The sequence below is a fragment of the Choloepus didactylus genome, chromosome 14 (assembly GCF_015220235.1).
Source record: "Choloepus didactylus isolate mChoDid1 chromosome 14, mChoDid1.pri, whole genome shotgun sequence".
In the NCBI taxonomy this organism is placed as follows: domain Eukaryota; kingdom Metazoa; phylum Chordata; class Mammalia; order Pilosa; family Megalonychidae; genus Choloepus; species Choloepus didactylus.
The window spans coordinates 73,611,791-73,755,969 of record NC_051320.1 but is presented as its reverse complement, the minus strand read 5'-3'; the positions used below and the strand labels follow the sequence as shown (position 1 = coordinate 73,755,969).

At 39.3% G+C, this 144,179-nt stretch overlaps 1 protein-coding gene and 1 pseudogene across 1 annotated transcript; one reads left to right on the top strand and one right to left on the bottom strand.

The window, feature by feature from the left end:
• Nucleotides 1-74,148: 74,148 nt before the first annotated feature.
• On the bottom strand, nucleotides 74,149-118,922 carry MED30 (mediator complex subunit 30). The gene is made up of 4 exons (XM_037803253.1): nucleotides 118,568-118,922; nucleotides 92,542-92,700; nucleotides 91,734-91,838; nucleotides 74,149-74,396 (listed from the first exon to the last, which is right to left on the bottom strand). The coding sequence occupies exons 1-4, from the start codon at nucleotides 118,742-118,744 to the stop codon at nucleotides 74,301-74,303; spliced, it is 537 nt and encodes a 178-aa protein (XP_037659181.1). The 5' UTR covers nucleotides 118,745-118,922; the 3' UTR covers nucleotides 74,149-74,300.
• Nucleotides 113,253-113,822, top strand: LOC119509300 (annotated as a pseudogene).
• Nucleotides 118,923-144,179: the final 25,257 nt, after the last annotated feature.

The following is a 144,179-nucleotide window of genomic DNA, read 5'->3' as shown; positions in this document are numbered from 1 at the left end:
GGCTCCTCATTGCTTTGGGTCCATTTCTTTCTCTATAAAAAGAGAGTGGGATTGGATTGTCTAGAAAGCACTTCCTGGCCAGATGTCCTCTATGATGGAAGCTGTAGGACTTGAGCCCCCTTCTCCTTGTAGCTCCTATTGGGACCAGAGAAAGATGGAGCCTGATCTTCAAACTGTGAAGCAGGTCTCTGAAGTCCCTCCTCTGCCACTTCTGCATTGTATCCCATCTCCTCTGGGATTGTCCTCTGCTTTGCTTCTCAATCCAGTTAATCCATAATGTTGAGTGTACACAAGCATAGAGAGCATAAACATCAGGATGATGTGAGTTGCAAGTTAAAGAAAACCAATTCAAACTGGTTTTAAAACAGTAACAAAAAAAGGAGAGAGATTTTATTGTCACCCGTAACTAAAAAGTACAAGAGTAGGTTTCCTTCAGGCACAGCTGTATCCAGTGCTGAAATATCTTCAGACACCTGTCTTTTTTTCTTTCTCTTGGCTCTTCTATCCTCTGGTATTTCTGCATTCTCAAGCAAGTTTTCCCTTCTTGGTAGTAAAATGGCCACCAGTAGTTCGAGGTTACATTCCATCAGCTTAGCAACCCCAGTGGAGAGTGTGTATATTTCTTGTTAAGTCTCAGGATTCACTTAACATTCCCCAAACAAGTGGCAGGAGACACGGCAGTGAGCAAGACTGGTGACACCCCTGCCTTTTCAGGTTGGCCCCTCCCTGGAGTAACTTGGGGTTGAGTGTCTATCCCTGAAACAATTGCTTTGTTCAGTGGGAAGGTGTGCCAGTTTGAATGTATTGTGTCCCCCAAATGCCATTATCTTTGTGGTCTTGTGGAGCAGAGATTTGCCTGGAATGTGCTCCACCCAGCTGTGGGTGATGATTTTGATGAGATGTTCCCATGGAGGCGTGGCCCCACCCATTCAGGGTGGGCCTTGATCAGTGGAGCTATATAAATGAGCTGACTCAGAGAAAGGGAACGGAGTGCAGCTGGGAGTGATGTTTTTAAGAGGAGCAAGCTTGCTAGAGAGGAACGTCCTGGGAGAAAGCCATTTTGAGGCCGGAGCTTTGGAGCAGACGCCAGCTGCCTTCCCAGCTAACAGAGGTTTTCCGGACGCCATTGGCCATCCTCCAGTGAAGGTACCTGATTGCTGAGGTGTTACCTTGGACACTTTGTGGCCTTAAGACTGTAACTGTGTAGTGAAATAAACCCCCGTTTTATAAAAGCCTATCCGTCTCTGGTGTTTTGCATTCTGCAGCATTGGCAAACTAGAACAGATTTGGTACTGAGAGTGGGGTGCTTTTGCTGCTGAGTCTGCAAATACCAAACATGTTGGAATGGCTTTTCAAATGGATAAGGGGAAGATTCTGGAAGAATTGTGAGGAGCTTGATAGAAAAGGCCAAAACTGCTTTAAAGAGACTGTTTATGGAAATATGGAGTCTAAAGATACTTCTGATGAGGACTTGAGCAGAAATGATGAATGTGTTGTTGCAAACTGGAAGAAAGGCGATCCTTGTTTGAAAGTGGCACAGAATTTGGCAAAATTGAGTCCTGGTGTCAGATGGAAGAATCTGAAAGCGCAATCTGGAATACTTAGCTGAGGAGTTCTCCATACTACATGTGGAGGAGGTACCCTGGCTTCTCCTTGCAGCTTATAGTAAAATGAGAGTGGAAAGAGATGAACTTAGAACTGAACACTTGGGTTCAAAGAGACCAGAAGCTGATCGCTTGGAAAATTACAAGCTTCCAGGGGGTGGAATCCCTGAAGCTATAGCCCAACATGAGGATGTAACCAAACACGGAACCCAGCCGCCATTTCAGTACAAGCCAAGATTGGAGATGGAATTATCCAGAAAGGATTTGTGGAAAGTCCTATTGTCTAATGGCTTTGACCCCTGTGTGCTTCATGCAAAGCCAACAGAATTTTTGCAAGATCTTTATAGACAGAGCCATTGCTGGTCTGGACTGGAGGAGACAGACAAGGAAAAAATTAAAGGAAAAGTCTCTTCAAAGACAGAGCCATGGAGGTTGAGGTCTGGAGTCAAGAGGTCTCGGGCTGGGAGAGCGGAGCAGCCCACACGCATGGAAAGGGTGAGTTTGCCCTTGAGGTCGAGGGCGGGCTTTCCACCTCGATGCTCTGGAAGAGTTTTGCCACCTGAGGTCCCAAAGAGGGCGGAGCACATTCCCAGGGAATTGGGGAGAGCCTGGCTGCCACCACACTGTTCTGAAGGGGTTGAGCGTGTGCCCCGGAGATGGAAAGGAATCCAGGAGTTGCCCCAATGTTTGAGGAGGGTGGGGCCAAGAAGGTGGTCTCCCCAATGTGTGGATATGTTGGAGCACTCACCTAAGCATTTGGAAAGGAAAGGGCTGCCAAAAAGGTCCTTAAGAAGGGTTAGGCTCCCGCTCTCTCAAGCCCCACAGATGCAACATTATTCTGTAAATGACTCTGAGACTTTGAAATCTATTGGAGTCTGTCCTGCGGGTTTTAGGAACTGTTTTGGTCCTGTTAACCCTGTTTTTCTTACTGTTTCTCTTTATGGCAATGGAAATGTTTATCCTATGAATGTCTCTCCTTTGTATATTGGGAGCACATAACTTGTTCTAAGTTCACAGATCCACAGCTAAAGAAAAATTATGCCTTGGGACTGACCATGCCTAAATTGATTTTGATGGGATTTTGTGCTTAACTATTGTTACTGAAATGATGTAAGTTTTTTGTGATATTGTGATGGAATGAATGTATTTTGCATTTGGAAAGATGATGTCATTTTGGGGTCCAGGGGGTGGAATGTGCCGGTTTGAATGTATTGTGTCCCCGAAACGCCATTATCTTTGTAGTTTTGTGGGGCAAAGATTTGCTTGGAATGTGCCCCACCCAGCTGTGGGTGATGATTTTGATGAGATGTTCCCATGGAGGCATGGCCCCACCCATTCAGGGTGGGCCTTGATCAGTGGAGCTATATAAATGAGCTGACTCAGAGAGAGGGAACCGAGTGCAGCTGGGAGTGATGTTTTTAAGAGGAGCAAGCTTGCTAGAGAGGAACGTCCTGGGAGAAAGCCGTTTTGAGGCTGGAGCTTTGGAGCAGACGCCAGCTGCCTTCCCAGCTAACAGAGGTTTTCCGGATGCCATTGGCCATCCTCTGGTGAAGGTACCCAATTGCTGGGGTGTTACCTTGGACGCTTTGTGGCCTTAAGACTGTAACTGTGTAGTGAAATAAACCCCCGTTTTATAAAAGCCTATCCGTCTCTGGTGTTTTGCATTCTGCAGCATTGGCAAACTAGAACAGAAGGGGAATGCTTTTTAGCCAGTCTTATGCTTAGGGTGTCCTCCTGTTTCCATACAGAGAAGCTATTTTGGAGCACAGCTCTCCCTTACCCCAAAGTCCCACTAAGTGACACACTATTTCTCTCTTCATCATAGGCTAGTATTAAATGGGGTAGCCTAACAAGCTTCTCCAGCTTGGGCAGTACTGATAATAATAATGATAACAAATGCTTATTGAACATTTTTGCATGCATTAATTCATATAATCTTCACAACAAGCCATGGGTTACATAGTATTTATGATGCCCATTTTAAGGGATGAACAAACTGAGGTACAGAGTGGCAGGCAATACTCTGTCATGCCTGAGGTATAGGGAACTGGGGAGCTGGGACTTATTAAGGACTCCTGGCAGTTATTATTCCTCTCCAGGACCCACCTCCCATTTGATTCCTTCCCCAAAGCAAGGGGAAAATGTGATCTATGGAGGGTTGAAGAGGAAAATAAGGCTGTCCCCTATATGGAGCATCTTTGCAAGGGCAATCCCCAGGAGATGTATTTCACTTTATGTAATAAGTAGATTTCTGAAATATGTTTGAAAATCTTCCTTGTACAAATGAATTCTCTGTTCCCCTTGCCATGTTTGATAAAACATACAATGAGTGATGTAGGCTCTTATGCTGTACTAGAGTTTATTTACAGGGATGATGACTTAAAATAATCAGGCATTGGTTGGGGCTTGAAAATATATGTGATAGTGGTTTATGTTCTGAGAGGTGATTATTAAAAATGGGACCTCCCTATAGGTTATCTACCTCCCCCTAATTGAGAAGTTGACTCCTTCTCTTATCACTGCCGTGCTTATGTTCTTATAGAACCAACTACCCTCTAATTTACTTGAAAGGAATAGTATTGCTTTGTGACATTTTTTGGTGGATTTTTAAAAATTTTTCTCTACCAAGAAACATACCAACTTCTTCCTAGCCTGTTTGTAAAGGTCACTAATATCCCTGTGATGTTTTTACTAGGGTAAACTTGATCTGAAGATTAATAAATGTTGTGCTATTCCTATCTTGGTTTTGTGAACCCAGGTGACAACTTTGTGTTGAAGTGGCCAATTACTGAGACTCTCTACCAGTTAGCAACAGAAAACTGAGGAGAAATAGATTGTGATATGCTCACTGGCTTTGACCTACTCTTTGAAATGATGTTTCCAGCACTGATTTTCATATGGTTGTTGATACAGTCGACCATTTGGATGTTCAGAAGCCAACTTCCAAACGTAAAGTTCTAACCCAAATGAGTAATCATCTTGTAATAGGTACATTAAAGTACTTTTTTCCTTACTAAAACTTTTAGAGGAGGCATACAAAATGTTTTCAGGAAGAACTTATGGTTCTCAATTGGTTAGAAAAATGAAAGATACACCCACTACTCCTTTAATAGAGTTGATGCTCCTCAAAGCTCTGTAAACAGAAGACAAAATGCCATCATCAAGTCATCAGTTGCAAAGACTGTCATTTTCTGGGTAGAGTTGTGGATTTGTTATGTTTGATATTCATTTGTAGCTTCCTTCAGAGTAGGAAAGATTTTCAAATCATGAAACATGAGGCAAGTATCAACCAAATGTAAAAATCAAAGACCCTTCATAGTTGCAGGCATGTAGAAGCCCATGCATGGCAAGTAGACCACTACAAAGGAGGATGTGCTTGAAGACAGAGGTAGGCAGCTTTGTCAACTTTTCTCTGCCTTCTCCTCCCACCACCCCAATCTGCCATTGAAATGTGCCGGAGAATTTAAGTCATAATCTGTGACCAACCTATGTGCAGCGTCTAAGCCATTTTCCCCATTTCCATTTAGCAGAGGCTTCTGTGTGCAACAATTTCCTCTCCTCACCAAGATCCTTCCCTGCCATCCTCATTTACATGGTCTCACACCTTGCATGCTCCTTCCTCTAACAGTCTCTCTAAACCTACAGCTCTATTGGCAAGAAAACTGAAACGTATTCCTTAAGATCTTTAATGGGAAGCCTGTGGCTGCACAAGAGGGAACTCCACATTTCTTTTATTATTATTTGTCACAACAGCTACTGTTTCTGTGAACCCTTCCTGTGTACAGGCACTGTAGTAAACATTTTTGAATGTCATTTCATAAGCTTTTCACTATAACCCTACAAGGTAGGTGTCATTGCTTCCTTTTACAGATGAGGCAGAGTTTCAGATAAATTAAATAATTTGTCCAAAGCACTTTAAGACTAGGTCTGTATTCTCAACCATAATGCTAAACTTAAATTCGAGACCAGCAGTTTTCATCCAGAATCCATTGTACCTCACAGAAGCAAATTGGAAAATATTTTCTTGATGGGATCTCAGTCTCTCTCTCTCTCTCTCTCTGCTTGTTTGTTTTCTTAAAACAAATTTTCATTTACAGTAGTTTTAGATTTACAGAGATGTCACAAAGATAGCACAGAGGGTTTGCGTGTGTCCTGTACCAATTTCCCGTATTGTTAACATCTCCTATTTGTGCGAATACATTTGTCACAAGTGATGAACAATGTTGCTTCACTAAAATCCATACTTCGTTTGTATTTCTTTCAATTTTGCCTAATGTCCTTTTCTGTCCCAGGATCCCATCAGGACAGCATGTTACATTTAGTCATCATGGTTCCTTTGGGCACCTCTGGCCTTGAAAGTTTCTCACCCTTTCCTTACTTTTGATGACCTTGGTGGTTTGAGGTGTGCTCATCAGGTATTTTGTGGAATGTCCCACCATGTGTATTTGTCCAATGGTTTTCCCTGAGATCTTTTTTGTCTGTTAAGCCAATGCATGGTTGCTTCATCAGGAGAATTTCTGGAATAAGCTTTGTAATGCCAGAGCCCAGGCATGCAAATGAGGACTGCAATTCTTCTCTGTGACTCCAGGTCAGCATTAAATGAGCCATTTAGGGAAAATGTGCATTTGCACGGCAAGGACAATGACATTATTGTGGCTACATGAATAGAAAGATACATTTCATATCATAAGAAATTCTTCACCTTAGAAACCACACACACACATACACACACACACACACAAACACACACCATGTATTTATAAGAAAGTTAGAAGTCATTTTCAGAATGATATGGTGGGTGAAGCCCTGGGTTCAGTTAATGATAAAACTGTCATTGTAAATAGTATGTTCATGGCCAACAAAAACAGATGTCCATGTAACAATTTGGAGCCATCCAATGCATAAAGCAATTTGTAGATAATCTCCTAAGCAGATATAGCATCAAAATGTAGTCATTGTCAATTAGATGTACATCCAGGCTGTACGTCTAATTGTCCAGTTAATTTCCAGGAGGTCTCAAGAGCTGCTAAACATGGTTTTAAATGGAACCCTTGATACTAATGTTGCTAAACAAAAGAACAGATTCCTCTGCTTGTGCAAGGCACACAGAGTTCAATGTGCTGCTTTCTGTATGCAAAATCAGGTACCCCATCAAGCTGTTGTTGACTCCATCTGAATTGTTAATATAATGGAATGATAATGTATCAGCTTCAGTCAAGGAATTGGCAACTAAAGCTAGTATAAAGAAAGACATCTTTTGCCAAGATTGAAATATTGGAGACATGGAGATGAGACCTAACTATCCAATACTATCATAGGAAAAAACCTTATAAATAGAAACTCTTTATGATGGTCACTTTATTAAACACTCCTGATTTTTGTGCATTTGGGTGGGATGAAAAGGCCCTCTCCAGCTTCTTCCTCAGCTTATGGCTATCAGGGGATTCTGTTTCAAATTGTGGTGTCTAGCTGAAAGCTCCTCTCAAGTCTACCAGTGGGCCATGCTCATTGTTTTCCACTTTGATAATTACAAATATAAATATCAACTCCAATTTCTTTTTAAAAGAAGAAAGAATATTTATTGGAATAAATAGACATGATTCATTACAACAAAATATGATACTTGCAAACAGTGATTAAGGTGATTTTTCTAAACACCCCATGGGCAGCTGGGGGCACATGTATACAATTCTTCCTTGCCACTGCTGCCCAGTGGCCCGTGGCTCCAGGTAAATTCATAATCTTGGAACACAACCAGAGAAGGAACCAGAAGAAGTGTGGGTGTTTTATGGTTGAGCACATCAGGGTTTTATTCTGAACTAAGGGTTCTGAATATTTTTTATGGGACTTGGATGCTGAAGTCCCTCATTGTTTAGAAACCTGCACCACATCAGAAGTTGGAATTTGTCTGTTATTGATTGCAGCTGTGTCCTTGCTTAGCAAAGGAAGATGAGTGTAGAAAGCAAATGTTGTCCCATTTGGCAAGGACACATTCCAGGTGAACAATAATCAGGAAAGATGCCTGGAGGCAAGATTACAGGCTATGGAGACAAAACTGACAGTCCCAGGATAAATATTAAGTGCCTTATCTTGAAAGGGAACCTCCCTGTATCAGAAGTCTTGAGAACCAAAAGCAGCTCCCCTGTGCACTCAGGGAGGTACCCCTTATTTATTACTTACTAGGACCCAGGGCAAGTGTGTGCATTCGTTGTGTGTCTCTCTATGTGTATATGTGTGTGTGCTAGTATTACTGCTCTCAACGAGCTTGACTAACTGGTACAAACACCTGTGTTTCAGAAGCTGTCTGTATTTCATATCTATCTCCCAATACTATCTCTCTTGACAGAAAAGGCAAATAATACCGGTTTCTTTCTCCTCTACCCTCTTCCACCCTAGAGCTCCTCCACATCGGAATTGGGTCTGTCGAATATCTGGGGATTAACCTTGAAGGTGTTAACTGCTCAGAAAGCCCCTAAAAATTCCCGATGTGATGATCTGTCCTTTTGCAGAGACAAAAATTTGGATTTCTTTCCACAAGGTTTGACTTAATTATCTCCTGAGTGAACTTAGCCAATGTAGCAAGCACATCATGAGCACTCTAAGAGGGAATAATGATTATATTTCTTTCTTAAAAACAAAAAGTCCTGAATTATGTGCTCTTTGCTAGTTGTAGGAATGACAGTGTAAAGAAAGTTAAGAGGACTCTGGGTTAAATATGGGAAACTTTACATGAGTATGTATCTTCTCTCCTGTTTGAAATATCACTAAAAATAGAGTAAGGGAATTTCTAAAAAGTGGAAACTCATAAGAACCAAGAAAACAAAAGAAGAGGCAACAATAGACAAAGGGTAGCAACAGATATTGGAAGGTGGACAGTGGGTGGAGGAATAGTGACTGACTTAGCAAAGCAGAGGAAGTTACAACCCAGTCCCCACAGATGCAGGAACTGACAGGAAGCTAGCGATGAATCCAAAATGCTCAGACTTTGAGAAACGTATCATGGGAAGTGGAGACAGGCATGGGCAAGAAACAAGTGGACTGATGGAAATTTTCATACTATGAGTTTGGTTTCCCAGATTCTTTCTTTTTCCCACCCTTTCATTCCAGGTATTTCCCCCCATGCCACTCCCAACACACACTCACACACACACACAGACATGCAAACACACACACATGAAAGCTTATTCTTTAGAGAATCTTAATCCTTAAGCATGGGGGCAGAACCAAGCACAGTAGACCTGAATCACAGAACTAAATCAAGCCTAGCGGAAAAGGGGAATGGAGGTGAGGCTGAAAATGGGGGAACTAAGTGAAAGCCTGCAGAACTAATGAACTTCAGCCTCCTCTCCCACACTACCTCCTGGGATGTCAGTAGACAAGCATGTAAACACAAGTAAGAGATGCAAGGATTCTTCAGCAGAGAAATTAGCCAGCACCAGAGGAAAGACTTACAGATATTGCTACAAGAAGATGCTGCAATGAAAAGGCCATCTTGCTGCTAATTTACTTTACAGTGGAGCCCACCAGTAACAAGCCCCACCTACTCACACAAAACTGAATTATTTACATCTCATCCATATATATCCTGACATTTGAGGAAATTATTCAGTATGAAAGACTGGGACCAAAATAATAAAAGAAAGAAAGTAACTGGGAAGATGAGAAGGGGAAGGCAATGAAAGGAGCCAAAGAAAATTTTTGAAAAATATGTATTTTTACTTCAAGAAAGCAAAAATTGCATCATTGGAATGCGAAAAGGAACAATCAGAAAATGAGGATGAGCTCTTGGAAGTAAATAATCTGATTGTTAAAATTAAAAATTCAATTCAAGGTTTTGAAAATAAAGTTGAGGAAATACTGTAGAATATAGAATAAAACAACAACCCATAAAACATAATATAAAAGATAGGAAAATAGAGATCCAATATAAGGTGTTTTTTTGTTTGTTGGTTGGTTGGTTTTACTCCACATGTATTAATTTCAGGAGAAAAGGGAGAAAGCAGAACGATGAAAATATTGAGGAAGTAGCACAAGAAAATTTCCTAGAATTAAATGACCTGAACTCACAGGTTGAAATGGTCCATGCAATGCCCAATATAGTGAGACGAAGAAAAACCAAAAGGAAGTTATATATGATAACATTTCAGATACAATGGATATAGAGGATCCTAAAATCAGAATGGAATTGGGTTTCTCAAGAGCATCGCTGGAAGTCAGCCCAGAAGACAACAGAAGGAGGCCTTCTCAATTCTGAGGAAACAGGGCTTCAACCTCAAATTCTGAACCCTGCTGAACTTTGATCATGTGGAAGAGTAACACAGAATATTTTTTCAGATATGTAAGGCCTCAAAACTTGACCTTCCAGGCGCTGTTTCTAAGGAAACTACTAAAAGATGTGCTCTTGCAAAAGAGGATAGTAAATCAAGAAAGAGAAAGACTAATCCAAAAACAGGTCATTAGACATAATGCCAAGATGAAGGAAACTCCCAAACAACTGGACAGCTGGCCAGAGGGCGCAGCCCAGACTTGAGGGGAAGGATGAACTGAGTGATTGTTGGATGCACTTGACCATGTGGGGAATACTGTCGAGGGGCCCATTCTAGATCAGCCAGAGAAGTAGGAAGAGTTTGTGATTGGCACACAAGAAATTAATCAAATGAAAAAACAAGAAAACTATAAACTCCAGGGAAAATCAAGGTTATCTCAGAAAGGAAACTTTGCTCAGTGTAGAACAATGTTCATATAGTCATAAGATATACACACACAGTGTGATTTAACAAAAAAGTGTGGACAGAAATATTTTTTTGGAAGACAGGCATGTGTGTGAGGGTTTGTATCAGTGTCTGTGAGGAGGAGAGCTATTCACCTACCAAAACCTAAGTAGTCAATGTCTCAAGCTGATTCATGGAAAAATAGCAAAATAAGCACATTATCAAATTATGGAGATACGTTCTAAAAGAAATAGTTAGGAGAGTCAAAGTGGTTGCTATTGGGAAGAGAACTATTATAAACCTTTTACTACTACTTGACTTTTCAACAATGTTTATGCATTGCTTTGATAAAAATCACAACTAATTTTAAAAAAGAATATTGATAAATTTTTTGAAAGGTATTAAATAGGCCTAAGCAACCAATAACTAGTTATTATCCAGAAAATAGAAATCTGGAATAAATTTAAAAGTAGAATATGCTGTATTAAAAAAATAAGCATCTGAAGGTGTTGCTTGAAATATTCAATTACTTTACTGAATTTTATGGGGGTGGGAGGATATGTTATCATGACTTTTTAAAAATTTTTTATACTAGATTTTATTTGTTAAAGCAATTTGAGGTTTACAGAGAATATGCCCAGAAAGTACAGAAAGTTCCCATATACCACTTTTCCCCACAACACGCACACAGCATCTCCTATTATTGACATTGGCATTAGTGTGGTCCATTTGTTACAATTGATTAACCAAACTGATACATCATTATTAACGAGAGCCAATGGTTTACATCAGGGTTCCCTCTTGGTGACATATAAACGTGTAACATCATGCATTTACATGACGATGTCATACTGAAGAGGTCCACTGCCCTAAAAATATCCTGATAGGTGTCTTTTTTTTTTTTTTAATACATTTTTATTGTGGAATTTAACATATATACATAACAGTAGTAACTTTCATGGTGTGATTTAACAAGTAGTTAGAGGGCAAATTTCAAAGAATGTTATGGGTTACAGTTCCACCTTTTCAGTTATTTCTTTCTAGCTATTCTAATATCCTAGCATCTAATAAAACAATTTATATAAAGATTCAGTATTCATAATCTTTTATTAAATCCTATCTTGTCTGTTGTTACCCTTTCCTCTTGTTTAATCACTTTCTCAATCTTCAGGGGTGTCTAGGCAGTGATCACCCTAACTTGTTCATATTGAAAAGGGGTGTCAACATTTTGGGAAGGGGGCTGCATCTGATTGCTGTTCTTAAAGAGGTTGTTGCCTCTGGGTTTTAGGACTTGGCTGACACAGGAACATCGTGGTGGCTTTAAGTTTCAAAGAAATAAACTTAGTGAGTGAAACTTTTATAGGATCTCAGATAGGGACCTATATATTTTGGGATTACTGTTGGTTAGAGCATGGCAAACTGTGGTCATTTGGGATATCTAGTTGGAGCTTGCATAAGATAAACCTCCATGATAGCCTCTCAACTCTATTTGAAATCTCTTAGCCACTGTAACTTTATTTTGTTACCTTTCTTTTCTCCCTTTTGGTCAAGAAGGTATTTTCAGTCCCCCGATGCCAGGGCCAGGCTCATTCCTGGGAGTCGTGTCCCACATCTCCAGGGAGATTCACTCCCCTGGGAGTCATGTCCCAAGTAAGGGGGAAGTTAATGAATTTATTTGCCAATTTGGGCTGAGAGAGAGAGAGGCCACATCTGAGCAACAAAAGAGGTTCTCTGGAGGTGCCTCTTAGGCAGAATTATAGGAAGGCTTAGCCTCCCATTTACAGCCCTAAGTTTCATAAGAGCAAGCTTCAAGACCAAGGGCTTGACTTATTAAGTAAGAGGTTCCTAATTTCACATAACGTATGTTCTGTCCAAAATAAGCAATAAATGTCTCACATTATTTTCATTTAGTTGTATGATCATCATCACTCTCAATTTTAAACAATTATCATAATACAAAACATCCCAGAGCTCTTATCAGCCACTAATTATTCATCCATAGTATTAGTGTAGTGCTGTTAAGATATTCCTGTTAAGTATAGTCTATAATATGTAATGGGTAGTTTTTTGCATATACTGCTCTGTTGTTAACGCTTTGTACCAGTGTCATACCTTAGAAGTATATCATGTAAACCCTTATTTATATTTGTACTGATACTTTGTGGGTTACATGCCTTTAAACAACCACTCTTGATCATGTTTGCCTTCATAGGGAAACTGAAACTTATAACCCATTAGCAAACCATAATCACCCCTATCCATTCCCATACCTTTAAGTTCACCCTCATTATTATGTCTGTACATGAGGTTATCATTCCCCCTTCACTAGCTTCTGTCTATCTCTAGGTCCCCAGTATTCTACATTATAAGGCACTGATTTTACATTGTTCAGATAGTTCATAGAAATGGTACCATACCATATCTCTCCTTTTGTGTCTGACTTATTTCACTCAGAATTATATCTTCACGATTCATCCAGGCACAAGCCTGGGAGAAGAGCAACTGAGCAGAAGTGTTCCAACTGGAGGTGACTTTGCATTTCAGTATTTGTTCAGTAATGCATGGTGGACTTAAACTAACCTTGGTTTAAAAAGAAGGGACTCAGAGAACCTAAGATGGTGGCTAGGTGAGACAGGGCAAAAAAAACACCAACGTGAAAAATACTAGATAAAAACCAGAAAGTGACCCAGAATACCAGTTCCAGCATAGCACCAGCCAGACAAGGTCTGCTAAATCCACAGGGACCATGCATTTGGTGAAACCAGGAGTCTGCATTCTGAAACAAGTGAGTGAGCTGGCTGAAAGTCCAGTGGCCGCACTGCAGTGTAGGGAAACGGTGGGCTGGCGTTTGGAGATGGACTAATTCTTAAAAAAAAAAAAAAAAAAAAAAGAAAGCCCGGGATTGGCTGCAGATATGATGGGGAGAGCCAGTCAGTGAAGCATGGTGGGAGTGGGCTGGGCTAATGCCTCAATGTCTGGTGTGGAGGATACCCCTTCCCATACCTGCTGCTGACTGTCTTAAGACCAGGGGAGTAGAGGGGAGCCAAAAGGAGAAAAAAAAACCACACCCCTTGCAGCCGTCTCCTTGGCAGGCTGGGGCACTCCTGCCCAGGGCCGGACCCACAGCCCAGAGCCGCGCCAAGAAACCCAGTGTGACGGGGACTCTTTCCTGCAGCACCGCACACACACCACAATATTGGCCATTGTCAGTGGCCTTTAATGCACTCACAGCTAATTGTCCTGGAGCTGGGAAGGCAGAGCTGTGCGAAAAGGGGGAAGTTAATATGTCCCATTCACCCATCTTTGAAGCAGGCTGGGCGCGCCCCTGCACGGCCCAGCAACCCAGGGCTTCCCTGGAGGGCTGGGGCACACTTGGGATGTGGCGCGGCCCTCCCTCAGTAGAGGTCCTAGAAGAGCACGGCTGGGAAGGGGGACCTGCTCGAAAATCCCAGGGACCCTATGCCAATACCAAGGACTTGTGGGTCAGCGGCAGAGACAATCTGTGGCAAGACTGAAATGAAGGCTTAGACTCTTGCGATAGCCTTAAATCTCTGGGAACACCTGGGAGGTTTGATTATTAAAACTGTCCTGCCTCCCTAACCACCCAGACACATGCCCCATATTCAGGGCGGGCAGCACCAACAACACACCCAAACTTAGTGCACCAATTGAACCCCACAAGAATCAGATCCCCACACACCACAAAGACAAAGTTGGGGAGAACTGACTTGAGGAGACTAGGTGGCTCACAGATGCCATCTGCTGGTTAGTTAGAGAAAGTGTATGCCACCAAGCTGCAGTTCTGACAAATTAGAGATTAAGTAAAACAAATGCCAAGACGCCAAAAACAACAGAAAGTCTTAAAGCATATGATAAAACCAGACGATATGGATAACCCAAACCAAAACACCCAAATCAAAAGATCAGAAGACACACAGTACTTGGCGCAATTAATCAAAGAACTACAGACAGGCAATGAGAGCATGGCACAGGATATAAAGGACATGAAGAAGAGCATGGCACAGGATATAAAGGACATAAAGAAGACCCTAGAAGAGCATAAAGAAGAAATTGCAAGAGTAAATAAAAAAATAGAAGATCTTATGGAAATAAAAGAAACTGTAGGCCAAATTAAAAAGACTCTGGATACTCATAATACAAGATTAGAGGAAGCTGAACAACAACTCAGCCTCCTTGAGAACCACAGAACAGAAAATGAAAGAACAAAAGAAAGAATGGGGAAAAAAATCGAAACGGATCTCAGGGATATGATAGATAAAATAAAACGTCCAAATTTAAGACTCATTGGTGTCCCAGAAAGGGAAGAGAAGGGTAAAGGTCTAGAAAGAGTATTCAAAGAAATTGTTGGGGAAAGCTTCCCAAACCTTCTACACAATATAAATACACAAAGCATAAATGCCCAGCAAACTCCAAATAGAATAACCAAATAAACCCACTCCAAGACATATTCTGATCAGACTCTCAAATACTGAAGAGAAGGAGCAAGTTCTGAAAGCAGCAAGAGAAAAGCAATTCACCACATTCAAAGGAAACAACATAAGACTAAGTAGTGACTACTCAGCAGCCACCATGGAGGCAAGGAGGCAGTGGCATGACATATTTAAAATTCTGAGAGAGAAAAATTTCCAACCAAGAATACTTTATCCAGCAAAATTCTCCTTCAAATTTGAGGGAGAGCTTAAATTTTTCACAGACAAACAAACGCTGAGAGATTTTGTTAATAAAAGACCTGCCCTACTTCAGATACTAAAGGGAGCCCTACCAACAGAAAAACAAAGAAAGGAGAGAGAGATATAGAGAATTTTAACAGACATATGTAGAATATTACATCCTAGGTCACCAGGACACACATTCTTCTCTAGGGATCCCAGATCTTTCTCCAGAATGGACTGTATGCTGGGACATAAAAACAAGCCTCAATAAATTAAAAAAAAAAATGAATATATTCAAAGCACATTCTCTGACCACAATGGAATACAAATAGAAGTCAGTAGCCATCAGAGACTTGGAGAATTCACAAACACCTGGAGGGTAAAAATGAGGGGGAGATGAAAACATTCCCGGATAATCAAAAGCTGAGGGGCTTCACCACCAGTAGATCAGTCCTATAAGAAATGCTAAAAGGAGTTGAGCAGGCTGAAAGGAAGGGACACTAAACAATTGACTGAAACCACATGAAGAAATAAAGATTTCCAGTAAAGATCACATGGTAAATATAAATACCAATACTACCATATTTTTGTTTTGTAACTCCACTATTTACTTCCTACAGGATCTAAAATACATAAACTGTAATGATAAATCAGTGGTTTTGGACTCAATGTAAAATACGTAATTTTTGACAAGAACTACATAAAGGTGGGGGAATGAGGGAGTATAGGAACATAGTTTACGTGTCATATTGAAGTTAAGTTGGTATCAAAGAAAAACAAGATTGTTACAGATTTAAGATGTTAAATTTAAGCCCCATGGTAAACACAAAGAAAGTATCAGAGAATATGAACATAGAGATGAAAAGTAGAGTACAGGTTCCGAGAAGTGGGGGAAGGGGCAATGGGGAGTTAAGAAATGAGTGTAGGCTTTCTGTTTGGGGTGAAGGGAAACTTCTAGAAATGGATGGTGGGAAGGTGATAGCATTGCAACATTCTAAATGTGATTAATCTCAATAATGGAATGCTAGGGAGGGGGTGGAATGGAAAGAGTTAGGCTGCATATATGTTTCCACAATTGAAAAAAAAGTCTAAATAGATGACAATTAAATGCCAAGGATGATCCTGGATGGGATCTGAAGATGGAAGAGAGGAGACTCAAAGGGACACAGATGGGACATAAGGAAAAAAAAAGGAAGTACAGAATGTAAGCTTTGTATCAATGTTGAATTTCTTGAACTTCTTAGCTGCACTTAATGGGATTGCATAAAAGAATGTTCTTGTCCATGGGAAAGGTATAAGTGAATTATATTGTTTGTTCAAAGATGTGTGCAGCTTGCTCTCATATGTTCAGAGGAAGAGCAATAGATGATGGATGATAGATAAGGAGGGAGGGAGGGAGAGAGGGAGGGAAAGAAAGAAATGGTGGTGTGACAGGATGTTAAAGGTGGTGAATGGGGTATCGGGGGAGGGGTGTCAGGGTATGCTGATATCTTTTGCCCATTTTACATGTATGGGGTTTGTACTGTTTCTGCAACTGTTCCTGTAAGTTTGAATTTAGTTCAAAATAAAAATTCATTAATTAAAAAAAAGAGGACTTAGATGAATGGATAAATAAAATGTGGTATATACGTACTGTGGAATATTATTCAGCAGTAAGAAGGAATGAAGTCCCAAAGCGGGAAAAAAAAAAGATTCATCCATCTTGCCTTATGTTTCAGAACCTCATTCCCTCTTATTGCGGCATAGTATTCCATCATATATATATACACCACATTTTGTTTATTCAGTCATCTGTTAAAGGACACTTGGATTGTTTCCATCTCTTGGCAATTGTGAACAATGCCGCTATGAACATCAGTGTGCAAATGTCTGTTTGTGTCAGTGTTTTCAGATCTTCTGGGTATATACCGAGAAGTGAAATTGCCGGATCAAAGGGTAACTCATTATCTAGTTTTCTGAGGAACCTCCAAACTGTCTTCCAAAGCAGCTGAACCATTATATATTCCCACCAGCAATGAATAAGAAAGAGCTCCAGTTTCTCCACATCCTCTCCAGCATTTGTAGTTTCCTGTTTGTTTAATGGCAGCGATTCTTATTGGTGTGAGATGATATCTCATTGCAGTCTTGATTTGCATTTCCCTAATAGCTTGTGAATACGAACATTTTTTCATGTGTGTTTTAGCCATTTGTATTTCCTGTTTGGAAAATGTCTTTTCATATCTTTTGCCCATTTACATTTGGACTGTTTGTACTATTGTCGTTGAGTTGTAGGATTTCTTTATAAATGCAGGAAATCAGTCTCTTATCAGATATATCATGGCCTCTTAAATTTGGAAATTCTTGAAAATTTCTTATTATATCCCTATGAATGTTGAAGATTTATTGAATGTAAACAAAGCAAACAAATTAGGAAGAGATTTTTGGACATCAGAAAAGAATTCCTTACTTTACTGAAAGGCTTCATTTACATAGGGGCTTCCCCTGGTACATTTAAGTGTTTGTAGATATCAGCCACTAGCTAAGAATCTAGGGGAGCTCAAGAGAAGAGATACTTAAAGCTAAAGAGCTAGGAGTTGCTGCTGCCACTTGATGATGTCTAAGGAGATAAGATAAAGCAGTTCCGGGAAGGCACTGCAGTGTGAGTTCACAGGAAAAGACTTCCTGTTAAACTTCACTAACGTTTAACATCTATGGGACATTTGAGGAGCATACCCACTGCTTGATTAAGCAGGGTGTGCCGGTTTGAATGTATTATGTCCCCCAGAAAAAGCCATATTCTTTGATGCAATCTTGTGGGGCAGACATAATAGTGGGGATTAAATTGGAATGTTTGGATTAGGTTGTTTGCATGGAGATGCGCCCCACCCAACTGTAGATGATAACTGATGGGATATTTCCAGGGAGGCATGGCCCCACCCATTTAGGGTGGGCCTTGATCAGTGGAGCCATATAAACGTGCTGACTCAAAGAGACTGAACGGAGTGCAGCTGTGAGTGATGTTTTGAAGAGGAGCAAGCTTGCTAGAGAGGAACGTCCTGGGAGAAAGCCATTTTGAGGCCAGAGCTTTGGAGCGGACGCTGGTTGCCTTCCTAGCTAGCAGAGGTTTTCCGGACGCCAGTGGCCATCCTCCGGTGAAGGTACCTGATTGCTGATGTGTTACCTTGGACGCTTTGTGGCCTTAAGACTGTAACTGTGTAGTGAAATAAACCCCCGTTTTATAAAAGCCAATCCATCTCTGGTGTTTTGCATTCTGCAGCATTAGCAAACTAGAACACAGGGTGTGTATTTACAATTGTGTAATGGAATGACCAAATACCTGAACTCTCTCAGCTTGACTCGGAAACTGCTGAGATGAAGAAATTTTCAAACTATGGCAAACATTTTTTAAAGAAGGAAAAATCAATCTTCTCGATCCAAGTTAATGGTGAATTTATGTCACTTTTGAAAAATGTCTGACCCTTCTTGTGGCTAAAATAATGTAACTGTGAGAGTTGCTTTTACTGGCAGGAAAACAGCACCACATACTATGTCTTGGGGGAGTGAAAAATAAAGGCAGGTCATCCTGCAGCCTCTGTCCGGCGCCGCCCCGCTCGACCCCTGTTCCCCGGCCGGCGAGGGGAGAAACAAGGGATGAGAGAGAGAGAGATGCAGACCACGCAAACTGACCTGGCTGGAAGTCACGACTCGAGCCACACGGCGGTTGCGAGAGCAAGTCTTTTACTGAAGCTAGATAAGCATTCTCTGTTACAGGTTTCCACGCGGGGCAGAGTGCCTCGCGGGAGAGCAGCCTCGATGTGGCCGTCAGGTACGGCTCCTAGTGGGCTGTCTCCCCGAGGTTCGCTTGGGCAAACTCTTAAGTACTCTACTCATAACCAATGATCTAGCGCCGCGCATATGCACTCAATTGGCAGATAGGAATAGTGAGTGTGCACGTCATAAGCGGAAGCAGGATATGGGCGCCATCTTGGCTCATTCGATGGGCGGGGGGACTTTGGAGCAGGTTTACAGCGCATGCGCTATGCCCGTCCCGGGAGACGGCTCTCCACATCTCCCCCTTTATTATTTATATCGACCCAGTGTCCCCAGTGATGAGTGTGCTCCCGTGAACCCAGATGGCTCACAATTTGTTCCGGTGCTTTGGGGAGTCTGGACTAGGTCTCAGCCATTTAGCGGCGGAGCCTCTAGCACCGACCAGAATGCTCACCTCATATGGAGACAGGAGAGTCCGTGAGCTGGAAACAACATGACTCTCCCTGCAGTGCTTTGCCTTGCAACTGGGGGACAAAGGCGGGGGCAGGGATAGCATTAACCAGAGTCGGAGGCGTCACTAGGCGTCCCTATGCATTGGCTAGAGTCAAGTCTGGCCACAACTATGACTCTGCCTTAAGGATCTACCTGAGACAAAAATTATGACTGCTGGCGTCGCCCGTTATACCCGGGACACAGCTGCGCGCTTAGCTACAAACCTCGCTCCCGAGTGCCCCGCCCGAGGCGGCCAGGATGGGGTATGGCCATCAGAATGGTCGCTGTTGGGGGTATCAAAGGTGGAGGACATAGCCATCATAATGGTAACACGGTACTGCCGCGCTTGAAACAGGCGTTCTAGCAAAGATTTAACAATGACTAATCCCACCAATAGTCCCACCATCAAGAGAATCCAATTAGTCAAATTGGGCCAAGAGAACCAAGAGGTGACTTGGTCTCACAGATTTTTTACAGTCTCGCCCAGTGTGGAAAGGTCGAAACTAACAGGCTTCAATTTCCTAATGTTCTCAAGTCCCTGAAGGTCGGATTTCACTTGGTCGGAGAGATTGGTGAAGTTGGGGAGATAAGTGTCCTTGAGCCACTCGGCGACATCTTGCTGCTCCTCTGTCAAGTTCACCCTAACCGGGGTGACACAAAGCCTCCCGAATAACCATCGGGTATCACACGTCTGCTGGAGAACTCTCCAGAGTCCATCTATTTCTAGTCCAAGTTCATCTATCTCCGCTAGGAGTTTCTGAATGGCCTGGAAATTTAAGTTCAGCATCTGATTGTGGCGGCGTAGCACGTCTCGGGTAAGGTATGCCTCTTGGACGCCTAGACTTAGAGAAGGGGATATTGTTAAGTGAAACAACTTGAGAAACAGGGCCAACCCAGTCGGTTGCCTTGACGGGGAGCCAGACATAACTTGGGCGATACACTAGGATAGCGGGGCGGCGAGGCATCCGGGTCTTTGGAACGGTTGCAGACTGTAGCAGCAAACCCCGGAAGGAAAAGGCACCTTTGAGTCTCATTTTTACTCAAGATCCCTTCACAAGACTGGCGGCTCTTCCCTGTAACGTTAAGAAATTCAAGCAAGACTCCCTTACTTAACTCGCCATTACCAGTTTCACAAGTAGCATTCGCCGCAACTGTGGTGTTGACAACCTTGACAGAGAGGTTAGCAAAAGAGAGGATCAGTGTGTACTCGTTGAAGCTTGTGGAGGAAATATTTCTGTCAGAAGGCAGGTGGTGGAGACCTAGAGACAGGGTACGAGTGAAAAACACAGGAGAGGCGGGAGACCCAGCAGAGAATGGGGCCAGGGTCGGGGGATGATGCCACAGGCCCCAAAGACCACTCTCCTGCGCTACCACAGTTCCACTAAAAAAAGAAAAAGGCAGATTAGAAGGATTGCTATAGGAGAGCAAAGAACAGAGTTACCGATCCTCTTTTTGGGCAACCGCGGGGTGGTCAGTCCTACTATTATCGTCTTGTCGGTCGTCGCCATCATCAGCAGGGTCGGAGGCTTGGTCTAATGGTTCAGGTTGTATATTCGTTGGCGTTTCTGACAGCTGTTCCTTGGCTTCTTCAGGTGATGTCACGGTTCTCACCAGTCTTTCCGGAACCCACACTGGTTGACGTCCTGGTTCCTGGGGAAAAACACAAACAGAGCCTCTGGCCCAGCTGAGCACCGGGTCAGGGCCTTTGTGGCAACGGCCACACGGCCTGGTTACTGCACCTGGTTCGCCAAACCGTTGAGTGGCAGGGGGCTGACGTCTATTGGGACAATCTCTCTTAAAGTGCCCTGATTGGCCACAGCCATAGCACCCGTTAGACTTTGCCCCTAAGGTTCTCGGGCCTTTTGTAGCCACCTGTAGGGAGCTAGCTAGCATGGCAGCTAGACCTGCATTAGTTAAAGGGCTGCCAGTATCTCTACAGAGCCTGACCCACTCTGTCAAATTTTTTGCTCTGTTTTGTGCCAGGATAACTTTGCACTCCTTGTTGCACTGCTCAAAAATCATTTGCTTAACCACAGTCTCTGCTACTCCTGGATCTGAGAAGATTCTCTCAGCTGCGGTTTGCATCCTGGCTACAAAATCCGCAAATGGTTCTGTGGGGCCTTGGTGTATATTGCTGAGTGAGGCCTGAGCCTCTCCCTTACCTGTTAGCTTTTTCCAGGCACCCACAAAACAGCGGAAGATCTGGGCGTAGACCTCTTGTGGGAAACCCGTTTGGTTCTGGGCATGGGCGCCTCTCCCCAACAGCATGTCAGCATTCCACCCGCCACGTCTCCCCGCCGCATTCCTTGCGGCCTGCTCTTCAGCTAACTCCTCAAACCATGCTTTCCAATCTATGAATCGGCCTGACGGCAAGCAAGCACGGGCTAGCTGAAAAATATCTGCGGGTGTATGATTTAGAGCAGAGAGGTTCTCGATCATGTTCAAGGTATAAGGGGCATTGGGGCCATACTGATGGACGGCCTGCCTCAATTCCCTCAATAGTTTGTAATCATATGATTCGTGCTGATTGCCACCTTGGGGATTGATAATAACCGGGTACATTTCTGAGACTGGCTGCGGCTCAAGTGGCTGGTAGCCACCCAGCATGCCAAAAGGTCTAAATGTTGTGAAAGGGTTCCATCTCCAGAAATGTCTCCCACCACTACCTAATGGCAAAGGGTCCTGAGGGCCTGTGTACTCGGGCGGGGGGTACGGCAAAGGTTGCCCCTCCCCTGACCGGCCCATCGGGGTTTCCGGGTCTGGCAGCAAAGGATAATTACATTTACTGGGCATGGCCACTAGAGGGAGCTCTCGGCGAGGTCCTTTGGTGGGACCGCCCAAGGCGTCAGTTGGGAGCTGGGGTGTCCCTGGGGGTGCAGCGGTAGACATTGGCGGGGCGGAAGGCCGCACGGGTGTGGCGGGAGGCTCCTCCCACTCAAGTAGCGGGGATGCTTCCGCCTCCTCGCCAGTATCGCTATCTGACTCTGAGTCAGAGTCACTGGACTCCGGCGGTTTGCCCTTATAGGAGCCGTCCGCTGACGAAACTGACTGGGTTTCTTGGAGCGCGCACCGTGCTTCTTGCAAGGCAGAGGACGGGCTTAGGCCGGCAGCCGATTCTAGTTCAAGGACTGCACGGACGGTCTCCCATATGGGTACTAGAATCGGGTCCATACACACGCCCGTCTGGCGCGCTCGGTCTATGTCGCGACCGAGCTTCATCCAAGAGGGTAGGCTAAGGCTGCCGGTGCAGGCAAACCAAGGGGCAAAAGTATCAACATCATCAAGAAAACGCTGAAGGGAGCTTTTCCTGACCGAGATACCCCGTTGTTTCAAAAGGTTCTTTAAGGGAGCTAAGAGAGGTGAACTTCCGGACTGCCCCATGATTGCAGTCGGCACTATACTTCAGTCACTCGGAGAGCTCTTCCGAGTCCCCCGGGGTCACCTGAAAACCCACGGGCCCTAACTATCATGTAATAAGACGCACTCACCTTCTCGCGTTGATCAGGCGCGGGAAGTCCGCCGTAAGCTCGATGCGCAGCGCTGCTCTCCTCACAGAGGGACCGTCGAGAGCGAGGCAGGAGGAGGAGCGTTCCCCGTACGGGCCACCACTTGTCCGGCGCCGCCCCGCTCGACCCCTGTTCCCCGGCCGGCGAGGGGAGAAACAAGGGATGAGAGAGAGAGAGATGCAGACCACGCAAACTGACCTGGCTGGAAGTCACGACTCGAGCCACACGGCGGTTGCGAGAGCAAGTCTTTTACTGAAGCTAGATAAGCATTCTCTGTTACAGGTTTCCACGCGGGGCAGAGTGCCTCGCGGGAGAGCAGCCTCGATGTGGCCGTCAGGTACGGCTCCTAGTGGGCTGTCTCCCCGAGGTTCGCTTGGGCAAACTCTTAAGTACTCTACTCATAACCAATGATCTAGCGCCGCGCATATGCACTCAATTGGCAGATAGGAATAGTGAGTGTGCACGTCATAAGCGGAAGCAGGATATGGGCGCCATCTTGGCTCATTCGATGGGCGGGGGGACTTTGGAGCAGGTTTACAGCGCATGCGCTATGCCCGTCCCGGGAGACGGCTCTCCACAAGCCTCCTTAGGCAAAGTGCTCAGAGACTACACCACCTTTGCCCTTTGAATGGAGGGGAACAGGCAGACCCTTCTCCATCACCCCAACCCCGAAAATTCACCCCCAAGTTATATAATGACAGAGCTGGTTAAAGAACTATTATGATAGCAGTGCCCTTGGGGTGCATTTTAATATCCTTGCTGACTTTCAGAAAGCCGCCTCCTCCACCCCCACTGACTAAGGACCCCTCTAGGCAGCCCCTGTGAGTGGCGCCCTGTATGTCCAGCTCCCCCAGAGTGCTTTAGGGAAAGAAGGATGAGGAAATCAAAGCCTCTTCTGTTAACATTCCAAGAACAGAAGGACATTTCAGTCTCCAAGGCATCTCACCAGCAAGAGAAGTTTCTAGTACAACAGGAGGGAGGGCAGCCATGTTCTCCAGCATCCAGATTTCTGCAGGGCTAGTGTGGAACAGCTGCCACCTCTGTCAGCTCCGAAAGGACAGATGTGCCCCGAGCAGCTGCTGGGCAGCCCTTTAGTGCAAGGACCCTACGAAGAGGCCTTTCTGCTTTTCTCTCATGGTAAACTGGGGCAGTTCCTCTCTTCCGCTTACTTTTTCCAAAAGCCCTGGCAGGATACCCAGGCCAACAGCTAGAGGCTGCTGTGAAACTTCAGCAAGAGAAAAGTTCAAATGATTTAGGAGGCTGATTCCTTCTCCTTTGACTGTTGGGTCTTAATTCCTCAAGGGGTTGTTGTGAGGATTAAATGAGTTATCAAATGGAAGGCCATTAGAAGAACATGTGGCTCAATAAATGCTAGCTATCAGTAGTAGCAGTCATGGTAGAATTTGAGAGAGCAGTGGGAATATAAGAGATGAACTTACATTTAATCCCCCGAGGCAGCTGGGTGGCTGGACTACTTTTTATTTGGTTGCAGTGGTTCACGTGAGGCAGCCTGTCACAGTTGTGAATCAGGGCTTTGGTGCTTGAGGAAACAGGTTAGTGTGCACACTCACTGGAGGGAACTCTGCAAATGAAGCCCAGAGAGATTTATGGAAACCCAACCCATCAGAAGTTTGATATTAACAACAGAGTCATGGAATAGTAAAGTAGGAGAATAAATGTTGTATGCATTTATATATTTGTAAATATTTTTGAGCATTTGCTCCAAGGCTGTTCCAATTTGCTAATGCTGCCATTATGCAAAATACCAGAAATGAATTGGCTTTTATAAAGGAGGTTTATTTGGTTACAAAGTTACAGACCCAAGGCCATAAAAGTGTCCAAACCAAGGCATAAATATGAGTATACTTCCACTGGAGAAAGGCCAATGGTGTCCGGGAAACCTCTGTTAGCTGGGAAGGCACAAGGCTAGTGTCTGCTTGCTCCCAGGTTGTATTTCAAAAATCGCATTCTTCAAAATGTCTAAGTGTCAGCCAACATCAGGAGTCTGCAACTCTAAGCATCTCTGAGCTAAGCCAGCAAGCGTCTCAGTCTAGCCAGCATTTTAAAAGGACTTCGGTAAACTAATCAAGACCCAGACTGAATGGGCGGGGCCACACCTCCATGGAAATAATCTAATCAAAATTATCACCTGCAGTAGGGTAAGTCACATCTCCATGGAAACAACCTAATCCAAATATTCCACAAGATTAGATAAAAACATGTGTTTTGGAGGGACATAATATATCCAAACTGGCACAAAGGACTTCTCTTATGGTTGAGAAAAATGAGGTTGCCAAGTGGTTAAATTGACTTTTCCCAGAGACTTGCAGTTAGTGGGTTTCTCTAAGAAAGCCTTTATCCATTATACCACACTGTGTCCTGCTATATTAAAAAAAAAAAAAGGCTACAAAATGGAAGGCCCATGCTTCCTGCAGGTGCAGCCAGTTTTGAGCCTTGCTAGGTGACAAGTGGCAATGAGGTCTGGTCCCTGAATTTCAGAGAAGCATGTGAGGAAGAAGGCAGGAAGTCTTGAAGGGTCAACCAGGGTCTCTATGTCATTCCATAATATGATAAATACAATAAGAGTAATGATGATGGTGACAGCACAATGAAGATATGAATTGGGCTCTGGCTCATATCCTTTCATTGACATTTATTCTTGGGCAAGTTACATAAACTCACTAAGCCCCCATTTCTTTCCATGTGAAACCTGGCTAATTGTGGTATCTACCTTATAAAATTGTGAGGATTAAGAGAATTAAATCATGTAAGGTGCTTGGCCAACTACCTTTTTTGAGGTAATGGCTCAAAAAATGTTAACTTCTAAGAGAGATTGATTTCAGTTTCTGAGGAGCACAATCGGGCTGTTGGAGCTGAGATTTGAACACAGGGCCCTCAACTCCAAAGCCTTTGTGCTCTAAGGGAGGCAACCGCGGTGCAAAGCAGAGCTGAGGCAGGAGAGTTGGGAAGGAGGTTGTAGCTTCTTGTTTCAGATACTGTTCACACACTCACAGATTCCAAGCTTCAGAAAGTAAATTAAATCTTGGCATTGTGGTTGGGCTGAAACTAAGTGTGTTGAGTCTTTTAGGACCCTCCTGACTGGTACCCTGGATTGCCAGAATTATTCTGCTCAGTGCACGTGGGAGCCCAAGAGATGATCTAAGCATGAGAGTTGCCCAGAAGTGCTGAGGAGTGGGAAGTGAGACCTGTGGTGTAAGGCCTACAATTAAGGCCCAGTATAATGTGCTGCCTCAACATCTGGTGAAATTGTGAGGGCCTCGAATGGCCTAACTGTAACTTCCCCTCCCCACTCTGTTCTCTTGGATGAAGTCCCCTAGCCAAACAACCCTCCTTATCAAGGAGACCAGACACAGTGCCTGCTTATCCCTGAGTAGTGGATTTCAGTTCCCTGCCAGTCCATGAAGTAATTCAGTAAGCCAGTCATAACCTCCCACAGGGACCAGGGGGCACCTCTCCCTCTTATTGCCACAGCCCCTGGTTGTTCTTCCTATTTCCAAGTGCCAACCTGTGTGGCTGCTGTGTCCTCTCCCCTGGGCTGTGAGTACACCTGACTAAAAGGGTGCTGTCCATCTCATCTGTCCTGTATTGGTCTCCTGTGTTCAGCCATCCCCTTAACCCTAGGGCAGGAATCCCTCCGTCACCAAAGAGGTGAATAAGAGGCAATTAAAGCACTGGCCCCTTCTCTTTAGTCATTAGTCATGTTGCCTCAGGTAGTCCATTAGCTTTTTTTTTTTTTTTTTTTTTTTTTTTGTCAATTAGCTTTTGAGAGCTGGGGTCTGTCTGGCAAATATCTTCTCTTGTTGAGGATGAGTGGGAGCAATTTCTCTGGAAAAAAGATGGCAGCCAAAGAGCAGAAGGGGAAAACAGGACTCAGTCATAGGAATTACCGAAGAACTAGGGTGTTGAAGAGGTGAATGAAACTCTCATGTGCAATTAAGCAATTTGCATTGTAGGAACAGGGTTAGATCAAGAGCTTCTGATACGTGATTCTGGTGCCTTTCCCACCAATGCATTGCCCCCACCCCTCTCCATGGCTCAGCAGCCATTCCTTCAACAAGGCTTGCACGGGGGGATGGACAACCACATCCGGAGTCTAACTGACATGTTGTCACACTGAGGTCTGACGAGCTTCTTGAGGCCAAGGACCAGAGCTGCGTTTTTCCCTTCCTCATGTGAAGTCTGAGTTCTGTGACCTCACCTGCAACAGTAAGAGAGCTAGAGTTCTGCCCCGGATAACTGTGTGAACTTGGGCAAATTGCTTGTCCCTTCGAGGACTCAGTTTTCTAATCTGTAAAACAGGTGACAGAAGAATGATTTTGGATCATTCAGTGATACTAATTTGTGATTTTTGGAAATCACTCAAGGACAAAGGGATAACAGGAGAAGAGTAGGAACAGGTTACATTTTACCTTTCCTTTTACCATACTCACCCCTGCTTCACCCAGAATACCTTTTTTCCTTACGTGAATTGAGAATTTACACCAAGGGCTATATTAGGTCTCAGGAAAAGTTTCAAGGCTAAAGTTGGAAACCCATTGGCTTTGAGGATCTCTAAAATCACATCCACCTCTTGTCTGTTTCTTTTTCTCATGAGGTGACATGAGAGAATGTTGTGCTGAAGACACTATGGAAAAAGGGCCCAGATGTAGGAAATGAGTGTGTCAAGGATGTCAGGGCTTTGCTGAGAGAATCCTCAGGCCTTGCTTAGGAGGCAGCAGTGGAAAAGTTCCATGACTCACTGGAAAGGGCGGTGAGTGCCTCCTTCACGTTAGTCTCTCTCAAATGCAGAATTGATCCCTCCTGCCTGAAATTTGGGGCAGAATTCAATTTGAAGCACCCATTTCTTGTATCACTTAGTCTGTAATTTAATTTAAAGTACATCGCCAAACATGGTGTGATAAAAGCTGGTGCGCTAGTTGTCACATTTGTCTTGCACGGAGACATGGTCAGAACAGTTTAGAGGAACAAGACTGGGACTTCATTCAGTTTACAGAACAGGTTGTATGACTCTTTTGTTCCTTTGCTAATAGGTGTTTGTATGTGTGGCAGAACTTGGTTTGAGTCTTATTTCTAATAGAACCCGGTACCAAAGTTTTTGGGCCAGAAATTTATACCTTTGCTACTCAAAATATGGTGGAGGAGCCATATTAGCTTCACCTTAGAACTTACCACAACTGCAGAAGCTGGGCCCACCCCAGACCTGCCTAATCAGAACCTGCAGTTTCATAGGGTCCCCAGGGGAATCATATGTGTTTAAATTTTAGCAGCTTAAGTTTCAGCAGCGCTGTAATAGACATCACCTGCCTATAATTTTAGGTTGTTATCAATATCAAACATAGTCTAATTGTGAAGCTCAAAACTGGCTCAGGCCAATTTGCAAGAGAAAGCAAGAATGAGCATTTCCAAGGACTTTATGCTGTGGGCCCTCTGTGTGGAGCTTGGAAGACAGGGAGAGAGAGAAGCAGGGTAGGGCATAAAGCTTAGCAGATGTTGCAAGCCCAGATACCCATACAAGATGAAGTCTGTAAGAGAAACAAGTAAAGTGGGTGTGAGGGGAACTACTGCAAACTGCAGAAGTTATTACGCAGCTCTGGACTGCGCCATGCAGGAGGAGGCCCAGTGTTGCAGGATCTTCTGATTTTTTTTCCCCCAGAAGCCCATCATATACATTTCAATGGAAAAATATCCGATTTTTATTCAGAGAGACCCAGTAGACTAAATCTAATGCTATCAGCTATGAACAGCTGAGCTAACTCAGTCATCAACTCCTTAAGAGGCCTGTGGCAAGTCACTACTTCTCTCTGTATTTCTATTTGTGTATTCCTTTCTTGGATTATTATTAGAGAGCATGTAATTTCCCAAATCCATTAGCATTATAATGATGTTTGGGAGACCTGAGCCAAAGCTCTGAGACTATGCTTCTGATTTCAACTGGAGATGATATCCTTGGAAAGCCAGGAACTGCAGCTTTGCAATGGGGCCTTGATTTCCTGATGGTGAATCCAGGGGTTTGGAAAGCCCTATTCCTAACAATTTCTTGCTCTCTGAACAGGTGTCTACACTAAGCATTGCAACTTGGTGATACACAACTGAGTTCAGACTTGAGGTACTTGGATAGTAGAGTTTTATTTCTTGGGAGACACAGATCTTGGGGAAGTGAGGGGTGGTGAGGGCAGGTGGGGTGTGGTGTTCTCAAAACCCTCTGGTGAACATGGTGAGCTGCTTCTCTGGGGATGTACTCCTGGGTTAAATGATTTTCAAGGTGCTGTTGGAAGAAAAGCTGTATTAAGAATTTCTTGGATTACTTTTTTTTTTTTTTTTTTTTGAGTACATTTTTAAAATGCAGAATGGCAGGCCTCATTACAGATCTAAATAAAAATCCCTGGGAGTGGAGCCATGAGAGAACCTTTTTATCTGACACTGCAGGTGATTCTTCTGTATATTGGAACTGTAGAACTATAACATCCCAGTGAGATGACAAGAGGTGGTTCCTTGTTCTCCATTTGTTCTGAGATAGAACGAAAGAAAGATACCTTAACTGCTGCAAGAAGAGTTAGAATGTGCTGGCAAAATGACAATGGGATTGAGATGCTTGTGTGACTGTATTATGCCAGAGAGCCAGCCTCTGGGGTGTTCTTATCAGCCAGTTCTCAGGGGGAAAAATGCTCTTATTTGTAGTGGTTGCCAATTCCTATGGGGTAGATACTCCCACCATGGCCAATTTCATGGTGCCCATGTGGCAGCAGTGAATGTGGAGCTGTGAGTCTGTGCCATCTGGCTCCAGCACACTCTAGACTAGCCGCTCCCCAGAGGGAAATGTAAGTCAAGGAACAATGGCCATGCTATGGAAACAAATAATATATATATTTTTAATCATCGAGAAATTTGACCAAATCCCCATATAGTTGGTGCTCCAGACAGTTAGGTAAGACTAGGTGGTAGTCTCCTTTCCCTAAATGATGTTAGTGTATAGGCCTAGGCTGGTTTTTTCAAAACTTTAATGTGCATGGGAATCACCTGTGCATCTTATTCCATTGCAGATTCTTATCAGGAGGTGCTGAGTGGAGCCTAAGATTCTGCAGGTCTAACCAGCTCCCAGGAGAGGCTGTTGATGTTGATCCTTGGACCACATTTGAGAACCACTGACTATAGTCAATTGACTTTGGTTGACTTGCTTTCTCTTGAACCTCATCCAAACCTCAGAGCTTACTGCTCTAACTGGTTGAAAAGTCATACCCTAACTAGCAGCAGAGGACATGGAGCTGGAGTGCTCCACCACAGAAAAATTGTCCTGGTATTTGGCCAATCAGTTCTGCTGTGTTCCTCCTCACAGGCAGAGTAAGTGGAGTCAGGGGAAAGACTTCCTTTGCATGAAGACCAAAAACCAAATGTAATTCCCTGCCTGTGTGGGAGACTGAAAATGGAAATCATGAACAAGAGCTGACTGTGAAATCTACTTTCCCAGAGCAAATGATATATTGATTGCCCTTCATAGACATGATAAATCAATGGCCCATAGAGGCTTCAGGGACTTGGCAGGACCAGGAACATTCACTGAAATTGGGGGCTCTGCCTGCTACCGCTCTTTTATAGGTACCATTGTAGGGTTCCTAAAACATCTTTGAAGAGTTAGGACTGACTCTCAGGGGCTGAAAAAGCCAGCCTTGTTAACAACATAATAAGCCTCTCCTCTTCTCTGAACAACAGTGTTTTTGTTTATTCATGAGTGTGTTTAAATATGGTGCTAGATGTTTCATCTACTTTTTCTCAAAATGCCTCACCACTTCTACTGAGTGGATATCATTTCGCCCATTCTCAAATGAGAAAGGGGGGTCTCAGTGAGATGATACAGCGTGCTCAATGTCAAGGTGCAAGTAAGTGACACAGCCAGAAATCAAACCCAAGTCTGTTTCTGCACTTCCTGTGTATGTTTGTCCTTTCAGCTTCTTCTTACCTATAAAATCTCAAGAATAAGGATTATGCCTTTGCTCTCTTCTTTATCTCACCACTGAGTACCCAAGGAGGGTATGTGTGTGTATGTCTATGTGTGTACACACAAAAAATCTACATATAATGCCTTATTCCTTGGGTTCTTGTGACTGAAATTTTATTTTTATTTTTGTTTCATTTTCCAAATAAAATAAATATAAAATTTCAAAGTCCACATTTATTGTGATGGTTTAGAGGCTTTATGGACCCCGAAGATCATGCTTTTAAATCTAATGAATTCCTGTAAGTGTAGACTTATTGTGGGTGGGACTTTTGATTAGGTTATTTCAGCTGAGCCATGCCCTAGGTGGATCTTAATCCTCTTACTGGAGTCCTTTATAAGAGGATGAGAGAGAAAGCCGCAGAAACAGAGAGGAAGCCACTGAAGCTAGAAGCTGGAAGAAACAAAACCTAGGAGAGAAGGGAGAGACGAGCAGATGCCACCGTGTGCCTTGTCATCTCACAAAGGAGTCCAGGTACTGTCTTGATGATGCCTTGATGTGGACGTTTTCATGGCCTCAGGACTGTAAGCTTATAAGCTAATAAATCCCCATTGTTACAGGCCAGCCCATTTCTTTTATATTGCCTTTCACCAGCTTTAGCCAACTAAAACATTTATTTATATTTTTTTTATGTTCAACATCACAAATAATTCCACGTCACAATAATTGTCACAAATAATTCCATTTTATAATAATTACATATAATTTTCAGTGTGCATCAGATAGAATACATTAATAACATAAAAGAAAATGTATATGTCACATGGTATGAGAAAACATCTGAACCACTCAGGGAGAAACCAGAGAACTTAACAGAACGTGGAGTTGGAGGAGTTTTGTGCATTGCAGTGGGCACAGGTTGAAGGACACTTAAAGAGCTGGCAAGTGCCCTGACCCAGTGACTAGCTTGGGTCAAGCCAGGTATCCAATGGTCTTCTCAGGTCTCCCACTTCTCAGGTCCTCTATCTCTCCTTAGACCCCAGGAGTGTGGGTTCAGCTCAGTCAAAGCCTTTATGTGGCCCAGGGAGAAGTTTATCTGCTCCCCTAGAGATCTCAAACCCAAGGGACGCTCAGGGAAGGGAGTCTGATTCCCCATGCTTTGAAGGGAGAGTCCCAGTTTCACAGGCACCAATGTGTTCCTGCTTTCATTCCTGGTAAGTATTCAACTCATAATGATGGAATTAAAAGTTGTGGGCAGCAATTACCTTAGGAAGGGTTTCCTTACATCCACAGGGTGTGGAGTAAAAGGTACAGGACTTTGGAAATGAAAGCCAGCTCTAGCATACTCTAACCTTGGGAAGTATGCCAGGCTCCGATGGTGTTGGCCCGGTGGCTAGTTCTCTCCCCTCCCTCCCTTCCAGGTGAAGCCGGCCTCCATGATGGTGGCCAAGATGCCCATCTCTCCACTTTCCTTGCATTCCTTATGGTACAGGTGAGCCAGGCTGGATTTAATGGGAAGTCTGTTGGGGGACTTCTGAGTGAAATTTTCTTTCCCAATGGAAAGATATGCTGCAGCAGGGAAAGCCCTTGCTTTCTCATCTTGCCTGTGGTCCTGACGATACAAACAAGTCTCAAACTGCAACAGGCATCATACAGCCCAAAAGCCTGAAGACTAAAAGTCAATGCGTCAAGAACTGTGGCTTGGAAGGGTGAACAGAACTAGGATCCTTGATGTCATTAATCTGCTGACCCAACCTTGGGATCCAGACTTCTAGACTATTTGAATTGGAGGATAAACTAAAAGTCTTTTGGTTTTAACCATTGTTAGGTAATTCGTTACTTGTGGTTCAAAGCACCCTAACTGATACACAAGTTACATAATCTCTCTGATTCTAAACTTCTTCCCCCCAAAAATGAGGCTAACAATGAGGATAGTTGGGGATAATTATATGATTTACTCTACATAAGCCACCTGAAAGAATGCCCGTCACAAAATAGGAATCAATACATGTTAGTTAAATGTGAAGAAAAATTGGGAGTGTCAAGGATTGCTTTTGGCCAAATGTGAATATTTTTACAGCTATTTAATGAAACTTGTACTATAGAGAATAAGCAGTACAATGATTTTTTGCTTTACTTATTCTGCTTTGTATTTATATGCAAATATGTGACTAAATATGCATGCTTACATTTGTATGTTTTTCTCCTAACATCCTTTTCAGTGCTTTGTTAGGGAGCTGACCCTTTCCCCTTTCTCTGGGGAGGCAGGTTTATCATGGTAGAGTTTAAAGGCTCAGAAAACAGTCTGCTTACCTACACTAGCTAGCTATTTAAGAACTCTACTTCTGTCTAAGCTGGCTTAAGCCTTATTGCATCAGATTTTCCTGGTAACATTTTCCAAGTTTCTATAAACTTCAGAAGGCCACAGAGTTCAGCAGAACCTTGGACAGTTGTTCATTGATCTAATATGAAAATATTGTGAAACCCATTTTCCTCCCAGATGGGGAAATGCACTTGCTGGTGAAGCTGCCTCGCCTTTGTTTCCCTTCTTTGTCCCTTCAGAAGCGTCTGCTCTCAACAGACTCCTGGGTGGCTGCTGAAACCGGCTTTATTTTTCTGCTTCTTAGAAAGCAATCAGCTTGTCTATGAAAATCATCTTCCATTGTTAGGCCAACAGTGGTTCTTGCAGCCTCCTCTGTGTCTTCAAGTGGAATTGAAAAGGCATTGGTCCTGTTCAATCCAAGGGGGAAGAAAGCAGTGGAGGCTTTCTTTGCTCCGAAGTGCCTGAGCAAAGTATTCCTATGGATTCCTTCATTCTCAAGAAAATGTACAAAAAGGCCTTTCCTCACTCGAAAGTTTTCAAGATGAGTGGAATTGACAACTTCTTCTGTTTCCCCCTTATTTATCTTTTGCTGAGTAATACATTTCAAGATGCAGAAACCCATCTCTTTGGTAAAAGTGGCTGTGGTGGCTGGTGTGGCACAGGCTGGGGATGAATTGATCCAGCTGTGGGGAAGGGTAAACGTGCCCATATTTGCCATGCAGATGGCGGTCATATAATTGTGGCATCTCACTAAATTCAGAATCAAAATATTGTTCCAAATACAGCTTTTATAAGCAGCCTCAACCCGTGTAGGCAAAGATTCAATATTTACTTTCCAGAGCATTCTGGAACATCCCTAGTTAAGCAAAACCCCTCTAAGAGATGTGGTGAAACACAGTACGAAAGAGTAAAGGTTTTATGATGAATGACCTGAATTTGAATCCTTACTATAAATGTCCCAGGGAAAGTTATTCTACCTTTATGAACCTCAGTTTCCTCATGTGTAAATGAGGGTTTTAATAAAACCTACCTCATAGTTGTGTCTTTAAGGATTTGGTGAGGTAATGGATGTAAACCTCATACCATAGAAGTCAACAAATACTGTGTATTATTTTCAAAAATACTTTATATTAATCTCCTTATGGGTCATTCATTCAACAAATACTGAGTGCCTACTATGTGCCAGAAACTGTTCTTGTGCCTTCTTGCTGATGTTCAAAATATTCATCTATATCCAGAGATGTGTGGTTTGCAGCCCCCATCACCCACCAGCTCTCCATCTCTGCTAGCAGCTGCTGTTTCATCAGTACTTCCCCGCAGAATTACTGCTCCAACTGAAGAAAGCCATCCACCCCCTACCAGGAAGAGAAATTTCTTTTCACCTCGCTTTTGTGTTCTGTAAGCAAATTTGGTTTGTGAGTGTTTCAAATTCTGCCAAGAGTCCTTGGAGCCTAGGTCTTACTGAATCCTTACCTAACAGGCCTCACATAGTGAAGCGTTTTATGCGTTGCAAAGCAGTGCTTTGATTTGCTAGATGCCTTTGAATCCCCCTTATGGCGAAATGCCTTGAGTTTGCCTGATGGTTTCTGAGCAAATGTGTAACTAGAGACAAGGAAAATAGATAAAAGAAAGAGAGCTCAGAAAGATAATGGGGGCAGGATGAAAGACAATGTTAGCTCAACTCTCAGATGTTATATTCTTTTTCCTTTCTATGACCTGTTCAAAAAGTCCTTCATAATCCTGCAGAAGGAGAAAATTAAGATAAAGGGCATGAAATCCCTCTCTGTGAGAAAAGAGACCAAGAAAGCTAGCAGATACCATTGTTATGTTCTAGAGAGCCACAGTTCTGAAGGGTTGGTCATTCAGCTAGACTAGAAAGGAAAATGGTGGCAGTGGCAGTGACAATGACAGAAGAACTTGACATTTACCAAGCACTTGCCATGAACCAGGTCTACATTAAGTGCTAAGCAAATATTATCACATTTAAGTTGTGGTTTGTTTTTTGCTTTTTGTTTTGTTTTGTTTTGTTTTGGTGGGGGTAGGGCTTCAGCTGACTGTTAGGCAGAGTTGCAGATCTGAACAGTCTAAACCTTCTAGGGCATTAAGAATTTAAGACTGGATACATGTGACCTTGTTGTAACCATGTTTTTGACTTATGTAGGCAGTATATTGTTTAATATTGAAGGCTCTGGAGCCAGACTCCCTGAGATTTGAATCCAGGTTCAGTTACTTTCCAGCTGTGTGGGCTTAGGCAACTGATCTAACCTCTCTGTGCTTCTGTGTCCTGATCTGTAAAGTAGGAGCAATGATATTTCCTATTTCATGAAGTTGTGAGAATTAAATGAGTTACCATATGTAGAACAAGATCTGGCACATGAAATTCATTATTTTTATTGATTCTTTATAATTTCTTCTACAAGGAAAAATGTATTCCTTCCAGTCCTTACCCCTTTTCTAGCACGTACTTAAGGTTCCTTATCAGTAAAAAGGGAATAATAATATCTGTCGTATGATTGTTTTAATGCTTGGATAACCTAATGAATGTAAAGTATTACCCTACACAGTGCCTGACAACAACTTAGTTTGAACTTTTCTTGGTATAGTTCAATAGCAGCTTATTTGAAGATTTTGGTTTATCTTTTATTTTATGAGTGCCACTTCTGTTGTTGTTGTTGAATTCAGTGAAAGTTAATTTCTGTTTTTTACAAATAATTCTAATTGATGCACTGGTATATTTCCTGTTAGTTACGAGTTTTGAAGTCCTGTCAATTGTACACCCATGCTGAACTTCCTTAATCATTATCTGTAGAGCTATCACATGTTTTTATAATGAATGCATTTATACCCACTTTTCTGTATTGTGTCACTTCACTCTGAGCATCATCTGCAAATGGAAGTAATGTGGCAAATCTTCATAAAGCTTTATTTTTCCAGAAGGGTCAACTTCTCCAAAGTGAAAAGTTTAATTTTCTCTTGATTGAAAAATATTTCATATTCATTGTAGAAATATAGAATAACATCTATTGTACTATATAGAATAACATCTATTTTTAGACAAAGAGATCTTAGTTTATCTCATTTAATCAGGTTAATAGAGTGGCTTCTGGATTGGGGATCATATTACTAATAGTAATTTTGAGCTGTGTTTTTCCAAACAGTGGGTGATGACCCATCAGTAGATTATGAAACTAATTTGGGGCTTCCAAGCAGCATCAAAAGCAAGCAAACAATTCTAGAAATGTATTCATTAATATATAAATTATTTTGACCTAAAAAATATTACTTGTGTCATCAAAAACGTTTGGTATAAAATATGGCCAGAAATTGAAGACCAACCAAACCAAAGTGATAGAATGAAACAGATGAGATCTAAAAGTTTGGGGTGGGGTGGGGGGTGGGGTTGGGGGGTTGGTGCTCGGCTTTGTTGACAGAGAAAATGGCAGTGATGATGTATCTAAAGTGAGTTTTTGGAATTCCACTGTGCAGAAAATCTTTAATGCTGCTTTGCTGAAGGCATTTGGAAGGAGAGCTAGCTTGTGGGGAGGAGAAATGAATGATGATGAATTTATTCTCCAAAATCTTAAGTTTGAAGTAATGAATGACAGATAATGGTTTCTAACACCTGTAGATCCCTTTTCGTCTCTGCATGGGGCACAATGCTAAGGCCTTATTTCATATCTTCCTTGAAAATGATCGAGTTGTTTGTTAGTGTTAAGCCATTTGTAGATTTTAAGTATTTAGCTCTTATAAAATATAAACTTTCTTAACTATTTAAAAATAAAACCCAAAAGAGAATACAATTTGTCCCATCTTATAGAGGAAACCAGGCAAGAATCCACACTCTTACTCCCTATTCAGGTCTCAGTCATTGGGAGAGGGTGAGAATTCTCAGAGTTGAGATGGTATTGCTCTCCACCACCTGGAAACAGAAGATCTCCCTTCCTCATCCCCATGCCGCCCCCTCCCCCCAAACAGGCACACCTTGAAGATAATGCCAGTTCAGTTCCAGACCATTTCAATTAAGTGAGTCAATGAAGTTTTTCATTTCCCACTGTATATAAAAGTTATGCTTATACTATACTGTGGTCTGTTGTGTACAAAAGAATTATGCATAAAAAACAATGTATATACCTTAGTTTAAAAATACTTTATTGCTAAAATATTCCAACCATCATTTGAGCCCTCAGCAAGTCCTTTTTTGCTGGTGAAGGGTCTTACTTCAGTGTTGATGGCTGCTGACTGATCAGGGTGGTGGTTGCTGAAGGTTAAGGTGGTGTGGCAATTTTTAAAAATAAGACAGCCATGAAGTTTGCCAGATCCGTTGACTCTTCCTTTCTCTAAAGATTTCTCTGTACCCACAGTAAAACTTCTTTCAAAGTTGGAGTCAATCCTCTTAAATCCTGCTGCTGATGTGTCAACTAAGTTTATGGAATATTCTAAATCATTTCAATAATGTTCACAGCATCATCATGAGTAGTAGATCCCATCTCAAGAAACCATTTTTGTTGCTCATCCATAAGAAGCAACTCTTCATCTTTTAAAGTTTTATCATAGGATTGCAATAATTCAGTCACATCTTCAGGCTCCACTTCTAATTCTAGTTCTTTTGTTATTTCTACCACATCTGCAGTTACTTCCTCTTCCACTGGGGACTTGAACACCTCAAAGTCATCTATGAGGGCTGGAATCTACTTCTTGCAAACTCCTGTTTAATGTAGATATTTTGACCTCCTTTCATGATTCACAAATGTTCTCAATGGCATCTAGAATGGCAAATTGTTTCCAGGAGGTTTTCAATTTACTTTGCCCAGATCCATCAGGGGGATCACTACCTATGGCAGCTATAGCCTTACAAAACATATTTCTTACATAATAAGACTTGAAAGTCAAAATTACTCCTTGATCCATGGGCTGCAGAGTGGATGTTGTGTTGGCAGGCATAAAAAAAATAAAATAAATTAATCTCATTCTACATCTCCTTCAGAGCTCTTAGGTGACCAGGCACATTGTCAATGAGGAATCTTTTTTTCTGAGCAGTAGATCTCAACAGTGGGCTTAAAATGTTCAGTAAATGATGCTATAAACAAATGTGCCATCATCCAGGCTTTGTTGTTCCATTTATAGGACACAGGCAAAGTAGATTTACCATAATTCTTTTTTTGTATTAACAGTTTTATTCACACAGCATACAGTCCATCCAAAGTGTACAACCAATGGATCTTGGTATGAACATAGTTATGTACTCATTACCACAATCAATTTGAGAACATTCTCATTGCTCTGAGAAAAAAAAAATCCCATGCCCTTATACCCCTCTATTATTGACACTTAACTTTGGTATAGTACCTTTGTTATAACTGATGAAAGAATATTACAAAATTATTGTTACTTATAGTCCTTATTTTCATTAATTGTATTTTTCCCATACACCACCCTATTATTAACACCTTGTAATAGTGACATACATTTGTTCTAGTTCAGTAAAAACTTTCTTATATCTGTACAATTAACCACAGTCCTTGTCCACAACAGATTTTGCTGTTATACAGTCCCATGTTTTATCCTCTAGCTTTCCTTCCAGTAACATACATGACCCTAGACTTGCCCTTTCAACCATACTCACACTCAGCAATGTTAATTACACTTACAGTATTGTACTATCATCAAATCTATCCATTTCCAAACATTTACGATCAACCTTATAAAAAATTTTGTGTGCCTTAATCATCATCTGCCTATTCTCTACCCTCTCTCTATCTCCTGATAACCTATGCTTTCAAATTTAACTCCCAGAGTTTGCTCATTATAGTTAGTTCATGTTAGTGAGACCATACAATATTGGTCCATTTGTTTCTGGCTTATTTCACTCAACATATTTTCCTCAAGCTTCATCCATCGATGTTGTTGCATGCATCTTGACTTCATTCCTTTTTACATCTGCGTAATATTCCATTGTACATATTTCTACAGTTTTTTATTCATTCATCAGTTGATGGACACTTGGACTGTTTCCAATTTCTGGCAGTTATGAATAATGTTGCCATGAACATCAGTGTGCAAATGTCTGTTCATGTCCCTGCTTTCAGTTCTTCTGAGTATATACCTAGTATATTAGTCAGGGTTCTCTAGGGAAACAGAACCAGCAGGAGATATGTGTAAATATGAGATTTTATAAAAGTGTCTCACACAGCTGTGGGGATGCGCAAGTCCAAATTCCATAGGGCAGGCTGCAAGCTGGCAACTCTGATGTAGGTTTAGATGATTTCCCTAGGAGAGGCTGGCTGTGTGAAGTAGAGAAGAAAATTCTCTGACTGCTGAAATCATTACTTCTCCCTTTAAAGGGAGATTGGATTAAACATCTCTCACTGCAGAAAACACTCTCCTTAGCTGATTGTAGATGTAATCAGCCATAGATGCAATCAACTTACTGATGATTTAAGTCTCCAAAATGTCCTCACAGTAGCAGCCAGGCCAATGCTTGCTTGATGAGACAACTGGGTACCATTTTCTGGCCAAATTGACACATGAACCTAACCATCACAACTAGTAAAGGGATTGCCAGATCATATGGCAGTTCTATACTTAGCTTTCTGGGGAACAATCAAACTGCCTTCCAAAGCACCTGTACCTTCCCAGCAGGAGTGAATAGGTGTTCCTATTTCACCACATCCTCTCTAACCCTTGTACTTTTTGTTTTTTTGATAACAGCCATTCTACTAGGTGTGAAATGATATCGCATTGTGGTTTTGATTTGCATTTCCCTAACGGTTAGTGCTATTGATCATCTTTTCATGTGTTTTTTAACCACTTGTATTTTTTTTTTTTTTTTTTTTGGAAAAGTCTCTATTCAAGTCTTTTACCCATTTTTTAACTGTGTTGTTTGTCTTTTTTTTTTTGTTGAGTTGGAAGATTTCTTTATGTATTCTGAATTTTAGACTTTTATCAGATAATGTGGTTCCCAAATATTTTCTCCCATTGAGTAGGCTGCCCTTTTACTTTCTTGACAAAGACTTTGAAGCACAAAAGTATTCAATTTTTAGGAGATCCCATTTATCTATTTCTTCTTTCATTGCTTGTGCTTTGCATTTAAGGTGTTCCAGTTTGCTAATGCTGCCTTTTTGCAAAATACCAGAAATTGATTGGCTTTTTATAAAGGGGGCTTATTTGGTTATACAGTTACAGTCTTAAGGCCATAAAGTGTTCAAGGTAAGTCATCAACCATCAATCAGGTACCTTCATTGGAGGATGGCCAATGGCATCCGGAAAAACCTCTGTTAGCTGGGAAGGCACGTGGCCAGCGTCTGCTCTGGAGTTCTGATTTCAAAATAGCTTTCTCCCATGATGTTCCTCTCTAGGCATCTGCTTGCTCCTGGGTTGCAGTCTCCAAAATGTCTCTGTAAGCTGCAGCTCCTCCAAAATGTCACTCTCAGTTGCTCTCCAAAATGTCACTCACAGCTGTTCAGCATCTGGGCCTGTGTGGCTCTTTTTAAAGTACTCAAATGATCCAATAAAAATCCACCCTGAATGGGTGGGACAACACCTCCGTAGAAATAATCCAATGTAGGGTCTAGACCACAGTTGATTGAGTCACATCTCCATGGAAACTCTGAAGCAATAGGTTCCAACCTAATCAACACTAATAAGTCTGCCCCCACAAGACTGCATCAAAGATAATGGCATTTTGGTGGACATAAGATATCCAAACTGGCACATAAGGTCTAAGAAACCACCTCTTAACACCAGATCTTAAAGATGATTCTCTACATTTTCTTCTAGGAGTTTTATAGTCCTAGCTCTACTGTTGAGGTCTTTGATTCATTTTGAATTACTGTTTTTTTTGTATAAAGTGTGAGATAGGTATCCTCTTTCATTCTTTCAGATATTGATATCTAGTTCTCCCAGCACCATTTGTTAAAAAGGCTGTTATGTTCCAGTTGAGTGAACTGGGCTGACTTGTCAAAAATCTTGCATCTCACAGCTTTGCTCAACTCATTTATTAGCTCTAGTAGCTTTGTTGTAGATTTTTCAGGACTTTCTAAATAAAGGATCATGTCATCTGCAAACAGTGACAATTTTACTTCTTTTTCAATTTGGATGCCTTTATTTCTTTTTCTTGCCTAACTTCTCTAGGTAGAAATTCAAGCACAGTATTAAATAACAATGGTGGCAGTGGGCATCTTTGTCTTATTCCAGATCTTAGAAGGAAAGCTTTCAGTCTTTCACCATTGAGTATGATGTTAGCTGGGGGTTTTTCATATTTGCCCTTTATCAAGTTGAGGAAGTTTCCTTCTATTCCTACTTTCAAAATGTTTTTATCAAGAAAGGATACTGGATTTTGTCAAATGCATTTTCTGCATCAATTGAGATAATCATGTGATTCTTCTCCTTCAATTTGTTTATGGGTGTATTACATTGATTTTCTTGTGTTGAAATACCCTTACATACCTGGAATAAAACCCACTTGATCATGGTGTATAATTCTTTTAGTGTGCCATTGGATTTGATTTGTGAGTATTTTGTTGATGATTTTTGCATCTATATTCATTAGAGAGATTGGTCTTTAATTTTTCTTTCTTGTAGTATCTTTATACGGTTTTGGTACTAGGGTGATGCTGGCTTCATCCAATGAGTTAGGTAATGTTCCCTCCTCTTCAATTTTTTGAAAGAGTTTGAGCAAGACTGGTATTAATTCTTCTTGGAATGCTTGGTAAAATTTCCCTGTGATGCCATCCAGTCCCGGGCTTTTCTTTGTTGCAAGCTTTTGATGACTGTTTCAATCTATTTGTGATTAGTTTGTTGAGATCTTCTATTTCTTCTGAAGTCAGTGTGGCCATTTGTCTGTTTCTAGAAAACTGTCCATTTCATCTAATTTAGCTTGTTGGTGTACCATTGTTCATTGTATCCTCTTATGATCTTTTTTTATTTCCGAGGGGTCAGTAGTAAAGTCCTTCCTCTCATTTCTGATTTTATTTATTTGCATATTCTCTCTTTTCCTTGTCAGTCTAGCTAAGGGCTTGCCAATTTTGTTGAGCTTCTCAAGGAAACTAAATTTCAGTTTTGTTGATTCTTTCTGTCTTTTTGTTCTCAATTTCATTTATTTCTGCTCTAATCTTTATTTCTTTCTTCCTGTTTGATTTGGTGTTAGTTTGCTGTTCTTTTATAGGTCCTCCAGGTGTGATGTTAAGTCTTCTATTTTAGCTCTTTCTTCCTTTTTAATATAGGAATTTAGGGCTATAAATTTCCCTCTCAGCACTGCCTTCATTGCATCCCATATGTTTTGATGTGTTGTGTTCTCATTTTCATTCATCTTGAGATATTTACTGATTTCTTTTTTAATTTTTGACCTGATTGTTTAAGAATGTGTTGTTTAGCCTCCATATATTTGTGAACTTTCTAGTCCTCTGCCTGTTGTTGATTTCCAGCTTCCTTCTATTATGATCAGAGAAAGTGCTTTTTATAATTTCAGTCTTTTAAAATTTATTGAGACCTGTTTTATCACCCAATGTAGTTTATCCTGGAGAATGATCCATGAACACTTGAGAAGAATGATATCCTGTTGTTGTGGGGTTCAATGTTCTGTAAATGTGTGATAGGTTCAGTTCATTTATCATATTATTCAAGTTCTCTGTTTTCTTACTGATCCTCTGTCTGTATGTTCCATTTATTGATGAGAATGGAGTATTGAAGTTTCCAGCTGTTATTGTAGATACATCTATTTCCCCCTTCAGTGTTGCAGTTTGCCTCAGGCATTACAGGGCACACTGATTAGGTGCACAAATACTTAATGATTGTTATTTCTTCTTGGTGAATTACCCCTTTTATTAATATACAGTGTTGTATTAGTTAGGGTTCTCTAGGGAAACAGAATCAATGAGAGGTGTCTCTGACTATCAAATTGTAAAAGTGACTCATGCAACTGTGGGTAAGCACGAGTCCAAATTCTGTAGAGCAGTCAACAAACTGTCAACTCCAAGGAATATGTCCGATGAACTCCTCAGGAAACGAATCAGCAACTTCAACGAACTCCTCAGGAAATGCTTCACTGGGCAGCCGAAGAAGTGAAGGTCCTCTATCTGTCTTGCTTATAAGTCTTCAACTGATTAATTGGATTAAATCCAGCCAATTGCATTCTCTCATTGTGGAAGGCACACCCTTTGGTGAGTCATCAGTCACAGCTGCAGTCAATTGACTGATGATTTAATAAACCAGCCTGTTGGTTTATTAACCAGCCTCAAACGTCCTCACAGCAATTGTTAGGCCAGTGTTTGCTTGACCAGACAGCTGGGTACTATCACCTGGCCAAGTTGACACATGAACCTAACCATCACAAGTGTCCTTCTTTGTCTGTTAACAGTTTTGCATTGAAAGTCTATTTTGTCTGATATTATTATAGCTATTCCATTTTTTCTTGGTTACAGTTGTGTGGAATATCCTTTTCCAACCTTTCATGTTCAACCTATTTGTGTTCTGGGTCTAAAGTGAGTCTCTTCTGGATAGCATATAGATAGATGATATATAGACTGGCAGAGTAAATAAAAAAAATCCTTTGATTGGAGAGTTTAATCCATTAACTTTCAACATTGCTAATGTAAAGGCAGTACTTTCTTCAACCATTTTATCATTTGGCTTTTATATGTCATATCTTATTTTTGTCTCTCCTTTTATTCTTTTAGTCACCCTTACTGATATTCTTCATTTTTCCATTCTCTTTATTTCTATATTCTCCTCCAAACCTCTTTCTCCTCTCTTTTCCTATCAAACTATAGTGGTCCTTTTGGATTTCTTGTAGGCCAGGTTTATTGTTAATTAACTCTCTTTTTCTGTTTATCTGTGAATAGTTGAAACTCTCCTTCATTTTTGAAGGACTGATTTATCAGATAAAGAATTCTTGGCTGTCAGTTTTTTTCTTTCAGTATCTTAAATATATCCTACCTTACCATCTCACCTCCATAGTTTCTTATAAGAAATTGGCAGTTAGTCTTATTGCGCTTCCTTTGTATGTGATGAGTCACTTTTCTCTTGCTGCTCAGAAGCCTTTCTTTGTCTCTGGCATTTAGACAGTCTGATTAGCAAGTATCTTGCAGTAGGTCTATTTGGAGTTATTCTTTTTGGCATATGTTATGCTTCTTGGACTTGTATTTTGATGTTTTTCATAAGAATTGGGAAATTTTGGGGCTTTATATTCTCAAATATTCTTTCTTCCTTTTTCCCTTCTGGAATATCTATGATGCATATATTTGAGAGCTTCATGCTGTCATTCAATGCCCTGAGAGCCTGCTTAATTTTTTCCATTCTTTTCCCTATCTGTTATTTTGTGTGTAAGATTTCAGATGTCCTATTCTCTAGTTCACCGATCTTTTCTTCTGCCTCTTCAAATCTGCTGTTGTATGTTTCCATTGTATCTGTCTTCTATTATGCCTTTCATTCCCATATTTTCTTTTTTGCATGCTTTCAAATTCTTCTTTATGCTCACCCAGTGTCTTCTTTATATCTTTTATGTCTTTTGCTATATTTTTCCTTCATCTCCTTGGATTTAGATTTGTTTGAACATCCTTAATTAGTAGTTTCATCTCATCTGAAGTTTTAATTTGTTCCTTTGACTGTGCTATATCTTCCTGTTTCTCGGTGTGGCTTGTGAACTTTTGCTGGCATCTAGGCATCTGATTTTCTTGATGAGTTTATTCTGGAGGTCACTCTCTCTCTTGCTAGGATTTTCTTCTTGATTAGCTTTGTGCTATAGCTCTTCATTGATACTTGGCTCAACTTATTCTAGATTTTTAGAATAGCTTGTGTTTGATCAGAATTTTTGAACACTTGCTCATCTGTTTCTTGCCTTGAGTATATGGTATGACTTTTGAGATTGCACTATTTGTGCAATTGTTTCACCCCCAGGAAAAAGCTTCCTTTTCTCTTTTCCTCTTCTGGGAATGCTAATCTGTTCTGTTTGTTTTGATGTGCCTCTACTTTTTTTTTTTAATTCAATTTTATTGAGATATATTCACATACCATACAATCATCCAAAGTGTACAATCAGTTGTTCACAGTGTCATCATATAGTGTGCATTCATCACCGCAAATTTTTGAACATTTTCATTACTTCAAAAAATAAAAATAATAAAACTAAAAGTGAAAAAGAACACCCAAAACATCCCAAACCTCCCATCTCCCCATTATTCATTTAATTTTTGTCCCCATTTTTCTACTCATCTGCACATACACTGGACAAAGGAAATGTGAGCCACAAGGTTTTCACAATCACATGGTCACACAGCATAAGCTATATAGTTATACAGTCATCTTCAAGAATCAAGGCTACTACTGGGTTGCAGATCAACAGTTTCAGGTATTTCCTTTACGCTTTCCAATACACTAAAAACTGAAAAATGGATATCTATATAATGCCTAAGAATAACCTCCAGAATGACCTCTCCGCTCCATTTGAAATCTCTCAGCCACTGAAACTTTGTTTCACTTTTCTTCCCCCTTTTGTTCAAGAAGGCTTTCTCAATACGATGATGCTGGGACTAGGCTTATCCCCATGAGTCATGTCCCACGTTGCCAGGGAGATATACACCCCTGGAAGTCATGTCCACATGGGGGGAGGGCAGTGAGTTTACCTGCATAGTTGGCTTAGAGAGGCCACACCTGAGCAACAGAAGAGGTTCTCTGGGGGTGACTTTTAGACACAATTATAAGTAGGCTTAGCCTGTCCTTTGCAGAAACAAGTTTCATAAGGGCAATCCCCAAGATTGAAGGCTTGGCCTTCCAAATTGGTGGTCCCCAATGCTTCTGAGAATATCAGCAATTCCTCAGGTGGAGAAGTTTAATATTTTCACATTTTTCCCCAGTCCCACAGGAGGGCTTTGCAAATACATCTTTATTCTCTGCCCAAATTACTCTGGGATGTATCAGGGCTTCACACTAACCTGTACATACCAACCAGATTGCACTCCCTATTCAAAGTTCCATGTAATTATGTTGTTTGAATAAACTGACCATACAAGTTAAATTATACAGTGTGCTACTGAAAATATAGATTTTGCACCAAATAAACATCTTTTCCTGTGGTCTCACATGGAAGTTGAAGTTTTAAAACACCAACAATATTGTCCTTTACCCTTTAGTCTGATTTACCTTAGTCCTAACCAAGTCCATTTTATTCATATCTCTAATTGAAATCTGATCTCTTTTTTTAGCTTTTTAAACAGCTGCTGTATAGGGTACTGCTGACATCAAGAGCTGCCAAACTCTGGCTGTGAGTCTCAGGTGTCCCACAGATACCCAAAGTTCCAGGGACCTACCAGGTTATACACAAAGAACTCAGAATCTCAGAATTTAGAAATAGCCATTACAACTCAGGAATAGATCTGACTGCTTAAGAGTTTCCAATCTGGGAATCTTTACATAAGCTTTCCCCTGATAACATATGTTCTCAGATTCAATTCTCAGAGTTAGCACATTATAGTTAGTCTGTATTGGTGAGGCATTATATTGTTTGCCTTTCCATTTCTAGTTTATTTCACTCAAGGTCCATTCACTTAGTTGCATACCTCACAACTTCATTCCTTCTTGCAGCTACTCAATAGTCCATTGTATGTACACACCACAGTTTGTCATTTCCATTCAGTAGTCGATGTACCCTTAGGCCACCTCTATCCATTCTGAATCATGAATACTGCCACCATAAACAGTACTGTGTGAATGTTCATTCAAGTCCCTGCTCTCAGTTCTTCCAAGTATATACCCAATAACGGGGCTGCAGGACCATATAGTAACCCCATACTTATCTTCCTGTGGAACCAGCACAGTGCCCTCCGGATGGGCTGCACCATTCTACTTCCCCACTAACAGTGATTAGGTACATCCCTCTCTCCACATTTTCTCCAGCACTTATATCCCTCTGTTTGTTTTTTAAACAGTTTTATTCACATTCCATACATTCCCTCCTAAGTAAATCAATGGTTCCTTATATAATCACATAGTTATGCATTTACCACCACGTCTAATGAGGACATTTCCATTTCTGATATTTCTTCTATTTCTTCAATTCAGCATTTGCAGGGTCCTTCTTCAGTTTATATCCTCCTCCACAGTTTCAAACAATTCAGAATTGTCATATTGTTGGAATCCCTGGAAAGAAGTTATTCAGTAGCTGTTTACATCTCCACATTGATGACATCACTCCTCTCTCTATTGGTTTTAAACACTTCTATTGTTATCTCTAGTATTGTTACTTTTACTGAAGGGCTAATTCTGGGAGGATGGTCCCCATGGGGAGGACCTATGCAGCTCAGTTTTCCCCAGTAAAAACAGGTCCAGTACTGACAAAGGGGGTGACGGTCAGTTCTAAAGTGCTCTGGGGAGGAGGCCTGGAAGGATGCCAATCTTCTGTGACAGCTCCCTGATTCTGTGCTATCCTGTCGCCCAGAAAATGGTGCTCTTCAGCCCACTGTTTTCATAGTCCTAAGGTGGTACTGTCCTTTTAATTCTCAGCTGACTCTGCTCCTGCCAGGTGGGTGGTTGAGACAGAGGTTGACAGCTGTCTTTTTATTTTTTGACAGAGCAGGTTGAAACTTGTTGCTTAGATCCCAGACCCTGGAATCTGAAGTCTCTAATCAACAGCTGCAAACTGAACTGGGCCTTGACCCACCGTCATCAATTATCTTAGCAAGATCTTCTGGATAACTTGCTGCTTCACCTTGTACTTTTATTTTATGGAGATGGCTTCTTAAGCCTCAATTGAACCCAATCTCTACTAGTTTCAAACTTCTCTTCTGCAGATTCCTCACATCCTTCAGCCTTCATAGAATTGAAGAGAGTTAGGGCTTTGCTGTGGATTAGGCTTTGGTTTAAGGGAATGTTGTGGCATGTTTGATCTTCTATCCAGATTTACTCAAAACTTTCTTCATATCAGCAATAAGGCTGTTTGACTTTCTTATCATTCATATGTTGCAGTTTTAATTTTCTTCAAGAACTTTTCCTTCACATTCACAAGTCAACTAACTGGCAGAAGAGGCCCAGCTTTCAGCCTATCTTGGCTTTCAACTTGCTTGCCTCACTAAGCTTAATCATTTCTAGCTTTTGATTTAAAGTGAGAGATGTGCAACTTTTGCTTTCACTTGAACACTTAGAGGTCATTGTAGGGTTATTAACTGGCCTAATTTCAATATTGTGTCTCAGGGAACTAGGGGAGGCCCAGAGGAGAGGGAGAGAGGTGGGGCAATAGCTGGTCAGTGGAGCAGTTCAGAACACACACATTTATTAAGTTCACCATTGGCTGTTTGAATCTATTACCCCCACAAAAGTCATGTTCTTTTAATGCAATTCTGTGGGAGCAGACTTATTATGGGTGGGATCTTTTGATTAGGTTGTTTCATGGTGATAGACCACCCAACTATGAGTTGAAACCTTTTGATTAGATTATTTTCCATGGAGAGTGTGACCCCACCCCATTTACTGGTGGGTCTTAATTAGATCAATGGAGTCCTTAAGAGAGCTGAGAGCCCACAGAGACCCAGATGTTTAGACATGCTGGGAGATGCAGACAGAAGGATGTTTGGCGATGCTAAGCTAAGAGATTGAAGCCCCGAGTTTGCCTGGAGAAGCTAAGAGAGGACCCCAGATGTTTAGAGAGAAACACCCTGGGAGAACAAACAAGGATGCACAGGAGCTGACAGAGAGAAGCTCAGAGAGACAGAAGCCCAGAGACATTTTGGAGAGAGCCATTTTGAAACCAAAACCTGGGAGCAAAGGAACAGCAAACACCAGCCACATGCCTTCCCAGATGACAGAGATGTTCCAGACACCATTGACCATTCTTCAGAGAAGGTGTCCTCTTGTTGATGCCTTAGTTTGGACACTTTTATGACTTCAGAACTGTAAATTTTGTAACCTAATAAATCCCTAATAAATCTGTTATTTTGATAACAGCAGCTTTAGCAAACAGGAACAACCATCTTATGTGGGTGTGGTTTGTGGCACCCAAAACAATTATAATAGTAACATCAAAGACAGCAGATCACCATAACCAATAAAATGATGAAAATTTTTGAAATATTGCAAGAATTACCAAAATGTGGCACAGAGACACAAAGTAAGGACGTGCTGTTGGAAAAATGGCACTGATAGAGCTGACAAAGGGCTGCAACAAACCTCCAATTTGTAAAAAAAAAAAAAAAAAAAAAACATTATCGTCAAGGCACAATAAAGCAAAGCAGAATAAAATGAGGTATGCCTATATGGGAACTGTTGTAAACAGATAATCCAAAACTTGAATAAAATCTATAGCAGGAAAAATTTTCCTACAAATTTCCATGAAAAAAGAAAAAAATTCTCTGATCTTACTAGGTTAACAGACTGTGTAATTCACAACCTTGCATAGATTGGTAAGAACAAGCCACATGTCAGAATCCATCAAGATGAGCTTCTTAGAAGAAAAGCCTGTTAACGCTTAATTCAAGCTCTGCTACTAAAACTCTGCTTCATTCTTTAGTTATTTCTCACCTGGACTATTGTTGGCACCTGGGCAGCCCTTTCTGTTCATCCATCATGCTTTTACTGTCTATTCAAAACTCAGAAACATGTTTTCTTTTTCCCACCAGCTGTAATTCTCAAACCATCCTTTACTGAGGCAATTATGCCAGTTTTCTGTTTCATCAGAGAATTCAATCTAAAATTTTAGTGCCAATGGTTAAAATACTTCATACATAACTTCAAATTTGTATGGTTTTAATTCACATTTATGTTTCTGTTCACACTTTGCATTCTTTAATTGATTTGTTAGCTATGCCATCTGTAGATTTTAAGTACTGAGCTTTCACAAATGACTTTTTTTTCTTCCCAAAGTTGTTTTGAAAACTATTTCCCTACCTTATTTCAAATAAAGCTATGCTACATTCTCATCTTCCCAAGTTGAGTATTTGTATGGCCTTGCTTCTTGAATCTTTATCCTAAGTTAGATTGTTACAGGCCTGGGCATACAAAACAGTAACTTTTTAACCACGTGGATATCCTCTTTGGTATCTCAAAGGAGGGAGGCCTCTAACTGGAGCTCTGTGATCTGCTGTATCTACAGGTACCATGCAAATCTATCAATGGGATAAGAGCTGTCCATTGGTTCTTTGGGTTGGTTGGTGAATGTACAATTTGTGAATGTAGAAAAGTCCTCTGATTAGCCTAGAGCATGTTGATAAGAACATCTCTCTGCTAGTTTATAATCTCTAACCTTCGAGGGAAAGGCCCTTTCCATCTTGTTATACCCAGCTCTTACCCTGGTGCCTGGACTCTATAGGTGTTTGATAAATGACTGTTAGGTGAGTACATTTTAAATCCAAGTTAGTTATCTTATTAGCCTAAAGCAAGATGTTCAGCATGGAACAGGGTACAAAGAGAAGTTGTCTTCATTTTTACTTTACTGTTTACCTCTCCAAGTATTATGATCTTTAACGATGGAAGAATATGTAACAATCCCCTTCTTTGCCTGTAAAAGTTGTTGATCATATGGCATTATCTCTTCTATTTTTCCATTAATGGTGGGATTGTGGATGACCAGAGAGAGGATACTTTATTTCTGACACTCAAGAGTGTTGGGTTAGTTAAGTATTCTTAAAAAAAAGTTTGTGTATAGGTGACTTTTAGGCTTTTGCCCTCTTGAAGTTCTTTGCTTCAAATATTTAACCATTATTGGAAAAAAAAAAATCCCTTGAGATTCTTTCCATGTCTGTAAATCTGTATAGGGTACTGGTTCTTCCCTTGGCTGCTCATTGGAATCACCTGGGGAGCTATAAAAATCATTGATGCCTGGAGCCCTCCCCAATTTTGATTCAATTGGTCTGCGGTGTGGTCTGGGCATAGGGAATTTTAACATTTCCCCAGTTGATTCTAATGTGCAGCCAAGATTGAGAACTGCTGATATAAAGTATTATTTTTAAATACTCAAAGGCTGGAACTTTACATATGGTACAATTTATTTTAAATCCATACTATTTTATGACCAGTTTTTCATATTAAAGTATTTATGTGTACACTATCACTGCTGCCTGGGGTATTTATGAAACATGCAGATTCTTGGATGCTGACCTCAGAGAGTCTGATTTGTAGATCTGTAATAAATCCAAATACCTGCATTTTTAACAAGGCACTGAGAGATTCTTGTGCATGCTAAAGTTGAAGAGCTATTGCATTAAAAAAGACATCTGAAAGAGTTAAAACAGATTGAGGTAGTTGTAACAAGGAGCAAGCCAGCGAGTGATATGGTGATCCTGTGTCACTGAAGTATAAGACAGACCTCAAAGCACAGACAAAACATAAGTTTACATTTTTTCTCTAAATTTTCCAGCAGTTTTTGTGAAAATTATATTTTGGCAACAGTAAGAGGCTTTTTAAGAAAATACTTTAATACCTTGCCTCAATGTACGATGTTAATTCTATGTAAAAATATATTTACAACATTAACTTAAATGAATAATAATGCTAATCCTTTAAATTAAAAAGGTTTGAATACTGTTACCATATTATATATATATATACACACACACACACACACACACACACACACACACACACACACACGCACACACACCTAGAATACCTTTCAAAACATCGGTTCTTGATCCACTAATATTTTGAAGGATTAGGAAAAAGATTGAAGTCATCCAGTTATGTTTGACAAATTTAAGAACATTTAGGATAACAAACTCTTTGAGTCTTATGACAATTTTAGTTTAAAGCCCAAAGGCGCCTCACATTTAGTTTAACACCCAAAGATGCCTCATCTAACTTAAGCTTCAGTGGAAATTTGGAGAAGAAAAATGAATTACCCGATCTGGAATTACACCAAAATGTCAAGTTAACACATTTTGGCTTGTAATGGTGCCAAGAGATCTAATGTCTGAATGATCAAGACTTGAGATTTCCAAATCATTTTAAAGATAACGTCATTACCAGGATGCTGCAGCTTTAGTTTTATTCTTTCTTAGCTCTTTCCTATCTTTTGCTTTAACCAAAGCCAACCAAGAGATGACAAGATTGCATTGCAATTAACTGAAACAGCTGCAAAGAAAAATGTCAACCTAAAAGCTCACAAATCCAGAAACAATCAAATAAAATTAAGACTAGCCATTTTCCCATGATAATCAATGATGCATTTGGTTTTCTGTAAACTTTTTATCTTGGCTTTTCAAGGTTGAATATTTGATTTTATATCTAAGATAGTATTATAACCAAAGAAGAGATTCTGTGGATTGCAGTTGCTATTGTTTGCTTTTCTCACCAATTTTCCTGGTAACATTTGTTCTCTGCTCAATAGCACTTTTCCATGATTTCCACCCTAACTTCTTGGCCACACAAACGGGCTTATAACTTGGGTCAAGCCAATCATATTATCCATTTCCCTGTACACAGTTGGTCTGAAGGAAGGTTATGTGACCCAAGATGTGCAAATGAGTCCATTCTAGGATTTCTTGATTTGAGTTGGAAGAGAAGCAGCACAGCCTCTGGGGTCAGGGTCCAGAAAAGATTCGTAAAGGTAGGCCAGACAAAAGTTGTCTTTCCCACCTTTTGGAGAAAGCCTATCTGCAGTGCAAGAGAATGAAGCCAAGCAAAGAACAGCAGAAATCCAGGGGTGGGAATAGAGAATCCTGGGGACATTGAATCTCAGTTATAATTCCCGAAGCCTTGATTCCTGTTTTACTTTGATTCTGTGAGCTCTTCTCTACAATCTCTTCTTGTCTCAGGAAATTATTAATTCCCTTTTTGGCTTAAGCCTTCTTGAATTGGGTTTCTATCATTTACAACCACAATCTGAACATACAATATGAGAGCAACTAATCCCACCCATCATTTAGAGAAAACAGAAATTAACTTCCCCAAGGGCACCCATCACAAATGGATTCAGCTTTCTTTGCTCTTTCTAAGGAAAAAGTTGAAACTTTTGAGTTAGTAGGGTCTATGTGTTTAATTACCTCAAACACATTCATAATCGATACTGAGTAGACCTGTGACTGGGAAAACCATTATCAATTCTGAGGTTGAGAACACACCCTCCCAGAGTTTTGGATTACAGCTCTGCAGCTGAATGTAGCTGCATTCATTATTCCCGATAGAACCAAGGCCCAAAGGATGCAACTTCCACACACTCTCCAAGAATTTAATGTTATGGCACCTGGAGTGATCTAAGCAGTTAGGTGTAGGAAGTGTGATAATTAAAATCATAGCAACAAAAGGTTAAGACATTTTTATAACTGCCTTAGAAGTCATCAATATCAAAACACTAATTTTACATTAGTAACCAGGAAACTACTGTGCAAAGAACAAGATATCTAGTGAAAAAAAAAATGCAAAAACCCTGCATGTCCAAAGGTGATAGGGTATAAATTATAATACATTTAGATTATTGGTTCCAATTCCTCTCCCCGTTTCGTTCTGCTTTACCCTCTGCCTTGTAACTCTGCAGTGCTTCCCGCTGTGAGCAGAGTAGATTCCCCCATCTGACAAATGTTGGATTCGCAAGGAGAATTGCTTGAAGCAATGGAAGTTAGAGGGTCTAAAGATGCATGCTTGGTTTGACTTGGCTTCTTGCACTTCTGCAACCTGCCATATGAAGGGCAAACCTGGTAAGAGCCTATCTGGGGAGGCAAGCTGAATCACTGACTGAAGAAGAGCTGGCCTAGCAGAGCTGCAGGCCCAGGAGCGAGAAGTTTCATTGTCAGCCATTGAGATTTTGAGGTTGTTATGTAGCCAAAATTAGTAACGAGCAAAATCAAGCAATTTCTGGAAAAATATTTGCCAGTTATTTGGTGAATTAGCATGAATTTCATGAAGGCAAAGGTGGCCTGGAAATCACCTTAAGATGGAAGCATCTTAAGGGCAGGTAAACAAAGACCAGGGACAATGGTATATCCTTCACCAAGAAAATTAAAACACAAGTGCCACTGATCTTCTGCTTTCATTCACAGTGCATGAGATCTTGTGCATACAGAGAATGGAACTATCTAAGAGTTTAAGTACAGTTTTTGGAGTTAATATATCTTCATACAGGTATTTGTAATTTGTATCAATTCTCTATTCTGAAATTCAAAGTAATCTCCTCCTGTGATAGGACTATACAAAGTTACAGGGTTGTCTTTATGTGAGTGAGAATCTACATAATTTTAAATTAAATTAACCTACTTTTTGATTAGGCAATATTTGCACATGCTATAAAACTCAAAAGGTACAAAAGGGTATACAATAAAAACTAAGTGCTTTCCTAACTCTTTCAACCACCCAGGTTTCCCTCTCCAGAGGAATCTGTTTACCTGTTTTTTTGTTTGATTGTTTGTTTTTATAACCTGTTTTAGTTTCCTTGGCTGCTCAAGGAAATATCATGTAATGGATTGGCTTAAACAATGGGAACTATTGGCTCACCTTTTTTTGGCTATCAACAAGTTCACATCAAGGTGTCATCAAGGTGACGCTTTCTTCTTTAAGACTGGTGTTTTGGGGCTGGCTGCCAATGATCCTTAGTCTTGGGCTCCTCTGTCATATGGTGATGCACACGGCAGCCTCTCCTGGCCTCTCCCTTCCCTTCTGTGTTCCGCTGACTTTCAGCTTCTTGCTTTCTGTGGCTTTGTCTGAATTTCACTCCACTTATAAAGGACTCCAGTAATAGGATTAAGACCCATCTTGATTGGATTTGGCCACACCTTAACTAAAGTAACCTCATCAAAAGTCCTACTTTCAGTGGGTTAATACCCACAGGAATGGATTAAGTTTAAAAACATGTTTTCTGGGATATATACAGCTTCAAACCACCACACCTTCCAGAGAAACTTCATGCATATACAAAAGTATATATGTTCCCAAATGGTAATAACATACATTAAATTTTACATTATTCTTTTGCCTAACAAGATATCTTGGAAATTGTTCCATGAACACATTGTGTTTTCTTTCCTTTTAATGGTTATGCAATATTCTGTTTTATGGATGTACCCTTATTCATCAAATTATATGCACAAAAATCATGTAGTTGTGGTAACTGCAGATTTAGACTAAAATCATATGAGGTATAATTAATTTAAGGCAGTCAGGCAAAATGAATAAGGAACTGAAGTTTTGTTCATCCCTGTTCTGCACTTACATTAAAAATATTTATGTAAATATCTTTCCCTAGTAGATGGTATAGTCCTTAAATGCTGGGACCACATCTTAATTATTTTTTGTACTCTCTGCACATACTCTATAACCTGGCACATACTGAGCAAGCATTCCTTAAATGTTTGTTGAACCAAACTGTCTTAAAAGGTTAAAGGTAAGTGTTCAGAGTCTCGTGCCAAAAATCTAAGTTCTCAAGGATTACCAGGCCTTTTATGAATCCTCAAATTATAAGAGCCAGGGAGGAAATTTTAAAGTTAAATGGAATTTTATAAAGTGCTTTTTAAAAAGGTTGTTTTATTGAGACAAATTCACATACTACATAATCCATCTAAAGTATACAATCACTGTCTTCTAGTATATTCAGAGTTGTACACACATCACCACAATCAATTCTAGAACATTTCCACCCTGAAGAGGATTCAATTGTACAGTCCCATGTTTCATTCTCTGGCTCCTCTTCTAGTGCCATCTATGACCCTAAACTTTCCCTTTCAACCAAAATCTACCCACATATCATTACTACTACATTCACTAAAATATGTTCTCATCACCTCCATCTATTTCCAAACATTTCCAATCATCTTATTACATAACCTGCAAAAATTAAGCATCAGCTTCCCATCTCTGCCTTCATTCTATCTTCTGGTGACCTATATTCTAGATATAACACCATGAGTTTGCTTGTTGGATTTAGTTAATATTAGTAAGGTCATATAATATTTGTCCTTTTGTGTCTTATTTCACTAAACATAATGGCCTAAGGTTCATTCATGTAGTCACATGCATCATGACTTCATTTCTTCTTACAGCTGTATAATATCCTGTCGTATGTATATACCATATTTTGTTTATCCATTCATTGGTTGCTGGACACCTGGGTTGTATCCATCTTTTGGCAATTGTGAATCATGCTGCTATGAACATTGGTATGCAATTATCTGTTCATGTCTCTGCTTTCAGTTCTTCTGGGTTTATGCCAAGTAGTGGGATTGCCAGATCATACGGCAACTCTATATTTTTTGAGGAACTGCCAAACTGTCTTCCACAGTGGCTGCACCATTCTACATTCCCACCAACAGTGAGTAAGTATTCCTGTTTCTTCACATCATCCCCAACACTTGCAGTTTTCTGTTTTTTTTTTTTAAACAGGTGTGAAATGGGTGTGAAATATCTTTCTAATTTTAATTTTAAATGCAGTTTTATTAAGATATATTCATACGCCATACAAACCATCCGAAGTATACAATCAATGGCTCACAATATCACTACACAGTTGTGCATTCATCGCCATGATAAATTTTAGAACATTTTCATTAAACAGAAAAAGAAATAAAAATAAAAAAGAACCTGAAACAACCCATACACCTGAATTCCCCCCATTATTATTGTTTTTAACAGTTTTATTCACACATTGTACAATCTACCCTAAGTGTACAATCAATGGCTCTCGGTATAATTACATAGTTATGCATGTACCAGTACAGTTACTCTGAGAACATTCTCATTTCTTCTGAAGAAAAAAATTCCATGCCCCTTATATCCCCTACTGACATTTAGTTTTGGTATAGTGCCTTTGCTACAATTAATGCAAGAATATTACAATGTCACTGTTAACTATTAGTTTACATTAATTGTATTTTTCTCATATACCACCCTATTAGTAATACCTTGTAATAGTGACGCATGTTTGTTCTAGTTTTCTAATATTTATACAACTAACCACCATCATTATCCATTATAGGTTTTGCTAAGTTAGACAGTTCTAGTTCTTATCCTCTAGCTTTTCTTCTGGTGACATACATGACTCTAGCCTCCCTCTTTCAAACATAATCATACACAGCTTTGTTAATTACACCTACAGTATTGTGCTACCCTTCCTTACATCCCCCTTTTAATTTACATTGAGCTTTGGATATTGCCTTGTTAAAATTAATGAAGACTATTTCAGTTAACTACTGTTAACTATAGACCTTACTTTGCTTTAATTGTACTTTTTCCATATGCCATCAATTTTTAACACCCTATAATAGTGACATATTTGTTCTCATTCATGTAAACTTTCTTATATTTGTAACTTTAACCACCATCACTGTCCTAAAGCCCTGGTTTTTATCCTCTAGCTTTCCTTCTGGTGATATACATGATTTTAGCCCTTTTTCAACCATATTCACACTCAGCTTTATTAATTACACTTACACTATTGTGCTACCCTTACACAGTATTGTCCTATTCATTTCTGAGCCTTTACAATTAACCTCACTGAATATTCTGTACTCCTTAGGCATCTATTGCCCAATTTCTACCCTCTTTGTATCTCCTGATAACCTGTGCTCTCAGTTTGCTCATTATAGTTAGTTCATATTAGTAAGACCATACAGTATTTGTCCTTTTGTTTCTGACTTATTTCACACAACATAATGTCCTCAAGGTTCACATTGTTGCATGCATTATGACTTTATTCTGTCCATCATATGTATATACCATAATTTGCTTATCAGCTTATCTGTTAATGGACATTTGGGCTGTTTCCACCTGTTGGCAATTGTAAATAATGCCATTATAAACATCTGTGTGCAAATGTCTGTTTGTGTCCCTGCTTTCAGTTCTTCTGACTATATACCTAGTAATGGGATTGCTGGATCATATGGCAGTTCTATTCTGAGCTTCCTGAGTAACTGCCAAACTGCCTTCCAGAGCAGTTACACCATTCTACATTCCCACCAACAGTGAATAAGTATACCTCTTTATCCACATCCTCTCCAACACTTGTAGTTTTCTGTTTCTTGATAATGGTCATTCTTGGAAATTATCTCATTGTTTTGATTTGCATTTCCCTGATAGCTAGTGAAACTGAGCATCTTTTCATATGCTTTGAGCCATTTGTATTTCCTCTTCAGGAAAGTCTATCCAGGTCTTTTACCGATTTTTTAATTGGGTCATTTGTCTTTTTGTTGTTGAATTGTGGGAGCTCTTTATATATTCTGGAAATTAAACCCTTATCAGACAACATGGTTTCTGAATATTGTCTCCCATAGAGTAGACTGCCTTTTTACTTTCTTGAAAAAGTCCTTTGAGGCAGAAAAGTATTCAATTTTGAGGAGATCCCATTTATCTATTTCATTTTTCATTGCTTGTGCTTTGGGTGTAAGGTCTAAGAAACCACTTCCCATCAACAGATAGTTAAGATATTTCCCTACATTTTCTTCTAAGGGTTTTGTGGTCTTAATGCTAATGGTTAGATCTTTGAGCCATTTTGAGTTAATTTTTGTATAAAGTGTGAGATGGGGGTCCTCTTTCATTCTTTTGGGTATGGATATCCAGTTCTCCAAGCACCATTTGTTGAAGAGGCTATTCTGTCCCAATTGAGTGGACTTGACTGCCTTGTCAAAAATCAATTGTCCATGGATGACAGGGTCTATTTCTGAACTCTCAATTCAATTCCATTAGTCAGTATATCTATCTTTATGCCAGTACCATACTGTTTTGACCACCGCAGCTTTGTAATATGCTTTAAAGTAAGGCAGTGTTAGACCTCATTGTTGTTTCTAAAGATGTTTTCAGCTAATCAGGGTACCCTGCCCTTCCAAAGAAATTTGATTATTGGTTTTTCTATTTCTGCAAAGAAGGCTGTTGGAGTTTTGATTGGTACTGTGTTGAATCTGTAAATCATTTTGGGTAGAACTGACATCTTAATGATATTTAGTCTTCCAATCCGTGAACATGGACTGTCTTTGCATTTATTTAGGTCTTCCTAGATATCTTTTCACAATGTTTTTGTAGTTTTCTTGGTATATGTCCCTTTATGTTCTTGGTTAAATTTATTCCAAGATATTTGATTCTTTTGGTTGCTATTGTAAATGGAATTTTTTTCTTGATTTCTTCCTCTCATTGCACATTACTTGTGTATAAGAACACTACAGATTTTGTGTGTTGATCTTGTTGCCTGCCACTTTGCTGTATTCATTGATTAGTTCTAACAGCTTTGCTGCAGATTTTTCTGGATTTTCTACATATAGAATCATGTCATCTGCAAAGAGTGGATGCTTTTTATTTCTTTTTCTTACCTAATTGCTCTATCTAGAACTACCAGTACAATGTTGAATAACAATGGTTACAGTGGGCCTCCTTGTCTTGTTCCAGATCTTGGAGGAAAAGCTTGCAGTCTTTCACAATTGGGTATGATGTTAGCTGTGGGTTCTTCACATATGCCCTTTATCATGTTGAGGAAGTCTCCTTCTATTCCTATATTTCAAAGTGTCTGTATCAAGAAAGGATGCTGACTTTTGTCAAATGAGTTTTCTGCATCAGTCAACATGATGTGGTTTTTCCCCTTCAATTTGTTGATAGGTGTACCACATTAATAGATTTTCTTGTATTGAACCACCTTTGCATACCTGGAATAAAATCCTCTTGGTCATAATTATACATAATATACCTCTTGGTGTATAATTCTCTTAAGTCCTGCTGGTTTCAATTTGTGAGTATTTTGTTGAGGATTTTTGCATCTATATTCATTAGAGAGATTAGACTGTAATTTTCTTTTCTTGTAGTACCTTTGTTTGGTTTTGGTATTAGGGTGATGTCTTCATAGAATGAGTTAGGGAGTTTTTCCTCCTCTTCAATTTATTTTTGAAGAGTTTGAGCAGGGTTGGTACTAATTCATTCTTGAATGCTTGGTAGAATTCACATGTGAAGCCATCTGGTCCTAGATTTTTCTTTCTTGGGAGGTCTTTGATGACTGATTGAGTCTCTTCATTGTGACTGAATGGTTTGTTGAGGTCTTCTATTTCTTCTTGAATCAGTGAAGGTGGTTGACATGTTTCTAGGAAGTTATCCATTTCATCTAAGTTGTCTAGTTTGTTGGCATAGAGTTGCTGTGCGAGTTTGAACGTATTATGTCCCCCAAAACGCCATTATCTTCAATGTAATCTTGTATGGGCAGATGTATCAGTGTTGATTAGATTGTAATTCTTTGAGTGTTTCCATGGAGACTTGACCCACCCAACTGTGGGTGATGACTCTGGATAGTTTCCATGGAGGTATGGCCCCACCCATTCAGCATGGACCTTGATTAGTTTACTGGAGCACTATATAAGCTCAGACAGAAGGACTGAGCTTGCTACAGCCAAGAGGGACACTCTAAAGAACACCTAGGAGCTGAGAGAGGAGCTGCAGATGACAGACAGTTTGAAGTTGGCCGCTGAAAGCAGATTCTTGCTCCGGAGAAGCTGAGAGAGGACAAATGCCTGAAGAGCAACTGAGAGTGACATTTTAAAGAGGAGCTGCAGCCTAGAGAGGAACGTCCTGGGAGAAAGCCATTTTGAAATCAGAACTTGGAGCAGACGCCAGCCACGTGTCTTCCCAGCTAACAGAGGTTTTCCAGATGCCCTTGGCCACCCTCCAGTGAAGGTACCCAATTTTTGATGCATTACTTGGACATTTTATGGCCTTAAGACTGTAACTGTGTAACTAAATAAACCCCCTTTATAAAAGCCAGTCCATTTCTGGTATTTTGCATTCCAGCAGCATTAGTAAACTAGAACAGTTGCTCATACTATCTTCTCATTCTTTTTTATTTCTGGAGGTTCTGTGTGGTCAGTAGTAATGTTTAATGCATCCCCTCCCATTTTTTTTTTTGTTGCTTTTCTCTATTGTTTTTATGTTCTTGACTTCATTTATTACTGCTGTAATCTTTGTTATTTCTTTCCTTCTGTTTGCTTTGGTGTTAGTTTGCTGTTCTTTCTCTAGTTCCTCCAGTTGTGCAGTTAAGTCCTCAATTTTTGCTCACTCTTCTTTTTAAATATAGGCATTTAGGGCAATAAATTTCCCTCTCAGCACTGCTTTTGCTGCATCCCATACATTTTGATATGTTGGGTTCTCATTTACATTTGTCTTGAGATATTTACTGATTTCTCTTGTAATTTCTTCCTTGACCCACTTAAGGGTGTGTTTACCTACTGTTCTAGTTTGCCAATGCTGCCAGAATGCAAAACACCAGAGATGGATTGACTTTAATGAAGGAGTTTATTTGGTTACACAGTTACAGTCTTAAGGCCATAAAGTATCCAAGGTAACACATCAGCAACTGGGTACCTTCACTAGAAGATGGCCAGTGGTGTCCGGAAAACCTCTGTTAGCTGGGAAGGCATGTGGCTGGCATCTGCTCCAAAGTTCTGGTTTCAAAATGGCTTTCTCCCAGGACGTTCCTCTCTAGGCTGCAGTTCCTCAAAACTGTCAATGTTAGTTGCACTTGGGGTATTTGTCCTCTCTTAGCTTCTCTGGATCAAGAGTCTGCTTTCAAGGGCTGTCTTCAATCTGTCTCTCATCTGCAGCTCCTGTGCGTTCTTCAAAGTGTCCCTTTTGGCTGTAGCTCCTCTTCAAAAGTTCACTGTCAGCTGCACTGAGTTCCTTCAGTTTGTCAGCTCATTTATATGGCTCCAGTGATTGAATTTAGACCCACCCTAAATGGGTTGGGTAACAACTTCATGGAAATTATCCAATCAGAGTCATCACCCACAGCTGGGTGGGGTGCATTCCAAAGAAACACTCAAAGAATTACAGTCCAATCAACACTGATAACATCTGCCCACACAAGATTACATCAAAGATAATGGTGTTTGGGGGGACATAATACATTCAAACTGGCACACCTACATATATTTGTATATTTTCCAGCCTCCTTCCTATTACTGATTTCCAGCTTCATTCCATTATAATCTGAGAAAGCATTTTGTATAATTTCAATCTTCTTAATTTATTGAAACATGTTTTGTGATCTGTGCCAGTTTGGATGTACTATGTCCCCCAAATGCCATTATCTTTGATGCAGTCTTGTGGGGGCAGATATATTGGTGTTAAGTTGGAAACTTGTGACTGTTTCCATGGAGATGTGACCCACCCAACTGTGAGTGACACCTTTGATTAGGGTGTGACCTCTTGATTGAAGGTTTCCATGGAGGTATGGTTTCACCCATTCAGCATGGATCATTATTGGATCACTGGAATACTTTAAAAAGAGCCACACAGGCCCAGATGCAGAACAGCTGCAGCTAAGAGGACAAAACACCCCAAAAGCAACACTTGGGAGAACACCATTTTGAAATGCAACCTGGGAGAAGCAGAGGCCAGCCATGTGCCTTCCCAACCAACAGAGGTTTTCTGAATGCCAATGGCCTTTCTCCAGTGAAGGTACCCTTTGTTAATGGACACTTTATGGCTTTAAGACTGTAACTGAGTAACCAAATAACCCCCCTTTATAAAAGCCAACCCATTTCTGGTGTTTTGCAAAAGGGCAGCATTAGCAAACTGGAACATGAACCACATGTGGTCTATCCTGGAGAATGATCCATGACCACTTGAGAAGAATGCATACCCTGCTGTTGGTTGCAATGTTCTGTAAATATCTGTTAACTCTACTTCATTTATCATGTTATTCAAGATCATTGTTTCCTTACTGATCCTCTGTCTAGATGTTCTATCCATTCATGAGAGTGGTGTAATGATGTCTCCAAATTATCATTGCACAGGTGTCTATTTCTCCCTTCATTGTTACCTAATGTACTCGGGGGCACCTTGGTTACATGCATAGATATTTATGATGGCTATTTCTTCTTGGTGAATTGTCCCTTTTATTAATACATAATGTTCTTTGTCTCCTAACATTTTTGCCTTAAAGTCTACTTTTTCTGTTATTAATATAGCTACCCTAGTTTTGTGTTGTTTTGTTTGGTCACTGCCTGCATGGATTCTTTTTCCATCCTTTCACTTCCAACCTATTTGTATCTTTTGGTCTAAAATGAGTGTCTTATAAACAGTATATATATATATATATATATATATAAATACATATATAATCACATCTATATAATCATATATATATGATTATATACATAATCCATTCTGATCTATGTCTTATGATTGGGGAGCTTAATCCATTAACATTGAATGTTATTACTGTAAAGGCAGTACTTCAACAATTTTATCCTTGGCTTTTATTTGTTATATCTATTTTTTTCTTTGTTTACCCTTTTAGTTACCCTTATCGATAACCTTCATTTTTACACTCTCCTCCGATCCTGTCTCTCCTGTCTTTTCTTTCCAGCCTGCAGGAGAACTCCCTTCGGTATTTCTTGTATGGCAGATCTCTTGTTAATGAACCCTTTCAGTTTCTATTTTCAAAAGACAGCTTTGCTGGATAAAGAATTCTTGGCTAGCAATTTTTCTCTATCAGTATCTTAAATATATTGTACCACTGCTTTCTCACCTCCATGGTGTCTGACAAGAAACAAGCACTTATTTGGCTTCCCTTGTATGTGGTAAATAGCTTTTCTCTTGCTGCTTTGAATTCTCTCCCTCTCTTTGGCAATTGACAGTCTTACTAGTATGTGTCTCCTGGTGGGTCTATTCATATTTATTCTGTTTGGAATAGGTTAGACTTCTTATATTTGTATATTTATGTCTTAAGTGTTGGGAAATTTTCAGCCATTATTTCATCAAATGTTCTTCTTGGCCCCTTTCCCTTCTCTTCTCCTTCTGGGACACCTATGATGCATACGTTTGTGCATTCATGTTGTCAATCATTTCTCTAAGACCCTGCTCAAATTATTCCATTTTTATCCATTTATTCTTTTGTCTGTTCAAATTCAGTTGATCTTTTAGCTCACTGATCCTTTCTTCTGCCTCTTCAAATCTGCTGTTGTGTGTCTCTACTATAATTTCATCTTTCATTTCTGTAAGATCTGTTGTTTTCCAATGTATTCTTTCAAATTCTTCTTTATGCTCACCTAGTGTCTTCTTAATATCCTGTATTTCTTTAGCCATATCATTGAATTTGCTTAGATTTCTTTGAACATCTTTGATCACTTGTTCCAAATTCTGTGTCTGATCTCACTTCTTAATTTGTTCCTTTGGCTGGAACATAGCTTCCTGTGTTTTAGTATGCCTTGTGATTTTTTTTTTTTTTTTTTTTTTTTGCTGGTAACTATTCATCTGATTACCTTGATGAGTTTATTCTGAGGATCAGTTTCTCCCTTTTGTCTAGGATTTAATTGTTGTTTGGGTTGGGTTTGTATTAGGGCACTTCTTTGACAGTTGGGTTGTATTTCCCAGCCAAAACAGGGCTGGGCAACCATGTAGGGAGCATACATCAGCTCCAATAGACCCTGGGATAGGGTCTGGAAAGATTACACAAAAAGCCCTTTTTCTGTATTTTCTGGCCTGCCCAGCAGATGACCCTCTTAGGCATTTGACTCAGGTAGGGGTGGAGGACCAAGACTGTGGGATCCTGTGTTTTAACTTCACTGGCCAATATCTGTGTTGGTCTGTGTTCCCCTCTGTACTTTGGGCAGAGGACTCCTGTGGCTGGCCGTCTGCAGCTGCCCACCAGGTAAGGATCTGCCAGGTTGACGACATCCTCTCTTCTAGTGTATTTCTAATTTCAAATATTGTGCCTTTTATTCCCATGCTATTTTTCTTTGCATGTTTTCAAATTCTTTAAGCTCACCCATTGTCTTCTTAATATCCTTTATCTCTTTAACCATCTTCTTGAATATCTAGATTCAATTGAGCATCTTTGATTAGTTGTTCCAGATTTTGTATCTCCTCTGACTTTTCATTTGCTCCTTTGACTGGGTGCTATCTTCCTGTTTCTTAATATTATTTTTTTTGCTGATGTCTGGGCATTGGATTATCTTGTTGAATTGATTCTGAAAGTTGGATTCATTTTTGTCAAAGCTTTTGCTGTTGATTGGATTTATTAATGCTCTTCTTTGACAGTTGGTTTGTCAGTATTACCCAAATAGAGCTGGGCCAGGGACCCACAGAGGGGCCCAGGGAGGTCAGGTAAAGATTTCTAAAAGCCTTTAATTCCACTCCCCAATGGTGCCTTTCCTGGCCTTCCCAGCATGTGGCCATCTTCACCAAAAAGACTTTCTTAGATATTTTCCTGGAGGTGCACTTTCCTCTCCTGCTGGCAGATGATGCTCTTCAGCATCCTATTCCCCTTAGCCCTCAGAAGGCTGAGAACCCCATACAATAATTATCTCTGGTGATCCCAGCAGTTCAAATTTGCTAGTCAAAAACTGGCACAATGCTATATCATGTCCTGCCTTGATTTTGGGAGAGTGGACCCCTGCTAACCTATCTGTCTGGAGCTTCCCGCTGGTCAGACTGGAGAACAGCCCTGAGAATGGGGGATGGGCACCAGGAGCTGGGCCTGAGGTGAGTTACTCACATTTTTTGACGGCAGCTTCTGTCTCTTCATCTCACACTTTCCTGGGTGTTGTAAGCACTTCCCCTGTTCTCCAGAGCCCCAGATCCTTGTGGAGTTTCCAGCTGACCCCTAGTTGTTTTTCTGGGAGAGAAGTGAGGCTAGCCTCTCCCTAATCAGCCATCTTGGATCCTCTGTTTCCTAAACTTTTTATAAAGTTTTGATATAATGTGGTAGAAAAGTCATAAGCAGTATTTTTAACAGAATCAGAACTCAGGTCAGGATGGAAAAGTGCTTCTTGAGAAGAATCCAACTCTCTTATTTGAGATACATTATTATAATGTGAGATACCAGATCCTCTAGGCAAATCTATAAAAGACTGGCAGTAGACCAACTAAAGCACTTTTCTGTAAAACTGATAAAGACCCTAAGCCTGGGGTCTCAGCCTCACCCAAGCCAAAATCCCCTCCTGTTCCTGGATTTCCCAGATAAAACAGCAGTTCGCTAGGCATGTGCCAAAAAGTGGCAGCAGCAATAATAACCAGCTTGCAATCCCTAGTCTGAATATTTAAACAGCTAATGGCAGTACTCAGCTTGCAGTCCTTAGAGTGTTTACTAGCCAATTCCATGTGCCAACATCCCTAACATCCTTATCTCCACCTTCCTTTGTTTGCTCTAATAAAAACCCACACCTCTCTAGCCTCTAGAGGCAGATTTGAGACTAAATCTCCTGGCCTCCACTGGCTTTGCTTTGTAATAAAGCTCTTCCTTCTTTCCCCGAAGTCTTGGTGATTTTTACTGGCTCAGAGCACATTGGGTAAGTACTCACCTTGGGAGGGTCCACTTTAATTTGGCAACCCTGATGGGACCCCTTAGCTCCTGAAGCCATTGTCCAAGGACTCATCAGCCCCTTGGAGAGTTGAGTGGTTCCCATCCTAAGTGGCCAGCCAGACCTTTTGTCCAGAGAATTAGCAATTTGTACTCCTTGCCACCCAGGGTACTGGTGATCCCTATGCTGCATCTTGTTTGGAGAGAAGAAACAGCATAAGGGGAGTATCTTCTTGGGTAAGTTGATTTAATTTATCTGAATTGTATCTTGTTTAGTGGTGTAGCCCTTGAATTCCTAGTCAAACCTAGGAATTCTATGTGATGAAGTCACGTTTGTTAAGGGAAGCAAAGAGCCTCTGTTTGTCTTGGAACCTTTGCAGGTCCACTTGTCTCTCAGAACTGCCTGACTTGTAATAATTGGAAAAATAATGTACCACCATACTGGGACGATCTGAAGAAACTGGAGAACTTTTTTCTTCTCTATCTTCATCACCCATAATCCTACTTGGGCTGATATAGAAGCCTTTTTGAACACTCTCCTAATTCTGGAGGAGCGGAGTATGATCCTTGAAAAGGCTCATGACCAGGCAGACTACCTTAGCAATAATAATCCTAATAATCCAGTTCATTGGCCAGGGGGACAATCTGTCCCATTAGCTGAGCCTAACTGGAATCCCAGTGACCAAGGAGGTAGGACAAAATTGAATCATTACAAGGCTTGTATTATATATAGTCTGACTAAGAAATGGGGTCCCAAAAATAAAAGGTCTAAAGAAGGTTCAAGAGATTTCAGCAAACACCAGATGAGAATCCCTGTTATTTTTTGGGCAAATATGTAAGGCCTATCGAAAGCACATGGACTTAGATCCCAAGGACCCTGAGCATTTAGAACTGTATGTACGTCTTTCATAAGAGTGCCCCAGACATTAGAAAAAAATGCAAAAATTGGAAGAGGGCTTGGGCATGTCTATGTCTCACATGGTCAAAAGAGACTTCAAGGTATACAATAACGGCAAGTCCACTCAGGAGAAACTGCAGCACAAGCATGCCACTTATGAAGCAAACCTGGTTGGTGTTGCCATCAGCCAGATCACCCTGTGGCATCAAAGGGATGAAGATCACAGAGAGCATTTCAGAAGGGTAAGATCCCCAAGGCTCCAGAAACCAAGGAAAATCAATTGACAACTAGGACCCCAGCTATGTGCCTATTGTCAGGAGGAGGGTCATTGGAAGCAGGACTACCCAAACCTCAAGAAAAGGGGGACTGGGGCAGGACAGCTGCCAGCACAACTCCCAAAAATGGCAGGGGAAGAAGACAGTGACTTTGAATGACAGGGCCTAGGGGCCTGGGGGCACCTTCCACTGACTGTGATAAAATCCCAATTACCCACACTGAGCCTTGGGTAACCTTCAAAGTGGGTGAGAAGAGATTTATTGGTGGACACAGGAGTCATATATTCTGTTCTTAAAAACTTCCAAGACCTTTCCTGTAATCAGTCTCTGGCACACAAACCAAGAAGCCCTTCCTTGAGCTGCTGACTTGCCAAATTGAAGAAATCCAATTGACTCACAGTTTTTTTTTTTTTAAATATATCTGAATGCCCTGTCCCTTTGCTAGGCCAAGACTTGCTCATCAAGCTAGAAGCAACCATAACCTTCTCGCCAGGGAAGCTTCATTTAACAGTGCTACCAGACCAGACTTGTGTCCTGCAAGCAGCTCTGCAGATGACAGAAGACAAGAATGCAGACCAGGAAATTCCTAATCACATCTTAAAGCTGGTGCCTGCAGAAGTATGGACCAAGAAAAGGCTTAGGAGGGCCAAGACCACCAAACCAGTTAAGGTAAGAGTGTACCCAGAGGCCCTTACCCCTCAACTTTGGCTTCTCTCCACAGAGGATATTGTCTAAGATATTCAGCCCATAATAAATTCCTTAACTCTTGGACTAATAAGGCTTTACCTATCCCCATATAACACCCCTATCTTGCCAGTGCTAAAGCCAGGAACCAAGAATGAATACTAATTTATTCAAGACCTCAGGGCTATAAACCAAATAGATGACTTTCATCCATGTCTTACACTCTTAACTGACTGAAGAATATAGTTGGTTCATGGTACTGGACTTAAAAGATGCCTTTTACAATATCCCCCTTAGCTTACGATCCCCAGACTTGTTTGTTTTTAAGTGAGAGGACTTAGGAACTATGGTAAAGCAACAGTATTGCTGGACTGTCTTAGCAAAAGACCTAAGAGAAATTCAACTTCACAATGGGATACTTCTGCAATATGTAGATCGCATACTCATTGCTAGCAAGAAAAAGGAATACTCAAACCACAAGCTATTAGCACTTTATATCCTCTACCACTCAGGAAGATGGAAGTTTCCAAAAAGAAAGCCCAAATCACTCAACCCATGGTTGTCAAAGGGGCAACGCGGACATTAGACAGACGAGAAGCATTACTAAGGGTAGTAGAGCCTCAAACTGGAAACAGCCCAAGGGTTCTTGGGAATGTCTAAATTCTGTAGAATACGGATCCCTGCATTTGGCCTCATTGCTAAACCCCTATATGAAGCTTTGAATGTAGAAGAGAAGAAACCTTTAGAATGGACCCCCTCCAATGCAAAACAGCCTTTTCTGTAATCAAGAAAGAACTTATGACTGCCCCAGCCCTGGGTCTATCCCCATCCAAGATTTATTCCTGTACAAACACGGAAGACAAGGAATTGGGTTAGGAGTACTTACCCAGTTCTCTGGGTGGGGAGGGGAGATAAAACATCTGGTAACCTATTTTTAAAAACAATTGGACTCAGTTGCTTGAGGTTGGCCAGCTTCCTTCGGAGCAGTGGCATCCACTTGTGACCTCTTCAGTGAGGTAGAAAAGTTCACCCTAAGCCAGCCTACTACTGTCTATACAACACATTACATTCTCTCCTTCTCAGAGCAGAAAATGGGGCAATAGCTCACTGTAGGACACCTTGGCAAATATCAGACTGCCTTGCTGGACAACCGAAATGTAAAACTAGAGGTTATGTCCACTTTGAATCTGGCCACACTGATGCCCAGAACAAACTGGACTGATTGGGAACACTGTAAGCATGATCCCATTCAATTGACTAAGGAAGTATATTCTAGGTGCCCTGACCTTACTGATGTACAGCTGGCTATGCAGTAGTAACTCTTGAGAGGACTCTGGAAGCACAGCTTCTACCCCCAGGTACTTCAGAACAGCCAGCTGAACTAATTGTCTTAATGAGAGCCCTTCACCTGGGTGTAAACATCTACATGGACTCCAGGTTTACCTTTGCTGTTTACACAACACCCAGTGCAATCTGGAAAGAGAGAGGTCTATTAACCACAGGGAATAAAGATATCAAACATGTGGATGCCATATTAGCCTTATTAGAAGCAGAAATGTTGTCAAGGAAGTAGGAGTAATGCATTTTTATGGACACCAGAAAGCTAAAACTAGAGAAGCAGAGGGAAGGAAACAAGTTACTGATTTGATTTGACCACCAAGGCCACAGCAAGAAAAGAGCTCACCCATACCATGGCCTCTTTAATCATCCAAGCAACTCCTACAGTTAACCTAAGCCCTTTTGAAAAGCCCATGTTTTCAGAAGAGGATATAGAATGGGGCACTTCACAGAATAGACTTCGAGGGGCTGGCTAGGAAGTGAAAAGGGAAAATTGCTTTTCCCTTGAAAGCTAATAGAGTGCATCATCAATTATGGATGAGAGACTATATACCAGTGGCTACACAAATTCATGATAGGGCCAGGCATGTGAAGGATTATTCAAAAGATGAATCAGAAATGTGTCACTTGTGCAAAATTACCACACACACACACACACACACACACACACACACACACACACACACACACACACCTGAGTGGTGCATCCAAGTGCAATATCGAGGAGTCAGAGCTGGAGAAGATTGGCAAATTGATTTCACTGTGAGGTCTGAGCTCCAGGAAATTACAAATACATTTTAGCATTCATAGACACCTTCATGGGATGGGTAGAAGCACTTCCTTGTTGGTCTGAGAAAACTCAGGAAGTTGCAAAGGGCCTGGATTTGTACTCCCGATTTCCATTCAGTGACGATGAAGGAGCTTTTATCTCCAAGGCAACACAAGAAGTCGCCAGACAATTAGAGACAGACTGGTATCTGCACACTCCATGAAGACCACATTCCACAGGAAAAACTGAAAGGATGAATTGAACTCTTAGCAATCTATAGCTAAAATCTGTCAAGAAACTAACTTTACTTCGAATAAAGCCTTGCCAGTTGCTCTGCTTCGGGTGAGAAATGCCCCCAGAAGTGAACTAGATTTAAGTCCATACAAGTTAACATAGGGTAGACTGTTCCCAAAAAATAAGACTCTAAGGAGCCACATTCGAGCTCAGAAATGGAAACTATTAAATATATTATTAGAAGCGACCTTATCTGAGATTCATATCTATGCTTCCGATAGAAAGAAATTTCCTACAGCTGTGCCTCTCCAAAACAGACTCTGGATATTGCTAAAAGTCTGGAAAACCACTCACCCAGAAAGCCAATTACAACCCAAACGGAAGGGGACTTATTTGGCATTACTTGTCACTCATGCTTCTGTTAAGTTGCAGGGAATCAAGCTGTGGATACATCACACATGGGTGAAACTACTTGATCAGCAAGAAGATGATATGCCATTCATCAGACGGAAGGACATGCCAACTACTACATACCAAGAGTACACTTGGCAACTGTCTCGAACTTGAGATTCCATTCAGAACAAGGGAAAATGAGACAGGTAAGAAAGGAATGATTCTCTTAGGAAACCAGAAAACCCAGATTGGTCTTGCTTTCTCCTCTTAGCTGCTCTCAGTATTACTACTCTTATTTGGGTTCTGGTAAACTTGGTCATTCCATACCTGTCATCCTTGATACAAAACAATGAAACCATTAGTCTTACTTTCATTCTGGCTTATATGTCTCAAAAGGTCAATGGCCAACACCCCATTGCACTTTTACTAAGAAACAGTGGCCACACTAGCTAACAAAACGCGATGCTGGTTTTCTCTAAGACTCTCATAGCTGATCCTGCCCCACTGCCTACTTGGCTACAACTTAATGGAACTTGAAATGACTGCAGTTCTTATTCATGGAAGGGTACCTGGACAGGGAGCTGGCAAGAAAAATTGTATTTCTCTAATGAACAGCCCTCAGCCCCAGAATTTCAAGGAGTCCCCTTGGGCACAGTTAATATTCTAAATAGAAATCTCTCCCTCTGCATCAATAACTCTATTGGAGAACTGCGGCTGTCTTTCCTTCAACGGAGAAATGAACCTTTAGCTTCTCCTGTAGGCCACAAAGAGACAGAACCTTTAACTTCTCCTGTAGGCCACAAAAAGACAGAAGCCTCACACCAAGCACCTTTAGGAAATGTTCCCCTGCACTTCTGCAACTAATTTTAACTGTTTGAAATCTTTTTTTAGTACAACTGAGAATAAGTACTATTTTAAAAATCCATATAGAAGTTCTAAAGCCTCAGGTAACCAACAGGGGGCGAATTATTCCCCGTATGGTGTCAAAATCCTACATCTATGTACTAAAATCAGACCCGCGGGCCTCTCCCTATTGCTACCAATTCCAGGTGTTCCCCAAGCTCATACTCTTGGTTTCTTCCCAGGTACCAGGTAGATGTAACTAGCGGTAATCTATATCATAACGAGTCTGACTTAGGAAACTGTTTTTCCGACAAGCTTGATTAGGATGCTCTTGATGATTATACTGGAATAAGTATCCAGCTCTTTCACTCCTTAACCTGTCAACAAAGTCAGACTCAGGCACCTTGTGAAATAATGTGGATAAATTTCACTGGCTACCCAGCTCAAAACGAGTAGTAATGCCCTTTTCTTTATCACTTAAAGAAACTGGATATTTTTGCCTATATGGAAATAAAATACATATAGCCCTACCTTACTCTTGGCATAGAACCTGTGGCAAAGTTTCTTTAATGCCAGACATTTCATATAAAACCCACATTAACTCTTCTCAAGTCTTCAATTTAGGTTCCCTTACCTCAAATCAACTGTTCTCAAGAACAACACAAACCAAAAAACCTTGTCCTTCATCCATTAGAAGAGAAGGTACTAGTTATGCTACCTTGCAATTATTCCTCCCCAGCTATGGTTACTTGGACTTAGAGAATAAAATAAAAAACATATCTTTACAAATATATCAAGGGTTTAACTGAACGAAAGCTAGTTAACTCAGTCTACAACTTCAGGGAAACTCTTTGGCAGAAATGGTTTTACAGAACCAAAGGGCATTAGACCAATGCTAACTCTTGAAGGTGGGACCTGTGCCTTTTCAGAAGATGTTGTTTTTATATAAATGCCTCAGGATAGGTCATTAATGACGTCACAGAACTATGAAAAAGTGCCTCCATGCTACAAAATTTTGGACTCCATCATGGGATCATTTCACTTCCTTTATGGACTTGTTTTCTTGGCTCTCTGTCAAGCTAGGAAACCTTCTCAGATCTCTGTTACAAGGACTGTTAAATGGTCTTTTAATTTTCCTCAGAATATTCCTTATTAAACTTATTTCTTGATAACTAAATGCTCTGTACATTTAACTAACCAAATATTTCTCCTTTCCAATCTTTTAAGGCAAAACCAAACAATTCCGTTAACTGACAGCCTCCAAGCACCATACCCGGGAACCGGGGACTTCCTACAGCAGGTGCCCCATGCCAGCAGGCAGTAGCCAGAGTGGTCATCGTCCCTTCCCCCATGATTAGTCGGAACCTAAAAAGGGGGGAATTGATAGAGACCCTAAGCCCAGGGCCCTAGACTCACCGAAGCCAAAAGCCCCTCCTGTTCCTGGAATGTCCAAATAAAACCGCAGTTTGCTATGCATGTGCCAAAAAAAAGCATCAACAATAATAACCACGTTGCAATCCCTAATCTGAATATTTAAACAGCTAATGGCAGTAGCCAGTTTGTAGTCCTTAATTTGAATGTTTACCAGCCATTTGCCATGTGCCAACATCCCTAACGTCCTTATCTCCACCTTCCTTTGTTTATTCTAATAAAAACCCATGCCTCTCTAGCTCGAGGAGACAGATTTGAGACTGGATCTCCTAACCTCCACCAGTTTTGCTTTGTAATAAAGCTCTTTCTTCTTTTCCCTGACATCTTGGAGTCTCAGACTGAGGCACTGGTGCACGTGGAGCACCTCCATGGGACATCCAGAGGCCTCTGCTGATCAGGGTCAAAGGGCAGGATCATGACCTCCCTCATGACGGACTCCCAGTCCTATGGTCAGGTGTCTCCTTCAGCATGTGCATAGGCTCAGAGCACATTGGGTGAGTACTCACTTTAGGAGGGTCCACTTCAAAACTCAAATCCTAGCTGAAATCTGCTGTTTCCAAAATGCAGTGGTGATTAATTTAGCATACATCTGAAAAATTAGTAGCCATCAGATAGGGGATTGAACAGGATTTTTGGCCTAAAGAAAGTTGGTAACAAATAAGCATGTTGTTGTGTTTTTAATTTGTGCCAACTTGAAATCATTTGTTTTTCTCTTTAATTGAAATCATCTATCTCTAAAAAAATCAAACACCTGAAGAACAGGATAAAAGTAATTGTCATCTATTTATAGCAATATACAAATTAACTATTTCTCATTGTAACTGGGTTGGAATTCAAACTGAATTTTAAAACTTGAGCTGAAGTGGTAACACATCTTTAATTTTAATTAGTTTGTACCAGACTGAATATATTTTATATTCTTATCTGAAACAATATTTAAACCTTTAAGTTTCTCAAAGGGGTAAAAATCCAATGATCAAATTTAAAACTTTATTTACAAAACTTATCTTTGCTTTTAGAAAACAATTATTCAGTTCATGAGATAAACCAAAAAACAAACTTCATTGCAATAATCTTTCATAGAATCTTTCACAGAATCCTTAAGTGTTAAAGGAATATTTTAATGCAATATCATGTGCAAATTCTAGTAGCTAGAATGAAAGCAGACAAATAATCTTCAAAGGGAAAAAAAATACTTGAGGAAAACAGAAAAAGGCATAGCATGTGTAAAGCAGGAAATTTAAATATCAGTTTAGTTCCTCATTGCCAACATGGCATTTATATCCCAGATGAGATTTCGTAATTGATCCATAATTTGCTTCAGCTGTTGATTCTTCTGTTTGAGTTTCTGTAGAAACAAAGAATATATCAAATGTTTCATGAAATATAGATCATGAATTTAAAAGATTAAAATGTCAAAAGTTAGAACTCTAATGATCCAGACAGAAATTAAGCTAAATAGTCCCTTAAAACAAAGAATCTAAATACTTCTCTGGCCTCAAATATTCAGTGAAAAGTAAACTGAATTTTAACACAGCCCTCAGAGGGTTATGGCTCTGTCTCCCAACCCCCTTTGACCCTCCGCCTCCACTGACCATCAAAGAATACACATTCAACATTTAACTGTTATAAAACCTAAATCTATAAGTTTCACAAGAGGCAGAGTAACATGATGGTCAAGAGAACAATTTCTAGAGATGGATTATCCAGGTTTATACTCTCCTTCACCAATTAAATAAATATATGACCTTGGCTAAATTACTTAACCTCTCTATGCCTCAGTTTCCACATCAGAAAAACGGGGATAATAACTGAACCTACCTCATGGTTATGTTATGAAAATTAAATTATTTGATATAGTTTTAGAACAGTGCCTGGCATAGAGCAAGCATTTAACAAATGTTACTTATAAGTATAGAACATACACTTTCAATATAGAAAATAAGGCATAAAAATAAAATGCCTGATGCAGTTGTTCTTTCAAAAATGTGGCAGAAGTTACTGTTTACCCATAGCAAAAGTGTGAACTGCTTCTAATTCTAAAAACTGGAGACGAAATGTCTTTACAACTAAGATTTGCTGAATGCCATGAACACATAGGGTGCATGTCTCTATTTCTATAGCAATCTGGTTTTCTACTAGAGCATGATTTATAACCTTTTTTAAAAGTGTCCTTTCTTCAAATGCTATGTGGCAAAAGTCTGCTTAAGTAAAGCAAAATAAACATAGAGAACTTCTGATTAAAGTATTTACTAATTATTCAACAAACACATCAGAAAATAGAAAAGAAATTTACAGACCTTAATATTCTTTAATAATATTAACTCAATTTAACTCATACTTAAAAAGAGAACTAGTACAACAAAGACAGATAAAACAAATGACTGTACAGTACACAAGGCTCAAATCTAAAGTTCACTCTAACGGTATTTAGGGAAAAGATACAATTATTATTCAGTTACTCAGCTCTCCCTGTTCAGGTTTCAGATGACCCATTTTCTGAGTTATGCCTTCATAAGTATGTGACAGTGAAGAAGCAGTTGTGCATATTACCTAATAAAATGGACTAACTGGATGAGATGATGAAAGACTGGAAGACCAGCACGATGTCTATAAAGTCTTTTTGATCCTGAAGACCAAGCCACTGACACATCTGTCAGCAATTCAGTGTACCACCAAACAGCCAGGAATATAAAAGAAAATGTGCTATATTGGGAGGTTGGAAATCAGAGTTCCAGTTCTAATTTTGCCTCTCTAACTTGCCATTTGATCTTAGACAAACTCCTTACCTTCAGTTTCCTTGACTACGAGATGGGATTATATAATTGTAAAGACTACTTTCTGTACATCCATACAATAAGTTGACAATCCATTCACACAGACACCTGTGACTGAAAATTTGTAAGTTTACTTTAGTGAATGAACTCAAGGCTTCAGAACAGTTGGCTGCTCTTTATCACTGCTAAAGTCGATAGCCCACAACTGAGAGGTCACTGCTCTAGGGGTGAAAATCTTCAGCTATCATGCTTCCCCTCTTAATTCTAATCTTCCAGGAGGGCTGTGGAGAAGAACTATTGGGAAGGAATAAAGGAAGAGAAAGAAAGTTAGTTGATTTTTTTTTAAAACAACCTTATTTTGAAGTTGCAGGGGTTGAATATGATCACTTTCAAAACTCTCAGGACTTCTCTTTGGACTGGAATTCTGAGCCTATAATCACAATTTCATTCCATAAATATTTATTGAAGGTAAAATATGTGCCAGGCCTGGGCTACATATTATAAGGGGAAAAACAAAAAAGAATAAGAAACAATCCCTGACTTGAAGAAATTCAACATCAAGTAGGAGAAAGACAGTGTGACTAGAATACATCATGGTAAGGCAGACAACAGAGGAAAAATACAAGATGCTGTAGAACTGCAGAGGATGAGAGATTGCCTCTGACTGGCAAGATCAGGCAACAGGGAAAAGAGTTTTGTTTTGGGTATTAAAAAGTTGGTGGTGAGCAAATAGTGGAAGGAGGATAAATTTGGACTTGGTAGTTAGTAATGGGGGCCACCCATTAAAGGTCTTGAGGAAGAAATGTGATTTAAACTGCAATGAAGAAAGTTAACTGGGCAAGTGCATGAGATGGATACTCTTAAGTATCTTCAATGGTGACAAACCTGTAACCATGAAAAAGAAGAAAAGAGATTTGGAAACAGCTGAAAGCCATTCAAAGACCAAATATGCGGAACAAGCTCAGTGATCATATTTTCAGTAAAAATAATGCATAACCAGAAGTAATGAAATCATATTCTTGGGTGATTTAAAATAGACTTAAAAATCAATATCAAAAGGGGTTGCAGATTCATAGACTCAGAAACTCGAGTACAGGTTACCAGGGGCCAGGGTGTGGGTAGGGAATAGGGAGTTAATGCCTAATTGGTACTTCCCTTTGGGGTGATGGAAAAGTTTTGGTAAAGGATGGTAGTGATGGCAACACAACACTGTGGATGTAACTAACAGCACTGATTTATATGTTTGAATGTGGTTAAAAGGGGAAATTTTAGTTTGTACATATGTTACCAGAATAAAAATTTTTTTAAAACTGTAGGACTGTACAGTACAAGCAATAAAGCCTAATGTAAACTGTGGATTATAGTTAACATTATAATAATATTGTTTCATTGACTGTAATAAGGGCAGCACACAAAAGCAAAATATTAGTAAGAAAAACTGTGCGTGGTGGGTGGAAGGGAGGGGATGATACGGGAACTGTTTCTTCTGCATGATTTTTCTGTAAACCTACAACTTCTCTAAAAACAAAAACAAAACAAAACAAAAACACCACCAGGGACTGCAGATGACTCCACCTATAGCTGCATCACTAGAAGAAATGTATAGACTACTCATCTTGAATTTCTGATATACCTGCTTTTAAAAAATGAGCCTGATTATTAAAAAATAAAATTAAGAGAATCAAAAAACTGTGAAATATTTTCAAGGAATTATTCTACTCTAGGCAACAGTAAAATAATTTTTAAAACTATATAAGGAACTGATATAGTTTTTTCTTAAAGTAAGATGCCACAAAGTTTTAAATTATAAAGAAAAAAAATTAGCATACAAGTAAAATACCTGGAACCAAAACATGTCATGAAGCTATCAACAGCAAGGCTGGCAGTTATATTTCAGTAGTTAGATTGTAAATAAATTTTTATGACATGATATAGGATTTAATATATACAATCTTGCCACTGATTGATTTTAACAGAGGTTGACAGCTGCTATTTTCAAAATCCATCAGCTGTGCCTAATTTGTTACATTAACAGGTGAATGTGTAAGTAGAGTAGATACATAAAAAATTCATTTATGCTGAGTCATATCATGTAATTTAATATTCATATAAATGCTGTGACACTTGATCAAAATGCTTTAGTTTCTAAATGCATGGCCTCAATTATGTCAACCATGTAAAAATTACCTACTTATTCTTTCAATTTCACTTTACCAGCAACACAATCGCTTAAGCAAAATAAAGTTCATCTTGATATCCCTAAAGTGTATATACACTGTTTGACAAGACAGACCATAAAGACTAAATGATAAACCCACTGTCAATATATTGTGCTGTACAATTTTGAGTACACAACGATACAGTAATATTTTGAAACTGAGCAAGGGTCAACCAAGGAGTACATAAAACTACCTACTTTATGTAGCTCATTTAGAATAAAAAGGAAGAAAATATACACTGTAATAGAATTCTGAATATTAATCAACATGCCAAGAATATAATTTTATTACTGAATACACAGATCCATAAAGCAACTTAATCATTTCATACAAGCAAATAGCAATGTATTAAAAATGTAGTCCAAAATTTTTGTTTTTGTCAATAGCAACCAAACCATGAAATGGGTATATGAAACCTGTGCTGCTTTGTTTCCATTAGAGTATTATACTCTCAAAGAAGGAACCTATCCATCCCCCTGAAACTGCATGATGACAGAGAAAGTATCTGGAAACTCCTGCACTTAGTTAATATTATAATAATATTGTTTCATTGACTATAAAAAGCACAGAGCAGGCACTGAAATAAATGAATATGTGAATATTCAAATGAAAAATAACAAAAAGCCAAATTAAAAGGCTTCTCCCAAACAAAGGAGAACAGGAAAAACAAACATGCAAATAAAATCCTTGACAATCATTTCAAAGCTTGTCGTTTTCATTTGTTTGTTTGCTTTTGGTTAAAAAACAAAGACATGGCTATTATTAAAAATTACTCATTTTCATATTCTATACCATAATAGGTTAAAAATATTTTGAATCTGTTAGTGTTATGAACTAAGATTGCTGTGAACCTTAAAACCTTAAAACATATCTCTATTACTTGGAACAAAATAGCAAAACTATTTGCTTAACAGGAGAGAGCAATGATTAAAATAATAAATAAAGGGAAGAGAAATTTTTGTTTATGAATGCAGAATATTTATAAATAGTTAACCAATTAAATCAAATCAATGAATTTAAACTTTTTAGGCTTCAATAGCGTCCATGTGATTAAGTAATGAGGACATTTTATCACCTGTTGATGGATATTTAAGTAAACATTTTTCATAGAACACTCTCAGGTGTGTGCACCATTAAAGCAGAAAAATGTATCAATAGTTTATAAGAATACTCATAAAAAAATTAAAAGAGGGAAATGATAGGTTGTACATGAGATGCTAGAATAAAAATTTTTTTAAAAATCCATGGAACTATAAAACACAAACAGTGAATCTTAAGCTAAACTAGGTACTATAGTTAATAGTACTATTATAAAACTGTGCTTTCATAAATTGTAACAAATGTACAACACCAAGACAAGGTGTTAACATGGTGATATATAAGAATCCGGTATTTTATGTATGATTGTTCTGTAAACTCACAACTTCTCTCATAAGAAAATAAAAAAAAATTTTTTTTAAATTCCCACCAAGTATTTTAATCTTATATTTCAGAAGGGCAGTACAGAGTTGAAAGAAGCTGGAGGAAAAGAATACATAAAATACATCCCCAGCATTAACTATATGTAAGTTTATTTTGTTACCAGTCTGAAAATGTTACATTTAATTTATATTTGGAATATTTTATTTAAGGAATGAGTTAAAAACACTTTTGGGTCAAAAAAACTCACATTGCTTGCTTTTCAGATGTTAACTTTATTCTCTCCTGCCTTTTCTTGTTGTCTTGTTGGTATGTGGTTGTGGTGGTCAGATTTCATTTTGAGTTAACCAAATCTTAGCTCTCTCCCCTCTCTTAACTTTGCTCAATTCTCCACTCTTTTCTCAAAATACAGGAAATACAGGAAGATGATTTCCCACATAGGAAGTAAATGAGAAATATGAGGCCATCAAATGAGTACAGCTACTCAAGCCAAGTTACTTTCCCACTACTCTAAATGCTCTTTTAAAAAATAATTTCCATGGAAATAAAAAGCCTAGCTTAAAACCTGGTTAATTTAAAACATCTGAACTAATTATATCTTCTTTGTAATACCTTCAGTTAAATAACATGTTAACTAAAGCACGTTTTACCCCAAAGTTAAAATGTAGTTGAAACGGCAATTCAAGAGCTCCAAGTGGGTTAATGAAAGGAATAGTTCTTAAATGTTTGAAATAAAATGCTGATGGTTTACAATGTATTCCAAGTCATGGAAGCAAAACACATCCTTAAAAGGAAAATTGCAGGGTTGCCTAGGACCAAGATGGAGGTACAAGATGCTCCACAGTGCTGTTCCCCACAGAATCTTTGAACAACTAGGAAAACCTGGAAGGGCCATCTTGCTCAGAACACCAGAAAACAATTTAAGGGTTGCAATAACTTGGACAACTACTGTTATCAAGAAAATAGCATTAAAAAACAATAGAAGCTTGTGGCACCCTTCCACTAAGCCCCTTTCCCAGTTGGGGTGGAGCCAGCCTGTGCTCCCACTGTAGGTTCTTGGCCCCGTTCCAGAGGGAACAGAGTAATCTGGATGTGTATAATGAGGTGCCTGTATGTCAGTGCCAATATATTCTATGGCAACCAGAAAGACTCAACCAGGAAACACACTTCAAGCTTGTACTCCCAAGTCTTGCCCTGCAGTCAGAAGCAGCCCGCAGGCAGCTAAAGCAGTGTTAGAAAATTAAGTCAAATCAGCCTAGGATAAAGGATTACCTGCTTTAAGTCATACAACAGAGTAACCTGGGAAAGTCTATTTCACAGAGAGTAAAGGGTGCATTCAAATTCCTGTAAATAGGAAGTAAACAGCAAGTAAAAGCCCAGGACAAGACACAGTTTCAGAAAAGATGGAGAGGAACTGATACAGCACATATGCCGCAGACTGATCTTCTTGATAGGAGGGCTAAACTATTAACAAGAGCACTAGCCAATTCAGCCAATTCACACGGACTGTGAAAGGTGTTTTTAGCTTTGGTTTGTTTGTTTTAGTTAACTCCTTGCACTCAAGGAAATCTATGTCATATCACTAGCTGGATACAAACTTAAGGAACAGACAGCATAGAGGGTAAACCCTACAGTTAACACTTAAAAATATTAAAATGTACAGAGTGCAAAAAAAGAATAAAAGACCAACAAGGAAACAGGAAATGATGGCCTACTAAAGGAGCAAGATAAAAATCTAAAAACCATCAGCACCAACTAGATTTTAGACATACTAGACAAAGACTCTAAAATAAATAAATAAAAAAGGATCCTCAATATGCTCAAGGAGATATAGGAAAACATAGAGAAGGAATTAAAGGATAAGAGGGAAACAATGAATGATCATTATGAAAATATCAATAAAAAGATAGAAATTTTAAAAGAAACCAAACAAATACTGGAGTTGAAGACTGTAATAACTGAAATGAAAAATCCCCTAGAGGGTTTCAATCGCAGATTGGAGTTGGCAGAAGAAAGAATCAATGATGTTGAAGACAAGGCAATTGAAATGACTCAGGCTGAGGAGGAGAAAGAAAAAAGAACAGAAAAGAGTGAACAGAGTCTAAGAGACCTGTGGGAAACTGTCAAGTGTACTAAAATATGCATAATGGGAATGCCAGAAGAAGGAAGAAAAAGGGGCAGAAGGAATATTTAAAGAAATAATGGGAGAAAACCTCCAAAATTTAACAAGTCATCAATATGCATATTCAAGAAGCTGAAGGAACCTCAAACAAGATAAATCAAAAGAGAACCATATCCAGACACATAATATTCAAACTGTTGAAAGCCAAGGACAAGAAGAGTCCTAAAAACAGCAAGGGAAAAGCAACATGTTATATACAAGGGAGCCCCAATAAGATTAAGTGTTGATCTGTCATCAGAAACCGTAGAGGCAAGAAGGCAGTGGGAGGGAAATATTTAAAATGCTGACAAAAAAAAATTGCCAACCTAGAATTTTATATCTGGTGAGACTATCTTTCAAAAGTGAGAGAGAGATTAAAATATTCCCAGATGTGGTGGTTTGGAACTGTATGTACCCCAGAAAACAATGTCCTTAAAGCTAAACCATTCTTGTGGTGAAAACCTATTATAAGTAGGATACTTTGATGAGGTTATTTTGGTTAAGGCATGGTCCAGGGTGGGTCTTAATCTTCTTACTGGAGTCCTTTATAATGTAATTCAGACAAAGAAAGAGTAAGGCACAGAGGCAAGAAGATGAATCAATGAAACCCGGAAGAGAAGGGAGAGACCAGCAGATGCCACAATGTGCCTTGTCATATGGCAGAGGAGACAAGGATCAATGCAGCCAGCCTTTGGGAAGAAACCACCACCTTGATGATGCCTAGATTTGGACATTCTCACAACCTGAAACTGCAAGCTAATAAATTCCCATTGTTAGAGCCAACACATTTCATGGTATCTGCTTTCAGTAGTCTAGGAAACTAAAACACCAGAGAAACAAAAGCTGAAGGAGTTCATTACCACTAGACCTGCCCTACTAGTAATGCTAAAGGGGAGTTCTTCAGATTGAAAGCAAAGAACACTTGATAGTGGATCAAAGCAACATATAGAAATAAAGACCTCTGGTAAAGGCAACCATATGAGCAATCATGAATTTTTTTGGTATGACACTCCACTTCATATTTCTTATAGGTGCTAAAATGCAACTACTTAAAAAGTCATAATAAATCTATGATTGTCGACTTACAATGTTCAAAGATAAAATTTGTAAGAGGTACAACAAAAAGGTAGAGGGACAGAGGGGTATAGGAATGGTGTAAATGTATACTATTAAAGTTAAGTTGATATCAAATCAAATGTGATTGTTATAGATTAAGGATGTTAAATGTGAGCCCCATGGCAATCACAGAAAATATATGAAAAAAAAATGAGAAAAGACCCAAAATGGTACAATACAAAATAATCAAATAAAACTGGTAATTAATCGAAGAATTGAGGGCCGAGAGGGTATAAGATTTACAAAGACCAAATAAAAAAATTGCAGAAGAAAGCCCTGCATTATCAGTAGTTACTTCAAAGTAAATGGATTAAACTCTCCAATCAAAAGGCAGAGATTGGCAGAACAGAAGCAAAGCATGACACAACTATATGCTGTTGAGAAGACTCATCTTAAATTCAAAGACATAATTAGGTTCAAAGTTAAAGGACTAAAAAGAATATATCATGCAAATACTAACCAAAGGAGAGCTGAGGTAGCTATACTAATACCAGATAAAACAGACTTTAAGTCAAAACCTGTTATGAGGGAATAGGTCACTAAATACTGATAAAGGAGTGAAAATAACAAGAAGACACAAAAATATAAATATATATGCACCTAACAGCAGAGTGCCAAAATATATGAAGCAAATATTGACATATCGAAGAAATCGAGTTCTACATTAATATTAGGAGACTATAAAACACCACTTTCAAAATGAAAAGAACATCTAACAAAAGATCAGTAAGGAAGCAGAAGCCTTGATCAATGCTATAACCAATTAGACCTACCAGACATATATAGAACACTTCACCCAACAGCACCTGAATACACACTCTTCTACAATGCTCATGGATCATTCTCTAAGAAAGACCATATGTTAGCTCACAAAACAAGTCATGATAAATTTTAAAATATTGAAATCATAAGATATCTTTCCTGAACACAATGGAATAATGCTAGAAATGAAACAGGGAGAACTGGGAAATTTACAAATACATGGGATTGAAACAATGCACTCTTAAAAACTAATTGGAGATAAAAGAAATCACAAAGGAAATTAGAAAATATCTTGAGGCAAATGAAAACAAACACACAACATAGCAAAACTTATGGGATGCGGCAAATGCAGTGCTGAGAGGGAAATTTATAATTCTAAATGCTTATATTAAAAAAGAAGAAACATCTCAAAACAAAGCCCCAACCTTACTACTTGAGGACCTAGAAAAAAAGAAGAGGAAGCAAAAGCCAAAGTGAGCTAAAGGAAGGAAATAACAAAGATTAGAGCAGAGATAAATGAAATAGAGAACAAAAAAACAACAGAATCAACAAAACCAAAAGTTGTTTCTTTGAAAAGAATAAAATCAACAAACCTCTAGAGAGATGACAAACAAAAATAGTGAAAGAACACAAATACTAAAATCAGAAATGAAAGGAGGGACATTACTACTGAACACACAGCTATAAAAAGGATTGTAAGAGGATACTAAGAACAACTGTATGCCAACAAATAAGATAACCCAGATGAAATGGACAAATACCTAGAAACACAAACTACCTACACTGACTCAAGAAGAAAGAGAAGATCGCGAAAGAACAATAACTAGTAAAGAGATTGAATCAGTCATCAAAAACCTCCCAACAAAGAAAAGCCCAGGACAAGATGGCTTTGCTGGTGAATTTTACCAAACATTCCAAGAAGAATTAACACCAATCCTGCTCAAACACTTCCAAAAAAACTAAAGAGGAGGGAACACTTACTAACTTATACTATGAGACCCCATGTCACCCTCATATAAAAGCCAGATAAAGATACTGAAAAAAAAAGAGAAAAATTACAGACCAATTTTCCTTATGAATAGAGATGAGGAAAAAAAAAAAATGCTAGCAAAACAAATCCAACAGCACATTAAAAGAATTATACAACATGATCAGGTGGGATTTATCTCAGTTAAGAATGGGTGGTTCAATATAAGAAAATCAATTAATGTAATTCATTACATTAGTAGAAGGAAGGGGAAAAACAACACGATTGCTTCTACTGATGTGGAACAGGCATTTGACAAAATTCAGCACCATTTCTTGATAAAACACTTAGAAAAATAGGAATAGAAGGAAAATTCCTTAACATGTTAAAGGGCATACATGAAAAACCCACAGCTAACACCATACTTAACGGTGAATGAGTGAAAGCTTTTCCTCTATAAGATTAGGAAAAAGACAAGGATGGTCACCGACCACTGTTATTCAACACTGTATTGGAATTTCTAGCCACAGCGGTTAGACAAAAAAAAAAAAGAAATAAAAGGCATCCAAATTGGAAAGAAAGAAGTAAAACCTTCCCTATATGCAGACAACATGATCCTATATAGAAAGTCCACAAAAATCGATATAACAAGCCTACTAAAGCTAATAAACAAATACAGCAAAGTGGCATGGTACAAGATCAACCCGCAAAAAGCTGTGTTTCAAAACACTAGTAATGAACAATCTGAAGAGGAAATCAAGCAAAGAATTTTAGCAGCTAAAATTAAATCAAAATATCTAAGAATAAATGTAACAAAGAATGGAATGGACTTATACACAGAAAGCTACACAAATTTGTTAAATTGCTAAACGAAATCAAAGAAGACCTAAATAAATGGAAGGGTATTTCATGTTCATGGATTGGAAACTAAATATTAAGATGTCAGTTTTACCCAAAGAGATTTACAGATTCAATGCAATTCCAATAAAAATTCCAACAGCACTTTTTACAGACATGGAAAAGCCAATCATCAAATTTATATGGAAGGGTAAGGGGCCCAAAGAGCAAAAATCATCTTGAAAAAGAAGAACGAACTTGGAGGACTCACACTTCCTGAATTTAAAACTTATTACAAAGCTACAGTAATCAAAACAGCATAGTACAGGCTCACAGACATGTAGACCAATGGAAATGAATTGAGAGTTAAGAAATAAATCCTCATATCTATAGTTAATGAATTTTTGTCAAGGATCCTAAGTCCATTCAATGGGGGAAAGAATAGTCTCTTCAACAAATTGTGCCCAAAACTGGATATCCATATGCAACACAATGAAGCTGTACTCCTGCCTCACACCATATACAAAAATCAACTGAAAATGAATCAAGACCTAAATATAAGACCAAACTATACATCGCTTAGAAGATCTTCTGGATCTTGTGTTAGGCATGGTTTTTTTAGACTTTACACCCAAAGTGCAAGAAACAAAAGAAAAATAAATAAATAAATGGGACCTCATCAAAATTAAATACTTCTGTGCATCAAAGGACTTTACTACCAAAGTGAAGACAGCCTACTCAATGAGAGAAAATATTTGGAAATCACATAAGTCAATAAGGGTTTAATATCCAGAATACATAAAGACATCCTACAACTCAAAAATAAAAAGACAAAGAGCTCAATTACAAAATAGGCAAAAGATTTGAATAGATATTTTTCCAAAGAGAAAACACAAATGGCTAAAAAGCACATGAAGAGATGTTCAAACATCATTAGCTGTTAAGGAAATGCAAATCAAAACCACAAGATACCAGTTCACATCCATAGAATGGCTACTATTTTAGAAAAATTAGATAACAACAAGTGTTGGAAAGAATGTGTAAAAACATGAACACTTGTTCATTGTTGGTGGGAATGTAAAATGATGCAGTACTATGGAAGACAGTTTGGTGGTTCTTCAGAAAGTTAAGTATAGAATTACCATATGACCTGGCATTCCCATTTCTAGGTATATACCCAAAGGAATTGAAAGCAGGGGCTCGAACAGATATATGTACACCATGTTCTTAGTGGCATTATTCACAACTGTCCAAAAGTTGAAGCAACCTGTGTCCATCAACTGATGAATGGATAAACAAAATATGGTACATACAAAAAATGTAGGGACTATAGTTAATAATTATAATAATATTGTTTCATCACTTGCAATAAAGGTACAACACTACAGCAATTTGTTAATAGGGAAAACTGCATATGTGAAGCAGGGTATATGGGAGCGCTGCAGTTTCTGCCCAATTTTCTGAAAACCTACAATTTCTCTAAAAAAAGGGAGGGGAGCAGTCCATCTGGAGACTGGACAGAAGGCAGAAAGGGGAAGAACTGGGGACTACCGATACCATTCTAAGTTCTTCTGTACTGCTTAATATCTTACTATGTGCATGCATAACTTTGATAAAATAAAAAAATAATTCTGAAAAATACAGCAATAAACATCTTTGTTTATTAAAAAATAAAAAAATCAATATAAATGGGGAAATAAAATTTGAAATGCTAAATTTTATTCCCTAAGTAGACCAACTTTCAGAAATACTTTGTATCTATCTTGTCTACTGAAATAAACCTGTCCCAGGTAAACACAGTGGACTAAATAAATGTGTTTATCTCTTCTTCTCAAAGCATTAATAAAATTGCAGAAAAGGAATATAAAAGCTATAAACCCACATGGAGAAAAAGATCAGAGTGGAGTCAACAGCAGATGCAAAGCAGTGCATTTTAAAATGAAAAGTACAGGGGGGAATCACAATTGAAGTGACTTAGCAGAGGTGGGGAGACTACTCCGGGTGGGCCAGGACGTATGCCACTGAGAACAGAGCTGATCCACCATGCAGAAGCAGAGACAGATCCCTACTCAGAGGCCCCAAGTGAGACCTGGAAATGAAAACTGAAGGAATGGCTGAATGCTGTGCATGGAACAGCAGGAGCCCCAGGTGCCCCCTCCTACTCCTCACAAACAGGCGACAGAACACCTTCTTCCCTGTCCTGTTCTACTGCTCAGGGAACAGAACAGTTATTTCTTGTGAACATGACCCAGAACAGCTCAGAGTGCAGTGACATCAGCACAGCAAAGACAGGGATGAAGTAAAAGGGTGAAGACAGAGAGACTAAATATAAGTGCACCCCTGAATTGAGGGATCCCTAGAATGCTTCATCCACCATGCTTCTAGAAATGCAAGACAATATCTTCCCCATGAAAAGCACTAGAAGATTCTTCTCTGAAGAAACAGAATAGCTTAAAAAAACAAACAAACAAAAAAGACCTCAGAAAATGACAGTTGAAGGTCTTTAGACAAGTTGGACAAGCCATCTTGCTCCTCAATTACCTTATGTTGAAGCTGATGTACAAAGCTTCAGATTAGTTTTCTAGTGCCTCTCTCTTAAATATAAGTGGCTTATGCTTAAGCAGCAGATGCTCAACAGCTCTTCAAGATCCTCCACCAAGAAAGACAAAAAACAAAATGGACAAGAAAAAAAGGCAACACAGAAAAAACAAACATAAAACTAAAAGCAGAAAAAAACTACCATAAGAACAGTATCCTAATGTTAAAAAAAGAGAGTAATTAAAAGACGACATCCTAAAAAAAGTAACTCAGAAACATGGATGGAATTTTAAAAGATATAAATCTGAGATACAACATCCAACTAATAAGCAAAAAAAGCAAATGCCCCAAACTAATTTCCAGTTTAAATGGATACCTACAAGTAAGTAACAAAAGAATACATAGAGACATTTGATTATAAAATTTCAGAACACCAGGGATGAAGAGATTCTAAAAGCTTTCAGAGAAAAAAAAAAGCAGGTCACTGACAAAGGATAAGAAATGGTACTGGGCTTCTACAATAACATTGGATTCTAGAACAGAGATCTGTTTTCCTATGGTCTACAAGCTAAGAATGGTTTTTATATTTTTAAAGGATTTAAACAAAACAAAACAAGGAACCACATGCAACAGAGACCGTATGTACTTGGCAAAGTCTAAAATACTTACTCTCTGGCCCTTTACAGAAAAACTTTGTCTACTTCTTTACTAGAAGATTATGAAGGAATGCTTTCAAAATTCTGAGGGAAAATCATTTACAACATAAGATTTTATAGCCAGCCAAACCTCAAATGGACAGCTAAGTCAGGACTCAAAAATTAAGTCCCCTGCATTCCTTCTAAAGAAGCCACTATAGTATGGACCTTACCAATGAGGAAGTAAAACAAGAAAGAGAAAGAAATGAGACTGAAAATATAGTGAAAACAACACAGAAGAGCTGGAGGGAAAGTCCCAGGACAATAGCTGAACAGCAGGCCCAGAGAGCATCCAATCCAGACAGAGCAAGAAAATAGAGGGCTCAAAGGAAAAAAATGGATCCAACAAAATGATGATTTTTACTCTGTGGAAAGTTGGAAAACGATAGTGAGATGCTATCACAGATGCATAAAAGAGCAAACAGAATTTAAAAACCATAAAGAAGTAATTAATTCCAGGAAAACAAAAAATTTTTCATTCAAGGAGATGTAAACTTATTTTACTATGTGGATTAGCAATAAGCAATATTTATTTAGCCATAATATGTACACAGAATATATACTGAACCCCAATTATGGTATAAATATACTGAAATGGACTGGGGGAAGGAAAATATGTGGGAGGCTTCAAGAAAGACAGGCTGTAACAGAGCTAAATCCTCATCTGGAAAAGGAAGTCCTTTTATAAATCATACCCTTTGTATCAATTATATCCTTCCAAACTTAAAATTCACAAAGTTCTAAGCCAATAGCTAGTAAAATCTTTTTTTGATTACACACTGTCAAAGTATTACCATATTATGATTATATCAAAGATCTTTTTTAAAAATATCAAGGATAAGTTAGACTATTTCTAAGATATCAAACTGGAAAAAGAGAAAGAGGAATAAAAGTGAAATGAATATATGTTTAGAAAATTTGTATCTTTCTTAATTTGCAAATCTTTTTTTCCCCAAAATATTGTAAAATCTTCACAAATTTTTATAAAGACTGTAGAACCCAAATCATATTTATGTTTCACATATATAGGTACTCCAAAATCAAAGTTACCCTTACAATGTGTTTTATTTATATACACATTTCATTGAATGTTATTTAAAAAAAAAAAAAACCCTTATTTCAAAGAAAAATAAAAATAGAACACATTCACTGGGGAATTAAGTACACAGATTATCAATAGAAACACTTTTTAATAACTGTATGCATTGTCCTGCCAACACTATTTATTCTTCCAGATTTAAATTAAAAGTCCCCAAACTCTTCCACTCCCACTAATTTCCTACTGAGTTGTTTATTATGATAGTCATTCATTATTGTCAAATTTGCTGCAAATATTCTTAATGTGTATTTCTCCTTTTTTTAAACATGACAAAGTTTTTATTTTATTTTGTAAAACCTATACATTTTTTTCCTTTCTCCTGAGTTTTGATATACATTTTTAATTTTCCAATGTTTCGCATTGCGGGTTTCATTTCCAACTGTGAATTTATTTTGACTTACAGTGTGATGTGAAAGCTAACTTAATTTCCCCCGTTCCTACCCCCAAATTTTTATTACGATCCCTCCTCTGTCATATTAAATTCTCATATTCGATAGGAAGACTGTTTTCTCGCTATGATTTTACTAATCTGTCTATTCTTATGCCAGTATTATACATTTACTTACTGTGTCTATAATCTGTTTTATTATGTTTGAATTTTTGAAGCAAACAGTCTGCTTTATTACTCTTACTTATCTGAACTCTCTTTGATATTCTTGTATACTCTCAAGAAAGAAATTCTACTTGGATTGGTATTGCAGTAAAACCCTCTTATTTATGTACTTTCAAGAAACGTTCTATTTGGGTTTGAATTGTCATTGCATTAAAACTATGAAAACATCATGACTGGCATTTTTATAATATTTATTACCCTATAAAAGAAATTTATATGTCCTTTTAATTATTCAAAACCTCTTTTAGGTATCTCAATAAAGTTCAGTCACACATATCAGAGATAATTCCTAGCTACTTAATGTTTTTGTTGTAATTATGAATAGAATTTCTGATAATGTAATTACTTTACAGCAAGACAATGGTATTAGTCTTGTTTTAAGCCTTTTATCAAACTTATTGACTCTAGTTGTTTATCACAGAGTTCCTTCGAGCATTCTAATATACTTGTACATAATAGTTTATCTCTTGCTTCCTAATATTTTCTTTGTCTTGTCTTTTTGTACTGACTATAACTTCTAAAATAGTATTAGCATATCAGTGTCAAGAATCCTATTTTATGTATATTTTTAATATGAATATTTCTATTTTTTATCTGTATGAAAAATGTTGTCTACTGATCTGAAACAAACATGCTAAGTTGTTAATAGTTTTAAGTATTCTTTTAACCAGCAATGAGTATTGAATTCTATCAAATTTCTTTTAGACATCTGAGAAAAACCTTTTTTTTCCAATTTTATCTACTGAGATTACATATCACATATGTAAACTGAATTATTCTCACACCTCTTTGGTTGTGGTGGATTAATTGTTAATACTCTGGTTCATTCTATGAATTGATAGATTCTATTAACTAGAAAAAGAATTTCTAGGGTACGTGTTTGTGTGTATAAGTGAAAGAGTCAGACTGGCAGTTTAATTTATTGTGCTATTTTTGTTAGGTTATGGTAAACTCCGGCATGCTTCCACCACAGAATGAACCAACAACTTTCCCTATTTCTCTATGTTTTATGAGAAGTATCTGAATATTATCTTCTGAACTTCTGAAAGTTTTCAGAAAGAACTGCATTCAAGTCCAGAACTTTTTAGGGGGTGGTATAGGGTAATGTTTTGATAACTATCTCAATTTCTTATACAGGTACTGAGACATTCATGTTCCTAACTGTAAATTTTTATCATATATTACTCCAAATATGCTCTAAGCGAGGAAACAATTCTGCCAAGAAAAGAGAAAAGTAAATGGTTTGTGAATGAGTGCTCTTCTAACAGCATCATTACATATTTTCTGATCTCTCTTCTGACTATTCTAATGGCATCTCTTCTTACTTTTTAGTTCTTGGCTGCATTCTAATTAGGATAAGTTTGCCACAGAGGTAACTTCCTGTAATTGTATAATTCAAATTATGTTTTCAAGTTACATTAGACTCCCTTGTAATTTTTATCAATAATTCTGAAATAAAAAATGTACAGATTAATAACTCACTTTATTTACTTCAGCAATTTCTCGCCTCTCTTCACTGGCAAAACGAGGTGGGCCACTCCGATCATCATTCTTTGAGCCATCTTCTTCCACATACGGAATAAGTTGCTGAGAATGATAAACAAAAGTTAGAGGTCAAAAATATGACACATTTTACAATTATATTGGTATATACAGTGCACCATATTAGAGTCAATTTTTATACTTTTCTTTTAAAAAAGTACAAAAATAAATTTCAACAGCTTTAGAAGTTTATCATTTTGATGCATTCTATATATCAGGTTTTCAGGCTTCTCTTACAAATCTATCTCAACAGTCCATGTATTTCTTAAGCACAGGAAACACATCTTATTGGCATTATTTATGTGATATTTTACCCAATGTCTGGCAATTATTTGCTGAGTGAATGAGTAAAGGTATGTGACAACCAATGTCATCAAGGCTGTTTTGCAAAAGAAACGTGAAAACAATTTTTTAAGTATTTTACAATATTATTAAAAGTCCTAGTAAAAATCATGCACTGAGATATCCATTCTTACCCCAGCAAAAACAAACAAACAAACAAAAAAAAAAAACAAAGAAAATCTACACTATATGCCATAGTCTAAATATTATTAAAATGAAAACACAGTACTACATTCGATACGTATGTATCACATTTCATCTTCCCTGGTCAAGGAGTAAAATCAATATAATTCAAAATCTGCAAATATTGCTAATATAGGAGAAACAGAGAAGGAAAAAAATACTACAAATATCTTGAAACTATTTCATATCTTGTACTCATCCTCTCTCTACCACTGAAACTTGCCTCTACTGGAATGGGATCCATCCCTCCACAGTTCTCATTGCATTTGTCATAGACCAATCTCAGCTTCCTGAAGAGAATAGAAAGTTGCCGAAGATGATCCTGTAGCTTTGATAACCGGTCTTGATATGTTCCAGTATGATAAGTGACACCATTTGGCAGCTTATTAGACAAAATAAAACAATAAAAATATAAAGTAATGAAAATCAAAATATTGTTTTTAAGTAAAGCTAGCAAACAAACAATTTTAAGCACTTCATAAAAACAAACTGTTTCTCACGGTTAACCAAGTGTAATTTCAACAATTTAAGAGTAACACAGGCCCATTTTATTAGCTCCTTGGCAACTGTTTTACTGCTGCAAAAATAGCTCTAGAAAAAGTTTGTAATAAGCTCTTGGACCAGGTGGAACACTTTTTCCCTTCTTATTTTTAATGTAGATCATAACTTTAAAAGAATGATCAATTTTACTACCTTTTACTATTACAAATAGGCAGCTAGCTGCTGAACTCAACCAGGAAGTTAAAATATGCAGGGGGTGTGAGGAATGATGAAAATCATGATTTTACAGCGGAAGAAATAAGAGTATGCTACTGCAAAAACTGTCACAAAATACTTCAGTTAAGATAATTCAGATGTACAAGGTACACATTAAAATATAAAGCTGTCACCAAAGGTTTTACTTTTAAAAAAATCGATAGGAGAAACAGGTGCAAATCAATCTGTACTTGAAAATCATTAATAAATTATTACACATAACTGCTTTGATCATCATTCTGTCTTGAATACTTTATATATTTTTAATTTAGGAATTTTATCAAAAGAAGCCAAAAGTGCATAATGAAATGGTGATAAAATTACAGATAAACACAAATTGACTATTCCTCATTTAGAACTTATAACTATGTATCTTTTTTGAGTTGCTGAAACTCACGAACAAACTCTTCCTTTTTCTGGACATCTTTACAATATTTTACTTCCACAATTTTATTTGTGAAATCATCCTAATATTAGAATTAACAATATTTATGCCACATTTTATAGAATACAGACTGCTTTCATTTATACAAATTCATCCTTATACTTACCCTGGATTAGAGGCAGGTGATTTAAAACCAAGACACTAACACTAACACTAGCTTAGTAGCTAGAAAACCACCTGTTTGTTAATCAATTTAAAAAATGATTAAAATATCACTCATTTTGTAAACAGATGAAGTAGGAATGCATTAAAAAAATATACAATACAATGTTTGGAGAGAAAAACAAATAGGTTACACTATCATTACAAATAGGTAAAATCATAAACATGAAAAAAAGACTGGCAAGGTATATAAATAGTTGATAAAAGATGTGTTAGGGAAATAAGCTTGAATAATTTATTTTCTTTTTTCCTCTCATTTCCAGATTTCCTGTAATATAATGGTGTAAAAGAAGATGGATCTTCTCCAGCATTAAAACACTTTGGGGACAATGTCTCAAAAAAAAAAAAAAAAAAGTAATAAAATACCAGAGGAAATAGTCAAAACATTTTAAAGGAAAAGGCATCAAGGGTTCATTGTCCAATATAATGTAGGATATTATCGTTCATTTTGTTAACTTTCACAGATACTAAAAAATTATCTGCCAAAGCAAAAGTGTGCTAAGTATGTATACTGCCAGCACAAGGTACCATCTAGTTCATCACTATGGATTTATGAACAAACAAAAGAAGTTTACACCTAATCTCTTCCTAGGGATAGGAGTTGAGTTTTAAAGCTTTTACAATGGGCTTATTTCAAAGCAATTTTAATTTTCTTCTTAAGCTTGCTTTATATTTGTTTTCTGCAACATGATTGGAATCATTTCTACCAAAATCAGGAATAGAAAAGGATGTCTTCTAATACTACTAGTGAACACTGTTCTGGAGGCACAGGCCAACATGAGAGAGGTCAAAAAAAGAGGGGAGAAAGGTTGAAACAAAAGGATGTGGTAAAATGATCACTATTTACCTATGATACAATAAAAGTACTACTAACAATAAAAGATTTTGCTAACGGGGTGGACAAAATCAATATAGAAAAATCAATGGCTTTGTTTTTTGGTTTTTGTTTTTTTTTTTTTAAAGATAAAATAGGAAAGGAAAAAGGCCCATTTACAATAGCAATAAAAAATAAAATATCTAGGAAATAAAATTTTAAAAATTCAAGATAAAAATGAAAATTTAAAATACTACATCTGGACATAAAAGGATATTCCAGGTCTTAGTAAGTAAAAATGAACATTACATAATGATGTCAAGCCTTTCTTGAGGAAACGAACCTACTAAAAATGCTAACAAGTTTTTCTTGGAACTAAACAAGCTGATTCTAAAGAATATGCAGAAAATCAAGCAAGCTATAATAGCCACAGTAATTCTGAAGAACAAGTATAAACACATTAAAGAGCCTCAATAAATAAAAGAAAATTTGGCACTAATAGATAAAAGATAGCCTAAGTGAACTAGAACACCTAAAACTAGACTCATTTGTAAAATAGTAATTTAGTATAAAAGTAGCATAGGAAAGCAGTTGGAGAAAAATGAATTATTCATCAACTTTCTAAAAACTAAGGCTGGAAAAACTAGAGCTGTGGTCACACCTCATACCTTATACTAGGATAAATTCCATATGGATCAAAGTTTTAAAAGTAAAAATTAAAACAAAAACCAGGATTATTCTTGATATTGGAGTGGGGAAGGCCTTTATAACCAAATATAGAACCTAGAAAACCTAAAGGGAAAGCCTGATAATTTAAACTACCTTTCAAAAACAGTATGCATAGTAAAGAGGAACAAAACAAAACAAAACAAAACAAAAGAAAAAAACTATCATAAGCAAAGACAAAGAGTAAATAACAGACTGGAAAAATATATATACTTGAGAATTATATTACAAACAGCAGGTTTCCCTAATGTGTAAATAGCAAAATCCTACAAATTTTGGGGTGGGGAAGAATAGCAAATACAAAAATGGGCAAATGATATGAAGCAGCAGTTAGCAGAAAAGAAAATATAACTCTTAAACAAATGAAGAAATGCTGAAACTCATTCAATCTAGGAGAAATGCAAAGTACAATTTTCACCTCTCAAGTGATCACAAATCCAAAAGTATAATACCCACTGTATTAAGCTCAGACTACTGGTCTTGGCTGGATATGGTAACATAAACTGGTACAACTGCCATGGAAGGCAATTCAGTGAAATTTATCTAATTTTAAAAGCACATACACATTCTTAAGAATCTATCCTACAGATAAACTTGTACATTTGCATAGGAAGTTATTTGATGCAGCATTATCTGTAATAGCAAGAGATAAAAGAAACCTAAATACGTGATGTCACTTATTTAGGTGATGTAAACAGCTACTGAAAATCTCTCCCTAGAAAATCAACAAAATAAAAAGGACAATTCTGAATTGTTCAGAAATTTGGAGGAAGATATAGATTGGAGAACATCCATACAAATGCCAAATTGAACACAGAGAAATATCAGGTGGGAAAATCCCAACCCAGACCAGCTGGTCCTCTCCGCTCCCCATCACTTGGTCTCTCACAGCAGCTGGGATCCCTCACAAAACACAGAATACAAATTCTCTCACAGCAGTGAGACACAGGGGACAGAAGAACATTTCAAGTCCCAGATCAGTGAGGGACAAAAAGTCTGAGAAAACATGGACAGAAACCATTTTTCCAACCCTGGTTCCAAAAGCCCTTCCTCCACCCCTGAGGGAAATAGCAGCAGGCAGCCATTTCCTTGCCTGGGAGGTGGCTGAAAACTGGTACATCTGGGGGAGTCCTCTGCCGCAAATAAAGTGAGGGACACAGCCCCACATAGAGCCAGATTTTGGCCAATAAAGTGAGGACACAGGAAACCCACAGTTTCAGCCTGCCCAGTCAAAGGCAGCCTGGATTCCAAGGCAAACTGCTTCTGAGGACAATTAAGTTACTGAACAGTGCCATCTACTAGGCAGACTGGAAAGTGCAAGGGAACTGAACGGCTATTCATAGATTATTTCAGTCCCACTGGAGCTGGTTCTAAACCCCCTTTTACAGGAACCCATTCCTGTTTTGGCTTGGAAATACAGATGATCCAACCTTTAAAGCAATGTCCTAAAACAAACCCAGGTCTTCTTGGCCAGTGAAAAACAGAGCACTGCTGGGAGCTATCAGACTTTTTTACCCACACACAGAAATTCTGCTGTGGTGCCCAATCCATAACCCCCATCCCTGAGGCGGGCCACTGTAGGAGCCTGGTGTTTGTGTGAGACTTGGGGGCAGAGCCAATGTGACACTGGCTGTTGAGAGAGACAAAGAACAGATAGAGAACAAAGCCAACCAACAAGAAAACCCTAGGTAAGAGAGAGAAAATGACTTCCAGAATAAACTAAGCAAGAAAATCAGATGCCCAGACACCAGCAAAAAATCATGACTCACACCAGGGAGAATGAAGATATGGCCCAGCCAAAGGAAGAAACTAATACCTCAACTGAGATACAGGAGTTGAAACAACTAATTAAAGATGTGCAAACAAATCTAAATCAAATCAATGAGTTGAAGGAAAATGTGGCAAAAGAGATGAGGAATATAAAGAAGATAGAGGGTGTCCACACAGAAGAACTTGAAAGCTTGAAAAAAACAAATGACAGAACTTATGGGAATGAAAAGACACAATAAAATAGATGAAAAACACAATGGAGACATACAGCAGCAGATTTGAAGAGCCAGAAGAAAGGATTAGTGAACTAGAAGACAGGACATCCGAAATCCTACACACAAAAGAAGAAATAGGGAAAAGAATGGAAAAATATGAGCAGAGTTTTAGGAAACTGAATAACAACACGAAGCACATGATTATGTGTTATGGTGTACCAGAAGAAGAAGAAAAGGAAAAGGCGGCAAAAAGAATAATGGAAGAAATAATCAATGAAAATTTCCAAACTATTATGAAAGACTTAAAATTGCGGGCCCAAGAAGCACAGCATACCCCAAAAAGAACAGATGAAAATAGACCTAGTCCAAGATACTTACTAATCACAATGTCAAATGTCAAAGACAGAATTCTGAAAGCAGCAAGAGAAAAGTATTCCACCACATACAAGGGAAGCTATAAGACTAAGTGCAGCTCTCTCAGCAGAAACCATGGAGGCAAGAAATCAGTGGCATGATATATTCAAGACACTGAAAGAGAAAAACTGCCAACCAAGAATTCTATACTCGGCAAAACTGTCCCTCAAAAATGAGGGAGAGTTTTAAATATTTTCAGAAAAACAGACACTGAGAGAGTTGGTGAACAAGAAAACTGCTCTACAAGAAATATTAAAGGAGCGCTACAGACAGATAAGAAAAGACAGGAGAGTGATTTGGAGAAGAACGTAGAAACAAACATTAGCAGTAAAGGTAATATAGGGTAAAAAGACAGAAAAAAAAAAAGATATGACAGATAAAATCCAAAAGACAAGAATGGTTGAAGTACTGCCTTTACAGTAATAACACTAAATGTTAATGGATTAAACTCCCCAATCAAAAGACATAGATTGGGAGGATGGATAAAAGACAGGATCCACCTATATGCTGTCTATACCAAGATACTCACTTAAGACCAAAGGATAAACATAGGTTGAAAGTGAAAGGCTGGAAAAAAATATTTTACACAAACAACAATCAGAAAAGAGCAGGAGTAGCTACACTAATCTCAGACAAATTAGACTTTAAATGTAAAACAATTAAGAGACAAAAAAAGGACCCTATGTATTAACAAAAGGAACAATCCATCAAGAAGACATAACAATCGTAAATATCTATGCACTGAGCCAGAGTGCCCCAAAATACATGAAGCAAACACTGACAATACTGAAGGGAGAAGTACACACTTCTACAATAATAGTTGGAGACTTCAATACACCACTGTCATCAACAGCTAGAACATCCAGACAGAGGATCAATAAGGAAACAGATTTTGAATAATATGATAAATAAACTATATTTAACAGACATTTACAGAATGTTGCACCCAACAAGAGCAGTATATACAGTTTTCTCAAGTGCTCATGGATCATTCTCCAGGATGGATCACGTTGGGTCACAAAGCAGGCCTCCATAAATTTAAAAGGATTGAAATTATACAAAGCACCTTCTCAGATCATAATGGAATGAAGCTAAAAATCAATAACAGGCAGAAGAGTGGAAAATTCACAAATATATGGAAGCTAAACAACATACTCTTAAACAACTAGTGGGTCAAGGAAGAAATTACAAGAGAAATCAATAAATATCTTGAGACAAATGAAAATGAGAACAGAACATATCAAAACTTATGGGATGCAGCAAAGGCAGTGCTTTGAGGGAAATTTATTGCCCTACAAAATTATATCAAAAAAGAGCTAAAATTGAGGAATTAACCGCTCACCTGGAGGAAACAGAGCAAGAACAACAAACTAATCCCAAAGCAAACAGAAGGAATGAAATAACAAAGATTAGAGCAGAAATAAATGAAATTGAGAACATGAAAACAATAGAGAATCAATTAAAACCAGAAGCTGGTTCTTTGAGAAAATCAATAAAACTGATGGACCCTTAGCTAGGCTGACAAAGAAAAAGAGAGAGGACGCAAATAAATAAAATCAGAAATGGGAGGGGGGACATAACTACTGACCCTGCAGAAATGAAGAAGATAATGAGAGAATTCTATGAACAACTATTTGCTAACAAACTAGACAAATCAGATGAAATGGACAACTTCCTAGAAAAGCATGAACAACCAACACTTGATTCAAGAAGAAACAGAAGACCTGGAAAATCAATCACTAGAAAAAAGACTGAATCAGTCATGAAAAAACTCCCAAAAAGAAAAGTCCAGGACCAGATGGCTTGACGTGAATTCTACCAAGTATTCAAGAAAGAATTAGTTCCAATCCTGCTCAAAATCTTCAAAAAAATTGAAGAGGGACTTCCAGTAAGATGGCAGAGTAGGTGAGGCAGAACGGGCTTCTCCTCCTCTGTAAAACTAACTAGAAAGGGGCTGAAGGACACCAGGGACCGCAGTTCTGGGGTGTGACTGGCCATAGAAGGTCCCCCACAGTACATGGAGGGGACACCCTACAAAAGAGGAACAGAGATGGCAGATGGGTGTTCTCCATCCAACCCCCCCCCGCCTCAGGCTACAGCAACAAAACCCTCAGGCAAGTGAGTGAGCAGTGGCTCGCCACTCCTATTCACCTACCTTAACAGTTTGCTGGGGGATGTGGGGAGCCCTTCCCACACCCCAGAGACTTGAGGGTGCAAAGCAGGCAGAGAACAGGCAGGCAGGGCCCATGTCGCACTGCAGGGTGCTCTTGATCAGGCTCCCTGACTAACTGCTGCATGGGGCGGGGGGAGGCAGCAGCATTGCAGCCCCATGACTCAAATTCCCCAGAGCAAATGGAGATCTGGTACACTGATTGGTTCCCCACCCGGTTTGGACTCTACCTACCACACAGCAGAAGTTTGAGGAAGACCTACTTGAGCATGCCACCTGCTGGCAGGTTAGGGTAACTGCACTCCAACAAGCTGTGCCTTGAGTGTGCCACCTGCTGGTAGGATTGGGAAACTGCACTCCAGCAAAACAAATTATATATAAAGGCTTAATTAATTCTACACTTCCCAAAACAACTGTATCAAGATAAGCAAATGCCCTGAAGCCAGCAGAAAATTACACAGGATATAAAAGATATGAACAAACTAAAAAGCCAGAAAAGACACAAAATTTGAGCAATTAACGAAGTACACACAAATATCAATATTATGGCTCAGGACATAAAGGATATGAAGACCCTACAAGAACATAAAGAAGAATGTGCAAGAGTAAATAAAAAGTAGTGAATCTTATGGAGATAAAAGATACTGTTGATCAAATTAAAAATATTCTTGAGATACAGAACACCAGATTTGAAGCAGAGGAATGAATTAGCGACCTCAAGAATAGGGTGATGGAAAGTGAAAGCACAGAAGAAATAACGGTGAAAAAAATAAAAAAATGTGAAATGGCTCTCAGGGAAATGGACAAACATGAAGCGCACAAATATAAGAATCGTTGTTCGAGAAGGGGAAGAGATGAGTAAAGGGCTAGGAAGAGTATTCGAAGAAATTGTAGGGGAAAACTTTCCAACCCTTCTAAATGACATAAATCTGCAAATTAAAGATGCTCAATAAACTCCAAAAAGAATAAATCCAAATAAGTCTACTCCAAGACATATACTTCTGAAGAGAAGGAAAGACTTCTGAAAGCACTGAGAGAAAAGATTCGCTACATCCAAGGGAAACAACATAAGACTAAGTACTGACTACTTAGAATCAAGAAGCCAGTGGTAAGACATATTTCAGATTCTGAAAGAGAAAAATTGCCAGTCAAGAACTCTTTATCCAGCAAAGCTCTCCTTCAAAATTGAGGGAGAGTTTAAAATTTTCAGACAAACAAAAGCTGAGAGAATTTGCTGACAAGAGACTTGCCCTTCAAGAAATACTAAAGGGAGCTCTACCAGCTGAGAAAAAAAAGAACATGGAGAGAGGTCTGGAGAACAGCACAGAACTGAAGAGTAAAGTAATTTCAAGGGGAAAAAAGAGAGAGGGAAAAAAAATAGATCTAACAACTAAACACCAAAGGATAAGATGGCTGCATCAAGAACTCCCTTCATAGTAATAACTTTGACTATGAATCAATTAAACTCTCCAATTAAAAGATACAGGATGGTAGAATGGATTAAAAAATATGACCCAGCGATATGCTGTTTATAAGAGACTCATTTTAGACCCTGTGACACAAATAGACTAAAGTGAAGGGATGGAAAAAAATATTCCATGCAAACTGCAATCAAAAAACAGCTGCGGTAGTTATACTAACATCAGACAAAATAGACTAAATGCAAAGATGTCGTAAGAAATATAGGACACTGTATATTAATAAAAGGGATAATTCACCAAGAAGAAATAACAATTATAAATGTTTATGCACCCAATCAAGGAGCTCCAAAATAGATGAGACAAACATTGGCTAAACTGAAGGGAGCAATAGACGCATTTACAATAATAGTGGGAGACTTCAAAACACCATTCTCTTCTATAGATAGAACAACTAGACAGAGGATCAATCAGGAAATCGAGAAGCTAAACAATATGATAAATGAATTAGACTTAACAGAATGTAGATCGTTACATTCCAAAGTACCAGGATATACATTCTTCTCTAGTGCCCATGGAACGTTTTCCAGGATAGATAACATACTGGGGCACAAAACAAGTCTTAATAAATTAAAAAAGACTGAAATTATTCATAGCACACTCTCTGACCACAATGGAATGCAACTAGAAATCAACAATTACCAAAGAACCAGATCTTTCACAAATATAGAGGTTAAACAACATACTCCTAAACAACCAGTGGGTCAAAGAAGAAGTTGCAAGAGAAATTGGTAAATTTCTAGAAATGAATGAAAATGAGAACACAACATATCAAAACCTGTGGGATACAGCAAAGTCAGTGCTGAAAGGGAAATTTATAGCTCTAAATGCATATAACGAAAAGCAAGAAAGAGCTAAAACTGACAAATGAAGAAGCTGGAGAAAGATCAGTAAACTAACCCTAAAGCAGAGACAAAAAGAAATAACAAAGATTAAAGCAGAAATAAATAAGCTGGAGAACAAAAACAAAAACAAAAACAAAAAAGAATAAATCAGACCAAAAGTTGGTTCTTTGAGAAGATCAACAAGATTAACAGATCCTTAGCTAGACTGACAAAGTCAAAAAGAGAGAAGACCCAAATAAACAGAATCAGAAATGAGAATGGGTAACTACTATAGATCTCGAAGAAATAAAAAAAATCATAAGAGGATATTATGAACAACTGTATGCCAACAAGCTAGACAATTTAGAGGAAACGGACAAATTTTAGAAACACATGAAAAACCTAGACTGACCCAAGAAAAATTAGAAGACCTCAGCAAACCAATCACAAGCAAAGAGATCCAATGAGTCATCAAAAATCTACCTACACCTTACACCCAAAGCACAAGCAACAAAACAAAAAATAGATAAATGGGAACTCCTCAAACTTAAAAGCTTTTGTACCTCAAAGGAATTTATCAAAAAGGTCAAGAGGTAGCCAACTCGATGTGAAAAAATATTTGGAAACCATGTATCTGACAAAAGACTGATATCCTGCATATATAAAGAAATCCTACAACTCAAAGACAACAGTACAGACAGCCCAATTATAAAATGGGCAAAAGATATGAGAAAACCGTTCTCTGAAGAGGAAATACAAATGGCCAAAAAACACATTGTATTAGTTAGGGTTCTCCTTGGAAACAGAATCAATGAGAGATGTCTCTTATTATCAAATTGTAAAAGTGACTCACACAACTGCGGGAGCGCACGAGTCCAAATTCTGCAGAGCCGTCAACAAGCTGTCAACTCCAAGGAAGACGTCCCACGAACTCCTCGGGAAACGAACCGACAACTTTGACGAACTCCTCAGGAAACGAACCGGCAACTTTGAAGAACTCCTCAGGAAACGAACCGACAACTTTGACGAACTCCTCAGGAAACGAACTGGCAACTTCGACGAGCTCCCCAGGAAAAGCTTCACTAAGCAGCTGAAGAAGTGAAGGTTCTCTAACCGTCCGGCTTATAAGCCTCCAACTGATCACCCGGACCAAATCCAGCCAATTGCATTCTCTCACTGTGGAAGCACGCCCCTTGATGAGTCATCAGTCAGCTGCAGTCAATTGACTGATGATCCGACAAACCAACCAGCCTCAAATAGCCTCACAGGAATCATCAGGCCAGTGCCCACTTGACCAGACAGCTAGGCCACCTAGCCAAGTTGACACATGAACCCAACCATCACACACATTAAAAAATGTTCTTATTCACTAGTTATTAGGGAGATGCAAATCAAGACCACAATGAAATATCGTCTCAGTCCAATAAGAAAGGTTGCCATCAAACAAACAGGAAACTACAAATGCTGGAAAGGATGTGGAGAAATTGGAACTCTTATTCATTGCTGGTGGGACTAGATAGTGGTACAGCCACTAGACAGTTTGGCGGTTTCTCAGAAAACTAGATAATGAGTTACCCTACAATCTGGCAATTCCACTTCTTGGTATTTACCCAGAGGATTTGAAAGCAGTGACACAAACAGACATTTGTACACTGATGTTCACAGTAGCATTGTTCACAATTGCCAAGAGATAGAAACAACCCAAGTGTCCTTCAACAGATGAGTGGGTAAAAAAATGTGGTATACACATATGATGGAATACTATGCAGTAGTAAGAAGCAACAAGGTCTTGAAACATATGGCAACATGGATGAACCTTGAAGATATAATTCTGAGTGAAATAACTCAGACACAAAAGGAGAGATATCGTATGTTACCACTTCTATGAACTATAGAAACAATGTAAAATCAATGTCTTAGTGATAGACAGTAGCTAGTGAGGGGAATGATAATCTAATATGTACAGATAAGATAATGATGGTGAATTCAAAGGTATGGTAATGGATAGGGGTGATGATTGTTAATGGGATTATAAGTATCAGTGCTGTATTGAAGGTGAATAGAAATGAAAGGGGTTGTTTAAAGGCATGTTTCCCACAGATCATCACCACAAATATAGATAGGTGCTCACATGATATACCTCTAAGGTATGACACTAGCACAAAGAGTTGACAACAAAAGGATATATGGGGAAAATCTACACATTGCATATTAGGGACTATAGTTAATATGAATACCATACTAGTATTACACAAATACTAGGGACAAATAACTAAGGGCTGACAGGAGCTACAACATGTTTTGGGTCATAACTGTTTAAAATAGAGAGTGATGAGGATTGTACAACTAAGTGATGATAATGTGAGATACGGATGCATCATTGTGGAAATAACTTAGGCTATGTGAACTTAGGAAATGTAGCTATTTTAGGTTATCTGTTTTCTTATTCTTTTGTTGGGTTATAGTCTGTTTATGTTCTTGGGCTAGGATAGGAACATGATGGAAGCAATGTAGTTATTTTAGGTTATTTGTTTTTTCTTATTCCTTTGTTTTGATTTTGTTTAAAATGTTTTTTATTGTTTTCTTTAACTTTATCAAAAAATTAAAAAACAATGAATGAGTGTGAAAAAAAGTAAATGAACTATGAGGGGAGGAGAGGAATGGAATGTTTTGGATGTTCTTTTTTTATTCTAATTTTTATTTTATTTTTGGAGTAATGCAAATATTCAAAGATTGATTGTGGTGATGAATGCACAACGATATGATGATACTATGAACAAATGATTGAACACTTTGAAGGACTGAATGTTACGTGAAAATATCTCAATAAAATTGCATTAAAAAAAACAGACTACAATGGATTTACAACATACATGATATATACTGACTTGGAGATGAGCATAGACTGCTATTTCTAGAAATACAAATAGGAAGAGAAAAAGATTATTTACCAGCTCAGATGGCCAACACATTATCCCATTGACTATCAAGGGTCTCCCCACTGCTAATGTTTTCTGGATAATGTGAGATCATCATGTATAAAACATGCCACTGTGCACTGGTTTCACTTAGGCAAAGCTGGTCCAAATCACATTCACATTCCAGTGACTTAGGAAGGTCACTCAGTCTCTATTTAAAAAAAAAAAAAAAAAAAAAAAAAAAAAAAAAAGACAATACTGTATTGCCTCACTAACATGAACTAACTATAATGAGCAAACTCTGAGAGCTAAAGTTAAGAACACAGGTTAACAGGTGATAAAGGGGGTAGAGATTGGGCATTTGATGCTGAAGGAGTACAGAATATTTAACAGGATTGACTGTAATGATCTGGAAATGGATAGCACAATACTATCTGATTGTGACACAATACTGTAAGTGTAATGAACAAAGCTGTGTACGAGTTCAAAGAGGAATGCTAATGGCATGTATGACACCGGAAAGATTAACAGGATAAAGGCTGACTGTATAGTTCAGCAAAACCTAGAAATCACCAATGATGGTGATTAAATGTACAAATGTTAAGAAAGTTTTTACATGAGGGAGAACAAATGACTGTCATTGAGCAAGCTGTCGAAAAAGTTTTAGTACACAGTAAAAAATAAAATCAATGCAAACAAGGGTCTATAGTTAACAGTAACAGTGTCATATTCTTCCACTAATTGTAACAAAGGCAATATACAAAAGCTAAACGTCAATAACAGGGGGATATAATAGAGGGCTATGGGATTCTTGTTGTTGATGTGACTGTCTCTCCTTTTCATTTTTTATTAATCCTTATTTTTAATTTTTTTTATTCTTTTCTTGCAGAAAAAATGGAAATGTTCTCATATAGATTGTGTTGGTGAGTGCATAACTGATTATACTGGGAGCCATTGATGGTTCAACTAGGATGGACTGTATGGTGTATGAATAAAACTGTTTAAAAAAAAACAGAAAGATACAAGTGCTAGAGAAGATATGGAAAGAGAAATATGGCTATTCACTTTTGACAGAGAAGCAGGTGCTGCAGCCCCTCTGGAGGGCAGTGTGGTGGTTCCACAGGAGGCTGGGTGCAGGGCTATCATATGATCCTGCAACCCCATTATGTGGTGTACACTGGGAAGAACTGAAAGCAAGGATACAAATAGACATTTACACACTGATGTTTATGGCAGCACTATTCTTGATTTGCAACAGATGGAGGTGGCCTAAGGGTACATTGATGGATGAATGGAGGGGTGAACTGTGGTGTATAAATGTAACAATACTGAGCAGCTCCAAGAAGCACTGAAGTTGTGAGGCATGCAACTAGGTGAATGAATCTAGAGGATATTATGTTGAGTGAAATAAACCTAAAATGAAAGGACAAATATTGTAAGGCCTCACTAATATAAACTATAATGAGCAAATGCTGAGAATTGAAATCGAGAGCATCAGTTATCTGGTGATAGAACGGGGGCAGAGATTGGGCAATCAATGATTAAGGAGTACAGAATGTTCAATAAGGCTTTTTGTAAAGGTTCCTAGATTGTAAGTGCTTACAGCTGTCATATCTATTCCTGAGTTTTAACTGTTACTTCTAAATTCTGAGATGCTGTGCTCTTTGTGTATAACCTGGCAGTTCCCTGGAAATTTGGGTATCTGTGTAACACCTGAGACTCAGAGTTCAGCAGCTCTGTAAGTCAGTATTCCTCCATATAGCAACTGTTAAAGATAAAAAAGAGATAAGACTACAATTAGAGATACGAATGAAACAAACTTGGTCAGGACTAAGATAAATTAGAATCCAGGGTAAAGGATGATATTGACTATATTCTAAAACTCCAACTTCTGTGTGAAACCAAAGGAAAAGAGATTTATTTGGTACAAAATTTATATTTTCTGTGTCACACTATCTAATTTAACCTATCTGGTCAGTGTATTTAAACATCGTCATTACATGGAACCTAGAAGAGGGACTGAGTTCTTCTTATTCTGTACAGGCTAATGTAATAACCCAATACATCACAATATTTGGGGCACAAAAAAAAAAAAAAAGTATTTGCAAAGTCCCCTTGAGGGACCAGGGGAAAATGTGGGACTATTAAATTTCTCTACCTGGGGAATTCTGATATTCTGTTAAGAATAGGGACTTCCAATTAATAAACCAAGCCCTCAATCTAGAGGCTTGCCCTTATGAAACATCTCTCTCCAATGGCAAAGCTAAGCCTACTTATAACTATGCCTAAGTGTCACCTTCAGAAAACCTCTTTTGTTGCTTGTATTGGCCTGTATCTCCAAGTCAACTCGGCAAATTCACTCACTACCCTCCCCCTTACAAGGGTCATGACTCCCAGGGGTGTAAGTTTCCCTGGCAATGTGGGACATGACTCCCAGGGATGAGCCTGGCCCTGGCATTGTGGGGTTGAGAATGCCTTCTTGACCAAAAAAGGAAATAGAAATGTAACAAAATAAAGTTTCAGGGGCTAAGAGATTTCAGATAGTCAAGGGGGTCATTCTGGAGGTTATTCTTATGCATTACATACATATTCCTTTGTAGTTTCTAGTGTATTAAAATAGCTAGAAGGAAATATCTGAAACGGTTGAATTGTAATGCAGTAGCCTTGGTTCTCAATGATGACTGTATAACTATATATCTTTTATCATGTGACCATGTAATTGTGAAAACCCTGTGATTGACACTCCCTGGATCTAGTGTATAGGCAGATGAGTAATAAAATAAAGACAAAAACATATATAGATAATAGGGGGGAATAAGGGGTATGGGATGTCTTGGATGTTCTTTCTTCTTCTTTTTATTATTTTGGGGGGAGTAATGAAAAGTTCTAAAATTGATTGTGGTGATGAATACACAACTACATGATGACACTGTGAGCCACTGATTGTATACTTTAGATGGATTATATGGTGTTTGAATATATCTCAATAAAACTGCATTTAGGGAAAAAAAGCAACCTAAATGCCCTTCACTAGAGAATTGGTCAAACAAATTATAATATTATAATATTCCAATATATATATACCTGTAAAAAAGTGAAAAGAAAGTATGGCTGTGAATAACTCCAAAAGGTATCAAAGGAAAAAAGATGCAAAATAATGTGTATGCTATGCTATTTATCTATCTTAAAAAGAGGGAAATCAAAGAATATATGTATATATTTGTTTAAGCATATAATATCTAGAAGGATACATAAAAATATTAATAAAAATCATTAACAATCACTGCTTGAAGGGAAGGAATAGGTAGCTAGAGGATAGGGACAGAGGGAGAATGTTCATTGTAATGTCCTTTTTAACTTCTGAATTCTGAATGTATTATATATTTAAAAATTTTTTAAACTAAAAAAAGTTTAAGGGATAATAAACAGAACCAAAGCAATGCTCTCCTACACAGGAAATCTGGGATCTAGGGATCTTTGGGTGGAAGTCCTTTAACCTCCTGAAATTTTATGCAAAATGTGTATGTGTGTGCATTTTTCTCAGAAGAGGGTTCATATTTGATCAGATTCTCAAGTGGTTAAAGGACACCTAACAAGTAAAGAATGACTTCTCAAAAACAAACTCCTAAAAATACATTTAGCAGGAGAACCTAAGATGGCAGCTAGGAGAGACAGGGCAAAAAAACACCTCCATGAAAAATACTAGATAAAAGCCAGAAAGTGACCCAGAACACCAGTTCCAGTGATTCACCAGCTGGACAAGGTCTGCTAAATCCACAGGGACTGTGCACTTGGTGAAACCAGGAGTCTGCGTTCTGAAACAAGTGAGTAAGCTTGCTGAATGTCCGGCAGCCATGCTGTGGTGTGGGGAAACTGTGGGTTGGCGTTTGGAGGTGGAGTATCCGGCATGGAAGACAGCCTTTCGTGCACCCACTGCTAATTGTCTGGGAGCGAGGAAGGTAGAGGGGAGACAAAAGGAGAAAATAACCATGCCCCTTGCAGCCCTCTTCCCGGCGGGTTGGGAATGCTCCTGCCTGGCGCTGGAGCCACAGCCCAGAACTGCGCCCAAAATCCCAGCGCAATGGGAAGCGTTTCCAGCATCACGCACACACACCACAATATTGGGTGTGGACAACAGCCTTTCGTGCACCCACAGCTAATTGTCCCGGAGTTGGGAAGGTGGAGCTGTGTGAAAAGGGGGACATTAACGTGCCCCATAAAGCTATCCTTACAGCAGGCTGGGAACACACCTACATGGCCCAGCGGCCCAGAACTTTCCTTGAGGGACGGCTTGCACTTCTGATGTAGCACAGCCTTCCCTCAGGAGAGGCCCTGGAAGGGCACGACTTGGAATAGGGACCCACTTGGAAATCTCAGAGACCATACATCAATACCAAGGACTTGTGGGTCAGCAGCAGAGACAATCTGTGGCGAGACTGAAATGAAGGTTTAGACTCTTGCAACAGCCTTAAATCTCTGGGAACACCTGGGAGGTTTGATTATTAAAGCTGCCCTCCCTCCCTAACCGCTCAGACACATGCCCCACATTCAGGGCGGACAGCACCAACAACACACCCAAACTTGGTGCACCAATTGGACCGCACAAGAATCAGACCCCCACACACCACAAAGACAAAGTTGGGGAGAACTGACTTGAGGGGAATAGGTGACTCACAGATGCTATCTGCTAGTTAGTTAGAGAAAGTGTACGCCACCAAGCTATAGATCTGACAAATTAGAGATTAGGCTTTGAATAAGCCTACATATCCTAAAAGAACCCTATCAAGTAAAGCAAATGCCAAGAGGCCAAAAACAACAGAAAATTTTAAAGCATATGAAAAAACCAGACACTATGGATAACCCAAACCCAAACACCCAAATCAAGAGATCAGAGGAGACACAGTACTTGGAGCAATTATTGAAAGAACTAAAGACAATCAACGAGAGCATGGCACAGGATATAAAGGACATGAAGAAGAGCATGGCACAGGATATAAATTACTTGAAGAAGATCCTAAAAGGGCATAAAGAAGAAATTGCAGGAGTAAATAAAAAAATGATCTTATGAAAATAAAAGAAACTGTTGACCAACTTAAAAAGATTCTGGATACTCATAGTACAAGACTAGAAGAAGCTGATGAACAAATCAATGAAAATGAAAGAATGAAAGAAAGAATGGGGAAAAAAACTGAAAAAATAGAAATGGATCTCAGGGATATGATAGATAAAATAAAACGTCCAAATATAAGACTCACTGGAGTCCGAGAAGGGGAAGAGAAGGGTAAAGGTCTAGAAAGAGTATTCAAAGAAATTGTTGGGGAAAACGTCCCAAACCTTCTACACAATATAAATACACAAAGCATAAATGCCCAGCGAACTCCAAATAGAATAAATCCAAATAAACCCACTCCAAGACATATTCTGATCAGACTGTCAAATACAGAGGAGAAGGAGCACGTTCTGAAGGCAGCAAGAGAAAAGCAATTTATACAACGTACAACATACAAAGGAATCCATTCTGCCCATCTATATCTGTATCTTTTAATCGGGGAGTTTAATCCATTTACATTCAATGTTCTTACTATGAAGGCATACAAAGGAAACAACATAAGAGCAAGTAGTGACTACTCAGCAGCCACCATGGAGGAGAGAAGGCAGTGGCATGACATATTTAAAATTCTGAGAGAGAAAAATTTCCAACCAAGAATACTTTATCCAGCAAAACTCTCCTTCAAATCTGAGGGAGAGCTTAAATTTTTCAGACAAAAAAATCCTAAGAGATTTTGCTAATAAAAGACCTGCCCTACTTCAGATACTAAAGGGAGCCCTACTGACAGAGAAACAAAGAAAGGAGAAAGAGAGATGGAGAAAGGTTCAGTACTAAAGAGATTCAATATTGGTTCCCTAAAGGACAATAAGAGGGAGAGGGGAAAAATATATCTCACAAACATAAACCAAAGGATAGAATGGCTGATTCAAGAAATGCCTTCATAGTAAGAACGCTGAATGTAAATGGATTAAACTCCCCAATTAAAAGATACAGATGGGCAGAATGGATCAAAAAATATGAACCATCAATATGTTGCATACAAGAGACTCATCTTAGACACAGGGACACAAAGAAACTGAAAGTGAAAGGATGGGAAAAAATGTTTCATGCATGCTACAGCCAAAAGAAAGTAGGAGTAGCAATATTAATCTCAGATAAAATAGACTTTAAATGCAAGGATGTTATGAGAGACAAAGAAGGCCACTACATACTAATAAAAGGGGCAATTCAACAAGAAATAACAATCATAAATCTTTATGCACCCAATCATGGTGCCACAAAATACATGAGACAAACACTGGCAAAACTAAAGGAAGTAATGGATGTCTACACAATAATTGTGGGAGACTTCAACACATCACTCTCTCCCATAGATAGATCAACCAGACAGAAGACCAATAAGGAAACTGAAAACCTAAACAATCGGATAAATGAATTTGATTTAACAGACATATACAGAACATTACATCCCAAATCACCAGGATACACATTCTTCTCTAGTGATCACGGAACTTTCTCCAGAATAGACCATATGCTGGGACATAAAACAAGCCTCAGTAAATTTAAAAAAATTGAAATTATTCAAAGCACATTCTCTGACCACAATGGAATACAATTAGAAGTCAATAACCATCAGAGACAGAAAATTCACAAACACCTGGAGGTTAACCAACATACTCCTAAAATAAATGGTTTATATGTAGAATGTAGGGGAACGAGAGATAGAGAGCAACTGGTGAAGGGAGAACAATAACCCAGTAAGAACAGATAAGCTATCGTGGGTAAGTTTAACATTCTGGGAATGCCCAGGAATGACAATGGCTTGTTAATTTCTGGTGGGTGCGGTGGGAACAAGTTCACAGAAATGTTCCTATATTGGGTTATTTTCTTGGGGTAGAGTAGGAACATGTTGGACTCCCTTGTTATGGTTTGTTTGAAATGTTTTTTTTATTGTGTTTTTTTTAATTTTTTTTTTGATACAGTTCATTTAAAAAAAAAGTTAATTGAAAAAAAAAAACAACGAAAAAAATATGCAGAACCTCCTTGAGGAGCTGGTGGAGAATGCAGGGGTGTTGGGTTCCCCCACCTCGATGGTTGCTGATGTGCTCACAGACATAGGGGACTGGTGGTTTGATGGGCCAAGCCCTCTACCACAGGACTTGCCCTTGGGAAGACTGTTGCTGCAAAGGAGAGGCTAGGCCTCCCTATAATTGTGTCTAAGAGCCTCCTCCCGAATGCCTCTTTGTTGCTCAGATGTGGCCCTCTTTCTCTAGCTAAGCCAACTCGGCAGGTGAAATCACTGCCCTCCCCCCATGTGGGATTTGACACCCAGGGGAATGAATCCCCTTGGCACCTTGGAATATGACTCCCAGGGAGGAATCTAGACCCGGCATTGTAGGATGCAGAACATCTTCTTGACCAAAAGACGGATGTGAAAGCTTCAGTGGCAGAGAGATTCCAAAAGGAGCTGAGAGGTCACTCTGGTGGGCACTCTTATGCACAATATAGATAACCCTTTTTAGGTTCTAATGAATTGGAATAGCTAGCAGTAAATATCTGAAACTATCAACTACAACCCAGAACCCATGAATCTTGAAGACGATTGTATAAAAATGTAGCTTATGAGCAGTGACAATGTGATTGGGAAAGCCATATGGACCACACTCCCTTTTGTCTCATTTATGAATGGATGAGTAGAAAAATGGGGGGAAAAAAAAGGAGAAAAAGGCACCCAGTGTTCTTTTTTACTTTAATCGTTCTTTTTCACTTTAATTTTTATTCTTATTATTTTTGTGTGTGTGGTAATGAAAATGTCAAAAATTAATTTTGGTGATGAATGCACAACTATATAATGGTACTGTAAACAACTGAATGTATGCTTTGTTTTGTATGACTGCATGGTATGTGAATACATCTCAGTAAATATGAATTTAAAAAAATACATTTAGCAGTTTGTATTTATGGCACGTTACACTCTGGATTAATAAGACCAAGGATCATTTTAAAAATGGAATACTTTTAAAAGTGTATTACTCGTGGTTGCAGCGCAGGGCGGCCTCTCCCCCGCCCCTCAGGCCGGGCCCGGGCTCGATCCCCCGCTCCCTCAGCTCCCCACTCACGTCGGGTACGGGAAAGTCCAGCCTGCTGCTGGGTACCAGAGAGACGTCGTGGCCGCCGCCGCCACGGGTCCGGATGGAGCCGCGGAATCTCTATCTGGTGAAGCTTTACGTGTACGACCTATCCAAGGGCCTGGCCCAGCAGCTCAGCCCCAACATGCTAGGGAAACAACTGGAAGGCATCTGGCATACCTCCATAGTAGTGCACAAGGATGAGTTCTTCTTTGGCAGTGGTGGTATCTCCAGCTGTCCCCTGGGAGGGACATTGCTTGGGCCCCCAGACTCTGTAGTTGATATGGAGAGCACAGAAGTCACAGAAGAAATCTTTCTGGAGTACCTGTCCTCCCTGGGGGAGTCTCTGTTTTGAGGGGAGGCCTACAACCTCATTGAACACAACTGTAACACCTTCAGCAACGAAGTGGCCCAGTTCCTGACTGGGTGGAAGATCCCTTCTTACATCACTGACCTCCCCTCCGAAGTTCTCTCCACGCCCTTTGGCCAGGCGCTGCGGCCCCTCCTGGACTCCATCCAGATCCAGCCTCCCGGAGGGAGCACCGTGGGCAGACCAAACGGCCAGAGCTAACAGGACTGCATGGGAATGCCCTGGCTCGCCAGGGCTTTTCCTTTTTAAACAAAACAAACCCTACCAGATTTCTATTTTATAATTTTACATCAGAGCTAACAACCAGGGAACGGCTTTTTAAATTTCCCAGGGAAGGAGATCGTCAGGCTGCATGTAGGACAATGCTGCTAAGAAACAGAACAAAATGCCATCCCTTCTAATAGTATTATACTAATTTATTAAGGCTGTCTTGTCTGTCAGTTCACTTCTGACACTGTTTTCTAAGCGTCCTCCACACTGGAGAAAGGGAGGGGGCTTGTTTAAGCAGAAAGCAAGAGGCATAGTTTGGAGAAGCCCCAACCTAGAGCTTCTTTCCAGAAAAAATGCCCACACACTACCCAGTTTGCCACCACCCGTGGAGCCCAGGTGAATTTCACAACATCCTTGACCCTGAAGCGGTTACTCTAGTGTGAAATGAACCAACGGTTTTGGTGCACACAGGACCAGTTTCAGGATGACTAACTCAACTTAAGGGAACTCTTTAGTCATGACCCATCTCCCCTTTCCTCCCCTCCCCTTGGGTATGGGGCCAGGCCTGGAGTAGCCAGAAACCTCAGGAATGAGGGAGAATGAGAGCAGGTGGCAGGCCAGAGAAAACAGGATAAAGCCATTCTTCCTTCTGCCTGGAATGATCGCCAGTCTTCACGGCATTTTGGAAAACCTGCCTTGCTGCCCCCACGGCGCTCTCCTTCAGCATGGTTGGCCTTCCATAGCTAAGGAAGGTCCGCCCTGGGGGCAGCCAAGACCCAGGCCTTATGCCTGCAAATGCTGAGGTACATTAACTGTAGTTATTATACCCACCCCACCCAATCCAATATGCAGTATTAGGCAAGGACCAAGGAGAAATGATTCCCTGCTCTAGGAGGATTCATGATGTAGAAAGAATAATAATACAGAATCAAGATGCAAGAGAATTTAGAGTTGTTTCTCATAGGGATTTTTATATTTCCTCCTCAGAGTGTTCTGGAGGCATGTGGTAACTGGGTTGATTCTAACTTGAAGGGGACACGGCAGGGGTACAGGTCGGCATCTTCCTGATGACCTACTGCTAGGAGTTTACAGGCAGGGAACAGTCTGGAGGTCTGGAGAGGCTTTCAGAGTCCCTTTCCTCACATGAGCCTCCCATAGGTTAGATTTGGGGGAAGTGAGTGTGGAGAAGGGACTTAAGCTGCGAAGTGCCCAAGTCTCAGCTCCGGCATCCTTGGGCCTATGCCCCTGCTGCCACAGCTTCCTGCAATTATGTTGTTCTTTCTTGGTGGTCTGGCCTGCAGCAGGTGCCTTTCCTCTCCCAGACCCTGCTGCTCACCTCTGGCCCCATCCCCTCCTATCTCTGCCTTCAGCAACGCAGTTGGCATTATCAGGGTCTCAGGTAGAGGAGATGTTATTCTGCCATAGTGTTTGCCTGTGGCCTGACCAAGGGCCTATCAGTGATGACCAGCTGTGGTACCAAGTGACATTTTGGAACTTTACAATTGGAGGTCAAACCAGTGAGTAGTTTAATTCTTCTCAAGACCCACTGAACTGCCAATGTGCATGGTAATGGTAAATTAGAGCAGAAATGAGCTACTGGCAGATTAGGCCCACCAAGAAGGGGTCTCTGAGGCTGGGTTTTTCTGGAGAGGACAACAAGTTGGCCTAGGCTTTAGCTTTGATTCACACCTCGCTTTCTGTCCTGTCAGTCATTCCAGCTTGCCTTGCCTCCAGCCCTCTCTTCCAGGCTCCTACTCCAAACCTCTCTGTTCTGAGCGAACTCTCGGCTCTGTCCAGAGGTTCTGGGCAGCACAAGCTCCTTTTCTTCTCGCCTCCCCTCCCCCCATATCCAGGTTCAGCCGGTTTCACCCTCCCAGCAGTCACCCCCAGACCCAGGGCTCTATTGAGAAGCTAGCCTAAGTGGCTCATCTGAGAGAATTTGAGTCAGTCCATTGAACAGCCCCCCCTCATGCCCAGCAGCCATTTGTACCAATGCCTGTGTCCCAGGGTTTTAGGGGAGAAACACAGTGGTCAGTAAGCAGGCTTCCCAGGGCTCTGCAGGAAGGCAGGCTTTCCCTGCTTTCCCCCCACTCAAGCCCCACTGTCACTAACTTTGGAAGCCCAGGCTCAGACTAGGACCCAAACCCCATCCTCACATTTCTCTGTCTATACCAGAACCTTGGGAGCATGCTCATTGTGACCCGCTAACTCCATGAGGGGGTGTACAGTCAAGCAAAGTAGGAAATAAGTTGTGTGTATAACTGGAACCACCTCCATAGAGGTCCATTGGTTTAAAGGGACAAGGAAGGAGGAGGGATGAGATAGTCCCCCATTCCCAGAAATTAAGCTTGAATCTCTGAATTCTCTTATGCTCTTGAAGTCAAACTAATAGCTGTGTCTAGTATGGAGGTGTTTGCCGGTTTTCTTTGGTGTTTTTTCTAATGCAATAAACTCATTTCTGCCTGCAAAAAAAAAAAAAGTGTATTACTAAACAATTAGGCTCTATATAGTCAAGAACCTCCTGTTTGTACCACCTCTTCATTTAAGCCTTGAGGAAATGAAGGAGCACACTGTTGCTGCCTTTTCAATCAATCATGATATGCCCCAAAGGGTCTTAAATGGGCCAGACTACAGATTTCACAATATGTGGGGCACACAGAAATAACTAGCACAGTCCTTACAAACTAGCTTTGAATAGATGTCCACATATAATCTAGTCATTGATAATACTTTTTTGAGAGTTCCATTTTTTTTTTCTGTATAGCTCATGGCTTCTGTATTCTCTCTCTTTCAATACTGTAAATTCTTTAACAGTAGTTAATGGTTCCATCAGCTACTAGTGAGTGATGTTGGATAAATTCATCTCTCCAAGTCTTGGTTTCCTTAACTGCAAACAGGGATAAAAATGCTTCTTAAAACTGTTTTGAGGACAGTAAGAGAACAAGCACGTACAGCACTTAATGACAGTGTACCTGATCAAGGAAAGTACTAGATAAATGTTAGCTAATACCTCTACTAGCCCTAATGTAGTGCTTTGCATACAGCAAGTTAAAAAATAAAGATCTGCTAAACTCTGAAATATTTAATCCTTACCTTAATCATTTTAGATATGTTCATTAATCTCAAAATAGCTGCCTAACAATTTCATAGTTTCAACTGGATACCCTTTGTATTATATTTCACACTGGCTTATTGATCTGGTCTTAAAGACTTCCATTGAATTGAATTACTTTTATAATCAGGGGAAAAAAAAAAAACCAATGACTTTAAAAAAAAAGGCAATAAACACTCTTTGGGGCACCCATAGAAATAAAAGTTGTAAGAGTGATTAGCTTTGGGAAAGTCACTTCACCTCTCTGAACCACAGATTACTCAAAAATAAAATAGGAGTGATATCCACATCATGTAATGATAAGAAAAGCAAACATTAAAAATATGTTAGCAAATGGTTCTGGATCAATTGGATATCCAAATGCAAAAAAAATTAAGTTTGATCCATACCTCTCATCGTATTAAAATAATTAACAACATGAATCATAGACCTAAAATGTAAAACCTAAAACAACAAAACTTCCAGAAGAAAACATAGGAGTAAAATTTTTGTGACCCTGAGTTACACAAAAATTTCTTAGGTATGACACTAAAAGCAAAAGCTGTAAAAGAACAAACTGATAAACTGGATGCTATCAAAATTAAAAATGTTTGTTCTTCAAATGGCCACCTGAAGAGAGTGAAAAGATAAGTCACAGACTGGGAGAAAGTATTTGCAAAGCAAAAAGACAGACAATAATAAGTGTTGAAGAAGTGAAGAAACTTATCCTCCAATACTGCAGGAGGAATGTAAAATGGTGCACTGCTTTGGAAAACAGCTTCTTAAAATGTTAAGCATACAATTACCATGTGACCCAGCTATTCCACGCCCAAGAGAAATGAAACATATATTCACACAGAAGTTTTGTAAGCCAATGTTCATAGAAGCATTATTCATAATACCCAAAAAGTGGAAACAACCCAAATGTCCATCAACAGATGAAGAGATACACAAACTGTAGTACAACCAAATAATGCAATACTACTCAGCAATAAAAAGAAATGAACTACTGATACATGCTAAGTAAAAGGAGCCAGCCAAAAATGACTATTAGATAGTGTATGATTCCCTTTATATTAAACTCTAGAAAATGCAAACTAATCTACAGTGAAAGAAGGCAGAGCAGTAGTTGCTTGGGGGTGGAAGGAGAAGGTAAAGATTATAAAGAGGTATGACAAAACTTTTGGGGAGTGACGGCTGTGTTCACTATCTTCATTGTAGTGACCATTTCCCAAGTGGCAAAACTTTAAATACGTGCACTTTATTGTTTGTCAATTATACCAAAATAAATCTTTTTTTTTAAGCCGGTTAAGAGAATCTGAATTCTTCAACTTTACATCCAGAAGGGATTTTACTGGAAAAAGAGTAATCTAAAGAGCATGAAGGAGTGCGACTCACTTGTGCTTTGAAACAGGCAACAACGAGTTAACTCAGAAACAGGTGAAACCAGCCAAATCTAGAAAATATGGCTTCAATCTTCCAAAAATCCGGTCTGGAAAACACTGCCTTTACATCCCAGGCTCTCCGGGACAGACATAGCATTAGAGTACACTTATGAACATGAATGGGAGTGACCACACACGTGAGGTTTGCCCAGGACAGCCCCGTTAACACCCCTGGCCCCGCGTAACGCTGAAACCAATGCCCCTTTAAACCAGCATCTCGCTTTCTCTAGCACTCGCAGGAGCGCGCCCGTCCTCCATCCCACCTGCATGTTCCTCAGGAGCTGGAAGATCTCCATCGTGCGGTACACGATGTCCTGGACCGTCTCCTGCCCGATCCGGCAGAGCGACGCAGTGTTGACCTCGCGGGCCGCCTGCTGAGCCTGGGGCCCTGCGTAGGGCCCGGGCGCCATCCCAGCCGCCGCCAACGGAGGGGTGGACATGGTGCGGCTGCGGCCTCGGGCCGCTAGGGGCTGGACAGCAGGCTAAGGCCGGGCTCTCGGGGCGTCTTCTCTGCAAGGCTTGCCCGGAATCCGCCCACGGCGGAGCCTAGGCGTAGGCAAGAGTCTGGAAGATACCCGCGGCCCGATTTCAAAACAGAGGCCACGACTTCCGTCTGCAGTGACGTAACCCGTCTCCGTGACGTCATCAGGTGCCTCCCACTCGTGGGACCCTTAGGGCCGGGATTGGACGGGATGGGCGGAGGGATAGACGGACGGGTAGGGGAGCCAATCATCAGCCGCGTCTAGGAGGGCCGGTAGCGTGATGGTGGGGGCGGACTTTCTCAGAGTTGGTTTCCGTGAGTTTCAGCGCGGTGTTGTGACTTGCTATGGTTCTGTAATCTTGTGTTACGTTCCTCGCTGAGCATTTTCTCATTTAGCCCTCACAACAAGCTTATGAAATTTGCAGGTTGTCCTCTAATAGGAGCCAGGCTTAGGAGGGTTGAAGCAACTTGTCCCGTCCCATACAACTTGTAATTGGTGTCCTGGTATTCGAACCTAGAAAATAAGGTTCTTGATCTTGCATAATTTACTATGACATCTTAACGACTCCCCAACTGCTTTTGGTTCCTGCTCAAAGGTCTTTTTATTCGAGTTTTCCCGATCACCGTATGTAAAAAACTAATGCTACAAACACACCATTTTTATTCTGGCGCTTATTACTGCCTGATGTTTTAAATATTTTCCAATGTGTTTGTTTCCTCAGTTCCAGGCGCTTTATATACACAAGCTAGAAGGCGAACTCGAAGCAGAGACCATGTCTATTTTATTCGCCTACTATATCCTCTGCACTTAGACATCGGCATGTAGAAGATGCGTAATAAATATTTGTTGAATGATTGTTAGGTGGCCATAAATGCAATAAAAATAAAAACAGAATCATTCTCTCACCCACCTCTTACTCCCCACTTCTAAAGGGGACAAAAACAATCAAGTTGAAAATATTGACTGGCACAAAATTACTGTATTTTTAAAAAAGTATTTGAACACTCCATTAATAAGGAAAGGGTTACTAAAAGAGATAGGAACCATTCTAGAGATTTTTTTTCAATGATTTTCTGTTCTTTAGTGAGAAAGTACTATTTGACAGATACTTACTGAGCACCTACTATAGGCTGGGTGCTAGAAATGGAAATAGAGCTGTAAGCAAGGCAGGCAAAACCCCAGCTGTCATGGAAACATACAGAAACTAATTATTGTAGTGAAGGTCTTGAAGCAAACTTTCAAGGTCCAACTGTTAGGGAGCAAACAATTTAGTAGATCAGGGTCTACCCAAAGGGAGTAAGTTGGGACCTGAAAGATGATGGGGAGGGTGCTGAGCAGTGGAAAATGTTCCAGGGAGAGGTCTAGGGGAGTAAAAAGGCTAGTGCCAACACCTGAATTTTTTAAAGGCTCCCTAACTGGACTCCCTTTCTTCTACTCTTGCCCTATTTGGTCCACTCTGATTACAGGAGCCGCAGGCAGCACTTTAGAAAAACTAGGTCAGGTTGTGTCACTCTTCTGCCAAAGTAGCTCCCTCTTATGTTTAGCATAAAACGCATTAGGAAACCAAAATGCTTTCCAGGATCTGAAAGAAGTTTACTGCTAGGAGGAGTATCAGAAAATAAGACTGAAGACAGAGGCAAGCCTTAGAAGAACTTCTAAGCCATATCAAAGTTTGGGCTTTATTCTGAATGAAATGATGAGCCATTGAAGAGTTTTAAGGAGAGAGGAATAATTATCTGCAATATTCATTTTAAAAGGCTTATTCCAGATGCTAAATGGAGAATGGATGTTTGGTGTGTACTGTCCCCCTCTTCTCTTCCAAAAGGAGATGATGACATTTATTTATTTTTATTGAAGAATATGGCATACAGATTTATGGAGTCTCAGATAGGGATAGGATATTCTTTAGGGTTTTAGGGACTACTGTTGACTTAGGCTTATGCTGTGGTCATTTGGCATATCTAAGAAGGCTTACAAAGGAGTAACCTCCAGAATAGCCTCTTGACTGAATTCTCTTAGTCACTGAAACCTTATTTTGTTGCCTTTCTTTCCCGCCTTTTGGTCAAAAAGGCATTCTCAATCCCTCAATACTCAATTCTCAATCCCTCAGGCTCATTCCCAGAGTCTGTGTTCCACATCGCCAAGAAGACTCATTAATCTGGGGGGTCCTGTCCCACACTAGGGGGAGGGTGATGAATTTATTTGCAGAGTTAGGCTTAGAGAGAGAAAGTCCACATTTGAGCAACAGAAGAGGTTCTCTGGAGGTGACTCCTAGGCATAAGTATAGGTGGGCTTAGCCCCCATTTTACAACCATAAGTTTCACCTGAGCAAACCTCAAGATTGAGGGCTTGACTTATAAAGTAAGGGGTTCCTGAGTTCACATAGCATGAGTTATATCCATGATAATCCATCCATATCTCACAGTATATGGAGATACATAGAATTATATATCTGAATGTTACATTCTGAATTATATACTTGAATGTTGATGATGATTTGTAGTAAAGAAATAGTATAGTGTGCCTTTGAATAAATATTTAGCAAATAGAATCTAGAGAATTTGATGTTGATGGGACTGAGAGGATAAGGGAGAGGAAGGAATCAAGGATAGCGAGGATCTCTGCCTTGCATGAATGGGTGGTGACTGTGCCATAAACTGAGATAGGGTGCACTGAAGTAAAACCAGGGTTGAGAGGAATTATACCTTGTATTAGATTCCTATTGCTGCAGGTAGTAGCATTCCCATGGACAACAGACATTTATTATCTTACAGTTCTGTAGGTCAAAAGTCTGAAATGGAACACACTGTGCTAAATTCAAAGTGTCGTCAGGGGTTCCTTTCTGTTAGCTCTAGAGCACAATCCATTCTCTTGCCTTTCCCAGTTTTTAGAGTCTGCTCACATTCCTTGGTTCATGGCTGCTTCCTCCATCTTCAAAGCTGGCAATGGCCAGTCTGTTTTTTCCCATGATTACACCTCTCTGATTCTGACTTTTCTGGCTCCCTCTTTCCCATTTAGGGACCCTTGTGTTAAATTGGGTCCACCAAGGGAATCAAGGATAATCTCTTTAAATTAATGTCAGCTGATAAGCAAACTTAATTCCATGTGCTACCTTAATTCCCCCTTGCCATAAAACATAACATATTCACAGATTCCAGGGATTATGATATAGTCACCTTGGTTGTGGGGGGGCATCTTTCTCCCTCCTGCATGCCTCCAGCCCAAATTCTCCATGAACTTTAGACTCACATACCTAATAGCCTATTTGACATCTTGGCTTGGATGGCTAATTGAAATTTCAAACTTAAACTTGTCTAATACCAAACTCCTGACCCCCCCCCCAATCTTATTCTCTATTCCCATCTCAATAAATGGCACCACCATGTACTTAATTGCTCATCCTGACTTCTCTCTTATTCACTCTGCTTTCAAACCATCATGAAAATACAGGGGACTCCAACTTTAAAATATATCCTATTGTTGCTGATGTTCTCACAAACATTGGGGACTGATGGCTTGATGTGCTGAGCCCTCTGTCTTGGGGCTGGCCCCTATGAAGCTGGTTGCTGCAAGGAGAGGCTAAACCTGCTTATAATTGTGCCTAAGAGTCTCCCCCTGAGTGCCTCTTTGTTGCTCAGATGTGGCCGCCTCTCTCTAACTAAGTCATCTTGGCGGGTGATCTTGCTGCCCTCCCCCCTACATGGGACCTGACTCCCAGGGGTGTAAGTCTCCCTGGCAACACAATATATGACTCCAGGGGATGAATCTGGACCTGGCATCATGGGATTGAGAACATCTTCTTGACCAAAAGGGGGATGAAAAATGAAAACAAATAAAGCTTCAGTGGCTTAGAGATTTCAAATGGAGTCGAGAGGTCACTCTGGTGGACATTCTTAAGCACTATATAGAAAACACTTTTTAGGTTTTAATATATTGGAATAGCTAGAAGTAAATACCTGAAACTACCAAACTCCAACCCAGTAGCCTTGACTCTTGAAGATGATTATAAAACAATGTAGCTTACAAGGGGTGACAGTGCAATTGTGAAAACCTTGTGGACCGCACACCCTTTATCCAGTGTATGAATGGATGAGTAGAAAAATGGGGACAAAGCCTAAATGAAAAATAGGGTGGGATGGGGGGGTTGATTTGGGCATTCTTTTTTATTTTTATTTTTTATTCTGATTCTTATTCTTTCTAGTGGAAGGAAAATGTTCAAAAATAGATTGGGGTGATGAATGCACAGCTATATGATGGTACTGTGAACAGTTGATTGAACACCATGGATGACTGTATGGTATGTGAATATATCTCAATAAAACTGAATTTAGAAAAAAATATATTTATATGTACTATATCTGACCACTTTTCATTGCTTCACCTATCTCTTCCACACTAGTCCAAGCCATCATCTTCTCTTATCTGGATGGATGGATAGCAATTTTCAAAAAGCCCCCTAAATGGACTCCCTTTCTTCTACTCTTGCCCTATTCGGTCCATTCTGATTACAGCAGCCACAGGCAGCACTTTAAAAACAGTAGGTCAAGTTGTGTCACTCTTCTACCAAAGTGGCTCCCCATTATGCTTAGAGTAAAACCCAAAGCCACTGTCCTGCAAAGCTCCACATGATGTGGACTCTGAACCTGTCCTGCAAATTCCTTTCCTATTGCTCTCCCCTCATTCAGTCACTCCATCTTCATTGACCACTTGCTGTTTGTTCTGGTTTGCTAATGCTGCTGTCACGCAAAGTACCAGAAAGGGATTGGCTTTTAAAAGTGGTTTACTTGGTTACAAAGTTAGAGTTCTGCAGCCATAAAAGTGCCCAAACCAAGGCATAAACTATAAGTATACCTTCACCAAAGGAAGGCCAATGGCGTCCGGTAAACCTCTATTGACTGGGAAGGCACGAGGCTGGCTTCTGCTTGCTCCCAGGTTGGGTTTCAAATGGTGTTCTCCAAAATGTCAGCTTCAGCTTTCAATGGCCATCTTCAAAATGTCTCTCTAAGCTGCAGCAGCGAGCTCCTTTTGTCTAAGCTCTTACAGGGCACCAGTGATTTAATTAAAACCCACACTGAATGGGTGGGGCCACATCTCCATGGAAATAATGTAATCAAAGGTATTACCCATAGTTGGGTGGGTCACATCTCCATGGAAACAACCTAATCCAAAGATTCCAACCTAACTAACACTAATACAGCTGCCCCCACAAGATTGCGTTAAAGAACATGGCCTTTTAGGGGACATGATACATCCAAACTGGCACACTGTTCCTTGGCATACTCCAAGCTTCTCTCATTGGGGGACATTCCTCTTGGCCTGGGAAGCTCTTCCTTCAGCTGTTTGCTCAGTCTCTTCTTAAAGTGGCCTTCCCTGCTTGCCCTACTTTGAATATGCATCATTAGTTTTCTATTAGCTTATAGTTCCATTACTCAGAAGTCTAGTGCTGGTCTTACTAGGCTAAAATCAAAGCTGTTGGAAAGACTGTGCTACTCTCTGGAGTCTCTTGGAGAGAATCCATTTTCTGCTCCCTCAGTCCATTTGCAGAATCCAGTCCTTTGTGGTTGTGAAACTTAGGTCACCATTTTCTTGCTGGCTATAATCTGAGGGCCAATTCCAGCTTCCATAGACCATGACATTCCTTAGTTCCTATCCCCCTTCCTCAGTCTATAAAGTCAGCAATTATTGGTCAAGTCCCTCTTATCCTTTGCATCTCTCCTACCTCTTCTTTGGTTGTCATTGTTTCATCTTTCTGACCCTCCCTTCTACTTTCTACTTTGCTTTTAACAGTCTGTGTGATTTTATTGGGTGGGCCCACCCACATCATCCAGGATAATCATCTCAAGTTCCTTAACCTGAATCACATCTGCAAAAATCATGTAATGTAATATATCCAGGGATTTCTGGATGAACAACTTTATGGAGCCATTATTCTGCCTACCACATGGCCTATTCTGTCTCTCTCTACCCATTTACCCTGCTGTATTTTTTAATAGTGTTTATCACAAACTGATGCTCTTTGTTTTTACTGTCTGTCTCTCCAACTAGTCAGTAAGTTTCAAGAAATCAGAGATTGTCCTTTTAAGCCAATCTGGGCAGACCCAGAAGCTAGAGCAATGTCTGATACACAGTAATTGTTGAAAGAATCATGAGTTCATTCTGGGGTGACTTGAGTTTGAAATGCTTGTGAGACAGCCATGCAGAGCTGTCAGTAAGCAAGTGAGTATATGCATGGGATCTGCTAGTTTTATTTTGGGAGTGGAGGAAGGGAGAGTGGTAGAGTGGTAAACTAAAAAGCTGTGGAGACAGACATCCTGAACTAAAACCCAAACCTGGCACCACCCAACTGTGGACAAATCACATCAACTTCCAGATAACATGGGACTAACTACAGTTAGTTGTTGTTGATAGGATTAAGCAAGTTCCCAGCATACAGTTGGTAAGTGTTCAATAGATACTTGCTACACATCCTTCATGAGAAGAATGTATAAAGTGAGAAGTGAGGAATGAAGTTGGTCTAGGAGTGAGCCCTGAGAACACTAAGAAACGGAAAAAGGAAGGTGAAGCAACAATGACAATAATAAAAACTGAGAACAACAGTTCAAGAAGTTGGAGGAAAACTGGGACAGTATGATGCCATGGAAGTTACAGGCAAGATAGATTGTTTCAGGAAGGAGCACGTGATGAACACTGTCAAGCACTGCTGAGAGATTCAGCAAAATAATCAGCAAATGGAGGTTTATCCCAATCCCTGAAAGGCCCCCAAGTAGTGAGGAAAGGGAGAAGACACTGCTATTTCTACACAATATCTGCTCTGCTTTCTTCCTTAACAATTGAACATCTCATTTTGAACAGGGCACCCAGGGTAAAGGTTGCATGTCCTAGCCTTGCTGGCAACTTGGCAAGGCCATTTCACCATGTCCTGACCAATGGGCTGTAAGTATCAGTGACATGGGCAACTTCTGGCAATGTCCTTCAGGAAAGTGGTCCAGTTCCTTCTTCCTAATGCAGAAGCTCAAATAAGCTATTTGAGGTTTTTATGTCAGATACAGCTGAATCTAAACCTAGCTGCTAAAGTGGCAAATTTGGGTCTAAGCTCTACAGAATTGTGTCTGATATCATATTAGATTCTCTGAACACAATGATTCACCATCTCTGCTTTAAATTACCCAAAAGGCAAATAAGAATCTCTTCTGACCTGGTCAATTACCCCAGCAGTGTTCTTTGTCCTTCAGCAGTTGCAGGATTGGAGCTAGCTTTGTGTATGTTGTCATGGAAAATGCTGGCCTTGGCGTTTTGGGTCACTGGGGAGACATATAAACATTTCTGGGATGGTTTTCTGGAGTTAGGACACTGTGGTGGTTAAAATAAAAGGCTACAGGCCAGTGTTGTTAGTCTGAACCTAAGACTCAGTATTTTGAAAGTAACGGGCTTTTGGGGGAGGAAAGGGAGAAATATGGAAAAAAGACAAATACAGTGGGCCAAAATGGAAGGAGAACTTCCCACAAATCAGTACAATGGGCACCAGACTTGCATTGTCATTAAATAGTTTGGTGGTCCTGGAATGGGTTATAATCCAGGGGTTTAACTCCAAGATACTTGTACTTTTCTTTACATTATACATGCCACAGAAAAGTTTCAAAATAACCTAGGTACATTGGGAAATATCTCTTCATGGGACCCACTAAAGTAATGGGACTGAGATTTGCTGCAATGACCTTGGCCCTCCAGTAGTAGTTTTGAAGTGCGCTGGTGTAGTCACAATTTATGCATGACCAATAGCCTATATTTTTCAATTCCGCCACTCATGGTCAGAAATATTCCCTGTGGACACAGAATTATTGAATTTAAACAAACACTTATTGGGCACCTATAATTGGTCCAAATAATAAGCATTTAGACTCTTGCTTAGACCTAATTAGCATTCCAATCTAACAAACTGTGCTAACTGGTCTCTGAAGTTTCATTAGTAAAAGTTTCCTTTGCTTCACAATGCTCACTTAGAATTCCATACTTAAGAAATTCACGAATTAAATCACAACTTCACACTCAAGAATGATTTCTCTACCAAGCTTCTGGAATTTGTAAGCCCTGGTCAACTGTTTTAGACTATTTAAATGCCTATTACCTACTTTCTGGAAGTGTCACAGTTATTTCCAACCAAAGTCCAGTACTCAGAAACACTTTGCCAGGATCAAGTGAAGTTTGGAAATATCATTTATTAGGGCAAAAGTCTTCAATTAAACAAACATGATCTGGGATGAAAGAAGTTGAGCTATGTGTGAATTTGCATACTGCCTGTGATGGTTAGGTTCATGTGTCAGCTTGGCCAGGTGATGGTGCTTAGGTGTCTGGTCAAGCAAGCAATGGCCTAACTGTTATTGCAAAGACATTTGTGGCTGCAGCTATGACTGATTACATCAACAAAGGGTGTGTCTTCCACATGGGAGAATTCAATCAGCTGGATTTAATCCAATCGGTTGAAGAGTTTTAAGTGAGACAGGTAGAGGACCTTCATTTCTTCTTCAGCTAGCCAGTGAAGCGTTTCCTGAAGAATTCATCGAACACCCTCATTGGAGTTGCTAGTTTGCTGCCTGCTCTACAGAATATGGAACTTGTGCATCCCCACAGTTGTGTGAGACACTTATAAAATCTTATATTTAGATATCTCTTATTGATTCTGTTTCCCTAGAAAACCCTAACTAATACACTGCCTTGGCTGATAATTTCACATGTCCTAATTTATGATGGTTGTGCTAGAAGTAAATATTTCATTCCTCCTTTTTAAGTTCTATAGTTATCAAATCTTTTAGTTTCATGATGCTAAAACAAAGGCCATACAATGGATTGGCTTGACCACAGGAATTTATTGGATCATGGTTTCAGAGACTGGAAGGCTTGCTTCCTCCTGGGGTTGGTATCTCCTGGCTGGCTGGCAATCTTTGGGGTTCCTTGGCTTTTCTGTCACAGGCAATGCACCTGGCAGGGTCTTTTCCTTTATCTGCTGGATTCCATTGACTTCCAGCTTCTGGCTGCTCTCCATTGCTTCTCATTCATAGTCCAACTTCCTTTGCTTATAAAGACTTCAGCTCTGTTGGATGAAGGCTCCCTTTCATTTAGTTTGGGCTCACCTTAACTAATAACATCTTCAAAGTTCTTATCTACAAATGGGTTCATACCCACAGGACCAGAGGTTGGGACCTGAGTATGCCTTTTGTGCAGGATATGACTCAATCTCCAACATCAAATATACTAGTGAAAAATTGTGGTGGCCTTTGTGATTGCTGATACTTCAAGTTGAGTAGGGAAGGAGGCAGAGTGGTAAGTGAAGCAGAGCAAAGCAAGTAACACACCTGCCAGAGTTTCTGGTATGGTACTCTGCTGTAACTTATCTTGATGTTCCTTTTTTCACATACTTTTCATAGACCATTGCATGGAAATGAATTCTGATCTTTATTAATGTAGGCCATTCATAAGGGGTAGTCTTCAGAATTTGTGATGTATTAGAATCACTGAATCCTTGTTAAAAAGGTATTAACTCCTCTCCCTCTCCCCACCCCCCAACACACCATCCCCTGCCCCAGGCTGCACAAAGTCTACTACTTTAGTAACTAAAGTGGTGGGACCTGGAAAATTATTTCAAATTGCACCTCTTCTCTCTCCTTACCTCCACTTTTCCCTTACCCTCTCAATTATATTTGCATTTTCTTTTATAATAGTTTCTGTCCCTTCTGTTCCTCACCCTATTTAGGACATCTGATCAAAAAAAAAAAAAAAGCAGAATAGGTTGTCTGTCAGGAAAACAAAAGTGTGATTGCTTTAGAAAGAATTATTTTATAAGCAACTCTGTTGAGATGGGGGTGATAATGCTAAGTGAAAAATACCTTTCTTGTGAAATACTTACATGTATTCTAAGGGATTAAAAAAAATAAAAGCATGATAAGTCAAGCAATTTCTTTTAGAGGAACACCACATAAAGGTTGAATTTTAAGCAGACTTTTGGAAAAGGAGTAACAGATCATGGTGAGGAGGAGGAGGAAGGCTTCTTGTGTGTTGACAGAGGACAAAACCAGCAAGTTGGGGTTAAGGAACCACAAGCCTTCAGGATAGGGATAATGTTGGGGGAAAGTACCTACCAGCCACTTAACAGTTTTTTGAATGGCTGTGTAGATCAGAAAAAGCTCCTGTCTTTCACTCTGTCTTTGACTCACATCTCCCCAAGATTAGTGAGGTGATTGTGTGCTTGGTGAGACTGGGTCCAAACTCCTATGCTCTCTCTCTTTTGGACTGGCCTTCCCACAGATGGTGCCTTCTCCTTTTCACCTCAGGCTCTGTCCCTATTATTCCTGGGACTGACTGTCAATTCAGGGGAAAAAGATATCAGAAAGTCTGATGTTGGCTGCAAAGCTAAGGCACATTCTATAATCTAGCTTTATCAATAATAAGGCTGATATTTTACCTTCATCCATAACATCTATGCCTATTTATCAATATGAGCGGTTAAGAGAAAGGCAAGATAATGACCTTTAAATAATCCTTGGTGATCCAATAAAAAAGAAGTAGCAAATTAATATATCACTACCTTCCCAGTACTCTGCTTTCATCATCTCAGTCTGCTTATTTCTGTTGTAAGGTAATGATTACCTTCATAAAATGTCTCAGCTTCTCTGACTGTCAAGGCCTCCCATTATTTACTTCCATTTTACTTGAGCAACTTTATTGCTCACTGTATTGGCAGGTTCATCATGGTGCTTGCCAACCTCACAGCCCTTTGTAAGGAAACTGCTCTTCCTACTTAGGAAGCAGCCTTAGGTAGCCATTTTCTGTATCACATGACCCCCAGTCACAGCTGATTGGACTATGAGTGAGCCTGGGACCCAAGGACAACCAATGTATAGGCTGGCCAGCAACTATAATACAGCCTGGTACAAAAAGCCCTGCCCAAACAGCAAGGAAGGTAATGAGCTAAGCCAATGAGTTTGTCTTCCTCAGGATTGTGAATAGAGAAATAGTGAGTCAGTCATTAAGCAAAGGTAACAGAAAAAAACAGTCATGAGCTCAAGCAAGGCAGTGAGGGATGAGAAGCAGACAAAATTTGAAGTCACATCAATAAACTATAAGAAGCAGTGTTATGAGGTATAGACAAGATAACAACAGATGAGGGTGAGGTATTTTTGCCTGAAGTTTTTCATTTGGCATGAAAGAATTATTCCATGCTGACACATCTATTAGCAGTTAGTGCCTTGTTGCTGTCAAGTGCTATTCGATTTATGGATATACCATATTTTGTTTATCCATTCATGTGTTGATTGACATTTGATTTTCAATATTGGAATACTACAAATGAAGCTTCCATGAACATTTGTGTCCATGCTTTTATGTGGGAATATGTTTTCATTTCTATTGGGTGGATCCTAGGGGTGGAATGAATGGGTTATAGATCGTGTATATTTAACTTTTTAAAAGTAGTTTCCAAAGAGATTGTATCATTTAACATCCCTACCAATGGTTTATGAGACCACCTCACCCTAACACTTAATTTAGCCAGTCTTCTATTATTTTAGCTATTCCAAAAAGTACTTTAAGATATCTCATTCTTTTAATTTTTTCTCCTGATGATGAAAGATGAGCATTCTTTCATGGACTTACTATGCATTTGTATGTCTTTTGTGAAATATCTGTCAAATATTCTGCCTATTTTTTACATCAGAAAGTTGTAAGAGCCCTTTATATATTCTACATTCAAGAGTCCATTGCCTGATATAATTTTAAATACTTAAATTTCACTTCTTGAGATGAAACTTTAGGTCATTGTGAATAAGTCACATTTTTCTGGTTCTTTGTATTTTGAGTAATTTTGTATATTATCATAAGCACTCTGAAATATTGTGTGGACTCTGGGTTCAATTATATTCCTCTAATAAATGTTAATGTTTTCATTTTTACTGGCACTGAACAGGTTAGACACAAGCTATAACTTTATTGCTTTCTGTGGGCAGAAATCCAAATTTTAGTTCAATTTTTTAAGCCTTTGCTTTGCTTAAATCTGTCCCAGACATGCATGATTAAGCAATCAACCTGAGCTTTATTTGGCATTCATACTGGGAATTAGGGGATCTACTTCCCTGGCTCTCTACGTTCTGGGATTCCTTTCTAACTCTCCAGTGGTGGCAGTTGTTTCCTGGGCTCCTTTCCTTGGTTCCTCTGACCAGAAAGATGGAAGGGATTCTCACGGTTTTAGCTTCCTGTGTTGTAGTGCAACTCTGCAACTGCAGCCAACCTTTGGGGCAAAGCCACGGAAAACCACAAAACTCACTCTGTGCTTGTTGCTGCTCCAAATTTCCACTCCACCACCCCGCAACCCCTATAAACTACTTCTGTTTAATCTTCAAAATTCTCAGGTTTTCATTTTTTCCAGTGTTTATAGCTGTTATGAGTGGGAGGGGTAGTCTGTAAGGGAGTTAAACCACCATCCCAGAAGTAGAACTACACTATATATTCTATTAACACTTTTATTCCTCCCTTTAGTCTCTTTAGAGCTAGAGCAGGAGTTTAGAGATCAGGTCACCATTTTTTCTTTCTGCTTCTCCATGTATTATGTAGCCAAGACAGATAAAAGGACATACAGGAGATAAAACAAAAGTGGGGAGGTTGGGGTATAGTTGGGGGAGAGATTTACAGTGTCGATGTTTTCCTCAGCATCGTAGAATCAATATTTGAGGTCTTAAGTGGGTTGCCAACAAATGGGGCTGTATCTATGTTTTGTTGTTTCTTTATAATAACTACCATTATTGAATATCCTTCTGTGCCATACGTTGTACATAGTGCTTTACATAGATTATCATTAATATATTTCTGTCTACAAGTGCTAAGGATTTTTTCAACATATTTCATAAGTTAGGAAATGTGTCTTAGAAAGATTATAGACATAGCGCAATGTCACAAGGTTTGTAAGTAGTAGAGTTGGGGCACAGTTGCTTTTCTTTTTGACACCAAAGCCTATCTCTTCCTCCTTCACTATCCTACGTCTCAGCTCCAATTCTTCTCTAGCGTCTCTCTGTATTATTCTGACATGGACACTGTTTACTGTTGTTGACTTAGAGGGTTGTTGATCCTTCCCAAGGGAGTTCCCAGCTATGTAACCTATTTCTACATTTGTATAAAAATTGGGTACTGAAGAAGAATTGTTTTGCGTTACAGAGGGAAACCCAGTCTCATTTCCAGAGGTTGTTAACCTCTTTTGTAGTTTCCTGTTTGTTTAATGGCAGCCATTCTAATCGGTGTTAGATGGTATCTCATTGTGGTCTTAATTTGCATCTCTCTAATAGCTAGTGAAGCTGAACATTTTTTCATGTGTTTCTTGGCCATTTGTATTTCCTCTTCAGAGAACTGTCTTTTCATATCTTTTGCCCATTTTATAATTGGGCTGTCTGTACTATTGTCATTGAGTTGTAGGATTTCTTTATATATGCAAGATATCAGTCTTTTGTCAGATACATGGTTTCCAAAAATTTTTTCCCATTGAGTTGGCTGCCTCTTTGCCTTTTTGAGAAATTCCTTTGAGGTGCAGAAACTTCTAAGCTTGAGGAGTTCCCATATATCTATTTTTTCTTTTGTTGCTTGTGCTTTGGGTGTAAAGTCTAGGAAGTGGCCGCCTAATACAAGGTCTTGAAGATGTTTTCCTACATTATCTTCTAGGAGTTTTATGGTACTTTCTTTTATATTGAGATCTTTCATCCATTTTGAGTTAATTTTTGTGTAGGGTGTGAGGTAAGGGTCCTCTTTCATTCTTTTGGGTATGGATATCCAACTCTCCCAGCCCCATTTGTTGAAAAGACCATTATGACTCAGTTCAGTGACTTTGGGGGCCTTATCAAAGATCAGTCGGCCATAAATCTGAGGATCTATCTCTGAATTCTCAATTCGATTCCATTGATCTATATGTCTATCTTCGTGCCAGTACCATGCTGTTTTGGCAACTGTAGCTTTATAATAAGCTTCAAAGTCAGGGAGTGTAAGTCCTCCCACTTCGTTTTTCTTTTTTAGAGTGTCTTTAGCAATTCGAGGCATCTTCCCTTTCCAAATAAATTTGATAACTAGCTTTTCCAAGTCTGCAAAGTAGGTTGTTGGAATTTTGATTGGGATTGCATTGAATCTATAGATGAGTTTGGGTAGAATTGACATCTTAATGACATTTAGCCTTCCTATCCATGAACATGGAATATTTTTCCATCTTTTAAGGTCCCCTTCTATTTCTTTTAGTAGAGTTATGTAGTTTTCTTTGTATAGGTCTTTTACATCTTTGGTTAAGTTTATTCCTAGGTACTTGATTTTTTTAGTTGCTATTGAAAATGGTATCTTTTTCTTGAGTGTCTCTTCAGTTTGTTCATTTCTAGCATATAGAAACATTACTGACTTATGTGCATTAATCTTGTATCCCGCTACTCTGCTAAATTTGTTTATTAGCTCTAGTAGCTGTATCGTCGATTTCTCAGGGTTTTCTAGATATAAGATCATATCATCTGCAAACAATGACAGTTTTACTTCTTCTTTTCCAATTTGGATGCCTTTTATTTCTTTGTCTTGCCGGATTGCCCTGGCTAGCACTTCCAGCACAATGTTGAGTAACAGTGGTGACACCGGGCATCCTTGTCTTGTTCCTGATCTTAGAGGGAAGGCTTTCAGTCTCTCACCATTGAGTACTATGCTGGCTGTGGGTTTTTCATATATGCTCTTTATCATATTGAGGAAGTTTCCTTCAATTCCTATCTTTTGAGGTGTTTTTATCAAAAACGGATGTTGGATTTTGTCAAATGCTTTTTCAGCATCCATTGGGAAGATCATTTGATTTTTCCCTTTCGAATTTTTAATGTGTTGTAATACATTGATTGATTTTCTTATGTTGAACCATCCTTGCATGCCTGGAATGAACCCCACTTGGTCATGGTGTATGATTTTTTTAATGTGTCTTTGGATTTGATTTGCAAGTATTTTGTTGAGGATTTTTGCATCTGTATTCATTAGGGAGATTGGCCGGTAGTTTTCCTTTTTTGTAGCATCTTTGCCTGCTTTTGGTATTAGATTGATGTTAGCTTCATAAAATGAGTTAGATAGTGTTCCATTTTCTTCAATGTTTTGAAAGAGTTTGAGTAAGATTGGTGTCAGTTCTTTCTGGAAAGTTTGGTAGAATTCCCCTGTGAAGCCATCTGGCCCTGGGCATTTATTTGTGGGAAGATTTTTGATGACTGATTGGATCTCTTTGCTTGTGATGGGTTGGTTGAGGTCTTCTATTTCTTCTCTGGTCAGTCTAGGTTGTTCATATGTTTCCAGAAAATTGTCCATTTCCTCTACATTATCCAGTTTGTTGCCATACAGTTGTTCATAGTATCCTCTTATAATTTTTTTAACTTCTTCAGGATCTGCAGTTATGTCAACTTTTTCATTCATTATTTTATTTATATGGGTCTTCTCTCTTTTTGATTTTGTCAGTCTAGCTAGGGGCTTGTCAATCTTGTTTATCTTCTCAAAGAACCAACTTTTGGTGATATTTAGCCTCTGTATTGTTTTTTTTTTTGTTCTCTATGTCATTTATTTCTGCTTTAATCCTTGTTATTTCTTTTCTTGTACTTGGTTTAGGATTGGTTTGCTGTTCATTTTCTAGCTTCTTCAGTTGATCCATTAGTTTTTTGATTTTGGCTCTTTCTACCTTTTTAATATATGCGTTTAGTGCTATAAATTTCCCCCTCAGCACTGCTTTTGCTGCATCCCATAGGTTTTGGTATGTTGTGTTCTCATTTTCATTCGTCTCTATATATTTAGCAATTTCTCTTACTATTTCTTCTTTAACCCACTGATTGTTTAGGAGTGTGTTGTTTAACCTCCAGGTATTTGTGAATTTTCTAAGTCTCTGATGGTTATTGACTTCTAATTATATTCCATTGTGGTCAGAGAATGTGCTTTGAATAATTTCAATCTTTTTAAATTTATTGAGGCTTGTTTTATGTCCCAGCATATGATCTATTCTGGAGGAAGTTCCGTGAGCACTAGGAAAGTATGTGTATCCTGGTGATTTGGGATGTAATGTTCTGTGTATGTCTGTTAAATCTAATTCATTTATCAGATTGTTTAGGTTTTCAATTTCCTTATTGGTCTTCTGTCTAGTTGATCTATCTATAGGAGAGAGTGATGTGTTGAAGTCTCCCACAATTATTGTGGAAACATCAATTGCTTCCTTTAGTTTTGCCAGTGTTTCTCGTGTATTTTGTGGCACCTTGATTGGGTGCATAGACATTTATGATTGTTATTTTTTCTTGTTGAATTGCCCCTTTTATTAGTATGTAGTGGCCTCCTTTGTCTCTCAAAACATCTCTGCATTTAAAGTCTATTTTATCTGAGATTAATATTGCTGCACCTGCTTTCTTTTGGCTGTAGCTTGCATGAAATATTTTTTTCCATCCTTTCACTTTCAGTTTCTTTGTGTCCCTGTGTCTAAGATGAGTCTCTTGTATGCAACATATTGATGGTTCATTTTTTTTGATCCATTCTGTGAATCTATGTTTTTTAATTGGGGAGTTTAATCCATTTACATTCAACGTTATAACCGTGAAGGCATTTCTTGAATCAGCCATCTTCCTTTGGTTTATGTTTGTCATATATATTTTTCCCCTCTCTCTATTAATATCCTTTATTGTACCCATTCCGAATCTCTTTAGTACTGAACCTTTCTCCAAGTCTCTCTGTCCTTTCTTTGTTTCTCTGTCTGTAGGGCTCCCTTGAGTATCTCCAGTAGGGCAGGTCTCTTGTTAGCAAATTCTCTCAGCATTTGTTTGTCTGTGAAAAATTTAAGCTCTCCCTCAAATTTGAAGGAGAGCTTTGCTGGATAAAGTATCCTTGTTTGGAAATTTTTCTCACTCAGAATTTTAAATATATCGTGCCACTGCCTTCTCGCCTCCATGGTGGCTGCTGAGTAGTCATTACTTAGTCTTATGCTGTTTCCTTTGTATGTGGTGAATTGCTTTTCTCTTGCTGCTTTCAGAACTTGCTCCTTCTCTTCTGTGTTTGACAGTGTGATCAGAATATGTCTCGGAGTGGGTTTATTTGGATTTATTCTATTTGGAGTTCGCTGAGCATTTATGATTTGTGTATTTATGTTGTTTAGAAGATTTGGGAAGTTTTCCCCAATAATTTCTTTGAATACTCTTCCTAGACCTTTACCCTTTTCTTCCCCTTCTGGAACACCAATGAGTCTTATATTCGGACGTTTTATATTATCTATCATATCCCTGAGGTCCGTTTCAATTTTTTCAATTTTTTTTCTCCCATTCTTTCTTTTATGCTTTCATTTTCCATGCTGTCATCTTCCAGGTCACTGATTCATTGTTCAACTTCCTCTAGTCTTGTACTATGAATGTCCAGGATCTTTTTAATTTGGTCAACAGTTTCTTTAATTTCCATAAGATCATCTATTTTTTTATTTAGTCTTGCAATGTCTTCTTTATGCTCTTCTAGGGTCTTCTTGATCTCCTTTGTCTCCCATACTATGGTCTCATTGTTCATCTTTAGTTCTTTGAGTAGCTGCTCTAGGTGCTGTGTCTCTTCTGATCTTTTGATTTGGGTGCTTGGGCTTGGGTTATCCATATCGTCTGGTTTTTTCACATGCTTTATAATTTTCTGTTGTTTTTGGCCTCTTGGCATTTGCTTAACTTGTTAGGGTTCTTTTAGGATTTTAGACCAATTGAAGTCCTTATCTCTAATTTATCAGATCTACAGCTTCGTGGAGTGCACTTTCTCTAACTAACCAGCAGGTGGCGTCCACAAGCCACCTGTTCTCCACAAGCCAGTTCTCGCCTGCTTTGCCTTTGTGGTGAGTGGGGGAGTGAGTCTTGTGCGGTCCAATTGGTGTACCAAGCTTTCATGTGTAGTTGGTGTTGCCTGCCCTGTATATGGGGCGTGTTTCTGGGCAGTCAGGGAGGGGGGGTGGCTCTAACAATCAAATCTCCCTGGTGATCCTAGAGTTTTAAAGCTGATGCAATAGTCTAATCCTTCAGTTCAGTCCTGCCACAGTTTGTCTCTGCCACTGACCCGCAAGTCCTTGGTATTGGTGTATGGCTCCTGAGACTTGCGAGTGGATCCCTCTTCCAGGCTGTGCACCCCCTGGTCCTCTGTTGAGGGATGACTGTGCTATGTCAGAGGTGAGTGCCATCCCCGTGGGGCGGTTCTGGGCTCCTGGGCTGTATAGGGAGGCTCCCAGTCTGCTGAAATGATGGCTGAATGGGACTTTGTTAATTCACACTGCTCTACCTTCCCAACTCTGGGACAATCAACTGAGGTTGCAGGGAAGGCTAATGTCCACGCCCAGTTTTGTGGTGTGTGCCTGTTATTTGAAGCACTTCCGTCACACTGGGTTGTCTGGGGCAGCTCTGGGCTATGGGGCTGGCGATGGGCAGGAGTGTTTCCTGTCCACCAGGATGATGGCTGTGAGCGGACATCCCCCTTTTCTTGGGGAGTTGTGGTGCTTAGTGAATTTTCTCAGCCACTGGATTATTGCCTTTTGTCTCAGAGCTCTCTTAGTTCTGTTCTTGTCTTGACCTGCCCAAATTGCAAGTCTTTGAAGCTTTCTGTATTGGGCTTCTTAGAGTAATTGTTTTAGAAAAAGAAAAAAGGATTAAAAAAAAAAATGGCCCTCCTCACAGATCTAATGGGTTATTGAAATGCTAAGAGACTAAGCAATTAGGGCCATTAAGGAAAGGTCCACAGGGCAAAGAGATCAGCTTTTCTTCGGGATTTGCATATGAGCCTCAGGGCCTGAGCTCTGCCCTTCCCCTTTCTATGTTTACCAGAACTCCAGAAATCCTCCGCTTTTAATTTTGGAGTTTTTCGTGCTGTTATTTTCTATGCCTGTCTCCTCTCTGCTGGGCTGGCTGCTCTCAGATTCTCGGGTGTCTGGTCTCAGTCTATCTATGGTTGGAGTTGGGATCAGTAGAATGAGTTTCTGATAAGGGCTGCCACTGCAGTTCTCCCTTCTCCTTCCCGGAGCTGACAGCCCCTCCTCCCATGGGACTGAGCCTGGCAGGGAGGAGTGGGGGTCCCCTGGCCGCAAAAACTTACAGATTTCGCTGATCTCAGCAGTTCCACGTTTTCATGAGTGTTGTATGAAGTATGCCCAAAGTCAGATTGCTCTGTGGTGTCCAGTCCACGCAGTTCCTGGCTTTCTACCTACTTTCCTGGAGGAGTAACTAAAACATACAGCTCACCAGTCCGCCATCTTGCCCCGCCTCTGTTAACCTCTTTTATTAAAAACTACACTCTAGGTACTTTTTCACAGAAGCCTTAAATACATGCTTGTTGAAACAAATTGAATCCCTCAGAAAATGGTTGATGATATCAATTGAATCATTGAAATAACCATGACAGTTCAAAATCATATAAAGTGTAAGAGATCTATTAATATCTTCAATTTTACCTTAACACAAACATTGTAACAATTTGAAATTTGTTAATAGCTTATTCTTTGTCTTGTGTCATCAATGGTTAGCTTTTGCTTACAAAGACTTTGTTTTCTTGCTCGGTTTCACAAAAGAAGAAATGAGGACTAATAGATAAACATAAAATCAGGGAAGTTTTACACATTCTTCAGAAGACCATCTTTTCAGAGTTAAAACATGGGGATTTTGTCTTACTTTTTTATCGATAATATTATAGTTCTGTTTTTATCTTTGAACTTGGCTGTTACTGAAAAGGCCAGTTTTTTTAATGACCCATTCAATGTTCATTCAGTTAATATGCACCTAACATTTTCCACATACTGTTCTAGGATCTGAGGCTTAAACAATGGAAAAAAATAGACAATCCAGCTCTACATGGAGCAGGGGGAGACAGAAAAGTAAACAAATACATGAAAATAATAAGCAAAAAAGTAAAAGTAAAATATGTTATATCAGTGATGATAAGGTCTATGAAGAAACATAAATCAGGGAAAGGGACTAGACAGGCCTGTTTTAAAATAAGGTAGTCAGGGAAGACAGTAGCCTTATTTGAACAAAGACCTAGAAGATACTAGGGACCAGGCTCAGAGTTATTTGGCTCTAAAGCATCCCAGATGGTTGAAACTCATTAACAACTTATGTCTTACATGATCAGTGGTTCCGTAGGCCTTGAGCAGGGAGGGCCTCAGGAGGCTGCGTGCCTGTCCTGTCCAAAGAATAAGTAGGCCAGTGGGGCTAGCACATTGCAAGAAAGGGGTGGGGGTCAGTGGGGTGAAGTTTCTATATCAGGTAGAACTTTTATTCTGCTTAAGATATGAGGGGCAGGGGTCGGGTAAAAGGGTGGTTTGAGCAGAGAAGGAAAATGGTCTGACTTATTTTCGCAGCATTGTTCTGCCAGTTTTGTTGGAGTGTTGGGACCAAAATTCAGGTTGCAAAGTGACTGGAATAGAGAAATTGCAGACAGTGAGATAGAGAAGGATTTTGAGGAATTTTTGTTCTTAAAGGGGGGAGGTATAGAAATAGGGGAGAGCTGGAGGGTAGGTATAAGGTCAAAAGAATTCCTTTCTTTAATAAGATGGGAGAAATCACAACATGTTTCTGTGCTGATGGGAAAGAACCAATAAAGAATAAAACAATTATGATGTAGGAGAGAGAGGGGAAAATTACTGAACAAAAGGATTGAGAAGGGATGGAATCTAGTGCCCAAGTAGAGGGTTGGCCTTTAGCATGGACAGTTCATCCAAAGTCACAGAAGAAAAGACTAAGTGTACTGACAGGCATGTGGAAATTTTCTGCCAGTTGCCAAACTTTTAGTTGGTAAAAAGAATATTAAAAATTTAAGATATGTTGTCATATTATTTATTTTATTGGGAAAAATGAAAGCTGGAAAGGATCAGTTTGTTCAGATCTTTCATTTTTAAAGATGAGGAAACAGGCCAAGAAGTTGACAGCTAGTTGTTGGTAGAATTGATGCCAGAGCTCATGGCTTCCATCTCCTAATCCCAAGCTTAGTCACTACATTGTGCTACTTGGTCATTTAAAAAGTCACCATCTCAATTGGTAAACATGATATTTTAAACGGAATATAACTCTGTGAACAAAAAATTAATATCAACAAAGTGCATATTGCCACATAAACATGTAGTAATAGGGAATAATTAATTGTAGACATTCACATATTTCATATTATTTCATCCAATTATCAGAACAACTCTATGATAAATGTACTTATTACTACTAATTTTGCAGATGAGAAAATTGGTAATTCAAAGGAAAGTAACTTGTCCAGGTTTACACAGCCATGGAAGACAGAAGCAGATCTGAAATTCAGGTTTTCTGACTCAATTTTAATATACTCTTGAATACATCTTGTTACTTCTAATAAGGAAATCTTAATTCATGTTCTTGAGTTATCCAAAAAGTTAAATTATCTATAACATCTTATATTTAGGTGGGAAAAAACACAGACACAAAAGGGAGCTGATGATCAGAAGGCAACTGATGAAGATAAAACTTTTGGGGATGGATTCCAGATAAAAGCAGATAAGCTAGTTTAAGAGTCACTGATCCTTTAAGATATAAAAGTATTTTTCACTTCTCTTAGACCTTGAGATCATTGGTGGGAAGGAAAGCTGATATTTTAGACCTGTGTTTCAAGAGAGATCCTGATGCATGTATCTTTCAACCCAATGATTCAAAATTCCAAATATTTTAGATTCGAACACTTTGCTTTATTTTTGTATCTGATGTCCATGAATATACTGACAGAGAATGGAAGTTACCTTTAGGCTGGTTTGCTCAGAGCCATAGAAGTAGAAGGTTGATTGAATATCACAACTCTGTACCCTCCAATTCAACCTTAGGACCCATGCTATTATCCCCGGACCAATTTATGTCAACATGGGTGCTAGACTGCTCCTTTGGGTCTCTATGTAGAGTCGTCTTCTGGGTAAATCAGTTATCTGTCTGAGATTGTGGCTTTACCATTTCATTGGTAGGAATGCATCTGTTATCTACTTTCTTGCCTTGTCTCCCACCTTGTCATTTTACAGATGAGCAAACTAAGTTTTAGAGAAGTTATTATTTGCCCAGGGTCACACAGCTAGTAAGTATTTCTTATGTCACTCGGGATTCTTTCATCGTTGAAGGAGTTAGGGAAAGGCTTGGAGCTATCTTGTTTTTATGGAGAGAGGCTTTAGGAAGATTGACAGAAAGGTGAGAGTTAAGTTGACAATAAAACCGTCCTAGCAGTTGGGAAGGGAGGGGGGTCTCATTCATTTGTTCATTCATTCATAACTCTTCATTTATCTAAATCAACAAGTATTTATTGAGGGCCTGGTAAGTGCCAGGATTTGTGCTGTGTTCTAAGCATATATTGATGAAAAAAATAGATATGGTCCTTTCCAATGTTGACAAATTCCTTTAATGGTATCTTTACATTGTTTTGTAAAAAATCTCTGCCTTCTATTCACTTCAGTCAGGTAACATCTTAAAAATGAAGATAAACACAGATTCATTTCAAGTATTAAGAGAGAATCATAAGGAGTCAAAATACACCCCAAAGCAGGTTTCTATACAAAGCCAACTAAATAAGAATTAAACAAAGAGGCAAATGTAGTTTAATAAATGTGTTTTCAAGCCTCTTATCTCATTTTTCAGGTCTAGATATAAGGAAAAGTGCGAATTTTCCCAGCTGCTTCTGATAGTGAAATGGAGGGAAATGCTTAAATTCAACTTCTAACACCATCCGGTGATTATTCCACTCCACAAAATTAAAGGTGCTTTCCTGTTTTGTTTTTCTATTTTTGCGTGTTATTTCCAGGTGGTTGAAAACATATCAGTATTTGTCTTTCCTTTCATTCCCTGGAAAGAGTAGTGCTGTGTACGCTGTGGATATATTTTTTTAAATCACAGGTTCTTTTTTCCCAATTATTATCACTGTTAGAAGCATTGTAGGTTTGTGATAATGCCTGCTTAGATACAGAAATTAGGAGAGAACATTAAGATCTTATGGGCTTTTTACTAATTTAACATCTTTGGTTCAAACTGTGAGTTTAAAGTGGATTGAGTACATTAAAATCAATGGCATATGCATAATGTTATGTAAAATTTGTGATGTTTAGGATCTTGAAGAGGTAAGCAAAGGCCCTGCAGTTATGCCTCTGAAGAGTGTGAGAAAAAAGCAAAGCACAGAACATTTGGGGACAGAACCCACAAATTTGCCATCAAAACTAAGCAGCTGCAGCACATATCTTTCTTGCAAGAACAGATTAATGAGAGAAAAAAAGTCTTCAATATTGTGTTGTTAAACTATGTGCATGTGCACATACACATTAAAAATGCAGCACCACTGGGTAAATAATAATTTGATTTTTAAAAGACCCCCAGTCACAGCATCGTGCAATTACAATTTTAACAAGTAACTAAAAACTTTAATTAACTAAGCTGTGAAATGCAAACTCTCTTCAGCTATGTAAGCATTATGTGCTAAACATGACTTCAGAATGAACTAGCCAAACTAATTCTAGTAATCAAGTTAGTACATAAGAAATTCATCGAGTATTGTTTTTTCCGACATTTTATTAGTGGTTTTTGTGAAACGCAGCCACATAAAATGTAGAGTTGCTTCCAAATTACAGGCTGCATTTCTAATTGAATCAAGAGAAAATAGTATCAATAAAAGGCAAACTCTGGGAAAGGAAACAGCATACCTAATTCAAATATGGTTAGTTGCTATGCCTTTTGATCATGTACTCTCTTCTTCATGTTTGTCTTGATTTTGATGGCTATTTTGGAAGTCCAGACGTTATCCTCTGGGGAGAGTACAACTGAACGGCGGATATGAACTTAAATGACTCAGTGATTCAGAAGGTCTTTCTTTTGCCCTTTAGAATGTAAAGTATTTATTTATATCCTGGAATAACTCATTAAGAAATTCAGCATCTAGGATGGTGCCAAGAATATAGTAGGCATTTAATAAATATCTGTGAAACTAAATTCTGTCCTCTTTGTCTCCATCTGAATGATGATTTTTCTATACTTCTTACCCCTTTCCTGTCTATAAAGTCAAGTCTAACCTATTCAAATGTTGAGTTCTGAGTACCCTACAGATATCCTGTAGGGTACTCAGAACTCAACATATCCAAAAAAGATATTCATTCTCTTTCATCCAATTTTCTATGATCCATGCCATCAACATTTGCCTAATCATGCAAGCCAGAAATCTGGAAGTCAGAATTATTTCTTGCTTTCTTTCAACCCCTGTTGGTCCCCCACTTCTCCATACTACAGCCACTGCCTGAGTTTAGATCACCAGGATCTTTGATCTAGGCTGGCACAGCATGCTCTCAAACTTTCTACTTAGTTTTTTTCTTTTCCGATTCCCAGTCTTTCCGTCACCAAAGCTTTTTTTTTTTTCTAAAATGCAATTTTCATCACTTCCCTTTTGAAAAATTTTTGTAACTTCTTCACAAGTTTAAGATGGAGGCCAGACTCTTTAGCATAACAGATGAGCATCTTCGTAGTCTGGCCTTATTCTATCTTTTTCAAGCTCATCCTCAGCCACTGTCCTCAACACATTCTTCAAGCTCACTGAAATTCTTAGAGTTCCAAAAACATGCCATATGCCTCTGTGCATCTATTCTTTTACTCATAGCATTCTCTCTGCCTGGTGAATTTCTAGTAGTTTTTCTGCCTGGTGACCTTCTTAGAAGATTCTCCTCTCTGCTTCAAATAGGGATAATCATTCCATGTTATCTGCTTCCATTACATATTATATATGCTTTTAAAAATATTACTCAGCATTTTGTATTGCTATTGGTTTGGATATCTGACTCTTCTCTACTGGATACTGAGTGTGGTAGGCAGCCTGTAACATGGCGCCCTAAGATACCTACCTTCAAATATTCTGGCCCCCTTGGAACCCCTCTTCTGGAGCACAGGTTGCACTTATTAACCCACTTCTAATGAATAGGGTATGGAGAGGAAGGCAGAGACAAATTCATGTAGGGAATTGGAGGACACAATATATCAAGCACAATGGGAAGACTTTGCATCCCTTCTTGATTAGTGGTAACTGAACAGTTGCATCCAGTAGGCATATAGGCTTAGTGTCTAGATGTCTGAGAGCTTGTCAGTGGATTTTTTAAGATCTGGAAAAAAAATTCATTGGCTTTAAAATAAGTAAAACTGGAAAATCAAAATCAATAAAAGTATAATTAAATGTCTACAGAATGTAATATTCAACTAGTTAAGTGCAATTCAAGCCAACTCTAAAATATAAACAAAGTGAATTTAAATCAAAACAAAATGAATAATTTGTTTTTAAGAAAACTCAAATTTGGAGAAAAAATCCTTTCAACAATTATTATATAGTTTATATTTAACAGCTGCTGTCAATGTACTTTTCATGT

Coding starts and splice junctions, on each gene's coding strand:
- MED30 (XM_037803253.1), bottom strand. CDS start 118,744: ATGTCCACCCCTCCGTTGGCGGCGGCTGGGATGGCGCCCGGGCCCTAC. Junction 92,701..118,567: donor AGCTCCTGAGGAACATGCAG/GTGGGATGGAGG, acceptor TTGTCTAATAAG/CTGCCAAATGGTGTCACTTA. Junction 91,839..92,541: donor TGGATCCCATTCCAGTAGAG/GCAAGTTTCAGT, acceptor TATCATTCTCAG/CAACTTATTCCGTATGTGGA.